The 142770-nt window shown below is 43.4% G+C and overlaps 5 protein-coding genes across 12 annotated transcripts in view; 2 read left to right on the top strand and 3 right to left on the bottom strand.

Annotated features, from left to right (window-relative positions):
• Nucleotides 1-6436: 6436 nt before the first annotated feature.
• On the bottom strand, nt 6437-21863 carry Gp2 (glycoprotein 2). Its single transcript, XM_020180055.2, has 12 exons — nt 21826-21863; nt 21026-21127; nt 20527-20657; nt 17901-18341; nt 17003-17113; nt 15611-15822; nt 14716-14864; nt 13314-13559; nt 12372-12534; nt 10935-11019; nt 9664-9708; nt 6437-7107 (listed from the first exon to the last, which is right to left on the bottom strand). Exons 3-12 carry the CDS (start codon nt 20618-20620, stop codon nt 7049-7051), a joined length of 1605 nt encoding a protein of 534 aa, XP_020035644.2. The 5' UTR covers nt 20621-20657; nt 21026-21127; nt 21826-21863; the 3' UTR covers nt 6437-7048.
• A 5664-nt stretch (nt 21864-27527) lies between these two features.
• Nucleotides 27528-42710, bottom strand: Umod (uromodulin). The gene is made up of 11 exons (XM_020180052.2): nt 42563-42710; nt 40880-41065; nt 38898-39680; nt 38690-38794; nt 37186-37394; nt 36096-36244; nt 33935-34180; nt 30640-30802; nt 29774-29855; nt 28908-28949; nt 27528-27842 (listed from the first exon to the last, which is right to left on the bottom strand). The coding sequence occupies exons 2-11, from the start codon at nt 40974-40976 to the stop codon at nt 27781-27783; spliced, it is 1938 nt and encodes a 645-aa protein (XP_020035641.1). The 5' UTR covers nt 40977-41065; nt 42563-42710; the 3' UTR covers nt 27528-27780.
• Nucleotides 42711-48498: 5788 nt separating this feature from the next.
• On the bottom strand, nt 48499-78985 carry Pdilt (protein disulfide isomerase like, testis expressed). Its single transcript, XM_020180058.2, has 11 exons — nt 78781-78985; nt 69990-70196; nt 63889-64022; nt 62630-62767; nt 59671-59781; nt 59461-59586; nt 56791-56988; nt 53792-53912; nt 51293-51471; nt 49816-49899; nt 48499-48893 (listed from the first exon to the last, which is right to left on the bottom strand). Exons 1-11 carry the CDS (start codon nt 78983-78985, stop codon nt 48624-48626), a joined length of 1773 nt encoding a protein of 590 aa, XP_020035647.1. The 3' UTR covers nt 48499-48623.
• Nucleotides 78986-87442: 8457 nt separating this feature from the next.
• Nucleotides 87443-117497, top strand: Acsm5 (acyl-CoA synthetase medium chain family member 5). 7 transcript variants are annotated; one of them, XM_074059982.1, is made up of 14 exons: nt 87443-87658; nt 89616-89835; nt 92664-92874; nt 94417-94624; nt 96112-96255; nt 98671-98824; nt 101009-101088; nt 109140-109263; nt 109981-110061; nt 110175-110276; nt 113219-113346; nt 113433-113532; nt 116397-116516; nt 116932-117497. In XM_074059982.1, exons 2-14 carry the CDS (start codon nt 89635-89637, stop codon nt 116974-116976), a joined length of 1698 nt encoding a protein of 565 aa, XP_073916083.1. In that variant the 5' UTR covers nt 87443-87658; nt 89616-89634; the 3' UTR covers nt 116977-117497. The 7 variants fall into 7 exon arrangements, with proteins under 7 accessions (XP_073916083.1, XP_020035637.2, XP_073916085.1 ...); XM_020180047.2 differs by having other exon boundaries at nt 87444-87658; nt 116916-117497; XM_020180048.2 differs by lacking the exon at nt 110175-110276 and having other exon boundaries at nt 116916-117497.
• An 8153-nt stretch (nt 117498-125650) lies between these two features.
• Nucleotides 125651-142770, top strand: part of LOC109696818 (acyl-CoA synthetase medium chain family member 2B) — a 24169-nt gene continuing 7049 nt past the window's right edge. The window contains exons 1-11 of one of the 2 annotated variants that reach the window (XM_074060095.1): nt 125651-125808; nt 127142-127326; nt 127954-128040; nt 130819-131029; nt 131248-131455; nt 132694-132837; nt 134192-134348; nt 138307-138386; nt 138588-138711; nt 140147-140227; nt 141437-141538. In XM_074060095.1, coding sequence (XP_073916196.1) covers nt 127150-127326; nt 127954-128040; nt 130819-131029; nt 131248-131455; nt 132694-132837; nt 134192-134348; nt 138307-138386; nt 138588-138711; nt 140147-140227; nt 141437-141538 — 1371 coding nt within the window. In that variant the 5' untranslated portion in view covers nt 125651-125808; nt 127142-127149. The remainder of the gene's footprint in view (nt 125809-127141; nt 127327-127953; nt 128041-130818; nt 131030-131247; nt 131456-132693; nt 132838-134191; nt 134349-138306; nt 138387-138587; nt 138712-140146; nt 140228-141436; nt 141539-142770) is intronic. The other variant, XM_020180046.2, reaches the window with a different exon arrangement.

Consider the following 142770-nt stretch of genomic DNA (forward strand, 5'->3'; position numbering starts at 1 on the left):
TTTGTTAAAATTCATCAAGGTGCATACATGAGATGTGTGCATGATCCATGTATTATATGCCAATAAAATGTAACAAAAGTGTTGGGCATGGTGAGACATCCTTGTGGTCCCAGCTACTTGGGAGGCAGAGGTAGGTAGATCACAGTCCAAGGCTGGCCTGGGCAAAAGTACAAAACCCTATCTGAAAAACAAACTAAAAGCAAAAGGGCTAGGGGTGTGGCTCAAGTGATAGAGCACTTGCCTAGTGAGTATAGAGCCCTGAGTTCAGACCCAAAATTTGCACACACACACACAAAAAAGTAGCAAAAGCATTTTTGGCTATGAAGTGACATCACTTTGTTTCACAGTCACAGTTGCTGTTGCCACTAGCAGAGGCCACATAGACATGACTATCTTGAGGCCAAGAGCCTCAGTGCTACCTTTCCACCTCTTTTTATATGTGGAATCCCTCCCACTCCCTGGAGGGACACTCCACAGGTAAAGTAGTTGAACTGAGTCCCTGAAGAGTGAAGAATGACCAGCCAAGAAGCCAGCTTGCCTGACTTTTCATCAAGAGCCTGAAGGGATCAGGGGAGAGGAAGGGGTCTTTCCATTCTCTCTGACTTTGAACCACCTCCCTGACTGGCATTCCAGCACAGATAGACACTCTCTTCCCACTTCTGAATAACCAGAGGGTTCTGAGGCCAAGGTTACCAGTGGGAATTTGTCTGGAGAAGCTGTGCTGAGGCCAAAGATTTGATATCCACAGTGTGAAAACCACAGAGTCATAGATCATCAAGTGTAGCAGCAGGGGTATCATTATCTTAATTTACAGATGACTCGAGGGAAGTTAAGTGGCCTGCTTGAGCTCTCACAGCAGCAGAAGTCAGGCCGAAATATGAATTTCATAGTTCCTGGCCCATTGCACTCTGGGTGTTTTTTCCTTAGGGACAGAAGAATAGGTTTGATTAGATAATCAGTGGAGCTTTCTGGGTCTCCCAGGTCCAGTGACTCCTCTGAGTTCCTGCTCAGGGCGAAAGGATCTTAATGACGTCCCAGGAAGAGTGCTTTATTTAATTAAATTAATTAATTAATTAATTGATGGTACTGGGATTTAAACTCAGGGCTTCACACTTGCTAGGCAGGCTCTTTGCTGCTTGAGTCACACCTCCAGTTACTTTATTTATTTTCAAGACAAGCTCTTCACTATGTAGTTCAGGCTGGCCTGGACCTCACCGTCATCCTGCCTCAGCCTCCCAAGTGCACCACCACGCCTAGCTAAGACTACTTTTAGTGTCTTCCAACTTTGCCAGAGTTACCTGCAGACTGCTGCCACACACAAATACACACACAGATGCACACATCGTGAGCACACATGTATATACAGGTGCACGTGCGTATACACATATGCACGTGTATGTGCTCACTTATGCATCTTAGCACAATTCTGAGGTAGGTTTTTATTTGTCACTGCAGAGCATCAAGGGTCAGGTGGGCAGGTGGTGTGGCAACAAGAAAGAAAATCTCTATTGTATTTAAGTAAACCTGAGTGCCAACCTTGGAATCTGTAACTTCCTAACCAGGGAGCCTTGGGCAAGTTACCTGAAGCTCCCTCAGCTGCAAAGTGTGAAATCTACAGCACCAACCTACATACAGGCTAACTAAATGGCAGGCATGTGCTATCTGTGTGTTATGGAATTCCTTAAACCTCTCTGTGCCTCAGTTTCCTCCTTTGTAAAATGGAATAAAAACCCGTCTCAAAGGACTATTGTGAGGATTAAGTTAAAGAATCAATAAGTATAAAATGTTTGAACATATTGAATGTCATAAAGAATGATTCTGTGTATTGAGGGACAGGGAACTCTCTCCCACATACTCCCAGGAACCCTGCTTCTCACAAACACAACCATTTTTAAGGATGACCTTTTGGTCACAACTAAGAGGTAAGAGGGCAAGAGAGGTAAGAAGCAGACTTAGCCATTAACGTGGGAGTGACAGTAGTAATAACTACGGTGACAATGCTGCAGTTGTCCTCTGCATGGTGCTTTATGCATTGCAAACTGACTTCTCAGCCTTTGTCTCCTCTATTTCTTTGGCAACCCTCAGAATTGTTTGGGCAGCTACCCCTCTTTACATCTAAAAAGGGGGAGCACTTGTATGAATGGTCTGGGGTCCAGTGTCCAAGAGTTCTCCCTTTTAACACTGAAGCTCTTCTCAATGAACTTGGAGCCAAATTTAGATACTGAAATAAAATATATACACACAGTCCCCAATTCCTTCCCTGCCAATCCAGCCAACCTACAAGGTGTTCTATGGAGCAAAATGAATTCTGCTCTTAAGCTAAGGGTCCCAGAATCTGGAATTCTGCTTGGTCTCCAAACAAATGCTTTATTTTTGTGGGGTTGGGGGGTCGAACCCAGGGCCTTATGCATGCTAGGCAAGTGCTCTACCACTGAGCTCTGCCTTCAGCCCCCAAATGCTTTTCCAGATACTCATGCATTTGAAAGCCCCTCTCTGACTGTCTAAGATTTGACTGCTGATTGATTGCTATATGCATTAAGTTCTGGACTTAACATGGTCTCCCAGGTTTGTTATTGTTTTGTTTTGTTTTTCTTCCCTCTTGCCATCAAATAGTAATCAGTCTTGAGTCTCTATTAACTTGCTCTCAACAAATAGCCACTATATTGGTTCCATCGCAGCCCTCCTCAGTGAAACAAAACAAAGCACATTCAACCTTCCAACCAACCTCTTCTGATGCCAGAGATGATGAGAACTGAGGGGCAAAGGAATGAACTTTCTGCAAGGCTGGGGCACAGTGGACATCTGAGAGAAAGCCCATGTTCTGATTTGGCTCTTCCACCATGACTTTCCAAATAAGAGAGGCCTTTTGTTTCTGATATTAAGCTGTTGGTTCTTCTAGAAGATTACAGAATGATTATTCAGGAGGCCAAGGAATAAAAAGGAAAGAATACAGCCTGCTCCTTTGTTTATTCAGTCAACAATGTTTTGCCTTGAGGGCAAAGTCCCCTGCCCTCAAGGAATTAAGAGTCTGAGGTGGAAGGGTAAGGGGGGAGAGTGTGGGACAGATGTAAAATAGACCATCTCCGATAGGATGATATGTGTGATAACAAGTGCCTATAGGTCGGGATGTGATCAGCTCTAGACTGGCAGGATGGCCAGGAAGGCTTCACAGGAGAAATGATTCCAAAGTTGAGTCTTGATTTGGGCAACCACAGTGAGGGGAAGGGCCTTCCATGTAGCAAGAACAGCACAGACAAAAGTAGGGTAGGGTGAAGTAGCACAGATCAGGGACCCATGAGAAAGTCTGTGTAGCTGGAACATGGGCTATGGAGGGGGTAAACAGAGGGGTAAGACTGGAGACTCAGGCAATGGCTCAGATGGTGGAGGGCTCGGTCAGCTAAACATGCAGGTTTCATCCCATTCACTCACAGAAGATCGGCAGCTGATACAGGGACTGAAAGAAACAGCTGACTTTTGCTTCTAGCGCTCTTGAGTTGCAGAGCAGACAATGGATCAGGAAGTGTGAGCCTAGAGAGGGACCAGTCAGGAAGCCACTATGGTGGTGCAGGTAAGAGATGACAGTAGCTAGTCAACAGGGTTGCAGAGAGTGGATAGATTTAATAGTTTTAGAAGGGTGGATCTAATATGACAGGAAGGAAAACAAGAGGGTGATTTTTCAGCCTTTCACAGGAGAAAGAGATTGGAGGAGAGGAAGAGATGAGGAGAGATCATGTAATGGTCAGGCTGGGTGGACTTGATCCTGTGGGGCACCATTCCATATTTCCTCCAGCTGACCCACTCCACCCTTCTGCCTGCCTCCTTCATGCACACTGGGTCATAGTTCATCTTAATAGTGGATTAAGAATGGGCACACCACTTCTTTGCTGGACCTCAGTTTCCATCTGTAAGCTCACTTGGAATGGAAGCCTTCCCTCCTCCCCTGGGCTAAGCTGAGCTTTCCCTCTGAATCTTGCAGCTGAGTCTGTCTCAGTCTGATGCTGCCTGGAATTTGCATGCTGTTTCCCAAGTCGACTTTAAGTGTCTGGAAGGGAGGACTGTGTACACCCCTTGCATCTTCCACTGGCCACTGCAGAGGCTCCATCAGGACAGTGAGGCCAGTCTTCTTGAATGTGGGTCAAGTTCCTTCTCATTTTCTCTATCATTCTTTTACTCAAGAACTGAGTCCAGAGCCCATTTTTACTGCTCCCTGTGAGTAAAGTCAGTACCCAACTTGACAGCACTGGGGGTGGGTGGAAAAGGAGGGAGGAGGAGACACGGCCAAAGTCCCATGAGGCTCACAGGCTGTTAGATCCTGTGTCTTGCAGGTGTGTATGTTGTAGGCTTATATGTGTGTGTGTGTGGAGGGGTTATGGGTGTGTGTGTACATGCATATGTGACCATCCTAGTGCTTATTTCTATATTAAGGTGTGTGTGAGGGTCTATGTATTTGTCTGCATTTAAACAACCATGCACACATCAATGTATACATGTTAGTGTCTACATGTCCGTGGATATTAATGCTGGTGTATATGCCTCAGTTGTTAAATTCGTCTGTCCACACGAATGTCAGTAGCATATATATGTTCCCATGTGCCTGTCTGTGAGTGGGTACATATCTACCTAGTGTACATGGGAGTGCTGTGTGTGTGTGGTGTATAAACAGAGGCAGAACACTGTGTTTGTTTAGTTAAAAGCATATGCTCTGAAGTCTGGCTTCTTAGGCTTAAGTCCTGAATGCAGTATTTAAAAGCTATGGGGCCTTGCATGAGTGATTAATTTTTAAGCCTTGGTTTACTCTTCCCTGATTTGGGGATAATAATAGTATCTACTTTCAATGTCTAATGTCAGGGTGGGATGATACACTGCCCATGATGGCATTTAAAATAACACCTGATAAGTAGGCCATGTTGCAAAGTTATCATGGCAATGAACACGCAAGTGGTTGGGCTTGAGGGTCCAAGTGTGTCTCTGCACGTGCACATGTGCCTTCAGACACACGAGCTCAGCCTATGGTTCTACCAGAATGTGTACTTTGGTGTGGATGGAGGATCGAAGTGTACAGGGCTGGAGTCGGAGGGTCAGCGGGTAAAGTGGGGTTGAGTGAGGTCTGCCTGTGTGTGCCTATGTGTGCTTGTGTTCTACCTGGATTGTGACTCTTCTAAGAGAAAGGAATGTGGCTCATTCATTACTATACCCAGATCCCTGGGCCTGCAAATTTGCAATTGCTCAGAAAATTTGTGTTGACTGAATGAATGAAGTGGACTGGCTATTCAGAGACTATTACTCAGGATAGCATGCCAATTTGCAGAAAGAAGAGACAGGTGTAACTAGCTATCTACTTATCTAGATGAAAGAAAGAGATGATAGGTGGATAGATACACAGATAGATAGACATGCAGACTTATTGACTGACTGATAAACAGATAGCCAGAGTTGGCTCTAGTTAGGTGGAATCCCATGCACTTATTCTGGAAGAGATAGTTGATCTCATATATCCCAGGTAGTTCCAAATCCTCACCGAGGGTTATCATGGACTTGTTTTGACTGCCTGGTAAGGAAGGAGTCACAGTTTGGAAGAGCCAAACTCCATACCTCAGATATGCAAGAGTCTATTTGCTTCTTTTTTTTGGTGGTACTGGAGTTTGAACTCAAGGTTCCCTGTTTGCTAGGCTGGCAGAGCCATGCCCTTTCCCCAAGTTTATTTGCTTTTTATCTCTATGCATTGGATGCCCATGTAGAATTAGTTTTAAAAGAAGGATTTCACCATTTAAAATATTTGAGAACCTTGTTCTAACCCAATGCCTTTCGCTCTAGAAAAGGGAGAAACTGAGCTTCAAAGAGGGAAGAAAGTCAGAGACCCTGACCTCTCTTCTAGGCTGGCTCTTACTACATCACCTTTTTTGGAAGGTAGTAAAAGTGAATCCTTCAACCTACTGGGAAACAAGAATACTTTATCCCAGGAACTCTTCTTAAAGAATCCATTATCCCAGCGGCCTTGTGGGATATCTGTGTAAGAAATAGCGCCACTTATTTGAGACCTGTTGATCAGGTTGACCCCATCGGCTGTTGTGCTGGTTGGTTCCACTCATTCAGCCTCAGATTAGTGGGTGTGGGCAGCACCCAATGGTCGGACTCTGGTTCCTGACATTTCCCTAAGGCCACCATGGGTGGTCTATGGTGTGGTTGTGGGAGGGGAAAGAATTCCCTGTTGGTGGCATCTTTGTAGAGTTCTTTGTAAGTGCTCCTTACAGGTTTCCAGAAAGGGGGTCAACTCCCAGGCATTGCTGCTGGATCCCCACAATAGGATTGGCCACTCATTTTCTGTCAGGACTCCCTGCTTCAACCCTTCAGAGAAAGTGCACCACTGTCATAACAGTGAGAGGTGTTTGCTGGGGTGCCAGCATCTCTGCATCAAAATCAAGCAGTTCCCCCAACATCCAGGTCCCTAGGGTAGGAGTTTGTGTAGATCTAGGCAGTCCATTGTAGTGTGTTAGGGGACAAGGGAGCAATGGGACTGTCTTTCCTATCAGAGTCTCCAAAGTTAACCCCCCACTTATGTTCCCATGGTGACCATTGAGACCAGGAGGGAGACACATCAGAGGACACAGAGACAATGCAAGGGTCAGTTTGTTCAGTTCATCCACAGACAGGACAAGAGATGCTTGGGAGGAGTCATGGAAGAGGCCCCTTATTTGCCTTAAGACAAGACACCTCTTCTCGGGAGTTATCAACATACTCCACGCTTCTGGTAAAAGCTAGGGCCACAGAGGCACTTAACGAGTTTGCTTTCCAAGTGCCACTAATGAATGAGAAAATGTTAAGCCAGTCCAGGACAGGCCCCTACCATGAGGAAAAAAGGAACACAAATGCCCAAGAGTGTTAAAGTAGGTGAATGCTCTTCCCTTTCCCCAAACCTAGGCTGGTCTTAAGTTTCTAACACCAAGACTATCTGTGTGATGTACAGGGACCCAGCTGTGCTGAAGGATAAATGGAAGCCATTATCCAGGAGAAAAGCACGGACTTCAGTGTCAGATGCTCAGCTGGGCTCTCAGAACAGCCAAGCCAGGAGGACAGGCAGGAGAAGCATGGGCCATGCCACCAGGAACCCTGAAATGCAAGAGACATGACAGTCAAGTTTTGGGCTTTGGAACATGGCACAAATGTGAGCCTGGGTTCTTGGTCACCTGCTGCACAAGGATGAGGAAGGAAGAGCATCGTTCCATCTGGTCTGGGTTACAGATCCTGCAAGTCATGTGGTAGAGGCCAAGCTATCTAACCTAATCGTCAACTACTCTTTCCATTTTCTTCTGGGCTCACAGGAAGGCATTATCTCCCAGCTTCCTTTGCAGACAGGTCAGGCTATGTGTCTGACTCTAGCCAATGAAATGTGGGTTGGGAGTCATAGGCCTGGTTCTGAAACTTCTGACATTATCTTGCATGCTGTCTCAGCCACCATCTAAGGACCAGTCGTAAAGGATCCATGATGGGATCACAGGGGATAATGGAATTGCTAGAAGTTACCAGAAGCAGGAGCCTGAGTTCTTTATGACTGCCTGGATCATAACTGCAGACCTAAGCCCCTAGTGATTTTGTGGAGATTTACATTGCTGTGTAAAGGCAAAAAGGATTTAGGGATTTTTTTGTTATAGTAGTTAGCATTACTTATGCTGACTACTACTGAAAAGGCTGAAAGATACAGGGTTAAAAAGCCCTGATTCTGAAGCCTGACTGTTTAGCTTAGAATCCCAGCTCTATAACTAGCTGGTCAGTCCCAGGCAATATATTAAAACTCTCTGTGCCTGGGTTTTCCTATCTGCAAAGCAGAAATTAATAGAACCTATTACCTCATCAGACTTTTGTAAAGCTTAAATGAGTAATTTAGAACAGTGCCTACGACATGGTAAACACCATGTAAGTGTTGGTTTTGAAAGTTGGACGCTAAGATCTGAAACACTGGAATTATATCTCCTTTTCAGTGTTAAGGAAGAGGCAGCACATTTACCCTCTCCAACAGTTCCAACTTATACTATCTCCTCATCCTCCAAATTCAACGTCCTAGACGTGGGGAGAGGAAAAGCATAATTTTCACAAACATAAATGTATTACAACACGTTTATGAGATGAAGCCTAGAATGATGTCTGATTAATTCTGAAGCACCAGAAATGATTGAGGGAAATAGCGAACTATAAAACCCACAAATGCCCTCTTGTGGTGGTTTGCTGTCTCACCATCAGATTGACCTCTTCCTTTTCCTGAAGGTTCCAAACACAGCCCACCCTAGAAAATAAGTCAAGTCAACTGTCTTGGGAAGTCACTATTCCAGATGCTGGAACAGAAATGGATGGACTGGCAGAAATGAATGACCTTTGAGGTCCCTGACTTCAAGATGCTTTACACTGAGCTCTAGCCACTCTCTATAATCAAAGTTATTTTTCTTAACATTGTCTGTATGTTAGCACAGAATGTTAGCCTTATTTGGGAATTTAAAAAAAAAACTAGATGGGGCTTCAAAGACGAAAAAACCTTTTTCTCATCTGGGTTCACCAATGCAGGTCCTTTGCGGGGGTAGCAAAAATTTTAAAAGCATGAGTTTTCCAGTTTTTCCAAAATGTATTTCTTTAATTTATCTGCTTGTTAAACTCCAAGTCATTCATCAAAACCCTACTCAGATGTTACTGAGTGATGAAATTCTCTCCTGACCTTTCCCAAGATATTTAGCCTTTGTCACTTGCCTGCTTGTCACCTATTGGCTATGTCCCTATCTCATTTATGCAGTAAACTGTTGTTGCTTCCGCCTATCTAACTCCATTCCCATGACATTTGCCCATCTGACTCCTTTTTCTTATTTGATTAAATATCACTTTCTATAATTGTTCTTCTGACCACTTATCCATCCTGATACTCCATCTTCCTTCCTACTACAGTGACAAAACCATTGAACATTGGTTAGGCACATGGCCAATCCAAAACGAAGATTTCATTTCTTAGCTTCCTTTGTAGCTAGGTGTGGCCATTTGACTATGCACTGGCCAATGAGATGTAAGTGGAGGTGTGAGGTGCCAGCTTCCAGAAATGTTCTTTAACCCTCATCGACTTCCCTCCATCTTGACACCTAGATAGGAATTTGGCTCTCTGGCTGTCATCTTGGACCATAAAGATGGAGAAGGGATGTGCTGGAAAGAACCTGGATCTTTGAAGACTTCCTGGTACCACTCTACTTGCCTTGGACTGTTTGCATCTAAATTTCATTTATGTGTGAGAGAAATAAATGTTTAATAAAAATTTAAGACAATATTACTCCTGTTGGTAGTGTTCTGTCACATTGCCTTCTAAATTAACTTTTGTTTAACTTTTATATCTTGTTCCTACAGTGGACCATAAGCTATATGAAGGCAGGCCCTGGTCTGTCTCACTCACCATCATATTTTCCAAGCCCAGAACAATGCCTGGCACAGAGTAGGCACTCAATAAATATTTGTAGTTAAATGACTGTTTCCTCTGATAGACTATGGAGCCAGTCTTGGGTCTGATTCATTTCAGTACCTACAGTACATAGTACAGGACCTGGTCCACAGAAGGAGCTGAATAAATGTGCACGTGGTTGAAAAGGGAAAGAGAAAGAGTTGGGAGAGCTGTGGGAAAGGCAAGAGGAAATGAGGTACCTGCAGTGCTGGGGGTTCCACTCATGACACCAAGAGCCTGAGCGCCTGTGGACGAGAGCAGAATGTGAGGATCTTTCCTGAAATGCTCTGCTGACTGCAACACTATGGCCTTAGCTGTTCCAAATCCTCCTAGGGCTGGTCACATAGCCCTGGCAATCTCCACTGAAGGAGCTCTGTTATCTTTCTAAATGTATTTCATGCATCTTAAACTTAACCCTCCTAACAGAATTGTGAGCAAAGTATCCTTATCTCCATCTGACAGATAACAACAATGGTAAGGACTTGCCAAGTGGACCTTCCTGTCAGTAGCAGAGCTAGGGCTCGAATCCCAGTATGGCTGACTTCAAAGAGGAAGTTCCTAACTCCCCTTCTCTCCAGGTTATTTCATGACACCACAAGAAGCTTCAAATTGAGGACTCAATAAAAGTGCAGAACAACTCAGGGCAGAGCCTTCTTCACCAGCCAGCTTCTGTTTATCCACCTGGAGGATGGCAGTGACAATAGGGCTGAGCTTCTTGGGTTACTGTGAGTACTCAAAGTAATAATGCACAGAAAGGAGTTTGCACAGTGCTAGGCACAAAGAACGTACTGTCATTCTGACTATTATTAATATTATTGCATCTTCATTTCTTTAGGGCAAAAAAAGATTCTTTCATTGTTTTGCATTTCTTGACTCCTCCATTCTGGTGGAAATAAAAACTATGACAATGCTGCAAACCCATGTGTAAGGTGGGTGAAAATTTGTGGCAGTTGGAAGGCTTTGCTTATGTTGTATCTCTACGATATTTAACTAGGTTTTGGAAAACACAGTTGTTCACCAGAAAACAAAGTTACATTTAAGTAGGAGTTAGGAATTAGACTTTACCCACAAGGGACTGAGTTATGGAGACCTGGAGCAAGTAGAATAAGAAAAAGGTTATATGCTTTGGAATCAGACTGAGTTGGGTTCAATCCTAACTCCTACCACGCCTAAGCAGGGGGATCTTAGGTAAGTCCTTTAATCACTCTAAACCTTGCTTTCTCATCTGTAAAATGGACACAGCCATGGGAGGGTTAAATAGACTGATTGGTAGAGCATAGCCTGGTTTCTAGCACACAGGAAGCCTACCCCAAATGGCAATGTAATTTCACCTCATAGACAGCTCCACCAGTGGGGGCTGGACTGAGAAGGCAGAAAAACCCTGAGTAGTTGGTATTGGTGACCCCAGGCATCTGTGGTTAACTGTCCACAGTTGTCCAGCTGGCCTTGTCACTAGGACTTGGCCACTTACCTCTCCTAGTGATGGGTCCCAAATCTAGAACCTGGGTTAGGTTGATGGCTGGTACTTCACTGCGGAGCTGACTTCTTGAGCATGTCTGTGGAGATAGAAAACTCTTATATCAACTCTGCACGGTTCCTATGCAGATTACCCCGACCCTGAGCACCTCTGGCCTAGATGCCAGGCCTAACTTCCATCTGGCCCTCATTCTGAGGCTGTGGTATTCTCAACCTAGAGAGGTCTCACTGTCATGGCAAACAGATCTGGACTTGAATCTCTTCTCCACTCTCCTTTATTTTTTATTTCTTTGGTCATACTGGGGTTTGAACTCAGTGCCTCACTCTTGCTAGGCAGGTGCTCTACCACTTGAGCCACACTCCCAGCCCTCTACTCTCTTTTTGCTGTATAGTTAGGGGCAAATGACTTCATTTCTCTGTGATGTTTCAGCAGAACATACCTGGTTTTCAAGATTAAAATGAAGCACATAGTAAATACTCAGTCAATGACTACCATTCACAGGTAGTGTCCAGGCTGAGTAAGAGGAGGGATACTGGAGTCACAGCTCAGCTGGGCACATCAAAGCTCTGATACTTCCCCGCTGTGTATGACCCTTGGGCAAGAAACTTCTCTGAGCCTCAGTTTCCTTAGTTGTACAATGAAGTCAATTAAAAAATTAAATATTTAAAGGGTTGTTGTGAAAGTTAAATTAAATAAGATGTGATGACAATTTCAGCACAGTATTTGATATAGGGTAAGCACTGAGACAGTCCATGCCAGGATGAGAATCCATTATCCAAAGTGCTTGGGACTGGAGGTGTTTTAGACTTAGGAGCTTTTCAGATTTTGGAACATTTGCATAGGCTTTATCAGTTGATCATCCATAATCTGAAAAATCTGAAACCCAAATGCTCCAAAATCCGAAACTTTGTTGAGACAGAGACTTACTATGTACCCCAGGCTGGCCTGGAACTTGCTGTGTAGTCTAGGCTGGCCTTCAACTTATGGTTATCCTCTCAGACTCCTGAGTGCTGAGACCAAAATCCAAAACTTTTTAAGCATCATGTGGGTTGTAAAAAGTTTTGGACTTCAAACTATTTTAGATTTCAGATTTTTGGATCAGGGTGATTCAACTTGTATTATTATCATCATTCAAAAATATGTATTGTGCCAAGAAAAGCTGGTCTGCCTCCCAGGGACACAATAATTGCTTATAAATGGACTTTCATCTATTCATCCTCTTTCTTTCCTCTCTCACCCATCTATCCACCCACTGTATTTCCATCTCTTCAGGCATTCTATGCATTCATGCATCCATGTATCCATCCATCCAGCCATCCATCCATGTCTCCTCCATTCCTCCATCCATTATTACAATAAATATAAAGACAGTCTATTGGGTAGCAGGTCCCATGTCAGGCTCTCAATAGTCCACTCCAAAAAGACACTCACTGGTTGGCACTCTTCATTAAGAGAATCACAGAGATGAACCTCGCAATGCAGGAAAACAAGGTCATAGTTCCCAGCAAACATGAACATCTGCACGGAGAATCGGCTTTCTGAGGACACCCCGTTCTCCTGCACGTTGATAGTGGAATCACGTTGATTTGGGCAGCTAGGAGGGTGAAAGGCCAACATATAACTTCCAAACAGTACTAAGGCCCTTTAAAGAGCCCCCCCACTAAGCTCCTTCCATTACTGCAACATTGCCTTTCTCTGTTTCTCTGTGTTTCTTCCATAATTTCACATGGTTTAAACTATTTGGGGCACAATTTTTGTAGTGAGCTAGATTGGTTTTAAATCCCAGTCCACCCCAATTTCTGGCTATGTGATCCTAGGCAAGTGTGGAGACACTAATATCTACCTCAAAGTATTGATATGAGCACTTAGTGAGACATCTGTATCTATTCTTAGCACAGTGCTTGCACATAGCTACGCTCAATGATAAACAAGATCTAGTGTCATTACTATGATATGAATAATGATCTGTAGGTATGCATTTTCCTTTGTTTTTGTCAGTGGATGGCAGTAAATGATATTTTGTCCCATAATATTTGTAATACATTTTCACATTGGTTAATGTTAACATCTATATAATAGTCCACCACTACTTAATTTAGCTATTTTTGAATAAAAATCTTATTAGCAAAGTTGTCAAGAACACTGAAACAACAGACAATCATTGTTTCTTTATCCTGCTTACCCTTATTTGTATTAATACTTTAGGTTAAAATATTAGGGGTGGTATTCCTGTGTCAGAGGATACGGTTACAAGAATTCCAAATTACTTCCCAATGAGGTAAAGCAACTTACACAACTGCCAGGCGTGGATGAGATGAACATTTTCCCCAAACTTTGTTAAGACCAAAAGATAGTTCCAGAGTCATTGGATACCTGTTTCTGATGATGAAGTACTTCACAGGATCATCTCTGTCCTTCGTGGGTGTGGCATAGCAGTTCCTCAACAACAAGTTAAACCTGGAGGTGTCTCCTCTTTCCAAGATGGCACCCACATACAGCATGGATTCTACAGACAGCACTACATTGTCCCCTTCATAAGGATGTGTGTAGCTTTGGTCTTGGAAGAGGGCCATCCTGACAGTGAACTCGCCTTCCCCACCCACATTGATGTTCAGAGAACTGAGACAAGAAAAACCATAAGAAACATCAGGTTTTGATCACAGACAGAGACATAAATCAAGCCCTGCGCATTTGCAAAAGCATGGAGACAAAGGTACATTTCTGATCTCTAACCAAGCTATTAAACCATTCTTTTCAATGGAGCATGTATTATCTGATAGGCACTAACTTGACAAACAGACAAGTGTGTCTCCAGGGTTTCCACCAATTCTCCCTGCATGGCAGGTCACATATATCTCTGATCCAAGGATTAAGGGTTAGTGCCCACCACTGTCTTATCACCTGAAGAATGGGGCTTGGGACCAGTTCTTCAGGTTCACCATTTTTAGCCTCAGATCTTTTCCTTCCATCCCACAATCTTCAGTTAAAAGTCAATTTTAATAAGGCAAGTACCTTTCATTTTGATTTTTTATGAACCACGGACTTCAACACAATATAGTCTGAGAACCATAGAACTCCAAAATTTCTCAGCCTCCTGATCCTGACATTCTGTGAGCCCAGGAGGTAATGAAGGCTTTCTGACAGCTCAGAAAGTCTCGTAGCAAGTCTAGAAGCTCTAAAGACTTGATTCAATGGAACCCCATTCCAGGCACAAAGGTACAGCAGTGAACAGAGAAGAAAAAAGCCTTGCTTAGATTGAATCCCATGCAACTGCTATTTGATTCTACTTCCAGTAGGGGAATGGAGGCTGTTTATCCAATCAAAGATGGTCTCAACTTAAATCTCAAGTCTCCCTGCTCTGCACCATCTCCACTCTGCCAAGATTAGGTGCGGAATCACTGTTCCCTGGCCCAAAGCACCCCGCATTAATCCTACATTGCATTTATCTCATTTGTAAATAATTATTGATATAATTATCTGATTAATGCCTTTCTTCCTTCAGGTGAATGAACTTGTCCTCTGTTTTTTTCCCAGGCACATTTATAAGCCCCGTTTCATGTTGCATTGCTTCCTAACAATCTTTAATATTCACAAGATATTCTATGCATGCCTTGTTTATGCTGAATGTCCTTAATAGGCAGTCAACAAATATTTGTGGAATGAATAATTGAATGAGTGAAAGCTCCCAAATTGAGTTGATAGCATCTTTTGTGCTGGAAGTTGAGTGTAACCAAAGTCAGGGTTATGGGTCAAAGGACAAGGGTGAGTGTCATACCTGACAATGGGCTGAAGTGCAGTTTGGAGGCTGACCTTCATGTCCAGTGGGTAGGCACACTGGAAGTTGATGTTGACGATGAAGTCCCTGATGATAAAATCGGTGGCCAAGGACAGGGTGTTTTTGTAGATGGCATGGGTTCCATTACTCTTTGGCGTAAAAACAAAACCACATATGTTTACATGAATGTGTGCAGGTATGTCTTGAACTCAGATCTCTCTGATTCCAGAGTCGGTGTTCTCAGCCATGTGGCCACTCTGCCTCAATGAAGTAAAGAGGTCTCTTCCTCTTGTGATACTGACCTTTTATGGGAGGGGGAAATAGGTGCACAGAGTAAAAACTGGAAAATAAATGTCTGACCCTGGGGAAGAGTCAAGACCCATATACTTGCTCCTCTCTGTATCCCTTCTACACTATTCCTAGTTAAGAAAATCATATTCCACTTGGGCACCAGTGCTCATGCCAATACCTGTAGCTACTCCGAAGGGTGAGATCAGGAGGACCACGGCATAAGGCCAGCTGTGGTCTCATGATGAAGCAGGGAGGAGGGCCAGAAAAGAGACAGGTTGTGTGCTGATAATGAGGCAGGAGGAAGGGATGGCAAAGCAGAGAGATAAAACTTAAAAAATGGAACCATGAAGGTCACATAGCACTAAGGAGATGAAATAGCCAATAAAGTCACATGCAGCCAGAAGTGGGTTGAGCTTTGCTTTTTGCTTCTGTAATCTATTTGCAAGGGTATATAAGGTGAGACCCCTTTGTTCTCAGGGCTCAGCCTTTGGACATGACTCCGCTGGGTCTGTGCTGGCACAATAAAAGGTTGCTTCCTGCTAATCTGCCTCAGTGTCCTGAATCTCAGCTCGTAATTTCCCACAACAATGTAAATACCACTTACCTCAAGGATGTTCCCACAGGCACTGGCCTGGACCGGGCTGGTCACAGACATCCAGTTCCCATCTTCTCTTTGCATGATGCTGCTACAGTTCCGGTCCCTCAGATAGGCGATGACCTCCTCCCCAAAACCCAGGTCTCCCAGCAAACACTTGTCTAGTGTCACCTTGACCTCATTGGCCCTGCAGTCCAGCTGAGGCTGCAAATTGTAAGCATCTGGAAAGCCAAGAGATGGGAATAGGTATGTCACCAATGGGAGGTCTCTGAAGACTCTGCTCAGAAGATTCTCAGACTCTTGTGTCCAGGTCCAGAACAAAGTTTTATTGAAAGGAGGGAGAAAACAGGAGGAGGTGGAAACAGGGCAGTCTTTGCAGGGTGGGCTAGGCTGGGTCTACAAAGTATCATGGGTCTACCCAAGCCCCAGGATATGGTTTTCCTTCTGGTGTTTTTTTGTATCTGTTTTTTTCAGGATGTGGATGGTGACACATCCTAGGGTAAATAACTCAAAAATACCTTGTGACTTCCTATGGCCTTGGCATGTTATTTTAATCTTATGGAGGCTGTTTAAATGTTTTTCTATTAGAGATCTTAAAGAATCCTCCATTTTCAGTTCTTTTTGCATATCCCCATTGCTTCATTGGGCTGGGACAAAGAAGAGTTTCTTCTTTCCCTGTCACTAGCCTGCCTGAGGTGAAGTGGAGAGGGGTCTGGAAGCAGTGAGCAGAGCCCACTTTGCCTGCCATTTGGCAAAACCACCATGCCCACCAGGAGGCTTGACGGACTAGAAAGGGTCTGAGACCCAGATGGAATTCCCACTCAGTCTGGCAAAGAATCTGTGGCCCAAGATTCCCAAGTATCCTATGTGCGGGTGTAGCTAAGTTTCTCTTAGTCTAGAATGGTCCTGCATTCTAGACTACAATGAAAGCTAGATATCCACTTTGTGAAGTCAGTACAGCTAACCAGGCTCACAGCCATTGCATTCAGTCATGCATTCATTCATTCACTCAACATTTATTCAAAGACTACTTCTTGAATGTTTATCTGTGTCTTGTCCCAGGAGTCTGCCATGTCCCTAACCATGAAGACTGTAGATATTTGAACACAGCTCCCACCCTTGTAGAGTTACTGTCTTTAGTTCCTTGTGCCCAAGTCAGAATCATTTTCTGAGGCCATGGTCCAGTGACTGACCTGGACATTTGTTTTGTCCCTGCCTTCCCATCCTTACAAACCCTCTGGCTTTGTAGCAGGCACACTGGAGAACCCGTGGTATTCCCCCTGCCTCAGTTCCCATGTCTCCTAACTCTGATCCACACCTTGTCCTGACCCGCTAATGCTCTGTCTTCCTGTCCTGTCCATCCAGTAAGTACATCAACCACTGGTCCTGGGAGCTACTCACCAGATCCATTGAAATCCTGTCGGCAGACACAGTTCCAGACACCATCTTGAGTGAGACACTCCTCTTCAGGGCGGCAGGCATTCTCGCACCTGTCCTGCACAGTGGAGGGCTCTAGGAGATGGAAGATAGAGGAAGAGGGACAGGATGCACAGCAGGGTATGTCTCAGACCCCCAAATACAACTCTCTCATTCTGTCAAGGGGCAGGGGTCTTTCCATGGCCCAAACCTCAAACTCAAGTTTCCTGATTCTCAATACAGAGGTGTTAGTGATGGCCCTGAAGGTGCCATTGATTGGAATGTTTACTACAGGCCAGACAATATTCTAAGTACTTTCCATGTATGAGCTCAGTCAGTCCTCACCATAACAATATAAGTCAGGGTAGCACAATGGTTAAACCAAGGATGCGTGGGCTAGCGTGTCCGAGTTCAAATCCCAGCTCTCCTACAATTCCAGCTCTATGATACTGAGAGGGCTACTTCTCTGTGCCCCAAATAAGTCACCCTTAATCTGAGTGACTAAACTTCATAGGCTTTGTGGAATGATTCAGTGAGTTTAAAACATTTAAAGTACTTAGGATAATAGCAGGTTGCTGTAAGCCCTATGTGTTAGCTGTTATTCTTGTTGTTATCCATTTTTTTAGGTAAGAAAACTGAGACTTGAAGAGGTAAATTAAACCAAATGAGAATGAAATTGTGTTCTTAGTGCTATACTGTTTGTATCTGTAAGTCAGGAGATTTCACTTTCAACTTGGAATTTCTGGCTTTACTTGGAGACCTGGCACTCCCATTGGGCAATTTCCAGCAGGCACCAAGTCCAGGCTGTTCTGCATAGCCTCCTCTTAGCCAGTTCCCCTTGCTCTACCAACTCCTGTTGCCCAGTCTTGCACCTGACGCTCACCTGTGCAGTATCTCAGATTGCACTCAGGGGAACCCTCGAACCGGTACACATGGTAACCGCCTGGGCAGGCCTTCACTAGCACCTCAGAATTCCAGAGACAGCAATTTTCACTCCAGTGGGCACAGGCTGTGCGGTTGACTATGCCATCCCCAAGGACGGGATGGGGACCACTGAGCCACATGGGAGCAGCTGACTGGCATCGGAACACTGGCACACAGGTCTCTGGCATTCTGATTCCTCCTTCGCCCACAAAGCGGTACCAGCCGTACATGTTCTTGTCACAATTCTGGGATTCTTCTGTGTTCTCCGTGCTTCGGGAAGGGTCATCCAGGAGCGTGTAGTTCTGGCAGGGATCAAAACAGACGTTGGCTTCTGGGGTGCCAGGGGCTCCACATGCCAAGTCTGACCCGTAGGAACTGGATTCTCTGGGGTTTCTGTAACCTGAAAAAGGGAGAGAGAGGGCTTACATTCATTGGGTACCTCCATAGCCTTCAAGGTTTTTATCCCCACTACACTCTACTTTGGGTGTGCCCAAATGAGGCCACCAGGCACATGATCCATTAATTAAACACCAACATCCCATCAATGCACCCAGAATTACAAAGAGCTTCCTGAGGGTCAGGCATAGCAGCCCTGCTTTTCTCATAAATGTGATGCAAGTTCCGTTGGAAAATCCAAGCATCACTAAAATAAGTAAAGTGAAAATGGAAGCTGTCATAGTGCTTGCACTGATAGGACCTATACTAAAACAAAAGTTGTCCCAATCCTATTCCATTCCCAGAAGTAACCATAAATCTGTTGTGTAGTCAGTGTGATTTTTTAAAATTAGGATATATTTGCTGTACAGGAGAGATTCATTGTAACAATTCCAAATAGACTTATATTGTACATTGGTTATATCACCCCCACATTTCTCCCCCTTTAACCCTTCTCTGCCCCACTTAGAGCAATTGCAAGAGGTTTCTCTGTTCTATTTCATGTAAGTATATGAAATTTATCCATTACATACCCTGATCTTAATCTCCTTCATTCACCCCCTCCCTCAAGTGACCCCCCACATCAGTATAATTTAAAAAAGGCATACGTGTTGTTCAACCTGTTTTTCCTACTTGCATTTTTTGACTTCCTATAGCATATATAGGAAGTCAAATATAGGCGCTGATCCATATTAGTAGATACAATCTTAACACAAGATCTCTCATCCTTGGAACTATTGGGTTGTTTTTTTATTGAGGGGCCATCCTCACCATAGAATCATAGAATGTTTAAGAATGTTGAAGTCTGTAAATAGTCTCCAGGCTTTGCCAAATGTCCCCGGGGGCAAAATCACCTCCAATTGAGAACCACTGTTTCAGCAGGAATATTTCTGATTGTTGGTCTTGCACAGGTATTTTTATTTTTTATTTTTTGGATTGTTTTAGGGGTTGTGATGTATGAAGAGGCAAAGAAGGGATGAAAGAGGATGGTAGAGGCTGGTCAAGGGGGTTTAAATCCAGCTCTGCATCTGCTATTTGGGTGACTGAGGCAGGAAATTAGTTCTCCTGAAACTCTGCAAAACCGCTCTGAGGGCTAGTTTCCCATACTTTCCTCCCACACCTTGAGTCATGCTGTGTCTGTCTGTCCTGTTATTGACTTTTAATATTTCTTTCAATGATTCCCTTTAAAATTGATTTCATCTAAAGGAATAATGTCAACAATATCATAGGTATGATGCACTAGTTATATTATTTAATATCCATGAAAATAAATATATAACCATTGACAGTATTTTAAAAGAATTTGTTAGGCACTGTTAGAGTGGTGTTGGGATATTGGGTGCTCCATTTCGGGAAGGAAGCCTTAAAGAACTGTTAGAAAATTAAGTGAGGTGATTGGTGTAAAATGCCAAGCATAGTCCCTGAGTCAAGCCAGTTGTCTTTAATTCCAATTTGTGGAATAGCATGAGTGCCCGGATGATGAACTAGGCTCGCCCACAAGATCAAGTTCTTATGACACATGTCAAAGAGGCTTTTCAGAAGAAGATTTTCCAGCCTTGCTCATGCATGTGTTTTAAGGAAAGGAATCACTGTCCTTGTTATTCTTGGATCATTTCCTGCACACCCTGTGTTTTCTCACTGGAGGCTGTGAGCTGAGTTCTCCCAACCTCCCTCCCCAGGTCTCACCTGTGCACCCCGGTCTTGAGCCTGAGAACCCTTTTTAACAGGTTCTAAGTTGCCCAATTCATAAGTCATTGACAGATACCAGAGCGATTGCTAGTGTTGTCTTTTCATTCTTGCAGATTAACCACTTGACACAGAGGAAAGAGAAAGCAACTGCCAAAACAAAGTGACTGGGTGATTTATCTCCTTTTCTCCTCCAATCCAGGCTCCCTGATGGCCCCCAGACATGCGTAAAGGAAGCTATGGTAATTGGTTTCCCTGTCCTTTTCCAGGAATTTCCACTTTGACTCTGAGAGACTGTGACTTGATTCTTTTTTCTCTCATTGTGTTCCCCTTCACTTCCAGTACTCAGTCTTTGCTTTAAACTCTGCTGTTTATCTTGCTAGCCTGAACCACTTCTTCAGTACCACCCTGCTCATCTCTGGTCTTATTGGGCATCTGAGATGCCAGGTGACCAGAGCACTCACCTTGCTGCACCGTAGATGCCAATGTCAGAATGCTGGAGGCTAAGGCCACACACAAGAGGTTTGAGCCCATCATCCTTTCCATAAGGTGAGGCATTGCAGGTCACTCTACAGCGTGAAGACTCTTCATGCAGCTGCAGGAAAGGAAAGGCCCACGTAAGGACAGGTAATACAGGTGTTTACTTTGGGTATGAGGGTAAGATGGGATCTCATATCACTTTAGCATCTACCATGTGACACCACTTGTACTAGTCCCTTACCTACTTTCTTTCATTTAAGGCTCTGAACCACTGTACAGGGAAAGCATTAGTATTGTCCCCCTTTATGATGTAGAAACAAAAGACTCAAGGATACACTCATCCATGCAATATTTATTGAGCTGCTTCTGTGTGTTAGCATGGTGCTAAAAGTTAAAGAGTTTGCTTAGGACAACAGGCCCAGGTTCTGAGAAACAAATGTTGGTCTCCTTCATGAGGTGAGCTAAGAAGAGTAAAGGATTTACCAGGAGATGAAGCCAACAGCAAGCAAACCAAAGGCAGGTCAGTCTTGTAGGATGTCCTAGAAGGGTCTCAGGAAAGTCTCTGTTCAGGTAGAATTAGAAGATCTGGAGATCGAAGGAGAGGATTATAGTGCTTGAAAATGCATACAGACAGAAGTCCTAGCTGCCTTCTTTATTACTTTTATGCAGGAGATCCTGCTAAGAGCCCCCCTGTCCACCAAGTGTCCACTTTACAACTTCCATGAAGGTGGGACCATGACTGAGACCCATGCCTCTTGCTCCTAGCACAGAATTTATCACACAAGGGCCACCCAATAAAGATTTAAAACCTGAATGCACAAATCAGTGGGGGTCAGATAGGAAAGGCTGTCCACACTCATGTGGCATTTACTATCCTAGGAAACTGTTGCCCCAAAAAGGGACAACATCTCTGGGGACTTCTCACAGTCTCTGGTGGACTTGAATTGGAGGTAGAAATTTGGAAGTTCATGGTGTGAGAGAGCAGGGACTGAAGAGTACAAGAACTATGGTTCTTAGAGATGCTACCCCAAGTGGACACCTGTCTTCCTTTGGGAAGGACAAGAGCAACATCTATAGGCTTGGCACAACCAGCCGGTGTCTGGAACCCTGGCTGAGCAGAACGTAAAGTGTTTTCAGGAGTACTTGACAATGGCTAAGGTCCAAACTCCTTACTGGGTTCTGAAAGTTTCCAGAAACAAATGACCCTAGCAAGTCCAGTGAGTGAAGAGGGCAGGGCTCCCAGGATTAAGAGAAGTCTTGTTGGAGCTTGGAGCAGAACTTACCTTGGGGTGAGAACCCAGCGCCTTCCTCCTCCTCTTGCAAGTGTGGGAACACAGCCTGCTGTGGGCTGGCTTTTTATTGCAATTTCCTACCCATGTGGCTCTCCATGATTGGTGCTGAGGTCGGTCTGTGGTTAACTTCCCAGGTAAGATAAGCGATTTACCGCTAAGGGTGGAGAAAGAAGGGCCCTCCCCATGTCCCATTGTAAACCCTTCCAGAAGTCTCTCCTTCATGAGAGCGCCTCTCTATAAACAATTGCAATGTGTACTGAATGGTGAATTCATGGGCACTGTCAATTTGTATCCATTAATTCTCACACACTTAATCCTTACAATAAACCCATGAAGCTGGTGCCATATTTATTCCCTCAAGCCAAACACTAATGAAAAGGAAGTTTAATACCAAAAGGAAAGTGGAGAGAAACCAAACAGCACTTGTTTGCACAATGGATTTCCAATGTTCCTTGTGTTCTTAGCTAATTACCTTAGAGAAGTTCTGTCAGGTTAGCTTGAGACCAGTGAGAACAGGGAAATAAATAAGGAAGAGGGGATTGGTGTTTCTCATTCTTGGCCCACAGAACCTACTTAGATATTTAACTCCAAGGCATTTGGGAATGGCCCATTTGTGGTGACTTGTGGAATAGAAAACAAGAGGCTCCTGGGAAAAACCAGGCATCCGAATAGCCTCCCCTCCAGTTGCTTCTGATAGGTAGGGTACCCTGGAGAGTAGAAGATACAGACTGAGGAGAGGCAGTAGACAGTCTGGCATGTTTATTTTTTAAACACATTTTTACTAGCATATATTAGTTGTCCAGGGGATTTCATTGTGACATTTCTATATATGCTTACAATGTATCTTGGTTAGATTCATGCCTACCATCCTTCTCCCTCATCCCCCTTCCCTCAACTTAATATGATTTTGACAGGTATCAATGTTTTATCTTCATACAAGTATATAACGTACATGGACCATATTCACCCTCTTTCACCTTCTTCATTCACCCTCCTCCTCCCAGTAGTACCCTACATGTAACAGTTTTATATTCCTATCCTTCATTATTTAAACTGTGTATTCATTGTTCAAAGGGGTTTCACCATGGTACTTCACCAGTGAATATACTGTACTTTAATCAGTCTAACCCACTCTACTACTCTTCCTTACGCTCTCTCCCCACCTCCTACTATTCAACAGCTTTTAGTGCATTTCTTTGTGCCTTCTTCCTATACAGATGCAATGTATTTTAGTATTATTCACTCGCTATCATTTTCCCTCCTCCCTCTAGTCCCAGCAAACAGCCCCACTATTGAATATATATATGTATAATCATGTTTGCATTTATGATCCAGTACTTTTAACCTCCAGGACTGGACATGGTGGTTGAACTCTTGGGGTTAATAAAAGAGTCAAAGCTTTGGCAGAACCAATGGCCCCCATCTCTTCTTTGTTTCTCTGGGACTCGTTAAGGAGCCAAGGCTACTGGGAGTCTTGACATTGGTAATGTCTTCTAGAAAAATCTCAATCCAAACAAGAAAGAGGTGCTACAAGCCATATTCTCTACTCCTGGCACAGTTGGAGAAAACAACTGGGGACAAATCCTCCAAATGTTGGCTTACCACACGTGGGCCTATGACATAGCTCACTCTTCTTTCCGTTTGGCCAGGGTTCATCCAGTCTCCCCAAGGGTTGCTTCTAACCTTCATCCTTGTAAGTGGGGTTTGTAGCCATTATCACCTCTTATCCTAGTGCCCTCAGAAGGTGTCCTGAGTCCTGCTTCAAGAAAATTAAGGCCACAACCTAACCTTGCTCTTTCCCCTATGTCCCTCCTCACCTATGATCACTCTCCTTTCTTTTTAAAAAATGTGCAGTATCTATTCATTTAGATTAGATTTTTATTTATGATAAAAAGTTATATTTTTTGTATACAGCATTAATGTTTTGAAGTACATATTTATTGCAGGGTGGTTAAATATAGCTAATTAAAAATGCATAATGTCACAGTTATCATTTTTTGTAAAGAGAGCCTGTAACACTCACTCTCTTCACACTTTTCAGTACAAATAAATTGTCATTTACTAGAGTCTTCTTGCTGTATGCCAGATCTCTTGACATTTATTTCTCCCATCTATGCTTTGAAAAATAAGGAGATTTCACCTCACCCCAGTTAGAATGGATATTTTGTCAAAAAGACCAAAGAAAGCAAATGTTGGTGAAGATGTGGAGGAAAGGGAATCTTTATATACTCTTGGTGGGGGGAGGTAAATTTAGCACAGCCATTACAGAAAACAGTATGGGTATTCCTCTAAAACTTAAAAATAGTCCAGCAATCTCACTTCTGTGCTGATATCCAAAGGGAATGAAATTAGTATGTTGAAGAGACATCTATACTCCCATATTTATTGCAACAGTACTCACAGTAGTCAAGAAGTTATGGAATGGCCTAAATGTCTATAGAAGTTGGATGGATAAAAAAATGTGGTATATAAGCACAATGGAATTCTATTGGATCTTATAAAACGAAGCAAATCCTGTCATTTGAGACATGAATAAGTAAGCAAGGCACAGAAGGGACAAATACCACATGAACTCATTCATATGTGGAACCTAAAAATGTGAGTCTCATAGAAGTAGAGGTGTAGAATGGTGGTTGCCAGAGGCTGGGGTTGGCAGAGGTTGGGATGCGGAGACATTTGTCAAAGTCAACTCGTTCGTACTCTTCTGACCCTTCCATTCCCAGTTGAACCACCTACTGCTAAGGTCATCTCATAACCAAGTCTCCTGGGCACTTTTTCTCATTCCCTCGTCACTAGATGTGTCTTCTGTTTCCTCTGGGCACTCTGACTTCCTTGACTCCCTGTAACATTCTTATCATCCTAAACCTACTTGGATGTTCCTGCTGTTGCCACAGAGTCCTCTCCTCCAGTTGTCTGTAAAAATGCTGGAAGGTTCCAGTTTTTGTTGTCAATGCATATGCTCTCTGTGGGAGTGTCAAATGACCTCATGGCTTGAATTACTGTCCACAGGCTGATCAGTTTCACACCTGCACCCAACTTGGGTTACTCCTCTGAACTTCAGATCCATGCCCCCAGTGTCGGCTAGGCCTCTGCACATGGGCTGGGATGGCTGAGGCCCCTTCAACTCAGCACCTCCAAATGTGACCTCATTAATTCCCCTGAACCTTCTCCCTGGCACTGTATCATTTACCTCAGTCAGAGGTACAACTGCCCACTGTCACCTAAGTTGGAAACTTGGCTGTTTCCTGTCTTCCTCAGCCCTCATTCCCAATAGCACCAATCTTGCCTTTCCACCTTTCAAGTGTGTCTTGACTCTCTCCTTCCAGCTGAACTTCCGCATCTTAACTTAGGTCACCATCTCGTATAAAAGGGAGTATAGTAGCTCTTGAATGGGTCTCCTTGCTTTTGTTCTGTGTTTCTGCTTTCTCCCCTGTACCCAGAAGGCACCAGGTCAACCCTCTGCATTATCCTCCATTGCCAGCACTCTATACTCCCTGGGATCTGACCCCTGTTCATAGTTTCCATTTCACTCACAGCTTCTACTGCACATTCTCTGCTCCAGCCAATGCGTGATGCTCCAAACTCTTCCCCATCCCCTAACCTCTGTCCCAATCACTCTATGTCCAGCCCCTTCCTATGACCACCTCTTCTAGGAAGGCTTTCCGGATTCTATGGACTGTCCAGTACTCCTCTCTCTGCTCCGACTCTAATCACACTCAGTTTCTTGGTAATTTGTCTGTCTCCCTCTGATGGCTGTTAAGGTCTCAGTGGACAGGGATCTTATCTCTGTTGTTCTAAGCAGCACCTAGAAAGTATTTGTTGAGTAAACAAATGAAAGAAATCACAATATGCCAGTGAGTGGTGCCTCAAATGTATGGCTGTCCAAATGGTGGTCAACTTTGGTAGACAGACATAAGAACCTGCCCCAGGACTTTTTACTTGCTATTGTTACCGTCTGTAATGTTCTTCAGCCATCCCCCCGGTTCACCCCTTTGCTTCTCTTCACCTCTGTTTATCACAGATGACCTTGCCTAATCATCGTATATAAAATCACATCCTTGTGCTATCCCTTTTTCCTTGAATCTTTTTTCTCCACAGTACTTGCCACTGTCTACCACATTTCTATGTTATTGTTTCAATATGTAAGTTCCTTATCAGAAAGGGCTCTGTTTTGATTGCTTGCTGTTGCTTGGTAGAGAGCCAGGCATTGAATTAATACCCAAAATATCTGTTGCATAAATTGAGCTGAATGACAGAAAACAAGAAAGGAAAAGAAACAACAAGAAACAGAAGGGCATTATGGCTTATACTCTCTCTACAACAAAATTAGAAATAAGGGCAAAATAGTTTCTGCTGGGTATTGAGGGGGTGGGGGGGAGAGGGAGGGGGCAGAGTGGGTGGTAAGGGAGGGGGTGGGGGCGGGGGGAGAAATGACTCAAGCCTTGTATGCGCATATGAATAATTAAAAAAAAAGAAACAGAAGGGCAAAATAGTTCTGATGTTCTTTCTTCCCACCTGCCCTCCCCAGTGCTTGGTTCTGGCCTTCAGTTTTATTTTCCTTGGCCCAGACTTTTTGTTTGGCTGTACCCAGGTCAAAATACAAATGAGTCTACACATGGCCAGTCAGGTGCAGCTGACCACAGACTGACCATGGGCAGGGCTGGGACCACCCTGTGGGCCTCCTATGTCAAGTTTTTATGTAAAGGCAGCAGACATGCACATTTAGTGTGAATCAGTGTGATAAGACAGCTCTTAGCATGAGACACATGTCCCAGTAGCCCTTGTTTACAGAAACACACATGCTATTTTCCCTGGGATCTGACAGGGCCTTGACCTCTCCTGGTGAGGCCCAGCTGGAGTCCAGGGAAGCAGCTGGGTCAAGGCAGAGAGTTCCCATTGGTGACAGCGTCCTTTTGCAAAGAATCCAGAGATCCTTGGGCCCAGAAACCCCTTGGTTTCTGCTTGTACATCCTGGAGGACGCCAGGCAAAGCCTCCTACCAATGGGATCAATGGGTCTCCTCTCCATTGCTGGTGTGGCCCTGGTGACAGGTCTAACCTCCGGATTGGGTGAGAGAAGCCCAATGAGAGAGGGAGTCCCAAGGAAGTCCCTGGCCCTGATACTACCCAGTTTTTTCTTTTCACCCCTAAGAACTGAGAGACTCCTTCAGGTGGGGACTATGTCTGTCTCCTTCATATTGCTTCTCCACCACCTAGCACTCATGTTTCAAAAATGCTTCCAGAAAACTGAACCCTGTAAGGACAGCATTACCATCCCCATTACAGAAAAATAGCTGCTGCCTGTTAACCCTCCCTTTCTGTCATGCCTGACCACCTTGGACTTCACTTGTTTAAGTTCTCTCTCTCCCATCAGACAGTAAACTCCAGGCAGTCAGGTTGTATTTGACTTGTTCTCTATGTACAATCCCTAGTACATAGTAGTAGGTCAGCAAATATTTCTTCTATGAATGAATGGATGGATAAATAAATGGATGGATGGATGGATGCAGCTCAGAGACATTGTGTCTCTTTATCTAAGCTGACACAGCAGAACGTAATTTCTCTGAGCAGACTCCACAAAGATGGGTATGGGCTTTGTTTTTTCCCACTGTGGGATCCTCAGTGTTCTGGACAGTGCCTATATTTAGTGGGTTCTCAATGAATACTTGTCGAATGAATGAATGACTCCAAAGGCTGATATTTTAAAATTATTTATTATTTTGCTGTACTCAAGTATAGACATGTCACAAGTCCCATTTGTAGAATGATCAGCATTGAAAGACCCAGGCTGGTTTTCAACAGTGAGGATCAAAGGGAAGGAAATCAGAGCAAGCACACCGAAGTACAAGCCCCCTCTTCCACAGCTGGAGCACTGGCTTGCTTTTCCCCTCCTGGCCGGCAGGAAGTGAACTGGGAGCCAGAGCACACACGGGGTTTCCCATTGTCCATCACTGAAATGCCAGGGCCATGGTGGTGGAGAGAAGCAGAGGGAGCCAAACCTGCAGGACACCTGAAAGGGAAGCAATTATAGAGCCACTGCTAGCACTGATGTGTTTTTGTGTAAACTAACAAAAGATACTTCGTATAGACTGACCAATTAGGAAAAGGCTGGTTGCTTAGACAAAAGAAACTTTTTCTTTATCTGACCTGAAGCTCAATTAAAAAAGCCTCTATGAGTAGAAAAATAGAAAAAGGTGCCCTGCTGAGTGGACTAATTTGACAAAGGCTGGGTGACCCCTCAACAAAGCACTCTTGTACAGTGTCCAACCTACTCAACCATCCTTACAGACCCCAGGGGATATTTACAGGGGCAAGCTTCTTAGAGGCACCCTGACTCCTAGCTCTAAGCTCCCCAGCTCAGGTCAAACACCAGGTTGGTGTAATAAACCCTTTGGATCCAGTTGCTGCGAGCCAAGAAAGGCAACGTTTGTATAGATCCTGTTTTCATCTAGATTTATAGACAATTCAGTAGTTGTGAAAGTGAAGGGCCATAAAATGCCACCAGTTCCTGGCCTTTGTGGTCTGAGGTACAAAGGAGCAGAGAAATGGTTTCTGTTTGTCTGCTGTGCTCACCCAGCGCTAAGCATGATTCTTGGCACATAACGGTTCTCAGCAAATATTTATCATGAGTTGAGCAAATCCTGAAAAAGGTGGAACAGATGAGCCTCGCAACTTCAGGAAGTGTTGAATACGCATATGGAGGTGTGTGCACACCACTGGTGTGTGTATATCTGAGTGTGCAGACATGCATGGATGCAACCGCAGCTGCTCGTGCATCCATAAGCATGCAAATCCGAATGTGTGTGCAAATCTGAGTATACATGCATGACTTCATGTGTGCGTGTTCTGTATTTTCACATGCTTGTCTGAGCATGCCTGTGTCCCTGCAAGCCACTGAGACAAGCAAGAGTGTGTGCACATGTATGGCACCAGGTCTGGGCATTTTCAAAGGTAAGTTGCCTCTTTGGAGCTCATACCAACCAGGCCAGGCTCTCCAGTCCACCTTGGAGTTCAGACAGAAGCCCCAGAGGGGCATTTTGGAGCAGGTCCCTGTGCAGAAAGGACTTGAACTTACCCAAGTTGCTGGAGGCAGCCCCCGAGACTGAGGCCTGAACACCTTTGGGAGAGAAATAGAGAACTGGTGAAAAGAGAAGCAGGAGGCTGGTGAGAAGTCTGAGACAAGCCCCTCTGCCACCTGCTCTTCTTGAGGTTTGGGTGACCTATTTGACATCCACATCGGATTATGCCACATCTCTGCCTCACCCTCTTCCAGGGCTGCCCACTGCTTTCAGAGAAAGGTACAAAAACCTTAGCAAGTACTAGGGGGTCCCACGTGGGTAGGCCCCACTGGCACCAGCTCATCCCAAACCACTCCCAGCCTGCCTGGCCTCCCCTCAGTTCTTCTGACAGGCTGGGTGCCCTCCTACCACATGCTCTTTGCCCATGCCAAGAATTCCCTCTTCTTCTTTCCCTTCCCCATTCCCTCAGCCTCCTTTCCCAAATCTCAGCCTTATTTTTCTCTAGCATTCCAGACTGGGTCTGGTTTCCCTTGTGGTAAGGGCTCAGAGTTCCATATACATTTTCTTCACCACACTGGGGACAACAGATGCTATCCATGTCTAAGTGACAGTATGTCAATAATTTCTCCCCCATTAATCCATAAGCTCCTCATTAGCAGGTCTGTATTTCTGTCCCCACAAGATCTCTAAGCACTAGCTGGGGTCTGGCATGCCAAAACACCTTTGCAATGAATGACTGACTGAGGAAATGAGAACTGGTGTAAAAGGAGCACAGCTTATGTTCCACCCTGCCCAAGAGAATGTGCTGGTTCCCAGTTCTTCAATTCCCAGTAAGACCCTAAGGTGCCAGGCTCTGTCCTCCTTCCTCCCCCCCAGAAAGCATTCCCAGCCAGGATTATCAAGGACCAAGTAGCTCTCTTACTTTGGCGCTTGATGGGACCCAAGTTTAGGACACGGGATTGGTCTATGAAGCCCCCACTTCGGAATCTGGTCCCAGAACAGGTCTGCAGAAAAAGAAAGGGTGACAGAAAAAAGCCTTCCATGAGGGAGGGCTTCTGGCCCATGGAGTGGACGGCATGCTACAGAGGGGCAGGCCCCCGCTCTGATATCGTGTCCAGCCCTGCCATTGGTCACGACTGCAGGGAAGTCACTTAAATTCTCTGAGCCCCTTTTTCCGTTTAGAAAATGGGGCTGGCAGCCTGGCACAGTGGCTGACACCTGCAATCCTAACTACTTGGGAGGTGGAGATTTGGAAGAATTTTGGCCCAGGCCAGCCAGGGCAAAAACACCAGGCCCTATCCTAAAAATAACTAAAGCAAAAAGGGCTAGGAGCTTGGCTCAAGTGTAGAGCATCCTGAGTTCAACCCCCAGTACAAGAAAGGCAAGAAAGAGAGAGAGAGAGAGAGAGAGAGAGAGAGAGAGAAAGAAAAAGAAAACAAACAGAAAACAGGACTAGTAATACTTTCCTCATAGACTTTCTGGGAAGGATTAAAAAGTTAAAACACCTGAGGTGCACAGATGTGTAAGAATGCCAACCCCGGTTATTAGGAAATAAGATTTCAGATAAACTGGAGCGTTTATCAGTCAGGCACTCTGAGGTCACTCGCCCTGAGGACTTCCCAGCTGTGCAGGTGTCCTGCCAGGTCAGATCTACCAGGTCAGATCTTACTGCTCCTGTCCCTTGCTAAAAGTGGAAATGCTGCCGAAGTGTTCGTCTTGTTTTAAACCTGTGGCCAACGGGTGATGGAGATGCATGTCGAGCAGAGTGAAGGTGGGGAGGTGACTCACAGGCTTGCACTTTTCATTCACAATGTCACACAGGTACACCTCACAGTGCAGGAAGACCAGGTCGTGGTTTCCAGCAAACCGGAACATCTGGATGGAAAACCGCCCCTGTGGGGACTCTCCGTTCTCCACCACTTGAATTGTGGAGTCCTTTGAGCTTGGACATCTGGCGGGAAGACAGGTTATGTAACGTCACGTGGCTGGTGTAGCACAGACTCTGGAGTCAGGCTTATACCAACATCTATTAGCTATGTGACCTCGTGCAGCTTACTTAACCTCATTTCTCTGTGCCTCAGTTTCCCCATGTACATACAGGGGACAATCACTGCATCCCACGTCTAAAGACCATTGTGAGGATTTAGTGAGTTATTATCCTTTTTCTGTGATGGTACTGGGGGGCTGAGTTCAGGGTCTTAAGCATGTTAGGTAAGTAATCAGCCCTTGAGCCATGACCACAGACCTTTGTTTATATCTTGTTTTTGAGATAGGCTCATCTTAACTTTGCCCAGGCTAATCTTGGACTCAAGATCTTTCTGCCTCTGCTTCCTGAGTAGCTGAGATTACAGGCATGTGCCACCATGCCCAGTTTAAATGAATTAATCTGGCACACTGTTGGTGCAGTCAGTATTTAGTGCTGAAGCAAAAATGTCATCAATGCAGAGCTGAAACTATGCAGATGCCAGAAGTTTCTGATTTCCCAAGAAATGCATTCATGGATCCTTAGCTACGACATGTGATCTCCTATGTACCTGTTATAGCAACGAAAACCTGGGCATCCTGGGTGCCACAGAGCAAACTCAAGTGTACACACCTGTTTGCATGCAAAACATGGCACCCAAAACAACTGCAAAGGGAAACTCAAAGTAACCCAGGCAGAGATGTCAGCATGTGCTCCACTGCATTGGGATACCTGGACTCCCGGGCAGGCAAAGTGGGCACCCCTTTACCATTTCACTATTAATTTAAAAGAGAGACTACCAATTGGGAGAACTAAGAAAGGAATTTCTAGGGGTGACATTCTCTCTCTTTTCTGTGTCCCCTATATCTCATATCTGACCTTAACAGTACAAACTCTACTCCTCAGGGCAAAATAAAAGCCCTGAGGTTAAGTGGCCCCACCTCCCAAAAGGCAGAAAGAGGTGTTCCTTCGTGACCTGGGCAGCCCTAAGCTAAGCACTCAACACAGGGAAGGCATCCAACTGTCCCCTCCTGCCACTCAATGTCCTCAACTTGCCACCTTGTCTCCTTTTCATGTATCTTGTGATGTTCTGACCCTCCTCCCACACTAGACTGGTGGCTCTTAACCAAGCTCCTTCACACACCCACACTGAAACACAAAAACACACCACATGTCTTCTAGCTTCTTTCACAAAACTTTCTGAGTTTTCCACAACGTGCATGCTTGTACTTTTATCTCAGGAAAAATAAGTTTAAAAATTCCTGCAGAGTGGATATTATGCATTCTCATATCACGCGTGAGAAAATGAATAGAAAAATGAATTGACAGAAGATCTGATTTGCATCTCAGAACAAAGAAATGAGCCGGGCTTGTGGTGCAGATCTAGAATCCCAGAACTTGGGAGGCTGTGACAGGAAGATCAAGAGTTCAAGACCAGCCTGGACTACATTAAAATAAGTTTCAGGAAAACTGAGCTGCATAGTGAGACCCTGTCAAAAAACAACAACAACAACAAATAAACCAAGCCCCCAACAAATCAACCAAGCCCACCCCCAACTAAAACAAAATAAAAATGAAAGAAATGGCACAGCCAAGATTTGAATTCAAATCTCTGTGATGCCCGAGGATCATGTCAACACTTTTCTATCTCTTTCTTTTCTGCCTTATTAAGATACCACCTTTGTGAATATTGTCACAGGCATCCCAGCATCTGTATTATTATTTACTTATTCTTTTCTCTAAATCTATTTACATTTTAATCATTTTTTAATAGAAATGCATCTATTTTCCAGAAGGATGTGTGTGTGTGTGTGTGTGTGTGTGTGTGTGTGTGTGTAGGCCAGACTGGCCTTGAACTCACAAGTTGCCTTAAACATGAGATCCTCCTGCCTCAGCCTCCCAGGTGCTGGAATTACAGACATGCACCACCACACCCAGCACTAGAAGAATCTTTAGATCAGGAGCATAGATGTCAATCACTTCACAATATCACTTGCCATAAGCAGAACATGAACATACAAACGAGAAAAAGAAAAACAAGAGAGTGCTGTAAGAGAGTGCTATCAGATTTTCACACTGATCATTGCAAAAGGCCCTCAGATAGGCTTCTGCTTTCTTTTTTATCACAAAGGGATACATTCCAAATAGTAGAGAGGTAAGAACACCAGATTAGCATCCAACCGAGAATTAACCAGGCAGATTCTAAGTGAACTGAACTGCATGGGAATAGGTAGGCCAGGATTTCTCAGACTTGCTTTCTCTGACTGTGATTCAAGTTACAAATGCCCCTTCCTCGCCTTCTTTGATTTTCCATAGCTCCTTTACCAAGATTATACTTCACTTTCGGACCAGATTTCACATTTACTGAATTGTCAGTCTCCCCTTCAGAATATAAGCTGTCCAAGGGCTGAGGTTTTAGTCTTTTCCATTCACTGAGGTATCCACAGAGCCTGGCATACAGCAAACTTCCAAATCATCTGTGAAAATACCTTTCTCATGGTGTGGTTCACAGTGATCTCTTGATGAAGGTAGCACACCTGTGTCTTTCTGGTTTCAATTGGTCATTGGCTAATTGTGCCCACTCTTCACACCTCCCAGCCACATGCTAGGGTCCCTGCTGCTCTGGGTCTCCCTTTCCATTGGGTTTCTTAGATTTTCTGAGCCATGGACCCCCAGGATCTTTAGAAAAGCATTTACATTACTCATCAAATGTAATTTTTTTAAAGACATGAGACAAAATATTTTAAGGATTATAAAGGAATCCAATTATATTGAACACAGTTCTTAAAATATTAAAATGTTTGGCATGTGCCTTACACACCTGCATTTACATTATATGTAAATATATGCTTGCAAACGTATACATGTATATTTGACAATGCATTAAATAATGAAATCTAGTGGCAGTTCTAGTGCAAGCATAACTACAAAGCATCAGTGAGCATAAACAGTTTCGTGCATCCTTTGCACCTTTTTGTGACTTTTTGCCATCATGCATGGTGGGATGGGAATGCTAAATTTTGGTTAGAAGGTCATGGATATAAAGATGTCTTCCCTCACATCCAAGACCAAAGACCCTCCCCCACCCCGAATCCCACGCCACTGGAACTGCTGCTTTACCTGTCCTGGATGATGAAGTATTTCAGGGGGTCTGTGGCGTTGCTGCTGGGTGTGGCATAGCAGTTGGTCATTAGCAGTGCAAACCGTGACAGGTCCCCTCCATCCAGAATGGTGCCCACATAGAGGAAGGCCTCGGTGGACAGTGTCACCGAGGGGCCTTGGTAGGGCTGTGTGTAGGAAGGGCTCTGGAAAAGTGCCATCCGCACGGTGAACATGCCTGTCCCACCTACACTGATGTTCAGAGCACTGCAGGGGTAGAGGACCATGTTGAGAACACCCACAGATGGTTACCCTTTCTGGTTCTCATTCCCAAACAATCCTTTGCATGTATCTGTCATTTTTATCCAGCAGTAGGACTGGAACCTATCCACCATTGCTTTGCAGAGGTCACCTTGGGTCTTAACTTTTTTTTTTAAATTCTTTTTGGCAGTACTGGGGTTTGAACTCAAGGCCTCACATTTGCTAGGCAGGTGCTCTACCACCTGAGCTGCTCCACCAGCCCACCTCTGGTCTTATTAAAATGCAGGTTCTGATCAGGTGGGTATGTCTGGGGTGGGGCATAAGGTCTGCATTTTAACGAGAGCCTGATGATGTGGATACTGGGGTTCTACAGGACCACATCCTGAGGAACACATCTGGTCCCTCACTTGGGAGCCCCTGCTACCACCCTATAAGCCTTCAAGATGGTACAATTTTTTTGGTACAGTGCTAGGAATAGAACCCAGACCCTTACACATGCTAGGCAAGCACGTTATCACTGGGCTACATCCCCAGCTGTGAGATACACAATTCTTCAGGGAGTCACCTAGATTCCTTCTTTAGTCTCAACCTACAGGTTTACCATGATGAGCTACAGAACCAAGTCCCAGGGACCCATCAGGATGTATCAGCACCTAAATCAGAATGGGATATTTTTTTAACCACACTAAAAGCAGTTATGCTAATGTGAAGTAGATGATCCCTTACAGGACATTGCAAGGCTGGCATCACATGAAATAAGGTACATGAAAAAAACTCCTCATAACCAAGAGGTTCACTTTACAGGTGAGAACTGGATTATCAACTTGGATTGGGGTGAGATTTCCAGCTCAAACCTGAGAGATTTATGCACAGATGTATTGCTCTGGCACCTATGAGGGCTAGGGCACTTCTTGGCCGAGTAATACCCCAGCCAATGACCTGTAATGAGCAACCTTCTACCTCCAAGTCAGCCATGCACCCTCATCAGTGTCCAGTACCCTTCACTGAGTCTGGCTGACCCAGAGAACATGTAACCATGAGCAAGCTTCATGGTGGAATTCAAGTAGGGTAAGTAGGAGATTTAGACTTGATGTTTGACTCCTAGCTCTGCTACTTAAACTTTACAACTTCAAGTTACTCAAATTTTTCTGAGTCTCAATTTCCACGTCAGTATAATGGGAATAGTAATAATAATAAACATGTCAACATCTTCTAGGGCTACTGTAAAATTTTAGTGGGATGCTCCATGAAGATCATTTAAACCAATGCCTGACATATATTAAGCTATCAATAAAGGTTGATCATTATTCCCCAACATTATTTTTCCAACACCAGCATCATTGGCCTGTGATTCATCCTATTTGAAGGCTTTCTGTTTTATTAGCAACAGGATCTGTCATTAAAAAATATAGCAAAACCTCATGTGGTACAAGGTATTGGTGGAACTTCTCTGAGAGCACCCCACCCACCAAGTCACCTCCAAAGAACATAGTTTGTAAGTGCCTCTTTAATCAGATACCTTTAATTTATAGAGGAGGAGGGAAAATTGAGGTCTAAATATGGGATATGATTTTACTAAAATCCCATAGCAGGGCTGGACTGAGACTACCTCCTTCCTTCCAATCCAACCACCCTACCTCTCTGAAAAGCCATACCACTCTAAAACTTGATTCACATCTGTAGAACACCACTGTATTGCTAAGAAAGACCCCAAAGAAGTCTATTCATTTCCCAAAGGCATTTGGTTAGTATGGCTTGGAACCTGAATTCCTAACTGGAGTTCTCTACTAAGCAACCCTGCTTCCAGCCACCACACCCAGCTCCCTATGGGTGACAGTTGGCAGGGAAGCTGAAGACCTCATGGTTAAGAGGCGGGGGGATGGAGTCATCCAGGATCACTGGAGACCCTTGCTGGCCGCACCTGACTATTGGCTGCAGGGAGGTCTTCAGACTGACTTTCATGTCCAGGGGATAGGAGCACTCGAAGTTGATTTTGATGTTGATGTCACGGATGATGATCTCATTTGCCAGGTAGAGGGTGTTGCTGTAGGTGGCGTGGGTTTCGTTCCTCTGTATCGGAGGGAGTAGGTGAAAGGGGAATCAGCAGGACATCAAAGCAGTTTGTCTCTGGCCACCTGCAATCTGCGCTCCCAGTCTCCGTGAGGAAAAGTTCCAAGAGCAGTGGCCATTTATGAACACATGTCATGTTCCAGACCCTGGACTAAGTGTTCTTCCTACATCATCGCGTAGTAAGTCCTTTCAATGACCTACCAGGCAGAGTTGCCATACTCCTGCTTCCAGGGGAGCGGACAGAGGCTCACAGTAGCTGGGTAACTGAGTAAGTCCCTGCAGTAGTGAGAGCTAAGAAGCCTGGGCTCCTTTTATCACATGCTTCCTCTTTTAAAGGCTAAAAACTATAAGGCAAGCTATCACTAATAGAATTTCAGAATTTCATACAATTACTTCCTTTCTTTTGTTTCTTTCCTTTTTCTTTTGGGGAGTGGAGTGAGGGAAGCAAGAGGAAGTAATGCTCCATTTACACAAACATTATATAGGGGTCCCATCTGAGGAGGCTTCTGTAGTACAGGCAAGGTCCTGGGTCTCCAAATACCAGTGGTTCAGACCCTGCCTCCCAGGATCACCCACCAGACACAGAGCTGTTTCTGATTCCAGTGCTGACCCCTAGTCGTTAGGCCACCTTAGTCACTGCTATCTTAGCCTTACTTTTCCCATCTGTAGAATGGGGAATTATCACTTGGATCACCCTCTTTATTTGAAACTAACATTTATTGAGTACTCACCATGTGCCAGCCATTGTCCTAATCTTTTCAAGATATATAAATTCATTTCATTCTCTCAGCATCAATATGGAGTAAGATAAGTTATTCCTCCATTTTACAGTTATTCATCCAAGCTACATAACTCACCCAAATTCATACAATTAGCAAGTGGTAGACCTAGGATCTAAACAGCAAGTACTCTGAATCTGTCCTCCATGGGCCAGGACTTACCGTCAACACTGTCCCACAGGGGCCATCCCTGGTTGGGGTCACCACAGACATCCAGTCCTGTTCGCCCCTCTCACTGAAGCCGGAGCAGTGGCTGTCACGCAGGTACATGAAGACTGTCTTAAATCCCAGGTTCTGCAGCTGGCACTTGCTCAGTGACAACTTGATGTCATTGACTCCACATTGCAGCCTGCGCTCCACGAGAGAGACATCTGAAACAGTCAGGGAGGGGAGAATTTGGAACCTGTATTTATAGCTCAGGGGCCCAGCATGTCTCTAGCTACCAGAGAGAGCTGGAGGGGCTGGCCACTAGTGGGGAGTGCTCAATGCCCCATCTCAGGAGTGATGGATGGGGACACAGGACTGGACTGCAAACATCACTGGATGGATCCAGTGTTCCCCTAAAAGTGGGTTATACACAAATTGCAGGTCGGTTTTGGAGGCCTTCCATTGACCCACCATTAAATAACACTGAAACCCAGTAAAAACAGAAAAAAAGGAAAAAGTTAACTGTAATTGCTTTCCATCCTTTCTAGACAAAGATGACAGACCGATTTTTTTGTTAATGTCTTTAATGTTTACATACTTGTTCATTTCCTCTTAAACAGAGAACAGGCCTCAGGCTCAGAGTTTGGGGCATATAACTAGAACCAGCTAGATTTTTTGTAACTATTAAAGTGTTTCTTAGCTTTAAATTTTTAGTATTTTTAAAAATTACTTTATTTAAGCATTATAGTGCTACTGGAATTTAATAACTTTCTTTCAGTTGTATTTATTTTTACAATTAACCTTCTAAGTTAAATGTTACTTGCTACAGACAAACCCAGAAGTGACCATCAGTATTCCAAATTAACCTGAAAGAAGGGATTCAGGACTGAGAACATGGATCAAGTGGTAGAGCACTTGCCTAGCAAGTGCAAGGTCTTGAGTTCAAGCCCCAATACTGCTAATAAATAAATAAACACACAAGTAATAGAAGGGATTCAGTCAATTTGAAGAGAAATAAGCTAATCATACAATTCACAGTGTAGGTTGTATTTGGATAAAGCAAAATTATAAACTTGGTGGTAGGTAGGCTGTGATTAAAATATTGACTTCCGTCTAGAAAAATCCCAGCCTTCTTCCATCATTTTACATAGGCGGAAATGGAGGCTCCAGAGGGGGCCAATGCCTCGTCCAGGATCCCAACCCAGAATTCCTAGTCTGGTGGTCTGATGGTGCTGCAGCAAGGAGCAATCCGTGTGTCCAAGTAAGGGCCTCAGAAAGAAGGTTCAGGGCATGAAGAGGTCCCCCAATCTCCGGGGACACTGGAATCAACTAAGGGAAGAGTCAGGGAGCCCCGGAGGAGTGTTCTTGCCAATTTTAATGGGTATTAGGGACCTTCTTTTCCACTCAGCCGGATATGCCTCAGCCAATTCACACCCACGGGAACATGTCCCTTCCCCAGCCGCTGCCGCTTTATCCACAAATCGCCTCCTCTCCCCTGTCCCTTCCCCAGTGGCCTCACCAGTGATGTTGGTGTCTTTGCACTGGCACCGCCATTTGCCATTTTCTGATATGCAGTCCTCGTCTACTCTGCACTCAACACACGTCCCCTCCACGGAGCTGGGATCTGCAGGGTCACAGGGACAGTCAACAAAGATGCACCCCAGCCCCCTGCCCCGCACCCGGTGATGCTAATCGGGACTTGGGAAGAGGAGTGTCGCCCGGCTCACCTGTGCAGTAGGCCAAATTGCACTCGGGGGGCGGAGTCAAGTTGTACACGTAGTACCCACCGGTGCAGGCCTTCACCTGGACGGCTGTGTTCCACAGGCAACAGTTGCCGCTCCAGTGCGCGCAGGCTGTGCGACTCACGATGCCCTGGTCGCTAGATGGGTGCGTGCCATTGAGCCACATGGGCGCAGCGGTGTTGCAGCGCAGGATTTGAACACAGGTCTCAGCCATGCGCACGCCACCCTGACCCACGAAGCGGTACCAGCCACGCAAGTTTCTGTCACAGGCATAGCCCTCCCCATACTCCGCACTGCGCCAGTACTCGTCCAGTGTGCGGTGTGCAAGGCACGGGTCTACGCACACCTGCGCTCCACCCACTCCTTCAGGCAAGCAGTCCAGTCCTGGCCCGCAGGAGCCTGGGGAGCACTCACAGTGCCTCCCGTCCCCCACATAGCCCTTGGGGCACACGCATGAGTAGTTGCCCTCCGTGTTGACACAGGTGGCCAGGGAGTGGCAGCGGCTGGGCTCTGGCCCCGCGCACTCATCCACATCTGTGCAGCCCTGCCCTGGAATGAGGCGGAAGCCATCTGCGCAGATGCATGTGTAGGAGCCCAGCGTGTTCACACAGCTGCTGTTGGCCGAGCAGTTATGCGCCCCTGCAGTGGCGCACTCATCCACGTCCTTGCACACTAGCCCGTCGCCAGTGAAGCCTGCCTGGCAGGTGCATGTCGTGATCACCCCGTCCACCATGCAGGTGGCATTGCTGTGACATTCCGAGCACTTTCCTGCAGGCAGAAGAGCCCAACCTCAGAGGTGTGAACAGTTGAGCCAATGACCGCGAAGAATTTCTCACTCTCTCAAGGGAACCCACCATCCTTGAGACGTAATCATAGATGACTTCATCTGGAACCAACCAACCAACGTCCCCTGTGATGGCCTAGATTTTGCTGCTCATTCTGTGTTATATTGTGTCTTCTTTTAAAATAGCTACTTTCCCACATCCAGAGGACTAATGCTCGGAATTCCTGATACTTTAGAAGGATTTATGGAAAACCTGCTACCTTTTCCCAGTCTTTGCACATTTTATGCCTTCTGTCCAGGTCCCCTTCCCTGCCTGGTGAGCCTTCCTCAAGCCCCTGCTTGATGTTTCCTGCTCTCTGAATGACTTCTCCAAGTCTACCTAGCAGAGCACTCACACTTTTTTCATTCACAACAAATGCAGCATTAAAAAACAAAAGAAATTACTTCCGACATGCCAGGCAATGGGACATGCATTTTTCATTTGTAATCTTGGAATCACAGATAATATTTTTTTTCTTTTAAAGATGAAGAAACTGAGGTTCTTAAGGAAACTCAGATGGTAAGCAGCAGAACCAGGACACACATACACACACAGCAAGACCAGAGTGTGTGATTTTAAACGTGACCCCATAAAAGTATTTACTGTGGCCCAAAGTACTCCAACAAGCTGAAAGCCTAGCAGAGGCAATGCTCAATGTACTGGGGTGACTCTTAAGGCTGAAGTGGAGGAGTTGGGAGCCACCTGGGGTGTTAGAATCTCCTGTGTGGTTGAGTGTGTTCCTGACTTTTCTGTAGAGTTCTGGAAGGCCTTAGAGACATTGTGGCCTCTGGCCTTCAGGTGGGACCACCCTATCAGTATCACCTGGGAGCCTGCTAGAAAGTCAGTCTCAGGCACCTCTCCAGACTTACTGAAGCCTGATTTACATTTTAGCAAAAATTTCCATGTGTCTTGTGCCTATTACAATCTAAGAAATGTTAGAATAAAGACTATGTAAATACCGTAAAGACTATGATAGGAAGAGGTTAAGACTGTTTCTGCAAAGGCCCGATTGCTCCTTACACATACACTCCCCCCCCCACACATGTCAAACATATACCCCACATGTACACACAGACACTAGACATACACAACACAGCACACACACACACACACACACACACACACACACACTACTACACTTACTTGCTTCTGTGGAGGAGACCTTTGCTGTGGCTGTGATGAACCAAGAGGTCACCACCATTACCATCAACATCCAGGTCAGGGAGACGAGCCGCTGCATCCTTTTTACTTGTCACAGCTACTTCTGCTCCCAGGAATACCTACCCAATAGCAAGTGTGCTTTCCTCCCTGTTTCTGATGCCCGAAGCCCTGTGAACAGACATGAGTGGGGAAAATGCGTAACCTGACTCCCTCCCTGCAGTTGGGAGGGATGTTTTTTTGTATACTGCACAATCCCAGGAGGTACCATTTATATGGAATATAAAAATTATGCACTGCTGAGGCCCTAGTGTGGTAGGGTTTCCCTTCTGTAGCCACACTGCTATCCCCACCCTCATCCCACCCTTGACTTTTCATGTCTCAGTGCATTGAACATTTTGAAGAACTGAGTCCCTCATTTTGGAGGAGGGAGTTAGCAAGATGGGGTGATGCTCCAGATTCACCCCCTTATTGAAGGAAGCTTTGAATTTTTAACCACCAGCTCCTGATCACTTCCCTGGAAACTTTCAACTTACCCATGTCTATTTATTCTTTCAACTAACATTTATTAAGTAGCTTTGTGGCTACTGTGTGCCAACAGGGAGCTACTCGCCAAAATCCACATCTTCATGCAATTCAAGTATTGCAAAGAATGACTTCAGATAAGCAACTTGAGAGGCAATCGATATTCAGAGACCTTTTAATATTTGGTTTCACCCAAAGGGTAAAATAATTCTAGTGGCGCTAATATTGGTTCAATTTTTACAGTAGCAAAATAGCATCATAGTGAAGTGTATGGGAGCCAAGCTGCCATCAGGATTCAAATCCCTGTGACCAATCGCAAACAGCGTGCCATTGGTAAGGCTTTTCAATTTGTTAAGACCAAGTTTTGTCATCTGTGAAATGATGGCAAATGAAGTAGCAATGAGGATGACTTCCTCCACAAACCGAGTGTCTAAGAAGTGCTGGGCTCATTTCTAAGAAGTCCCTGTGCCCAAAGAACTTATGTTCTAGAGCAATGTTTCCAAATCTTGGAGATGAAGCTATAAGGAAAATATTTTATGTCATGATTTGGTGCAGCTGCTACTGAATGTGTGCATAAACACACACACACACACACACGCACTCACACACATGCACACACAAATGAAGTAAAAGTTTTATAAAACAATTCTTATCTTAACTTGTGCATTGCTTATTGACATATTCTATTCTATTTAACAAAAAGAAAGCTCCCATATAAATCACAAATGAAATGATTTCATGTCCCACTAATGAGTGGGTAGTTTGAAAGACACTGTTGTGGACAGTAACCTACCACATACTGCCATCACTAAAATGGTATATGCAAAGCCAGGCACAGCTCATAGCAGATGCTTTTGCTCATTGCTATATCCCCAGTGGCTAGGATATAGTAGGTACTTAAAATATTAATTTAATGCATGAGAAAATAGTGGGCATTACCAGAGAAGTTTGACTCAAAGAGCAGGAGACTAACTTGCTATAGATCATCAAGCTAACAAACACAGAATAGTGACTCAGGCACAACTCTGACCCCAGTGTCTAAACACTTAATTTCCTCCACCTCCCTCAAGTAAAATGGGAGCCAACCAAAGGCTAGATGGGGAAGAAGCTGGACCAGGAGAAGACAGCTACAGATAGCCTTACCTGAGGCCAGAATGTGGGACTGGTCTGTTCCCAAGTATGTGCCTTTTATATATGCATTTGCCCTTGGCTGGCAATTTCTCCCCCAGTTATTCTCTGGTTCTGTTCCTTGAGATTATTTCCTTGGGGGTGGAATTTTTCTTTTTTCCTTTTGGCATAATATTTGCCTTTTCCAAGCTGTAAGGTGCCGGGTGTTGTTTTTTTCTTTTAATAGTTAGAGACACCAAATAATTGATATTGGGGGTCACACCTGTGCCTGGGAATACAAAGTCTCTGTTTTTCACCTTTTGGCAGTAAGAGATTCCTTAGTTAGACATTAACTGGAAAAGCAGTGCCAAGGTTCTGGGCCTTCTCTTGGTCATTGACAAGGACGAGCATAGAACCAGGCAGAAGCCAGAATTTGAGGCCAGGCTGCATTAGAATAAAAGGATTGCCCATACTGGAATGTGTACCCTTTTGAAACACCCTGCCCTCATCGAATCAACCTTTTCTTTAGGGTCCAGACATGAGCAATAGAAAAGCCCAGAAACAGTTGAAGGTCAGGGTCAGAAGACCTTTGGGACATCCCTGGACCTGACCTACTGTGTCAAACAAGAAATCTGAGGTCTGATGAGTGAAGGTCCCTTGGGTGGTGGAATAGCTTTGTGATTAAATAGACTGGCTTTGAAGTTGAATTCTGGGACTGCCATGTAACGTGTACCAGCTTCCTGAGGCCATTTTCCTCATCTCCAAAATGAAATTACCCCTCTCCCTGAGAGGTAGTGGTAGTGAATGGAGACAATGCAATTACAGACACATAATGATGATTTTAATTATAGAAATTCTACAAATGCTGTTTCATTGATGTAACATCAGAGGTAAAAAATGCCAGATCTTGAGTTGAAAGCCACATCTCCTGACTTAGTCCCACCTATCCGGCAATCCCAGATCAGTGGCAAAGTGTAGGATATTATGTCAAGAAAAATCAAACATGTATGAACTTGGACTGACTAAGAAACATAACCACATTGGCTTTTGGGGGACTTTTCTCATTCTGTCCCATGCAGTAGTCATCAACATTGGGGCAACTATCAGTTCAGAATAATTTCATAGGAGTGAAATCTCTGAGTCAAAGAGATGCACAGTTTTAAGAATATTGGTACCTTTTCCCAAACAGCACATCAGGGAGATTTTTTGAAAATTAGTTTATAATCCCACAAGTGGTACCCACTAGCTCTAAGTATGGCTTCTATCCTCTTTGTGGAAAATAAGTGAAATATTATGACCTCTTTGTGGGAAATAAAATAAAGTTTTATTGTTGTTCTTTTTGCAACTCTCTGATGAAAAGGGAGGGTATCAACTCTTCATTTGTTTATTAATGGTTATTCTTCTTTTCACAACTAGCTGTTAGTATCCTGTGTCTTTTTTTCATGATGCCCTGTCTAAACCCTAGGCAGGTGTGTCTAAGGGATTTGAAGGCGGTAACTCCATGTGGCTTCTGGAGTTGTGTGGGCAAAACCTCAGGCAGGAAAAAGGGGAGTTTGGGCTGGAGTCTATTCATCAATGTTAGCATCATGTTTTCTGGTTTCTGTATTTGGTACTTTTGCATCTTGGTGCCTTTCTGGTCCTGGAGGGGCAACAACATCTCTGTGGACTAGCTCTTCTCTAGAGGTAGCAACCAGCCCCTCTAGAGCCCACACCTCTATCCCCTGACCTCTTCATGGGGACATCACACTCAGGGACACTATTTCTCTGTAACCTACCCCAGAAAGCTGGGGACAATTCCCAGAGACCACTGAAATTATAGAAGTCAGACAATCCTAAATCTGCTTACCCTGCCTGCCTTACTCCTTCTAATAGAAACCACAATAAAGGCTCTTTCCCATCTTCTTCTCTTGCTCCTTCTTAGGCAAGGGCTCTGCCCAAAGCTACATCCTCAGCCCTGACTCCCTTCACTTCCTGGAAGAGCCTGGTCCTTTCCCAGATGCCCCTCTCCCCCACTCCTCTGCCCTCTATGGCATGTCATGCCCCCTTCTCTTGGAATTTGCAAGTATAACAAGCTACCTTTTCAATGGCAACATTCTCCTGCCCTGTTGCTCTTGCCATACCTGAATAGTAATAAAAGCTGCATTTAAAAATAGCTTTGGGGGTGGGAGGTAAAGAGGTATGGAAGTGGTTGAATGGACCAAAGTAAAGCAGACTCACAGCAGGTATACATCGAGAAAACTTTTTGAACACCAACTTAAATATTAAGAATGAAAGACATAACTGTAAAATAGGTACAGTGAGGGGGGCAGCATGAATGAAGGAGATTAAGGTGAGGGTATATGGTTGATGGACTTCATAGACCTATATGAAATAGAACTAAGAAACCTCCTGCAATCGCTTTAAGTGCGGTGGGGAGGGGGTTGAGGAGGAGAGATGATGGGGACAATGTAACTAATGTACACTATAAGCCTAATAGGAATTGTCACTATGAATTCCCCTCTGTGTAACAAATACACTCTAATAAAAAATTCATAAAAACAATAAGCATCAATTATATTTGACACAGCTGGCTCATCCTCAGTATGTATGTCTCTACTTGGTCCTTTTCCCACTCTTTCCTCAAATTTAGTACCGTCTCTCTAGCCATTCACACTCACTGACCTCAGGAACTTCAGTGGTGCCATGAAGCAATGCCTCCCTCAACTTCTCCATCCACCTGCATCTCCTCTCCTGGGAATGAAGGTCACATCTTTCTTCCTGTGAAGGTCTCTCTCTTCAATGATCTTTCCTTCATTTACCTTCCTCCTCCCGTGTCCTCAGTCTTCTCTTGTTCCCTAGGTTGTGCTCAACTACTTAGAATAGTCTACAATAATATTTCTTCAACTCCACACCCACCATACTATTTTCTGCCCTTTAAATTTTTAATGATCAAATTTCCCAAATGACGTTATCTGTGTCTCTCCAGCTCACATGGGTACACCTGCTGAATGGCCAGGTTGGTTGACATTGCTCATCAAGACCATCAAAGGTGTTCATATCTCCTCACACAATCAAGACTTTTCATTTTTCATGCGGTGTTCAACAATGCTTGTTTTTGAATGAATCCCACTCAATTACTTGAAACACTCCTCTCTCTTAACTTCCAAACACAGGTAGGAGACTTGATTTTAATGATCAGGACATCTGTCACTTACTGGGTGCTTCTCTGGGGCCTGGCTGTGTTTTTACATTCATTGTCTCAAACAGTGAAACACAGCAGTAGGGGAGAAGACTGAAGTTCAGAAAGGCTGAGTAACTTTCTCAAGATTACACAGCTAGCCAGTGCTAACTAACTCCACACCAAAACACAAATCTCACTCAGATTTACCCTTTTGATGTTCTGCACTTGGGGGTATAGAACACTCCATGCTTAGCCATGAAAGGGCCTTTGAGTGACAAGTGCTTTTAGGTATTTTTGGATGGAGAGTTTTGAGAAACTGGACAGATAGCACATGAGAGGCAATGATAGGGGATTGAAGTGTTGGGAAGATGCAGAAAATGAGCCAAGGGAGAAGACCCTCTCAGCAGAGGGATACAGATAGCTCAGTGGTACTTCCCCTACCCATGCCCCACCTCTGAGCCTCCAGTCGCACCTGTGGGACTTACAGGTGCCTCACTTTTTCTGTGGCTCGTGGCTTGTCAGAAGCTTTGTTCCACATGATTTCATCTCAACAGCCCCCATGGGCCTCTCCTTCCACAGGCAGTCACATGGCCTTGAGGAGGAAGCAATAGAGCTTTGCACGTGTCCGGAATACTAACACCTGTCTCTGTTGGGGCACTGGCTCCTGTGAGCTCCAGGGCCCCAGGCTGTTCCCTGCTTCACCTGAATGCAGGCATTGGGGGGTGTAGTGAGGGAATTGGCCCTGGAGGTCTGGAAAAGCACAAACAACCTTTGCTTTGTGTGATGAGGAAGAAGTGCATGGGGCCGGATAGTTTGCAGAGAGCACAGTTCCTAAAATAAGGCTTTCTCCTTTTCTCCAGAGAAGTTTCACTAGTACCTAGCTGGAATGAATTGGGCAAATCAGTAGTGTGACTGAAGTGGGCTGAATAATGACTCTCAAATATGTCCACCTACTAATCCCTGGGACCTGTGAACATTGTCTAACAGGACAAAAGGTACTGTGCAGGTGTGATTAAGTCAAGGATCGTGAGATGGAGAGATTATCCAGGCAGGTTGGAGGCAGTTACAGTGGTGCTCATAAGATGGTTGCAGAGAAGGACGGGATATAAAGGTGGACCTGAAAGTGAGTGATCCCAGGATAGAACCACAAGCCAAGGAATGCAGGTGGCCCTGGGAGCAAGCAAGGAAAAGGATTCTTCCTGAAGGGACCAAACCTAATGACACCTTGATTTAAGCCCAGTGAATTTTTTTGAGATAGGGTCTCACCATGTAGCTCAGATTGGCCTCAACTCATGATCCTCCCACCTCCATTTCCTGAGTGCTGGAATTATAGGCATACATCACCAAGCCTGTTTCCTGAAATTTGATTTCTGGTCTTCAGACCTCCTTGAGAATGAATTTGTGTTGTTTTGAGCCATTAAGTCTGTGTCAGAGCAATAAGCGAGCTAATGCAGAGTTCAGCATGCATCTGTAGACATTGACCTCGTCTCTTCCTTTTGGGATGATCATGAAATCATTTCTTTCTCAGAGAGAAGGTGGTGCTGGCTTCTATGGTTTCATCTGGTCCATGAGAATTTAGTGAGCATCTACTATGTACCAAGCAGAACCCTAGACATTAGAAATGAAGAAAGAAAGAGAACAGATGCATCTGCTCTCATGGGGATGATGTGCTAGTGGGGAAAGTTGGCAATAAGCATTTGAAAAATGAAATAAGATGCTTTCAACTATGTCTCCAGTAGGGGCTTTCTGAGGTGGTCACATTGTAGCTGAGAGTGAATAATGGAAACACAGCTGCATGAAGATCTGAGGGCAGTGTTTTTGGAGGCTGTGCATTTAGGTAGAGGAATGGCCATAAGAAAGGAGAGAATTTTTTTGCTTAAAGAATAGACAAGAAGTGTGGCTGGAGTGTAGCTAGTGAAAGAGTGGGAGGGAAGGAGGAGAATTTGCAGGGCTAGACCTTGCAGGCATGGTAAACAGATTGGATTCTATCCTAAAAGCAATAAAGATGCCATTACAGGGTTTAAACAGGGTGGAGTTGTAACTACTTGTGGCTGTGGCTTTTTAATAGATCAGCCCAACAGCTATATGACATGGAGTGTTTCTGGGGGAGACTGAAGAGTGGAGGTATGGTGTATCAGGAAAAATATCAATTATGAGATTGCTGCAGCTGAGAAATGATGGGTGATGGTGGCAACAGAGGGAAGTAGGCAGAGTTGCACGGAAGTGGATGGTCATGTGGAATGAAGTAGGTGGAGTCATGTGGAAGTGGGAGGGGTCAAGTGGAGAACTGGGTGGAGTTAGGTGGAAGGAAATAGAGTCATGTGGATTGGTACATTAATGTACCAAACACCATGGAGGATGATCCTGGAGTGATTGCTAGAGTGGGTCACTCACAGAGATGTGAAAGTCTGAGGACACATTTTGTACTGAATTTCTTTACTGTGCCAAAAATGCAGCATAATCCAATCCATTCACCTCATTTGATCAGGCTGGGGGACCCAACCTGGTAGGAGGTGGTACATATAGTGGTTAAGTGCTCAGTCTCTGGAGTGAGACTTGAGGGAGGAAGCACAACCTTCTAACTATGGGATCCTGACTGGTTGTTCAGCCTGTCAGTTTCCTCATCCATAAATGGGGACAAAGAAACCCAGCCTCCAGTGATGACACAGAACTACGTAAGGCCCCCGAGGTTATAAACACTCTGTTTCAATGTTGCCATTGTGGCTTTCCTTGCAGCCCTGGCTGAATTTCAGATCAAACAGCACCAACCAGGAAAACAAGCTAATGGATTAAAAAGGGTTGAAGACGTTCACTGACTTTATTAGTCACCCCCGTTCATCCCACCACAGTTACATATAATATTATTGTAGTAGACCCACTCAGAGAATGATGCCAAGACCTGAAAAACAGGCCCTTTCCCTCCTGGCTTTGGAGAAGCTAAAGTTCTTCCTTGATTCTTGGTATTTTCTCTTGTCTTGGTGGTCCCATTGGCTTAGGCACTTCCTTCTCCTTCTTAGTTGTTTTCTTTTGTGCTGCTGGCTCTTCCAGCTTGGTTCCATTCTCCATCTCAGGCAACTCTTCCAGCTTGGTTATGTTCTCCATCTCAGGCAACTGCTGCTCAGGTAACTCTTTCTCCATAAAAGGTACTTCCTTTTCCTCAGCTAATACCTCCTCCTCTATCACTTCATTTTGTTCAATGGACAATAGCTATTAAAGAATAGGTGGAAAAAAGAGAAAAGGGAAATGAAATATATGTGATAATTGTGACTATAATTATCAAGATTTATTTTTCTTGATGTGCCCAAAGAAAATCAATATTTGACTTAGAGATCCTTCATAGATATGATGAGTTGGTAAAGTTCGTTAACTATGGCTTTGCCCTTCTGGCAAGAGGAAGTTTGAGGGGGCCACTCTTCTGTGCTAATTCCACAGGAGTGGCTGCCTAACCCCTAACTGCAGGACTGGTCAGGTGACCCAGACTTAGCTAATGAGATTCCCATTCAAAACACTTGCTGAGACTACTAAGAAGCAGTTCAGAGCTGGGGGTCATCTTCGACCATCTATAGGAATGGGGGGAACAACTGCTTGAGAATGCAGAAGAAACCAGAGATGGAAAGGTACTTTAAACTCAAAATTCTGGATCTACCCATGCTAGATGTTCTACCAGTTACCATGAGATAAATTCCTATTGGTGCTGAAGCAGAGGAATTGTGTCTTTGACATTTGCAAAGAGAAAGAGTCCTAATTAATGTAAATGGCACCTTCTGGAAGATGGCCTTGCTGAGGCATGGTTAAGGGAAAGTGGGACTGTGGCCCCATGTCAGGAGAATAATGCCAGGGGACAGAATCTCATCAAGGCACCTGGTTACCATCACAGGATAGTGAGTGGACTTCAGGAAGCAGCCTTAGGATCTATGCCCTTTCCACTATTTCTAAGTCCACCATTTCTACTTCCTTGTCATAAATGCCCTTGAAATAACTAGTATAGTCACCTAAACTGGATAGTCATTTATTTACCCTCAACCATCTCCCAAGACTATGAGTTTATGACACACTTTCTTCTAGTTAGTTGACTTCCTGATAGTTCTCCATGGGAGAGATAACCCAATGTGTTGCTCTTGCACTTTACCTCATCCTCAATCCTTATCTTGATTTGGCTTTCCAGGAAGTCAGAGAAGCCCTTCATGGTGTGTTCTCCTTTATATAGTACAGCCTGGGAAATAAACAGAACAGGTTAGGATGGGAGCCTCTGCCTGCAACTTGCTCATGGATTGTCGTAACCCAGGACCAAAATTCTAACAATCTGGAAATGCTGAGCAGGTTCCTTAATCTCTAAGAGCCTCCATTAAATAGGGATAAGGCATGTTCCTCCATCATAGGATGGTTATGTTCTAGGTGGCAGCATGGATTATAAAGCCACTTTCCCAGAGTTTGACCCCTGGCTGCCTTAATTAGTGGTGTGGTATGCTTGCTGAATCTCTCTGCTCAGTTTCTTCATCTGCAATATAGAGTTAACCTCAGAGTGTTATTATAAGTATTAGATGAGTTAATACATGAAATATACTTAAAAATAGTGGTTCACAGTGAGTACTATATGTGTTTGCTATTATTATTACAATATCAACAATGATAAGAATAATAATTACTTTATAAAGCATCTGGCATATTGCTTAGTGTTCAGTTATCACTAGCTCCTTTTTGTCTGCCAGGCTTCAGGAAGGTGAAGTAGCTACTTACTGCCACTGGTTGGCTAAACTTTTCTTCAGATGACTTAAGATCAGCAACTCTTAAGTCTCATACTGCCAATCCTGCCACATTTTCTCCCATCTTCCTACTTGCATCTTTTGCATCAGGATGGCATCTCTTCACAGTGCTCTAGTCATTCTTCCACCCACCTCTTTGTTCATACTATACATTCTACCTATATGTCACAGCTCCCCTCTAACTGATTGAAATCCCCACTGTTCTCCAGTCCCAAGTCTACATGAGTACTGCAGCCATATCTGTCCCTCCTGCCAATTCCCAATGCATTTGGAGATGGACCCATGCCACAGCATCATCTACCCCTCCCAACCATACTCTTCTCAGGAGCAGAAACCTTGGCTCACACTTCTTTGATTAACACTGTTCTCCACATGACAAAGCGGCATGTAGAGTGTTCTATCGTACTGTTGATGGCTGGATAGTGACTGCGATCCTGAGGTGTTAAAGGCATTGATTATTTGTCTGTAGCATGCATTCTTCCTTCATCTGGTAGTGTCCCATCCCCAGTATTCCCTGGATATTATCCCCATTTTATTCCATGTTGTCTAGGGGAGAGCTCAGCCTGAAGACTACAGAAAACCATGTCACTAATTGACTAATTAAACATCACAGCCATTTGGCACAATGATTGAGTCAGCCGTGAATAAATGAGTTGTGTGCAAGTATAATGAGTCTTGGGACTTTGGTGGAAGCTACTGAAAAATGTTCTGAATTTATACAGGAGGCATAATAGGGATCGAGCTGAGAGTGAAGATGGTTTGGTAGAAGGCAGAGCTGGAGATATGCTAATGATAACATAACATAACAATATCTTCAATTTGTGGGTTCTAAGAGCTCCTCACCTCTTGAGAGTCTGTGGGGAAAAGCCTGAAGAATGGGTACTGGTCAGGGTTCATTAGTTGAATGTCATTTGCTGTAATGTCAATCTTGGCGATGGTGACCATGGAGTGGTTTTGATATTTTAAGCCCAACTCCTCCAGCAGCGGGAACAGGGCCCTGCACTTCTGAGACCAGGGTGCATCTGGAAGAGAAGAGTCCTTGCTCAACTCCACACGAGGAGTTGAAAGCTGACCTCATCCCCCACACCACGCACATCATCACTGAGTTCTTCTTATGGTGGGGCTGCTCTGGGAATGGCACTCTCTATTATTCATTTGTTAGGTGATTTTTACATTTCCTTACCTGGCCATTATTAAATAAACTACAAAAAAGTTAACCTATTCTCCCCTTCTATCCCAGACACTAACACTTCTGGTGTGTTAACATTTTCTTCTATTTGTTTTTTTATTTTTAGTTCCTTCTTTTTAACATAGCATTCCACTCCAGTTGAAGGGGAAAACCAAGAAAAATATTTATGCTAGAAGATTCCTAATGTGTTGCCAAAAATCTTGTGTGTGTATTATATAGTTTTCAAAGAACATTAAGCTTTTTGTCCAAGATTATCCAGTAATTAAGCAAAGAAAATAGGATTTGAAGCCAGTGCAAAGACTGTACTACAAATACGACAAAACATAGTATAATATGACATAACATAGCACAAATATTCAGTCCCTTGGAGGATAACATGCCCAAGAAGTATACAGGTGTGGCCCAAAATTGTCACAAGCACAACTATCCCTGGAAAGGGGACACTAGACACTTTGTGTCTGTGTGCAGGACTGGGGTTTGAACTCAGGGCCTTGTGCTTGCTAAGCAGGGGCTCTACTACTTGAGGCACTCCCCAGTCCTTTTGCTTCTAATTTGTTTTTCAGATAGGGTCTCATGATTTTGTCCAGACTAATTATTCTATGTGTGCCTCCCTAGTAGCCAGGATCACAGGCATGCACCACCACCACATCCAGTCCTTATACTAGACTTTCTTGTGGAAAGTTCGAGCCTTCCATGTGGTTCAAGCCTTTCGGCTTTTAGAGAGAAACCAGAGACCAGCTTCCACACAGAGAAAACCAAACCTCACCTGCTTGTTCACCTTTCCTCTAAACCGCAGGGCTCAAAATTGCTGGTGGTGTGGGAGGAAGAGGCTGAAGGCCACGACACTCCCCTTTAGATGATCATACTTCATTTCTGAACCAAGGGCCTCCATCATCAGCCCCCCTGCCAGCAGCACCCGGCCCCCTGGAGCCAGGCAGGCCCTGGGTGGGGATAGAAGGGAGCCTAATGGCTGCAGCCCCAGGGGGCCAACCTGACATCTCTGCTTCCAAGAAAATGAGCCTACTTTTGCCTTTTATCAGAAGCAAATGAGTGTTCTTAGAACTCTGGGTATCAGGTAAGTACAGAAAGGCCGCCCCATCCTCTCACAGAAAAGCAGCAAATTGAGCTGATTCACCTGCACAGAGCTCAAATGCCTCACTCCACAGACAAGAGCGTGTTCCAGTGCAATTGTAAAAGGCTTGCAAGATGCAATCATCCCAGTGATGGCACAGAGCTCCAAATGAACTTTTGGTTTTTCTACTTACTGTGTGACCTGGAGTATGGTAATGGACTTCTCTGAGGCTGGGCTCCCTGACCTGTGTCACAGGGAAAGCCACTATCCTCCCTTCCTCACCAGCTTATACCAAGTGCACACCTGGCTCACTCCTAAGAGCTCATTAAATGGTAACTCTGCCTGTTAAAATACAAGAGTCTGTAGTAATTTTGGAGTCATCTCCAGTGTCATGGTGGAAAAGTAGGTCTCTGACTCTCACACATGAACCAGAAATCACAGGAAAGGGCAATAATCCTTAGGCAAGCCCTGGGAATAATTATAATAGGAATAAAATAATGACATTAATAGTTATCATAAATCAAGAGGATACAATATGCCAGGCACTGTGCTAAGTCCTTTATATGAAGGATTGGGTCTCCAACTCAATTGGGCCATTGGATAAGTCACATAAAGCCCAAAGCAGGAGGATTCTAGAGAGCAGTATGAATGACAGGCTGGAGTCAGATGGCCTAGGTTCAAATACTACATGTGTGACACTGGAAAGGTGTCCTCACTTTCCTGAGGCTCTGTTTAGTGGTCCACAGCAGGAGGGAGGGTGGTAGTTACTTTCAAAAGGGTGTTGTAATGATTAAATGACAGAAGGTATGCATTGGTTCAGCATGGCTAACATCCAGTGTTACCCATTGTCATTATTATTGTCATAAACAGCCACAGGCCTGGATTTCTAAGAACACATTGGGAAGGAGGTAGCATATAGCTGGTAGTATCTTGATCCAATCTTTCTGGTCATCTGGAAACCATTCCTTGGCATGGTGCATTGATGGGTTTTGCAGATTGCATTTCTTAAGAATTTAGGAGGAACACTGATAATGTAATGTTGGGTCCCATAGCTTCCCATCAACTTGGTGGAGATACTTACAGAACATCACAAACACATCCTTTTCCTTGTCAAAGACAACTACATTGAAGTTCTTCCCCACGAGCTGCTTAACTGGCCCTTGATCCCAATATTTTGGAATCTCTTCGCTGGATTTGTGTTTCTAGGAAACAAATTCAAGAGGTTTAACAATCTCCAGAATGTGCCATCATGATGGGACTTCCCACCCTGACTGGAAAGGCTTCTTCTTGTTTTTTCACAAGAGCCTTGGGAAAGAGTTTGAAATGCTGGGAAAGATCATGACTTTGAGGCTAATTCTGGATTGTTCAGGATAGGCTGGGGTTGGAGGGTAGAGGAGAATAAGATCTGGGATGGATTCAAGTATTCAAATAGATGGTTTTTAGAGAGCAGGGCTCATTTCTTTAGCATCTTAACTAGTTCGTTTAAAAAAATGGTGACCCTAATTACTCTGAGCATGAAGACCAAGGTCATTTACTGGACCTAAAGCATTCTTGTCACACTTTGGTTCCTGCTAGCTTTCCCCAGCTCATCACCATTCTTCCCCTTGCTTTTTTTTTTCAGCCATATTTGAGTCTTCAGTTGACCCAAAGTGCTAACCTCTCTTAGCTCAGGCTCCTGTTTATGTTTCTCCCTCTTTCTGAAGGGCCTCTCCAGCCTCGCTCTCCCTTCTTTCTCTAGTTAAATTAAACTTACCCTTCAGAATGACCACAATAGAAAACTTCTCTTGACTCTTTCTCAGACCAGTCCTGCTGTCAAATTCATTTGGCACTTTACCTTGTATCATTTATTCAAGTTTATCATTTATGCTTACTTTCCTGGTTATTTGACTAATGTGTCTCTACCACATTAGATGGAATGTCATAAAGGACTTTTTTCTTCTCTCCTCATTGAGTATTTGCTGCACCATGCATAGTAGGACCTCAATAAATGCTTTACAAATGAAAGAAAGAATAAACTCAGCTCTTGCTTCTGTTTGAAGGAAGTGTTGGAACTCTGAGATCTTCTTTTTCTCTACAACAATTGTCTCCTGGATGTCTCTTGCATCCACACCTTTCTCTCCTCTTGCCACATTACTGTGGTAGTCCAGGTAGCCCACATCTGTTACTTGAGTCACTGGAAAGGTCTCCTGTATCTCCCCTTCATCTTCTCCATGCCTTTAGTTTCTATAAGCATAGCTCTATTATTACCATGCAGAGCTGGCCTTCTCATTGCTCTTAGTGTGCCAAATCCTTAATGTGCTTATGGGGCTCTTGCCATCTGGCCTCTGCCCAACTCTCTACCTTTTTCTCTCATAGCACCACCCCTTGTCCTACCCCAGCCCCTGAAAATGACTTAAAAGATCTTTCCATGGGACCATAAAGGGAGAAGATGCTGGGTATGGAGGATGGGCAATGATGGAGAATTAAGAACTAGAATTAGAATCAGGTAGGTCTCACAGACCATGGGAAGGATGGTCACCTCTGTTCCAGGAGCACAAGAGGATATGCTTATCTTTGAGAAGTTGTCAGATCTAAGTGAAGGGAAGAGAGAGGGGATGGGTGGAGTTCCAGGTAGTTTGTAGGTTGGTGATAGAAAATAAGGAGGACTCAATATGATGACATCTCTTTTCTTAGTGATGTATGGGTAGAGTACTCTCTGAGATTGAAAGTAGGCATGGGATAGGGGTAGAAATAGACAAGAGAGGGGTTTGGTTGCTGACTCCATGAAGCCAGCCAGCCTCATGATGGTATTGCTTTTCTCCAGTATTGGTCTGGAAGTACTAGGGAAGTCAAGTGGGATCAACTGGAGTTGGAATTTTGCCTGGTGAGTACTACAGGGTATAGAAGAGGCGGAAGGTAGAGGGAATGAGGGAGTGATGAGTGACGAATCATGGAATCCAAGTTCATAGAAGATGGCACTACAGAGGCTGAAGTGGGATTAGGAGCTTAGAGGCCATGAGAGGGGCAAGGAATTGTAGCAGTGGGATCATGGAGAAGGATGGGAAGCTTGAAGTCAGGCATTTGGAGGAGCTGCCATCTCTAGACTGTGGTCAAGAAGGTGGGTGATATCCTCTTGGCATGGACATACCAAGTAATGAAGAGAAATCAGGGTTTCAGATATTGACATCTCTGGAATGATGGCAGAATAGGGGTAGAGGTCAAGACTGTAGTGGCTTACATTTTCAGAGAGTGAAGGGGTGGTGGGCAGAGAACAGCAACAAGGGGTAGGAGTAAGAGGTCTGACATCCAAAAGCACATGATCCAGAAAATGTGGATTTTTTTTAAGATGGAGGGAGAAGAAATGGTTTGGAGGTAGCAAGGCGGTCACATGCATCAGAGAACAACTTCTACTTAAGAAGTGTTCCAGGGGGAATAGACAGAAGCAAACAGAGCACCATAGATTTGGGATTGTTTCACTTATACGTATTACTCCAAATTTTTTTTTGAAGAATTCCCCCCCTTTATTCTCAAAGGTATCTCAGTTTGGAAAATAAACAATTTGGTCCCCTTACTCAGCAAAAAGTCGAAGCTATAGCAAGTGCTAAATAAATAGTAGGTGACAGTGTGTTACCTGGTCATCTCTCTGAGGCTCTCTTTACTTTCAGCAACATGGACCCACTTGTAGCCCCACCTAACCAAAGGTTCCTAAGGCTTTTGAGACTAAATTCTGAATTGCTCTATGTGCACTATCCCCTCCTCTTCCTCTCCAAAGCAGCATCTACCCTCAGGACAAGTTAATCTTTCACTTTAGACTGAAGGAGGTGAGTGCCTCTTGTCAGAGGGTGAGTTAGCTGTCCTGAATACCTGCATATATATCAGAAATTCACTTTATAACCAAAGAAGTAATGGTGCAATTATGAGCTCATAGGATAAGTCAAAAATTGGATAGATCCAAGGTGGGCAAATGGGGAGATTTTCCCATATTAAGCCATGAAATTGACCTTTATTCTGCTTCTTCATACAGGTGGTCAAAGCCAGCAAAATTACACAAAAGGAATGATTTTGAAGTTCTGTATAAAATTTACCTAAGAACAAGCTTACCTTGGCATTTTTACTCAGGAAGCTGTGAGCAAATTTCTTGAGGTTTTCATAGGTTATGTCATCTGTAGGCATTTTGTACCTGGCATCAGAGCTCAAGTTCAGGATTTGAACAGATGGGATGTTGACCTTTGTGATCCGGAAGTATTCAAAGACATGTTTGTTTTTGGGTTCATCTGCGTTCACAAGAATGAAAAGGATCTGCAAAATCAAACAAAAACCTTGTCTTTGTGGACCCTTTATGGAGGGAGAGAAACTGTTGTAAAGCTGTGAGGTAATGGAATGCAAATGTTGGACTCTATGAAGCACCTGTGACTTAATGAAGGTTCCTTTCCAAATGCATAGATAGGCAGCAGCCACCAGCCTGCCTCTGCACTACGCACCATGCACACAACTTTAGGAGGTTCCAAGTCCTGATCTGTCATCCTCATCCCATGCTTCAGTTTCCTTATCTGTAAAATGGTGATTATACCTATACCTACCTTAGAGGGCTGTTGTGAGAATTAAACAAGACAAAGTGTGTGAAAACTTATTTTGGAGTCTGGTTTAATATTTGCCAACTCTTGTTATTATTCAAAATAACTCTATCAAGGAAACTCATGACTTCATTCTGTTATTCATTCAACAAATATTCATAGTGCTAACTATGTGTTGGGTATTTCACAGAGCCCTGGGGATGCTCCCTCATGGAGCCTATGTCCTGGGGGACAAGATAGATGACAAATGAATAAACAAACTGGTAATTCCAGATAGTGATAAGTGATACTTAGACAACCGAACAGAGTAATAGGATAAAGTGACTACATGAATGAGGTAAGGTAGGAGCTCAATAATAGTTGGGGAGGTCAGGAGGAGAATTTAAGCCAGTAACATTTTAGCTAGGACTTGAGTGAAGTCAGGGATCCAGGAAGTGGAAACCACCAATGAGTGCAAAGGACCAGTGACAAGATGAATAGAGTGCAGAGTATTCCAGGAATAGAAATGAAAGGCCAGTAAGTCTTCCATACCATGAGGGAGAGAGTCATGGGAGGTAAGGGCAGAGGCTGCCAGAGGTGAGGTCACAGAGCCAGTAAGGAACCTGGGTTTGCTTTGAATATAATGGGAGGCCAAAGAAGGATGGCAAGGCAGAGAGTGGTGTGATTATCATTCTGGTCTCAGAGAAGCAAGAGTGGAAGCAGGGTGAAGAGTAAGAGGCTCTTGTGGATAGCTGGCAACAGATACTTCCAGGTCACTCATCCATCCAAAGATTAAGGACCCAAGAGCATGCCACTTTTCTAGGTGTTAGGGGACTATCAAAGACACAGCAGACATTGAAACCATCCTGTGTACCTTCAGCATGTACTGGCTACCTTCTGTATGCTGGGTGCTGGGGCAGAGGGACCAGTAAGATAGACATGGGGGTACAGTCTATTGGAACAATAGATAAATAGACTATTTATCTTTGGCTCAATAAATGGAATTTGGGAATCTCATTATAGCAATAAGAATTTAGAACCTTGTCTCCCAACCTATGCCAAAATAAATTCCAGCTACATTAAAGAACTAATTTAAAAACCTAAAGAATATATATGGCTAAGTTCTGATTGCTACAGCATAGGAGAAATGAAGGGAAAGAAATTAGATCATAATTAATTTAATTACTCCAAAAATCTTGAAGTGTAAAATTCAAAAGAATAGGAAATGTGTTCACAAGACCCATTTGTGTGGGTGGAGTCATCTTTCTGGAAAACAGCATTATAGGATCAACTTTGAACATTAAATGTGTTCAAGCTCTAGTGGCCTTGCTCTGTGTTTATTTTAAGTTTCAAAGTTTTTAAGCATTTGTTTAATTTTTGAATAATTTTGTTCAAATGAAAAAACTTGCCAATATCATATTTCTTATAAAAATGCAGAGAATAATTAAGCAAATAAGTGGTAGATACACTAAATATAGGTCCAGAGCTTAGGAGAAATAGATTTTCCTCTACTGGTGATAGTAACAATACATAATAAGCACTATAAATTGTATTTTTGCTCATTGCTTTATAGATAGATTTTCTAATTCTTTTTTTGTTTATTTGTTTGAGTCAAGGTCTATTTATCCCAGGAGATCCTCCTGCCTCAGTCTCTCAAGTGCTGGGATTTAGATTTTCTACTCTTATTACCACCTTTGCTTACCCATGAGGAGACTGAGGCCTGGAGATCAAGAAACTCTTAGGGCAACATAGTTTATGAAAGAAGAAAGTTTGAATTCAGGTTTGGTCTCGCAATTACTTGCTAGATAACCTGTGCTGCTCCACACCTTCAGGCTTTTCATATTCCTTGGCCTCAGGCAGATGCAGTCTTCCTTCCCCCTCACATCCAAGCCAAATGCTACCATTGTTGGTGAAGGGTGGAACATCAAAATACAGCCAACCATCATGTTCCCACAGCAGCCGTATTAAAAAGATGAAGGAAAGAGCACAGGCTTAGCAAACAAAAGGAAGAGAAGAATGGAGCACAGCAGACTGATGTAAAATAAAATAGCAAATATTGTGTAGCAATATAGGCTGATAAGAAAAATGGGATGCCAATGTATATGCGAATCTTTTCCTGACTTAATTTACAATAAGTGGGGCAGGCATACGACCTCAGGGTCGCAGGTCTTGCATCTCCATCCAAGAGCCTGGAAGAGCAACGACACATTCTACAAACCTTGTTTTGGAATTCCTTCGATGCTAGTCTGTAATGCTGAATTATGAGGGCATACGACTTGGCCCTTTTTGAGACAAAGAGCAGCATGTGATTCAAGATACGCAGTTCATAAATCAGATCCTTATTCTGAAATTATAAGAAAAACATGTTGACCCAAGCACATGCAGCCGCCCCAGTTGTCCTTCTCCAGGGAACCCTTTGTCCACTGACCTCAGTATTGTATTCAATCACAAGATCTGTAAGGTGCTGTTTTATGACATAGTTGAGGTCCTGTTTGTTCGTACTGTCATTAATAAGCTCTTGGCGTTTCACAATTTTTCCCTAAGATAAAAGAAAAATACCAAGGATAGTGGCAGGTGTAGTATAACCCAGGTACTCAGTACACATGAATACTGAGAAAATTAGCCTATGGTGGCATATGGATGTGGCAACCATGAAATCTCAGGTCTGTGACAGGAAGTGTAACTGACCAATATCCCCAGCTGTTGTGCTCTAAAATCCACCAAAATATTTGTGCTGAGGAAGAGGAGTGTATCACACACTGCTGAGAGTCAACAGCAGGGTTACAAAGCCAAGCCTATTCCTGGGAAATTTGGGACTTCCCTGAAAGGCACGAACTTCAGATGAACTTCCTTAAAACTCTACGACCATCAGAGTCCCTTCCATCAACCTTCATTCCTCCTAAAGGTCAGACCTTCATTGTGGTCCAATGGCTGTCCAAGTCTCCCCTACCTCTTTGCTTTCCTTCTGAGACATTTTCCCTAATAAAGATTTGCATATCTAATCCTGATAGGTAACTGCTTCTCAGAAGGATCTGGACTAACACAGAAGTGAGAATTCTTACAGCCCAGGATCAAAGTCTATGGAGGAAGGAGAAGTTATCTCCTAATAGCTATTCAAACTTCCCTTCATCCACCATTCCTACCTTGGTCCAAATCTCTCCCCTGGACTCCTGCAATGCTCTCTCATGGTCTTCTCTGTCCCCCCTCCGCCTTGCTTCCTTCCAATCTGACTCCCACACGTCAGTCAGAGTGACGTTACAACACAAATCTGATTATGTCATGATTTCTGGCTTTAAGCAAGAAATAGTCCCAAATTGTTCTCTGGATAAAGTTTCAGCTCCTGACGGGTGGGAACAACGGTCTACTAATATTGAATAGAGACTTCAAGTTATGCTGGCCACAGTATCTACCATGGTGAATCCATTAACTTATTGAATCCTCCTGACACCTCTTTGAATTATGTTACTGATATTTCTCCCAACTCTTCATAGGATGCAATCGAGCCCAGGGAACTGAAGTAACTTGTCGGAGGTTGCTAAGCTACTAAGAAGTGGAACCAGGATTTATGTATTTAATTAGTTATTTATTGGTGCTGGCGATTGAACATAGGGTCTCATGCATGCTAAGCATATGTTCTACCACTGAGTTCTACATACAGCTGCTTTTAAAATGTACCTTCTGGGTGGCAGGTGTAATACATAACATAGGCATGTAATAAGTCCACTTATTATTAATAAATATAAAAATACCTGGGATGTATTTCTATATTTGCTATTTGACTTTTGGATTTGTGATAGGGTTTATTTTGCAGAACCTTTAAATTTTTATGTGGTCCATAAAGTATAGCAGTATTTTCAGGGCTCCTGCCATGCTTTATAAAGAGGCTTTCTCACTCCACATCTAGAAATCAAACTCCCCCTCTGGTATTTTCTAGTCTTTCCATGGTTTAATTTTTTGTATTTTTGAATCAGAAACCAGCCTTGAATTAAATTTGATATAAGGTGTGATATGTGGGTCCACCTTCAGTTTTTTTTTCCTCACATGGCTATCCAATTGTTCTCAACACCATTCATTCAACAATGTATTTTTTTCCCACTAATCTAAAGTACGGACCTTTCTCATATACTAAATTTCTATGTGTATTTGGATCTACTTCTGATCTCTATGCTGTCCCACTCAAAAGCTCCCCAGCTTAAAATTTCTCAATGACTTCCATAGGCCCAAGAGAAAACCAGAGGCTCAGAGTCATCTCTGAAGGTCAAGCAGAACTGGGTGTCACCTCACAAATCTCAAGTATGACCTTGGAAAAGTAACTAAGCACTCTCAGCTGTATCTGGTAGTAACAAGGCTATTGTAAAGATTGAGCCTGTGTGGGAAGGAGTGAGGCATGTTTCAGGAAACAGACCACAGTGTCCAGAACTTTCAACAGAACTTTTCTGTGGTGATATTGTAAATCTGTGCTATATCTACGGAACACTTGAAATATGGCTAGTGTGACTGAGAAACTAAAATTTTAATTTAACTCATTTTAATAGTCACGTGTGATTAGTAGCTGCCATATTGGACAGCTTAGGTCTAGATGTCAGAGAGGGAAGGAAGGAAGGTATCCATGAGTTTAAGCTGGGAAAGGCCTTATAGACCTCATTAAGAATTTGGGTCTTTAATCCTCTTAAAGAGAAAATCATTAAAGGGCTTTCAGAGAGGAGGAGGGTTTTGCAAAAAGATTTCTCATCAGTGGACAGAGCAGATGAGTTGGGAGGCTGTGGTAATATGCCATGGGAAATGATGGTTAATTTATCTAAGGTGGTTGCAGTAGTGACAGGGAGAAATGGATAGATTTGAGGTGTATTTTTGATATACAATGAATAGGATTCAGGCATTGGTTTTGAGTGGTGGAGAAGAGGGAGGTGTTAGCATGATGTCTGGGATTTCTGGCTTATGTCACTAGGTTGAGGAGAGGGTGGCACCATCCACTGAGTGAGTAAAAATTCTGGAGAGGACTTGAGAAGAGATTATAACTTTGGGATTAGCTATGTTGAGACATGTGTTGCTTATCAAGGTCTGGAGATGAGAGAAGAGTGGCACTTGTAAGTCAAGGGTGTAGATAGTGCAAGGGGAAGCATGGACTAGAAGAAAATGAATTCCAATTCATGGGATTGACCTTGATGAGTGACACTTACTGGTTAAAGAAAGGAGGAGGAGCTTATAGTAGAGTGCAGCTGGAGAGGCCAGAGAAACATCAGGAAACTGAAATTTTATACAAGTCAACTAGTCCAATACCACTTAGCACACAGGTAACAGAGCCAGAGTTTGTAACCAAAGCCCTTACTCTTCCCATAACTTTGAACTAGAGATCCCGCATGACTAACAACAGGATTAAGTCCTACCTTTTTGAACACCAGGACACTGTCAAGGACAACGTGAAAACGTCCAAAGGCATTTTTGATTGATATCGCACCAAATGTTAGCTCTGGGAAGTCCTTGATCACATCATAGAACAATTCTGCTACTTCTTCCTCTAAATCCTGTTTGGGAAAGTGAGTTTATAAGGTGTTGGTAGAAAGCAAAAATCCCCAAGTATTTAAATGGTGGTAGTTCTGCCTTCATTTCTCCAAGTTCTGAGTGTTTGCTGGGTCCCCTAAGCCCCCTGTAATAGATGCTTCATACCCAGAATGCTTTGTGGCTATGGCCAAAGCCCATGTAGGCAAATCCTCCAAGATCAATGGAGAGAGCTGACTATCTTCACCTTTTCTAATTATTATAATAAAGGCTGTTCTAACCCAAGGACTGAGAACTTTTAATTCCTTAGTTACTTTCAGAAGAGGCAATGGATTTGATTAAATGGAATATCGAATGTGAACTTAGTATTAAGATATAGCTACAGTTTCAGCCTTCATTCTTTAGCTTAAAAGAACATTGGGGCCCAAAACCTCTCAAAGAAGGAGAAGGCAAAGAGGTACATTCTCTTCCCATGTGTAAATATAATGTCAAAGTTATGACTTAAATTAGTTAAGACACATGAGAAACTCATTTTCTGGAAGCAAAAAAATCTTTCAAATTATTTGTATATCTAAAATATAAAATCAATAGAAAGCCATCAGGAGACATTTCCTAATCACATCTAAGTTATTTACGTACTTGCCCAAACATCTCCCCTGCGTTTGTGATGAGGGTTTATGTATTTTCAAATGGGTACAGGTTGATGCAATGCTAATGGTTTTAGTTTATAGAGATGTTTGGGAAGAGTTCAGAGATGGAGATTGGCTTGGCTGAAGCAGGCTAGCAGCTGTCAGTTAGAATTATTGAAAGCAATGGTTTTCAAATCAGAAAATAAAGACATCCCTGTATTCTTTGATGTTCTAAATGGACCCCCAGAAAGATCAGTTATACTCCTAAAGCCAATTAATATGTCAGTCTCATCTTCCTTTCCATTCCTGTCTATCTTTCTGGCTAATCTTGAACATTTTGGCTTCCATACTTCTTTCTACATTTAAACCCTAGAGCTTTCCCCCCAAAACCCTCTCACTGAATGGGGAAAATTCAGCCTGAAATAATCTCAATTGGAGAGTCCCCTTAACCTATCCCCTTGCAGACAGAGCCCTTCTCATCTGTTGAAAAAACACCTCCCACCTCTTGACCCTAGTACCTGGAAGAAGCCAATGATGACCAAGGGCCTGGATTTCACAAAATCTGCCACCTGCTGGGTGTTGTTGAACAAAAATGCTTTCTGGCTAATTTGTCTTCTCAACCAGACAACCAATGCTGTAGATTCAACCACTCCTGGAGAGAAATAAAGTAAAATAGACGCCACAGAGGCTTCCTCCTGAACTGTAGCAAACCCTGTCTTCCCCAAGGACAGTGAGTAGAAGCATCCTGTGTTGAGGTCCACCCTTGAAGGCTAAAATCAATCTCTCCATCCCTCTTCTCCCCAAGCTCCAAGGTATGAGTTTTAACAGCAGCAGCTAAAGGTCTCTGAACTCCTGACAAGGTCAAGGCATTGTGCCGAGCGTTCTGCTTGTATTAAATCTTCACAACATCGCTACAGAATAGACACCTTTCCTCTTCCCATTTTGGAGATAAGGAAATAAAGATTCAACTTGCTAACACCCAATCAACTAGAGAACCCACTATCAATCGTAGGAGCAGGCATTCCCAACCTTCTTATCTTACATACCCTCCAAGGTGACAGGAAAATTTTACTAAACTATAAGTTAAAAGACCAGATCACTGTGACCTTGAGGAAAAGCCCAGTATCCCCTGTGACTCCATTTCCCTAGATGAGACCCAAATACCTTGTAAGTTCACAGAATTCTGTCTTCTAATTCTCAGCTACCAGGTGGGAGGTGCCAAGCACACAAAAGTCTTAGCTTATAAAATCAGGACACATATAACTCTGTTTGGGAAGACATAACTGACTGCCAAATGTACAAATGGACATGTCCTTTATAGAAACATCCACTTCACACGATGGCAAGTGATGTAAATTATTATTTTAGATCAATGTCTGCTATAGAATAGATGGGAACACTGTAAGCTTATGAGATAATGCCATATCTGTTAGTAGCTTTGGAATACTTTCATAGCCCTTTATTCATCCACTCATTTATTCCTTCTCTTTTTCATGCACTTGACAAATACGTTTTGAATGAGTGCCTGGTGTATAATCCAGTGTGTACTTAGCCCTGAGGGTGTAATGGAGAGCAGAAACAAACACATTATCATGGTTTCACAGCTCTCGGTATGTTGAGGAAGACAGTCATCAAATAATTACAGAAACAAGCATGTAATCCATCCAAAGGGAGAGTCTGGAAGCAAAGTTCTAGGAGCCCGTAGTCAGGATATCTGACCTAGATGCTGAGGTCAAGAAGGGCTTCCTAGAAGCCAAGAGGTATGAACTGAAAACAAAAGGATGCATAGGAGTCAAAGAGAGGAAAATCCTTTCAGGTAGCGCAACCAGTCTGTGCAAAGGCCCTGATGCAGCACAAATTACCACATGGGGCCTGATCAATGCACCCTAATTGCTAATTATAGAGCTTCCCTTATAATTCCTAAGAACATTAGGCTTTTCAAAAAACCTTGTAATGAAGTATATTTCTTGCAGGAAATTATGAGCTGAGATACAGGACACTGAGGCAGATTAGCAGAAAGCAATGTTTTATTGTGCTGGCACAGACACAGACTCGTGTCCAAAGGCTGAGCTCCGAGAACAAAGGGGTCTCACCTTATATACCCTCGCAATCAGGTTACAGAAGCAAAAAGCAAAGCTCAACCCACATGTGGCTGCATGTGACTTCATTGGCTATTTCATTCCCCCAGTGCTATGTGACCTTCATGTTTCAATTCTTCAAGTTTTATCTCTCTGCTTTGCCATCCCCTCTCCCTGTCTTGTCGTCAGAACACCAGACTGTCTGTTTCTTTTCTGCCCCCCTCCACCCCTTTCCTGCTACATATTTACATGCTGTAAGGTAACCAACTTGAATGTATAGTTTGAAGACTGTTCACAAAATGAACACATCCACGTAACTATCATCCAAATAAGAAATAGAACATCACCAGCCCCTCAGAAGTCCCTGTGGGACTCCCTGCCCTCCACCCAGGGTCAACCACCATTCTAACTTTTCCCAGCATACATCTATCCTGTTACTAAGTTCTTAAAATGGAACCATATGGCAGTTTTTCTTTTGTGGTACTGGCGATTGAATCCAAGGCCTTGAGCAAGCTATGCAAGCACTCCACCACTTGAGCCACACCTCCAGCCCCTTAGTTTGTGTTTTATTTTTGAGATAGGATCTCACTAACTTTTCCTGAGCTGACCTTGAACTCTCAATCTTCCTACCTCCACCTCCTATGTGCAGGCATGCACCACTAAGCACAACCTTGGTGTATGTTCTTGAGTCTGGCTTTGTTACTTTTGCGAGATTCATCCATGTTGTTCATATACTTAAAGATTCATTTCTACTGCTGTGCAGGATTCCAGTGTGCAGTTCTCTGTGGACATTGGAGTGTTTCTAGTTTGGGGTTATCATGAATGAACTCTAGTGCACATCTCTGGGAACACATTGAATGCACTTCTGTCAGTTATATACACGGGTCAGGAGTAGGATCTCTGAGCATAGTGGATGCCATATCCAATATCGATGCACACAAACAAGACCATTTTAAGAGCTATGGTGAGTGAGGCTTATGGAAGTTCCTGAGAAGATGACATGGTCCCTTTAGGAGGCAGAGGAAGAAGGAGGCTCATGTGAACCTCGCACCTTGGTCTTCCATCTCCTCCTCCAAAAATTCAGCCCTAATGTGGAATTTCTATGTTCATAGTGTTCCTAAGTCATCTTCAGGAGAAAAACAAACACAAAAAGGAACAAAGGCATCTAGTAAAATTATGTCGTTAAGTGCCATGAGAGAAATTGTTTTAGATTTGTGGACTTATCAAAACAGGTGAACAGAAACCCTCCAAGTGAGTTTAAACTTCAGGTCTTCATGGCTCCTGTCTCCCTTTGTGCCATCCTCGAGCCACCACAGTCATTCTCTATTGTACTAGCCATTCTGTTTTCTTCATTAAATCTATCACTTTCTGAAATTACTATAATTTTTTGGGTTAATTTCTTCATTGTAAGCGCCCAATGCCTACATTGCCTGGCACATATAAGGTGTTCAAAAAGTCAATCAAGGAGGAAGGACTGAAGTGAATGAGTCATCAGGTAAGCCGGCAAAAGGAACTTGATTTTGGGCCATCTTCTCTGGGATGAATGGGCTCCATTTGCCCCTGTAGGTTCTGTGGAACTGAGGTAGCTATGAACTTGATCAACGGCTTATTCTTGAGTTTCCTGCATCTGGAGAGCTGCCTGCGCTGAGCACTATGTCGCCCCTGGTGCTTGGCTCTGAGCCAGAGGACACAGTGACAACTGAGGTGTGACTGCTGTGTCAATGATTGACTGGAGCTGGCTCTGGGCTGCATATTTCCAGGCACAAGCTGTGAACGCATCATTAATAGTGGACCTAGAGGCAATCTGAGTCTACTCTCTTCAAGGAGGTGGCAAAGGCCAAGTCTCTCACCATCAATCCTTGGAGATTAGAAGAAGGTGGCACTGGGCTTTGACCTGGCAAGGACTAAATCCCACCTGCCTCCTAAGAAGTGTTTCATAAGAGGAACATTGCAGGAGGTGTGCAAAGCTCTGTCTCCTATCTGAGCTCAAGGAGCCCAGTCAAATCGGAGAAACTGGTATTTTTCATCCTGTTTAGAAAACGAGAAATTAGGAACCCAGGTCTTACAAGGCTTGTTCAAGTTCCTGTAGATAATGCATGTCCTAAAATCCAGGTGTCCTGAGTCACACCTCTGGCTCCAACCTGGCATCCCCTTGTCTCTTCCCCTGGTTAGGAGTAATATTGAGGAATAGAGGGGACAGGTGGCCCAACAGAAATATGGGTTGTCTCATTATACCATGCTTACCTACAGGGGGCCTTTGCAATTTCATACATTCAAACTGAAAAATGTTTAAGAACGTAATTGTTCCAAGGTCTGATTTAGGGTCAAACTAATAGTCTGACAGTAATAAGTACATCTGCCACTTATTTAATGGACAGCACAGTGTAAAGCAGTGCTCAAAAAATACATGCAGTGGGTCAAATCTGGCTCACTGTTTGTTTTTATAATAAAGCTTTATTAGAACACAACCACACCCACATATAAAAGCATATGGCTGCTTTTATACTGCATTAGCAGAATGAGTAGTTGTAACAGATTTTCTGGTCCATAAGTCCTAAAATATTTATTATCCAGCACTTTGCAGACCCCACTGCTTACTCGCTGATGTGTTTTGAGGAAGTGATTCAACATTTCTATGCCTCAGTTTCTCCACCTGCAAAAGTACTTCCTATGCTGGGTTGTTGTGAAATACAAGGACCTAGGTAGTGCATGGAGCACAGTACATGCTGCAGGTGTGCGTCAGGCCCTGTGACTTGCAAGAGCCCTGGGAGGTAGACGTTTTTTACCACCCCCATTTTATATATGAGGAAACTGAGTTTCAACAAGTGGAAGCCATTGCTTCTGAGGCAGGTAGTGAGGATTTGGATCCAGAGAGGTATGGAACCAGGAATGGAGGTGATATCAGCCCTTGTCCTGTGAACTTTGGGACTACAGAAGTGAGTTAGGCTTTCCTCTCTGGGATAATCAAGACAGACTTCCTGAGGAAGGTGAGGATGAAACCTCCTCCATGGCAGGAGGCTGCATTGGGTCACAGTAAAGGGGTTCAGAAAGCTTTAGGGGTCTCTGTCAATCTCATGCACAGTTTGGAAGTTTCCATATGGTCACCTTTTTTTGCCTCTCAGTGGACTCAGGTCTCACCTGTCCTTCAAGAGAGAAGGACAGGAATCACTCCATGAGCAAATATGGACTTGCACCAAGTAGCCTGGGCTTCTCATTTCTTCACAGCCCTCCCTTAAGCCAACATGTCACAAAGGCCTCCTTGCTTGGGACCAAACAGGTTCCCATGGTCAAGGATCATTCCTCAGTATTTATAAGAAGTAGACTTCCTATTTCTCTCTTGCTCCTACACTCACAGCCCTTTCACACCCTTTGGGGTGCCCTAGTTCTGCCAGGTCTATTAGGAAACCTAAGTTCCCAGCTTCCACTACCTTCCTCTTGGCCAGTCTGTCCTGTACCTCTCATGACCCCTTGTGTCCATTCCTAGAACTGCAGTGCATTCTGCAGCCCTGACCATGGTCCCACTTCCCCACTCTCTTTTAAGCTTACTGGGAACTGGCTATAAACACAGAGTCTCTTCCTCCTCTCCATCTCCTGAAGCACACTCCTGTTTAGCTTTTGGGCCTTTCTTGTGCCCACTCCTAAGGAGCAAGTTTCAAAAATGACTGTCAAAAGCGCTCAATTTCCCAAATCTGTCATTCAACACATATATAACGAAAACATCCCACTAGACTAGTAGGGGCTGTGCTAGGCTCTTTTGTGTTCATTAATTTTATTCCATCCATCCATCCATTCATCCCTCCTATCCATACATCCATTCTGCCTCCATCAATGTAACTTTTTAAAAATCGGGATTTACCATGTGCCACACATCAAGACACATAATTCCAAACATCCTCAACTTGAAGATAGAGCTTGATACATGGTAGCTTGTCATTCACATAAATGGGTAAATGAGTCAAGGAATAAATGAAATGAATGGCAATAAAGTTAAAGTGTCTGGTAGACACCCCATCCCAAATCTCTTCTGTTCCATCATCTCTCAGCCTTCCTTTTGGTTCACCAATACTTCCCAGACTTGGAACCCTATCAAAATCATTCTAGAGTGTGGTTGTTTGCAAGCCTTGCACCCCACCTTCCATCTCTTGGTGCTTTGGGACCTGGGGCCCATTAGCCGAGATGCAAATGAGGTAGAGAGACAAGTGTTCATCAAAACCCATTTTTCTTATGGACACAGAGAAGAGCCATGATTTAACTCAGACTTTCTTGCAGTTGAGTGGGACCATATAACAGAAGTCTGGTCAATGGACTATAGTGATATTTGCCACTTTCATGGATACCACCCAAGGCAATCTCCTGCTTCCTTCCCCTTACTGCTGGCTGAATACCAAGGAAAGAGCAGGCACCTCCCAGGTTCTAAAGAAAGGCAGAACTGCAAGCTGGAAAAAGCCTGGGTGTCAAAGAGGCCATGTGGATCAGAGGCTTCCATCTCCACCTTTTGGCTGTATAACCATGAAATCAACTCAACATCCCAACACCATTACCTTTGCAAATGATGGGCTCTGACCTGTTGCCCTCAAAAAACAATTTCAACTCTGGGGCCTTCTTGATGTCAAACTCCTGCTTAAGCTCCTTCTCCACGGTGATATCCACTTTGCCAAAGCCAATTCCATTCTTGCCCTTGCCCATTATCTCCACAGCTTTGCCCAGCTCCTCAGCCAAGTTCCTGGATTGTTTGGACGATGGATTGTCTGAAAGAGAAAAGATGAAGACAGACTAACCAGAGCCTCTTCCTCTACCTGTCTCCCAAGTTGTATTCTTTTTATTTAGCCTGCTTAGCTCCTGGCCTTTCTTTTGTTCACTGCTAAGGGCTAGGTTTCTGAAATGTGACAGGATGTGGTGACACACAGTGGGTTACGAAATGGGACAGTTTGTCAGTTCACCCTGAAAACAACACACCTTTGAGAAACTTAATCTCCCTAAACTCCAGTTTTTCCTTGTGTAAAATGGGTACTTCATGGAATTGCAAGACTCAAAGACTCAAGTAGATTTACTTAACTATCTGTTATATAGTGCTTATAATTTTCTAGGAGCTTTACTGGTATTAAGTCATTTACTCCTCCCAGTAACCATATGATGTAGATACTATTATCATTGACTCAATTTTATAGATATAAGGAAACTAAGCACAAGAAAATGACCTAACTGCCTATGGCCCTGTGACAACAAGAACTATAGCCAGGACATGAACTGCTTCTGTTTGGCTTCTGTTTGGTGACCTCCACTAGACAGACACCTGGGACATGGTGAGTACATAATACATTACAATTACTACTGCTATTCTTATAAAATAGGAGAGAGAAAGATTGAGAGAGAGCTTATCAGCGCCATCTGGTGGAATATTCTGGAGCTAACAGGGCAAACTGAGTCCCTTCAGCTGCCCTGCAGCTGCATGTAACGAGGCAGGGAACCCCCTCAAGTAAGGAAGACAGGTTTAAGAAGGCTGGGGGTGGGATATATTATGATTTCCCCCCTCTCAGCCCACCCCTCTTGTGGGAGGGGTTATGGAAGATACCTGACATACTCTATTAAGAGATTTGACACTCTGGATCTCTTGCTTGGTTGCTTACATAGCTGGGCAGTGAGGAGGTAGTAAAGGCCCATTTCCTGAAAACAGTCTCAGAAAGCTGGCATGTGACATTTCCATGGGACACACCTTTCTGACCCAAATGGGAAGGGACTAAAAGGTGTCTCCAGTTTGCCATTCTTCTTCCTGATGACATTGCAAGACTTAGGTCCCCAGCTGTCCCATGTCTGAGGCAAGTGAGCCCATCCAGGGCAGGGAGTCACAGACTCCCTTTCAAGCCAGAACACTCTCTATTTTTTTTCGAATCTCCTGTCCATCTGGAGCACTTGGAGAAAGTGCAGATTACTTCCTGGCTGAGGGCAAGTCCAAGACCAACAGAGAAGCCTTTTGTAAAGCACAGTGCAGAAGGCTGGGCCCCAGGACAGCTGGCACTCACTCTGTTGCCAGTCAGAACACCTGCTCAGCAATGGAATCCAAACATTGATGGTTATTTTCATTAAACTCCCCATCAGTGGACAGGAATCAGACTTCTGTGGCTTCACCACTGCCTGCTTTATCAGCACCGTTGCCTTTGCTACCTCCTTCCATCACCAGCAGGCACTGGCCCATAGACAGTCACTCTGGTCTGTGGCCTCTCCCAGCTTCTGTATGGATTTGGCTGGGCCAAAAGGTGTGTAAACCTGGCATAGAAATGCCCAATGAACATTAGTCATTATGTTAACAGAGACAGAATCTTTTTTCTGGTTCTGACTGAGCTCTTTCTGAGATAGGAGGGTCCTACAGAGAGGTCAGGATGCCCTTTTGATCTTTTGGCTACTGGAAGGGGAAAAACAGTATCAAGCACAAATTCATACATCCCAAAGCCTATGCCTACTGCGTGGTTTTTATGTGGCTTTCATGGTAAGTGCATAGGACCCAGGGTCTGGGTAAGAGTAGCATTGCCCCCATGACTGTCTGCTAGGGATGGAAATGTGTTCATGGCTAGTGGATCTAGGATCAGTGTTTTCCTGGGTCCTTGGTAGATAACCCCAGTTCCCTTTCCTGAGAATCCAACTTGGGACATGGGAGGGTTGGGAGATGAAGAGGTGGTAAGTGGGGGGAATGAAATCATTATGGTGGAGCTGCAGTATGGCCAGGGATGCTCAATGGAGAACATTTGGCAAAGTCTGGAGACATTGTTTTGGTTGTCAGAGCTGGGCAGAGGCCAGAGATGCTATTAAACATGGCACAGTGCACAGGCCAAACAACCCCCAAACAAAGACTTGGCCAGCTAAAATGTAAGCAAGGGTGAGGATGACAAACCCTACTCTAGACCTAACTTCAGTTTAACATGGAAAAATATTCTGAGAATAACCCTCCTTCCATCCCACAGGGTCACTTAATTCAGAGAGGTTCACAGCTGTTGGGGACTTCAGAGTGGTCATCCATCACTTCTAGTTCTTTAGGTACCAGCCAATGCATTGTTCTGATCATCACTGTGGCCTTTCAGGTCCCCAGAGATGCACACCTCCTGACCTTTCTGACTTGTCTTTCTAGTACTCTTCAACACTCAGCATTAGCCACACTAGCACATTCTTCCCACAGGGCCTTTGTATGTGCTGCTGTCCCTGCCTGAAGCCCCAGATATCTGCATGGGTTTCTCCCTTGCCACTTTCAGGTCTTTGCTAAAAGGTTACTTTTCCAAGAAAGCCTTCCCTGGCCACTCTATTTAAAATTTCAGTCCCACGTCCACCCACCACACTATTGCTCTTTTTTCTCTAGGTACTTTTAGCCATAAGACATGCTACATATTTTATTTGGGTATTTGTTTATCATTTCACGTCCCTCTCCAGCATGTAAAGTCCAGGAGAGTGAGGGTATTCACCTGCCTGTCCACTACCGTATCCTCTGTGCCTGAAATATATCTGGGACATGATAAACACTAAATCAATATTTAATGAGTAAGTAAATATCTAAATGTTTCAAAGACCAACAACAGCCAAGAGATGAATTAAGTACCAATTTTGGTGATAGATATGGTCTTAAATTTGAGTTTCACCACTTACTGGTTGTGTGACTTTGGGCGAATGATCTAAACTTTATAGAGACTTACTTTGCCTCATATATAAGATGGGGACCATGATACCAAGTATAGTGCCTGGAACCTAAATCTTCATAAATGGCCATTGCCATCATCACTACTATGGTCATCACCATGGCTACATCATCACCATGGCTACCATCATCGCTAGCATCATTTTCATTATTGTGATCACCATGATCTTCTAATGCATTCCCAAGACAGACTCTTGCCAACTTTACCTTAGGAAAAAAATAGTAAACGACACTAGATACAGCTCTTAATGTCTTTTCTTGGCCACTCCCCACTATAGACAGACTTTCCTTCCCTTATTGACTTATTCAAATTAATTTTCACAGTGAAAATTATGAGCCAAAGGAAATCTTGTTTTACTCATTCATTTATTCCTTTGCTCAACATCTGTGGATGTTTCAGGAATAATGTTCGATTTTAGGAATCAAGAGGTAAGTAGTATTTGGCCCCTGTCTCCATGGAGTACACAAGTTTAAAAGCAGTTTTGATACTGTATGGCAGATGCAAAGAGGGCTGGATACACATATGGGAAGGCCTCCTAGACAGTCTAAATGGGAGTGAAAGTGAAAACAGCCTTCTGAAAAGGAGATTACAATCCAGGTGTGGGAAGGACACTGCAGGCAGAGGGAATTAAAGGCCCAGAAGCCTGAGCCAGGATGACCATTCTGGCAACCCTAAATAATTCAGGGTTGAGAGCAGAGCATTCAAGTGAAGTGAGAAGTAGCCTAGGCTGGATCAAATGGAAGACTTTGTAGCCAAGTTAAGGAGTTTGGGGAACTGGGGCAGGGGCAGAGGGCATGGGGAGAGCTGGGGATTGCAGAAGATTTAGAAGGTAGCACCCATAGGCTGTGGAGATGGGTTAGATACACGAATAGAGAGGAATTGACAATAATCTTGAGGTTTCTGACCTTAACATTGATGTTGGTTGCATAGTGGTGGTGTCAGTGAAGGCAGGATGTGAGAACCAACAGGTAATTGGGACCAAATCCAAGATGTGGAAGTCTGTTTTAAGAGCCCATTGACTCTTGGGTCTGGAGTCCCCAGAGATGAGAAGGTAGACAGTAGTTAGGGACATAGAGCTACAGAGACAGTCCATCTACCCTTGGACAAAAGCTTTTATCATGCTTTCCCCACGTGATTAATTTTTCTAAAGGTCACTTCGGAAGGCCTGCCAATTTTTGAAAGCTTATTTTGGATTAAATTGCATGTTTGGCAGGAATCAATGATTGAAATGTAATGAGTTTAACTGAGTGTCTCCTTTAGATAAAAATCTCTGCCAGTGTGTGGTGTTCAAATCGCTTGTTCTCTGATTTCCAATGCAATTAAGGAATGTAAAACCAGGGGCCAGGGATATAGCCCAGTGGTAGAGGGCTCTACCCCTAGCACTGCCAAAAAATAAGCAAAATCGATTGACTATTTCTGTAGCCTCAGGTCTCTAAATTATGATTCAAAGAACCATGAAGTTGCCATTTTACCCTGGTTAAAACAGAGCTGTCATTGGGAAGAGCCTTGTATTCTCATGGGGACAGGAAAGTTTCCCTAGACTTGACCACTGGCTGCACCATTTTTGGAAGGGTTGAGGTGTGTGCTGTGTTGTGCAGTGTGGCTCTGCACCCTTCAATACTTTAATTGATGGTCCAGGACTGAGTTTTAGGGCCACAGCAAATAAGAGAAGATGACTTGATAATGTGACCTATGCAGAGTGTTAGTTTACAGACCACATCAAGCAGAGTAGGGCTGCAGAATGCTTGACCTTTCCTGGTGGAGGAAACCCTGAAAATGGATGCATGAGAGCAGCCTGATGCCTTGCGAGGATCAAGGATGTGCAGAACGGGATGGAGGAGTCAACCAATAAAACGTTGGTTGACTCCTCCATCAACTGTTAATAGCCTGAGGTAGAAGGAAGTCAGAGGCTTGGAACTCTTTTCATGTGTTTCCCCCTATTGGATGGATGGATGCAAATATCAATCAGATATTCCTCCTGGGAACTGATTCATGTTGCTGTGGAGTGGCTAAACAACCCAGCTGGGGAGGTCCCTGGGACACAGGAGGACTGAATTGTTGATGGGATCACATCCCCAAACATCGCATCCAAGTGGCATGTCTCAGAGAGAATTATCAAATGAGAGGAGACACGGATTGAGGTAGGAGCTTTGGAAGGTATGGATTTCTAGCAGGGGACATAAACGCAAAAGCTATGGGGGAGAGTAGAGGTGCGAGTGGGCAGGACAGGGAAAGATAGTTGGGAAATCAATGGCCATGCGCTCTAAGGGAAATCATTACTCAGTTCTGAGATGCACCTGTACTTCTAGATCTGATTTTTAAAGAGTTGATATCGATTCAATTACAACTGTGAAGTTCCAGTTTTTAAAGCACTGTGTAGGTCTTAGTCCCCACTGCTGGCCGTCTTTAGTCCATGGGATTCCTGTTACATTCAGGGTTAAGGGAAACAGGAAAGAAACAGAGAAAATGTGAAAGGGGAGCCAGGGAGATCAGAGGGAACCAGGTGAGAATGAGCTCAGGACCAAGGTGGCTGAGGGTCTGTGGGTGAGGATGCCAAGGTCTAGGAAGGCAAGGGTTGGTCAGTGTTTGGGAACTAGACGTTCTTTGAAAGTTACCCTGAGCCAAATAGTCAAGAAAGTCAAGTATGGAGACTTGTGGTCTGTCTAGGTACCACAGGGACAAGAGAAGATGGGAGCGCATGTTTACTAAGCAACTCCCTCATGTCGGGTTACAGATGCTGTGCTATTCAGTCCTCATAGCAACTGTACCACTTTTCGTACTCCTACCTCACAGAGAAAGGACACATACTCACCCAATGTCTAGTTCATGGAGGAGCAGGGCTCCCACTCAGACTTGCCTGACACTCCATGCAATTCCTACTAAACCTAAAGTCTGCAGGACTAAGTTGTATGATTCAGATTAAGAGAGGCTCTTAGGATTCATCAGTACTTGCAATGGGGTGTTTGGTAAATACTGATATCAACAGCCATGAATTCTGAAGTCTTCTGCTAACTCCACTGCTCTGGCTGAAGACTTCTCATCATGGAAATCACTGGAACAGGATTTCTTACACTTTAAGGCAAACCTCAAGCCTCAAGATGTGCTTGCACTGGCCAGGGAATCCTTGTGCAGGAGCCAAGCCAGAGAGAAGGCCGCTCAGCTCTGGCAACAGAGAGACCCCTCTATGGGGCCAAACCTAAGCCATTTGTTCTGCCCTTTTGGCACCCAACATACAGAGTTTAGACAATTTAGTGGTGTGAGTTGTGTTTTGACAAGATTCTCACATCATATGACAATCCCAGTTTAAAGTGTAAAGTCCTTGAGTGGAGAAACAAGGACTTTTTCTCTGGGATGCCCTTGAACCCTAGTGCTCATCCACAGTCTGGCACGAGCAGAGCTGAGTGGAAGTGGAGTTATTAAGATCACAATGAGTTGGGTGCTGGTGGCTCACTCCTGTAATCCTAGCTACTCAGGAGGTAGAGATCAGGAGGATCTCGGTTCGAAGTCAGCCCGGGCAAACAGTTCGTGAGACCCTATCTCAAAAAAAAAAAAACCCATCACAAAAAAGGGCTGGTGGAGTGGCTCAAGGTATAGGCCCTGAGTTTTCAAGCCCCAGTATGCAAAAAAAAAAAAAAAAAAAAGCACAATGATAACAGCTTCTGCCTGTTGAGAGCCCACCTGGGGCTGGTAACTGAATATTCAAGGCCACTGTCATCACCAGAATGTCACATTGTCTCTTCATACAAAAAGTTACCAGCCTCTACAGAAGAGGAAGTGAGCGATGGTAATGACAGTGAAAGCTTCCTGGCACTGTGCTAAGCACAATTTCTCACTCAGTCCCCACAGTAACCCCAATAGTTACATCATGACATTAAATCCCCCATTTTGTAGGCAAGTAAAGAGAGGCCACTTGCCCTAGTTCACCAGACAGGTAAGTGGCAGAGCCTAGCATTTGGACATAGGACTGTGAATCTCTAAAGGTTACCTTCACCTGTAAAGGGCTGTAAAGGGTTAGAGGGGGGCAAACAGAGAGGGGAGGAACAGTAGGACAGCAGCCCAGAGGAAGAGAGGAGAATGTGGGCAGAGGGGCTGGTTGGGAAAGGGACAGGAACCAAGATGGGAAAGGGACCCTGCCTCCCTGCTCTGCTCATCTCAGGGCCTGGACACATCTCAGGCCTGGCATACCCTGGAAGCAGAACCTGGGATCTGATATGAAGCCAGTCGTTTCCCATGAGTAGCTCTGAAGACAAGAATCTGACTCCAGTGTTTGCACCTGCTTTCTGAATCTTCAGATCCTTCCATGTGGGATCAGTGGTCCCCACCTGTGCTATATGACCTTGGGCAATTAACTTCACCTCTCTGGGCTTCTGTAACCTCAGCTCTAAAATAGGAGATGAGCAGAGCCCCCATCCCGGGTTAGGAGGATCAAATGACTTGACAGTTCATAAGGTTCTCAGGACAGTAACTGGGACACGTTGAGCACTCACAAAATGAAAGCTCTTATGAAAATCCCTCAGGCAAGGATGGTGCCAGTGGACATGGCAGAGTCAGGAAGGTCTCATAATCCTTTCTTCAGAATGTGTGCACTCTTGTCATCTTTTATTGCAGGAACACACAACCCAGCTTGGTCAAGATATTCATGTCCATTTTACAGAGGAGAAAACTGAGCCTCAGAACAACAAAGACAACTGACCCGGAACCCTGGATCCTTGCCTTCCATGGGGCAAGGAAGCCATACAAAATCTGTGTTAACTGAATCTGCATTGTGGTGACAAAATACCTGATATAAACAATTTATGGGAAGAAGGATTTATTTTGGCTCATGGTTTCAGAGGTTTTAGTTCATGGTTGCTTGGCTCCACGCAGTTGGGCAGAACATCATGGTGGTGGGAGTGTGTGACAGAGGAATTTCTCACGCCCTCACAGACAGGAAGGCTAGAGGGAGACAGAGACCAGGGGCTAGTTATGACCTTGAGGACCCGGCCCCTAGTAACCCACTTTCTGCAGCTGGGCCCTGTCTCCTAAAGTTTCCAGACCTCTCAAAATAGCGCCACCAGAAAGGGACCAAGAATTCAACACTTGAACTGGAGAGAAATATTTCATATTCAAACCATAACACTCCATCCTTGGCTCCCCAAAGGCTCCTGGCCATCTCCAAGAGTCCCCAAAGTCTTAGCAGTTCCAATTCTGTTCTACAATCCAGGTTCAGAGTCTCCTCTGAGGCTCAAGGCAAACTTACCTGTGAATCTCTGGAAAATCAAAAACAAGTTATGTGCTTCCGAGAAGATGGCATACAGTACACATTCCCATTCCAAAAGGGAGACTGGGGAAGGAGGGGAGTACATGGGACTGTGGGAACACTTCATATTCAAACCATAACCAACCCAAGATGAAATGCCAAGATGCACAGCAACTAGCTACTAGTTTAACCTTCTTGGACCTCAGTATTCCATCTGGAAGATGGGGATAATGTCACACACATACGCACACACATATATATATATATATAAAATATAATTTTTAAAATTAATAAACATGTATTCTCATGTTTAGTAATATATGAAACTTCTCTGGCCTCCAGAAGCTTCTCTGGGCCCCAGAAGTAAGGAGGCAGACATCATCCTCTCCCTGCCCCCTATAATGGGACACTCACGGAAAAGCACCATGAGGAAACGAGTCTCGTTCAGGGTCTGGGTCAGGCCGGCAGGCGTCAGCACCAGCAAGTTGCGCTCCTCTAGGATGTGCAGGGGCTCAGGAATGTTGATGCTGGGATCACTGGTGTCCATCTCTGGTAAGCTGTGGACAGTGGAGACACAAGAGGCGACCAGCAGCAGTAGGGGTGTCCAGAGCAGTTCCATGGCTGACCTGCGGAGGCAGCAGAGAGAACAAAGCCCTTAAAGCAAGAGGTGGCAGGGGTCCTCACTCTCTCCTCCAGGCCTCTACCTGTGAGCACTGTGACCTGAGCATTGCTCACTGAGCCCCAGAAATGCCCAAAGCTTGACAGTTGCCCTTGGGCTGAGGTTGGCCTAGAACCTCATCTCTTGCTGTGTGGGAAAGCTCAGAGTCACAGGGCCCCACTGTGGAGCCACCAGATTCCCAGCCACTAGGTGAGACCTTTGCAGAAATGGAGTTCCATTCCAGGGCCCCAAAATGAGCCTCTGAACCAGGATCCTAGGATCCCCTCTGCTAACAATGCCCCTGTTTCATGCTCCTCCTGATCCTGCTTGGATGCCCCTGTGACAGGGAGCTCACTACCTTGCCATGTACCCCATTTGGTTTTGGAAATGTTCTCCAGTATAAATATTTTCTTTAAAAGTTATAACCGTTATACATACTTATAAATTTTCCAAATGGTACAATAAAACTGTCGAGTGGAAAACAAAATTCTATAATTCAACATTCAAGAATGCTGCTAGCAGCTTGGAATGCATACTTACTGATGTTGTAAAGGCCTATAGAGACATATCTTTGGCAGCAGTGGGTTTTGAACTCAGGGCTTTGTGTTTGAAGATGCTCCACCTATCCCTTGAGCCACACTTCCTGCCTTATGGACATAGCATTGAATGCACAATTTAAACCATAAATGGAATCAGATTACACAGTGTGTGGTGCCTGACTCTCTCTTCTTAACACTGGATACGTGTTACAATCCTCTGGGGAGATTTAAGGACATATTCAATCTCAGCCCAGACAACCTTAATTCAGAATAGCCAGGACAGGGCCCAAATATCTATATATCCCAAAAGTTCCCCAGATGATATATTTTTTTGCTGTTGTTTTGTTTTAACTTTTTACTTGGGAAAATTTGAAAACACATAAAAATAGAGGAATGATATGAGGTACCCCAAAATAGCCAGCCCCTCAACTTCAGTTCTTGTCACAACAAATTCTTTCATTTATATTCCTATAACTTCTGCTCTGGATTATCTTTTTAGTCTCAGGCATTATAGATTTCTCCCACGAATATTTCATTATGAATCTCTAAATGAAAAGGATTTTTAAAAAAGAGCACATAACTACAATACCATTATAGTGAATGAAATAAGCACTATCACAACCAAACAATACAATAGCTGTGCCAAGTGGAAACTTAAGATCAATCCCCCAATTCCACCTTCTTGTCATCAACTATCCAGGCAGTGTGCAAATCATGCTCATTGTTTCATAAATTTTAAGTCTCTTTAAACAAGGATACAAATGAGATTTGTGTATTGTCATTGGTTGACTGATCCTTTAAGTCTCTTCCAGATAATTCTATATGGTTTGTAGCTCAAGAACCACAGGTCAAATTAAATCAACAAAGGTGAGTGGAGGTAAGGATGGAGGGCAGGATGGACAGCCTTGCTTTCTGGAATGCTGAGTGATGTATAAGATTCAGATCTGTGTCTCAGCCAACAGGCTCATTTCTGCCACCTTGGCTTTAAGTGTCACTGATCATCTATAGTGTCCCAGGATCCAGCAGGTAGCCTGCCAGTTGTGGTCTCAACTGGGTATGGTACAGTGCAATGACTATTGCATGGAACTTTGATTTTAGAACAAATTCACTTGTTTGCATATTTGTTCATTGAGGTATTTACTTGAGAGGGAAACAAGCATCTAAAAGTTTGCATAAACTGATGACTGGATCAAGAAAATGTGGTATATATACACAACGGAGTTTTACTCAGCCATAAGGAGTAATGATATGTGGTTTGAAAGTAAGTGGATGCAATTGGAGGACATCATGGTAAGTGAAGTTAGCCAGGTTCAGAAAGACAAAGGCCACATGTTTTCTCTCATATGTACAATATAGATAAAAAACAAATATACACACAAAAAAAGCATGATTATATATAAACTCATATGTAGAACATGTTTGTAATATTGGGATTATTTTATGGAACTTGGGGAAGGAGGGAAAGGAGAGAGAATGATACAGCATCAACAATATCATAAAATATAACACCTGGGAAGGTAGAGGATATAAGGATATGTACTGAAAGCTGCTGAGAAATGGGGGCTGAGAGGTAAAAGGGTAAGGGAGAGTAATGGAAAGGGGTCTAGCAGACCAAAGTAAAGTATACCCAGAGCAGGGGTAAATTGAGAAACCCCTTTGAACACTGACTTAAATATCAATAATGAAACCCAGTAGTGTGAAATAGGTACAGTGTGTGTGTGGTACTTATGGGAGGAGAGAGGGGGAATGAAGGAGAGGAAGCTGAGGGAATATGGTTGATGGATTTCATATACTTCTATGAAATAGAACAAAGAAATCTCTTGCAATTGCTTTAAGTGGGGCAGGGAGGGGATGGAGGGGGAGAGACGGTGAAGGTGATCTAACCAATGTATAACATAAGCCTATTTGGAATTGTCACAATGAATCTCCCTGTACAACAAATATACCCTAATAAAAATTTTTTTAAAAGTTTGCATAGATGGAGACATCAGAGAATTAGAGTGTTAGTTTTTATCCTACAGAAATTTGCCAGAATGACCCTTTCTTAGTTATACCAAACAAGGCCACCCAGAACCTTCCTAGGCTTGACATTGTGTGTTCCTTCTGCACCTCCTTGGTACTTAGAATCCCTTGCCTGCAGGAAAAGTCCAGGCTTCAAAAGTGCCAGGGGGTCTTCTGGAAAGAAACCATGAAATTCAAGGTTGTGACAGAGCATCAGTAATATCGTAAGACATAAGGATGTGTATTGAAAGCTGATGAGAAAGGGGGTTGGGAGGTAAAGGGGTAAGGGAGAGTAATGGAAGGGGTTGAATAGACCAAAGAAACGTATACCCACAGTGGGCAAACACTGTCCCTTTGGACATCAACCTAAATATTAATAATGAAAGCCAGGACTGTAAAGCAGTGTGCATGTGTGTGGGGGTACTAGGAGGAGGGGGGGATGGTGAATGAAGGAGATTAAGGTGAGGATATATGGTATATGGACTTCATATAGCTACATGAAACAGAACTAAGAAACCTCTCGCAATTGCTTTAAGTGGGACAGGAGCAGGTCGAGGGGGAGAGATGATGGGGCGATGTAACTAATGTATAATAGAAGTCTGATGGGAATTGTCACTTTGAACTCTCCCCACGTAATGAAAATATCATAATAAAAATTATTTTTAAAAAAAGGTTATGTGGTCCTATCTGAATGACACTTGCTGGAGGAAAGAGGATCCTCTGCTGGTGACCTTGTCAGCTGCAGAAACTTCAGGAGAAAGTGCTGCTGGCCAGTTTATCCCAGGAGGATGCATATAAATTAGCTTATCTGAATATAAACCAGGCTGCAGGCTAGGGTGGGCTCACCCTCACTGTGCTCCTTCATGGGCCTTTGACACAGCCAAACCCAGCGATTACTGATCCATCCCTGGGGAAAGGGCAGTGGGAGGTTGAGGGTCTCCTGCTAAGCTGGGCAGGCTGGATCTTGAGCCTAGAAACCTTCTAGTAATCCAGGTCTCCAGGGTGGAGATCAGGCCTACCAGGTGGTGAGGAAAGCCCTCATCTAGCAGCCTTCTGTCATTCCATCCTTCCTGCTGGCTCATGTGTTCATTCATTTATTCATTTATTTATTCATTCATTCATCTGTTCATTTGTGTGTTCATTCACCAAACGTTTTTGAGGCCTTGATACATGCTACTTGCCTTTCTAGGTGCTAGGGACACAGAAGTGAACAAAACAGACAAGAGCCTTGGCTGCTAGCAGTGGGAAACAGGGTTGATGAGACAAACAGGTACAATAAAAAGTGAGTCAATGCTGATGAGTGCTGAGGGAGAGAAGGCAAGTAAAGGAAGATTCCAGAGTAATGGGGGGAGGGGACCCTTAACATTTTAAACAGAGTGACCATAGAAACCCTATTCAACAGCAAAGCATTGACATTTCCAGGGGTGGAGAAGGGGTAAGCCTCCCTGAATCCCATACCCCTTGCAACTTCTCTTGAGAGCACATGGAGCCCCAGGGGGTTTGCATCATTTCTGGGGTCCCCTCAAGCTCTAGATCCCATGCTGGCTCAGCCCTGGCATCATGCCCTCAGTCACTCTAGCACCTCCACTTTCTTGTCTGGGCTGTGGACAGCATTGTCCCAGCATCTGCTCGAGGGGTAGGCATCTCCTGGGTCCCCTTTGGGATCCCCTCCCCCAGGGCACTTCCCAGTCCTACAGAGGTCAAGCCCAGCTCTGATGTTTGCCTCTAATTCCAGGGAAAGGATGAGAAGCTTTAGTAATAAGAAAAGCTAACATAGAGGGGTGTGTTACAGACAGCCAGTGTCCCAGCTCAAACTGCGTTCTCTCCTTCCACATTCCACGGAGACCCCTTGCCCCGGCTCCATTGTCTCTTGTCCAGATGGAGCCATGATCTATTCACTAGTCCCCCTGCTTTTACTCTTTACTCTCCCCCAACCCACACTCCTGCCAGGATTAGAGATCTCCCTTTTAAACAAGAATGAGGTCACACAACTCTTAAAAGGCCCCAGTGGCTTGCTGCCTCACATGATCAATCCAAACTTTGTACTGGGGTCTCTCAGGTTCACTGGCTCAGGGCCTTGTCCTTCTCCACACCCTACCTTACCCTCTTGGCTCAGTCCCTCATTGGCCGTGGACAGCCACCCTGGTCTTCTTCCCACTCCTCCTTGGGACCTTTGCTCTGCCTACAGCATGTGTGTATCCCACTAGCCTCAACCTTTTCTGGTCATTCAGTTCCCTGCTCAATTCTGTCCAGTCAGAGGTGGTCTTTCCAGGCCTCTTTACCTCACCAGCCTCTGCTGTGGCATTCTGTCATGTCATGAGGGTTTGCTCCATAGTTTTGTACTTTAAAAACAATTTTTTTTTTTGAAACACGACCTCACTATATAGTCTGAGCTGGGCTGGAATTCAAGATCCTGTCTCAGGCACCTGAGTGCCGAGATCACAGGCACTACCACCAAACCCGCTTTTTAAACTTCTAAATGAAAATGTCTTTGTTCATAGCTGTTTCCCTGACCTAACCATTAGTGTCAGTGTGTAGCTCTCTTAAATTTATGACACTGCAGAGGGAAGGCTGCCAAGACAGGGGCTTGTCAGAGTTGCCATTTTCATAGACACTCATACCTGCTGGAACCTGGGTTAGTTTCAGGGTTGCCTGGACCAACCTGGCAGGGCAGCAGACTCTGTGGCACTGCAGGAGGGAAGTGGTGGCCTGAACAGGCTCCTGGCTCCCCCTTGTAATCAGAGTGAACCCGTTGGGTGTTCCAAAGAAATCCAAAGGGGCAGAAATATAGTCCCTTCCTGGGTACACTGAAGCCACAGTCAATTCAGTAGCAGTGCTCTAAGTTCTGGGGTTCTGGAGGGCCTGGGGACCCCAGAGAAGAATGGGCCATTGTTGAGTAAGAGGGGCCCTGCCCAACAGCCCCTCCCCAGAGGCCTTACCCATGGACACCAGGAACCAGAGTTTACATGGGGCGGGGGAGGATGGAGTGAAGCAGAGCAAAGCTTACTGTGGGGTACTGGGTGCCTATGGATTGGAGTTGGATCCAGCTCTGTCCTGACCAATGTGGCCTTGGGAGTGTCATTTGCTCTTGCTGACACTCAGTTTCCTCTCTTGTACAATGCCATGAAACTCACAGGGAGGGTGTGGGGAGTTAAACAATTGATGCGCAGAATGAGCAGTGGAAGCAATAAATGCACTCCCCATCCTCTTCCCCTCCCTCCTGCCATCCTTTCTTCTTTCCCTGCCTCACTGGGAATGGAACCCAGGGCCTTCTACATGCTAAGCAAGCTGAGACCCCTTGGTTCTCTCTTGACTCTGCTTCAATCACATTGACTCTTTGCCAGAGCATGACTATGTATTTGACAGCCATGCTCCTACCTCAGGGTTTTTGTACTTGCAGTTTCCTCTGCTAGGAAGCTCTTCAGCAGGTACACTCAAGGTGCATCTCCTTGGCTCCTTCACGTCTTTGCTCAAACATCTTCTTCCCAGTTGGCCTTTTCCTGACACTTTTTAAAAAATGATAATAGCTAGTCCTCTCTTAGACATTAATCACCTTCTAAATTCAATATCATTTCCTTTGCCTAGCAGGTAAGAGGCACCCAATGAATACATGTTGTATGAATAAATGAAAGGTTGCTACTGTCATCATCATGATCATCATTATGGTGACAGAGTTTGCAGCCTTTAGCTCTTTGCCATCTCAACACTTATCAAATTAAGGGTGGTAATGCTGAGATCAGACTGCTTGAAGAATGACTGATGAGTCCACCCACCTGAGAGTGGAGATTGTGTCTTTAAATTTGGCTGGAAATTCAGAGATGAGGAAGCTGTCTAGGGCTCTGTAGAGGACCTATGATCAAGCTTGGTGGGGAGGGAGAGGACATGCCCACAAGGCTGACCTGGCCAGGAAATAAGACAGAACTATAGGGGAACTGGATACGATGGGAAAAAATACCCAGTGTGAGGTTGGTAGTCACCCATTGCCCCTCTCACTAGGCAATTGGCACTTTGGTCCAATCCTCGGGCTAAGGAAGGTGCTCTGAAGACTAAATGAACCAAAGTTTTCACAGGTCCTGGCAATTGGGAACACCATCAAGTTTCCGGGCAATTGGGAACACCATCAAGTTTCATTTGGTTCTGGAAAAAAAAAAAGCCCCAAAATCAAATAACACTTTCACACACTTTGTACCCAGAATGTCAGAAATCAATTTGGACCCGTAGCACATGGAAGTACCACCACAATGTCTGTGCAGATAAAAATCACTGAATAAATACTAGGTGTTTACTTTCCACAGACTCAACAAATATTTACAGAACAGTGCGGCAGGCACTGTTAGTGCTGTGCAGAAGACTCAAAATCTCTATCTACCTGGAGCTCCTTCTCAGGCCTATGTGAGGAGGGGATAAACAAAGTGAAGAAAAAAATTCATGCAATGTTAGAAAGTGATGCTAAGGAGGAGAACTGAGCAGGAAATGGAGGGGAGGAGATGTCAGAGGGGAGAGGCTTAGGCTCAGGCCTAGATGGCTGCTGGGATACCAGGCAAGACCTGCAGAAGGAAGGTTGAGGATCATGTGGAAGGAACAGTTTTTGCCAGCCGCAGGCAGGAAGCAGTGCCAGCATGCAGAGGGACTTCAGAGACCACTGTTGATATGTGGGAGCATGACAAGCAGGTTAAAACTTCAGAAGCTTGAAGTTGCTCATGGTAATAGTGACACTTATAGACACTGGCAAATGCTCCATGTCAGGCCATCTGCGGCTACTGTTCTTAGAGCCACAGCTTCCCAGCAGCCCACTGTGAGCCAGGACCTCAGAGAACAAACAAGGAGACCAGTGTGGCTGGAGCAGAATAGAGGCAGGCTAGAAAATAGGCCATGGGACTCCTCAGACCCCATGTAATTTATTCTCGGCACATCTTATACTAAACTTATCTCACCCTAATGTTATCCTTTGCTGTTGTAAATTTTAAGACAAGAAGCCTTGGGGTGGTTGTACCTCCCTTATTGCTCAGATAAAAACCTGATTCTTGATCACACACTAGCCTGACCCACCCCAAATCCTTTCCACTCTTCGATTATTGGTGACCAAAAATCGCCAGGTTTTTCCCATCCCACCAGTTGGCACGATTTAAAAAAATGCCTTGAAACAAAGAGAGCACTCTCTCTGCTTCTGGCTTTCACCTAGCCTACCATGGCCTCTTGTAACTCCTTTCCCTAACTTTTAATAACTTTTATTTTATACATCTACATATCCTGCCTGGATGCATCCATGTTGGAAATAAGAATCTGAATTTTCTGTTTACCAGCAATTACAATAGAATGAACTCAATGAGAGGAGAAAGGATGGCAGGGAAGGAAATGGGGACTTGCAGGCTCTTTTCAGGACTATGGCTTTGACTCTGAGAGAAATGGGGAGCTGTAGGAAGCTTTTTATTTCTCTTTTAACAGCTTTATTTAGACAATATATAATTATTATTATTTATTATTATTTTTAGTAAATTTATGTTGTGGTGCTACCATGACTACCATCTAAATGTAGAATGGTTTCATCACCTCAAAGACATCCTTGTGATCTTGGCAGTCACTCCTTGGCTCATGTACCTCCCTCGTCCCAGCCAACCATTCTTTCTCATTCTCTTTTCTAGATACTGGAGGCTTGTGAGCAGAATACGGACAACGTTGAACTCAGTGTTATTGTCACTCTTGTATCCTTCCTATTAAAACAGAATAAAGCTCCCTTTTTTTTTTTGGATTATTAGGTGACCTACATTCCCAGGGGATGTGTCCACCACTTGGGGGTGGGGACAGCAGGCACAAGAACTGGGGTTTAGTCTTACAGGTTCTGTTGGTCATAGAAAAACTTGGCAGGGAGCCACTCTCCCTGACTCAGGGCTCCTGGGCCAGCTGAATGGTGAAGCTGGCTTCTGGCTCTGCCCCTGTCTTGGCAATGGCTAGAGCAAAAGTCCCCTGCAGAAGGCTGAGTCAACAACTCGCTTTCCCCAGCGTCCTGAGGAAACAGAATTATAGGCCTTCAGGTCTACCCTTCCACTGAAGCACAGGACAGATGCCTTTTGCATTTCCTGGGTTCAAGAGCAAGGTAACTAGGCAAGAACTCCTTCGGGGACAGGTGTCAGTGCCCTGAGGTCTTTGATGATTGAGCCTGTGGGGAATGGCCTTGAAAATCTAAGGGAAAGAGGCCTTGGATTCTTGTTATCAGCTGTCAAGAATTTCAAGTCTGGAAGGCCAAGGAAAAGGCTTGAGGCAGAGTTTAGGGGAGATGAGGAGTAGGGAGAGGGACTAGGGGAGGGAGACCACAGAAGAGGGTGGGATCTAGACTTTCCTGGGAGGTGAGACTCGGAAGTCACTTTCTCCCTCTGAAGACTTCCTGTCTTTAATTGTAAGAGAGAGAAAATACAACATCTATATCTCATATGGCTTTAATAAAATAATGTTTATATGACATTTTCAACATGCCAGGTACACAGTAAGCCTTCAACAGACAGGAGTTTATGATGGGTGTTTCTTTTTGTGACATGTTACTGATGCATTATTGTTGTTGGTTGGTTATTGGTACCAAATTCTGTTGTTATTACCAAGAGGAACTTGGCAGAGGGAATGGGTACTGGGGACAGCCTCTAGTCCATTGCTTCTCAAACTTTCATGTGTACAAGGTATATCTAGGGATCTTGCTAAATTGCAGTCTCGTTCCACAGGTGGGGGTTGGGGGCTGAGGTTCTGTACTCGTCACAAGTTCCCAGGTGCTGCTGCTGGTTCAGAGATCACACTTTAAGCAGCAAGACACCAAAACAGCATTGTGCAGTATACCGCCACTACCCAGCTGTGGCTTCTGAGCACTCAAAACATGGTCTGTCTGAATTGAGGCATGCTTATAAGTGTAAAATGCACACTGGATTTGAGAGACTTAGTACAAAAAATGCAAAATACCTTTAATCCATCTTTTCAGATGGATTCCCTGTTGAGACAATATTGTTCATACACATAAGATGTATGATTATGGCTTCTTTTTAGTTTTCTTCATGAACGTTAGAAGTCATTGTAGCTCATATTTTATTTATACAGGACAGTGCTGCAGCCTGAGAAGTTTCTTTGGCTTTGTCAGTCCAGTTCAGGATTGACCAAAAGATGGTAGAGGCAACAGATAATAGAGGGCATTTTGAAAGTTGCCAATGGAATGAAAGGATAAATTTTTCAGGAAATGGATATGTCAACGACCCTGATCTCATCCTTATACATCGAAATGTCACAGATAAGCCATAAATATATACAATTTCCATGTGCTAATTAAAAATTTAAATGTGTTTTTCAAAGTTTTTTTTAATGCAGCAACAAAAATAAATGATATTAGAAGGCTTCCTTTTGGAGGACTAAATTTTGAGAAGTGGGCTCTGAGTTAACGATCTCAGATCCACATGTTATCAGTGGGTGCAGTCTCTGATCAGAAAATTTCCAAATTCTTTGTGTCCCATGTGGAAGCATCCAGGCAGGACATATGGGTGTAGTAAGAGAGGTAATGGTGTTTATTAAAAGTTAGGGAAGAAGGTTACAAAAATCCTTGTTGAGGTCAGGTGGAAGCTGGAAGCAGAGAGAGCTTCTTTCCCTTTCCAGGAAGCCTATGCTAACCGATGAGAAGAGAAGAACCTGGTAAATCCTAACCACCAATAATCAATGAGTGGGAGGGGCATGGGTGGACCCTGGGCTAGGGGTGGGGGGACGTTGTCCCCTGGCCAGGGTGTGAATAACCCACATCTACACACATTTGCTATTGAAAAGAAGACTCAGAAAGAGAAGAATGTTCAACCCGAAATACAATATTAAGTTGTATATGTTCTAAGAGTCCAGAACTTTCCCTAAGTCTAGCTTTCCTCACATGAAGCTGTGAGGGATGGACCTCAGGGTCAGAGAGGAAGTGACCAATGTCACAGCAGTGTGTTATACAGGTCAATAGGAGCTATGGTCACCTTCAGAGCTGACCACAGGCATCTCTCCAAAGCCCAGAATTGAGGACAATAGCCTCTCTCTCTGTTTGTTGACAGGTAGCTGTTGACCAACGACATGAGGCTGTGGTTGAGAGGCCTGGTCCTCCAGGCACTGAGGAACTTCAGGGGAGTCTGTGGGGTTCATGGGCCGCCACCACCTGTACCTGCCCCTCAGATTATGGCCACCTGGGAAGCCATCAACCTGGGGAAGAAGCCGGTGCCTGAGTACTTCAACTTTGCCCATGATGTGCTAGATGTGTGGAGTCAACTGGAAAAGGTCAAGTCCACTCTTACTTAGGGTCCATCTTGGGCACCTGAGGCTGCCCTCAGCTGCCACAGTGGGACTTAAGACTATAGGACAAGTTGACTTAAGCATTTTGACCTGGGAACTTTGCATGTGAGCCCCTAAGCCTTAGGGAAAAAACTGGGATCCAGTGTTATAAGCCATAAACTCCTTGCACAGTTCTTGAGGTGACTCCCATTCATGAGCCCAAATTGCACTACGTCTCCTCTGATTCCCTTCCAACACATCTGATCAAGTGGAGGAGGAAGTTTTGTTTTGCTGCTATTCTGTAATGTTTCTCTCACTCTCATGCAAGTCCCTTCTAAATAAGGAGAGGACAGAGCCCAGCTCAGCAATTTTCAAAGATCAGAGTGAAGAGGTGCATAGAACTGAATAGGACAAACCTGATTTTCTGTGTGTTTCTGCATGTTTCCGTACTTTCTTTTCTACATGTACCTATTGTGTATGTCTCTCTGTATTGTATTTGTTATATGATGTTAATAATCACTGATAATAAAGGAATATGAAGTTTTATTTCAGATAAATTTGCTTATGTTAATTTTAAGGTAAATTTGTCTAAAGGAAAAATAAGAATGATACCAGGGCTAGTAGGTACAGTGATATTGTACTGGTGGTGAATACAGTAAGACAGATGAAGGTCAAGTGAGGATGAATGAGACTCAAAAGCATCCTTTGCAATCACATAGACATGGTTTGTGCATGTATTTGAGAGTGAACTTGAACAAGTGCCTTAAGCTTTCTGGATCTCAGTTTTCTCATCTGTAAAATGGGAGTCATGGCATAGCATATGCAATTCAGAGTTCTGGTGAGACTTACATAAGAAGTGTAAGGAATGGAGCCAGGATACTACATTCTGTACTGTCTACAAAGTCTCAGCTCTTTTTTGTCATACTGGGGGCACACTTTGTGTGTGTGTATGTGTGTTTATGTGTGTGTGTGTGCAGGGCTGGGGAGGGGACCTAGGTCTTTGTACGTGTTATACAAGTGATGTATAACTGAGCTATATCCTCAGCCCTTGGTTTTTTGTTTTGTTTTGTTGAGACAGATTCTCCCTACATAGCCCAGACCAGATGCAAACTCCTGATTCTCCTGCCTCAGCCTCCTGAGTGCTGGAATCACAGGCATATCCACCAAGCCTGGCCTAGGGTCATGCTCAGAGGACTCTCTTAATGGTAAAAACAAACAAGTGGGAGTAATTTAGCAGAAATGGTGAAATAAAGACATTTCAAAATTCTCTTCCTTATATAAGCAACAATGACAGCAATGACCCCAGAAAGGCTGTGGGAATCAACTTCTCTTCAGTACTCTGGAAACTTGTCAGAGAGTACAGTAACCCAGGGAGAGTGTGTTATTAAAGGAATGGCTGAATCTCAGTAAGAACAGAAGCTTGGTGCCATGTTAACTTCTTATTTCCCACCCCACTTCCCAGATACATGGTAGTCCTAGAAAACAACTCAGTTCCAGTGAAGCCTGTCAGCCACAGAGGGAGCAGAATGGAACTGAAACTTTTCAAAGTTTTATTTTCAAAGAATTAACATGGTTTGACATGTCTGGTCATTCTTTGGAGGACCCCGTTTGCAAGGCTAGCTGTATTTGACCTGATTCAGAGCTTAATCAGTAAGAAAAGTCATTTCTCTGGGGGTCATTTGTCAAAAGTCATTATAAGCCAATGTTTTAACCTGTGGTTGTGTGTGGTGATGGTGGTTTGGACAAACAAAAGACTAACCAAAAAGCTCCAAAAGAAATGCTAGGGAATGACATATCTCCAGGAGCTTTGAACGTCTCCAACACCTTGCTACATGCATGAGTGGGACTGTGTGGGTTCCAAGCAAGACCTCAGAAAACCCTATGCCCTCATCTCTGATTGATCTAGAGCTTTTGAGCAAGCAAGAAGTTAAGACCGAGACAGAGCTGCTAATTTGTACAGTTTCTTTTGAAGGGAATGGAAATATTTTGAAATTAGTGGTAATGATTGCACAACCTGTGGAATACACTACAATCCAATGAACTGTGAACTTTAAAGTAGTCATTTTTTATTGTTGTGCTTGGGATACATTGTAGCATTTACAAAATTTCTTATAATATGTTAAATATATCTTACTTGAATTCACCTGCTCCATCATTCTCCTTTATCCCCAATTTAAAAAATATTTTAAAAAAAAGAAGGGGTGAAAGAGGCTGAATATATTCATATTATGAGTACATATATTATGTTCTCATGTATGAAAATGGAAAAATGAGACCTGTTGAAATTACTCCAGGAATTGGGGGAGATGGGGATAAAGGAGAATGATGGAGGTGGTGAATTCAACTATGATATATTCTAAGAACTTTTGTAAATGTCACAGTGTACCCCCAGTACAACAATGGTATAATAAAATTAAAATAAAAAAGAAAATTGAAAGTTAAAATAAATGAAGTGGTCATTTTATGGGGTATGAATAATATTTCTTCTTTACAAAAGGGAGGATGGAGGACAGTGTAAATTGTGTGGTACCATTTGCATTAAAAATGTGGCATCTAAAAATATACATATGTTTGCCTAAAGAAACACTGGAAGGATATGCAAGAAACTAATAAAAGTGGTTATTCACTTAGGCAGGTCAAGTTCAGCAGGAGAGATAGACACAAGGAATTGTGCAAGCCTCCTCAGCGTGGGTCTTTCTATATCACCCTGATTTTTGAACTCTATGAACATATAAGCATATTAACTATAATAAAAGATAAATTTTTAAAAAACAAGCAAACAAAAATCTTCAACAAATGGCTTCTATGTCTTTTCTGCCTATACCTCTGTCTAGGATGGGCACCGGCCCCTGAATCCTGCATTCTGGTGGGTGGATGGCACAGGAGCAGAGGTCAAATGGAGCTTTGAGGAGCTGGGGGAACAGTCCAGGAAGGCTGCCAATGTTCTGGGGGGTGCGTGTGGCCTGCAACCTGGGGACAGAATGATGTTGGTGCTCCCAAGACTCCCAGAATGGTGGCTGATCAGCGTGGCTTGCATGAGGACAGGTCAGTGAGCAGTGCTGGGGCTCCCGGTGGGGGGGGTTGTGACACTACTTGCCAGCTTTACAGAGTCCATAAGGTTTGGGAGATGAAGCAAAATGAACCCCATGCAGAGTTTTGTTTACTGTCCTTTTGCCCTATGACCACAGCTTTGGTTGTACCCAGGGGCCAGATACAAGCAGACCCACTTACTGAGGTCAAAGTGTGAGGAGCCCTTACACTTTTCCTTGGCACTTGCTATGTGCCAGGCACTGTGCTAAGCAATTTGCATGATTGAAACAATCATCTCATGTGTGATTTATTTATTTATTTGCCACCTAACTTTCCCCTCTTCCTTCTATCACACAGATTCATCTATTTCTTTGATGTCTAAATAAAATAACTCAAAACCATGTTCCACGTCACCATACCAAGTGTAGCTTCTGCTCCAATATTTTGAAAGATATCCATCCAACCTATGTCTTTACAGTCCTGTAGACACATGTTCTCATGTGTACTTGTCACCTCTCAGACTAAGGTATCTGAATTTTTTCTCTTGCTGACAGTGCTGGCTATCCACCATCTATTTGAGCCTCAAACTTGAATACAGACCCCAAAGCACAACACTCAAAACTCTGGGTGGAATGGACTTCTTCTGGAAGTAGCTAAAACAGAGAGATGGAATGAAGAAGTGTGCTATTCACCTCAAAGTGTTCATTCTAGGGTTCAAATCCTGCAAATTTGGAAGATAGAACAAAATGCAATAAGGACTTTGACTTGGGTCTCATGCTACTTGGGATTGGTCTCTTCCTCTGTCTTCTGTCCTTTTGAACTGGATGTGGCAGGATGACCTGTTTATTTAGGACATGTTTATTTTCATATGTGAAATAAGAGTCTTGGTCTCAATGGAATACTTATAACCTGCACTCTGAGAGAGTTTTCATGTGTCTAATTAAAATTTATCCTTGAGTTCTGCCTCCTCATTGCTGCTCCCCTTAGAGAGGAGATAAAGTCAGCTACTTCTAGAATGGCTTTGGTTGTAGCAGTGTGGGAATACAGGACCTCCCATCTTCCATATGTTCCTTGGACCAGCAAGCAATTCACACCTAGCACAAGGATTCATTGGCATTTTTTTGAAATGCATGGACAAACCGTGGAACTAGTAAATCTAGGGCATTACAATATAACCAAGATCATAGAGTCATATGGTTACCACTGCTTGGCACAATTCCAGTTTTACATTTTAGCTATGTGCTCTTGGGCAAGGAATTTAATTTATTTAAGACATAAAGGTGTAAATGTTAGGCTTTCTTAAAATCTACAAAGTGGGCATTACAACAGTATTCACTTCTCAGGATTGTGAGAATTAGATAAAATAAGGTATGTAAAATATTTAGTACATGTAAATGCTTCCTACATATTTTCTGGATTTCATTATTATTGTTATTGTTATCTCTTCCAGCTCAGGCATTCTAGTCCTCTCCAGCCACTTCCTGCTCCCTTCTCTGGCCTCTGCTCAGGGGTCTTCCTCAACTCCTAAGTCAACATCCCCTCTCTGTTTGATCCCAGGTGTTGTCATGATTCCGGGTGTCACCCAGCTGACAGAGAAGGACCTCAAGTACCGACTACAGATATCCAGGGCCAAGTCCATCATCACCACCAACTCCCTAGCTCCACATGTGGATGCCATTAGTGCAGACTGCCCCTCACTCCAAACCAAGCTGCTGGTGTCAGACAGTAGTCGTCCAGGCTGGATGAACTTCAAGGAACTCCTGCGGTGAGTTGGTGCTCTCCAGGAGAATAACAATGAAATGAAGTCACGACATTTCCCCTTCCAGCAACAAGAGGTGAAATGCATTGCTGCCTGCTTACAAGGAGATTAAATCAGAGAGCAACACTCCCTTTGGAAGCCAGATGGACTTGAGACATAATCCATGTGACCACCTTCATGTTCACGGTCACTCACTCAGGCAGCATGCACCCCAGTTGCCTCTATAAATGGGGATATTGTTATTAGAGCTATAAACCAGAGTATATGAGATAACCTATATGACATATTTAGTATCTAGAAGGTGGTCAATACCTTCCAAGTATTGAGTCCTTAGTGTACACTAGGCACTGTGCTAGGTAAGCACTCACCTATATTCATTCACGCAGGAAGGATTTAATGAACATCTATTTTGTCACAAGCACTGTGTCTGGTGCTCAGAACACAAATGAGTAAGGCATTCTCTCTCTTATTTTATTTTTCTTTATTGATATATTTTTTGGTGCTGGGGATCAAACCCAGAGTCTTGTGTGTGCTAGGCAAACAGAGTACTACCGAGCTATACCCGCAACCTGATATCATCTTATTTAATTCTTGAGAAGAACTCTATGAATTGCAATTTAACACAATTTTACAGATGAGGAAACAGGCTTAACAAAATGAAGGGACTTGTCCAAGATGACAAAGAAGAGCTGTTAAATTAGGGTTAGGATAAAGCCAAAACCACATTTGCCTTGGAACAAGAACCTGCTGGAAATCTGTTTGGGATTTGAGACTGTCCTTACCTAAAAGGGACCCCTCAGAGGCTTGCATTATTGAGTCACAAATGTCCATCCCATAGAGCATACTCCCCAAGTACTAAATCTGACCTACTTTACATTAGCAAGGACCCTGGGAATCTGTACTTTAAATCAGCCCATGTAATTGTGAAGAGCTGCTAGGTTGGTCAATTTTAGTTGCCGTTAGAATTGTCTGAGGAGATTTAAAAAAGAAAATCAAGATTATGATTTTATGTTGTCCAAGGTTAGTTTTAAAAACTAACTTGGGGATGTTAAAGTGCAGCCAGGGTTGAGAACCATCAGATTCTCCAAATCACAAAATCTGAGAATTACCTACTCTTAAACCCCTAACTTTAGGGAAATCTTTAGAAAATAGCTCTAAATTATTAGGAATTAAACTGGGGATGAGGCTGTGACTAAGTGTGTGGAATTATGCACACGGACATGTGTGTGTTCCACCAGAAAATGCTAACATCCTAGAAAGAGAAGTGAGTCATTTAAACATTTCTAGCCTCAGTTTTCTTGTCTGAAAAGGGTTGTAATGGTAGTATTAACCCCGTGAGGGGGCTGTAGACCATGCATGCTGGAACCCTCAATACAGCATCTCACACCCAGTAATTATTGACACAGTAGCCATGCTGTTGTTGCAAATATTATTGGTACTATTTGCTACTTTTTCCTATTAGGAGTACCAGCTTATATTTTTGCATTTTGCAGAGAAGCATCTACAGGGCACAACTGTGTGAGGACCAAGAGTCGAGATACACTGGCCATCTATTTCACCAGTGGGACGACGGGGAACCCCAAGATGGTTGAGCACTCCCAGAGCAGCTACGGACTGGGTTTTGTGGCCAGTGGAAGGTACTGGTGACAGGTTGTCTAGAAGGTCCAAGACTTGAGTAAGTGAGCAGAAGGAGGTGAATGAAGAGAAAGTGGCAGGAACTAAGGTCAGAGGGCAAATCAGAAAGGATCTTGAAGTTTTAGGCTTTACTTTGAGTAAGATGAAAAGCTTCTGGAAGAATGCTTACCTAGTATGTGCAAGACCTTGGGTTCTAGCACCACAAAAGAAAATAAAAGGATGAAAAACAACTGGAGAATTTTTTAGCTTGTGGCAAAATTGTATTTTAGCTAATACATAAAAATTGTACCTCTTTATAGAGTTCCATGTGATGTTTAATACAGTTGTACATTGTATAATGTTTAAATCAGGGAAAACACTGATATCCTCAAATATTTATTTATTATGAAAACATTCAAAATAAACCACTGTAAGTATGTAATTCACTATTGTTAAATGACTGTTTACATTGTTCTGCAACCATCAACATCTATCCTTAGACCTTTAAAAAAATCTGCCCAGATAGAAACTCTGTATCCATTACACAACTCTCCATCACCCTTTGCCCTAGCTACTGGAAACTTCTATTCTACTTTTCAATTCTATGAATTTGACTACTCTATGTACCTCATGTAAGTGGTTTTACATAGTGTATTTATCCTTTGCAATTGTACCTTCAGTGGTATATTTGTCCTTTGGTTTTATTTATTATTTTCCTTTGGCAGTACTGGGGTTTGAACTCAGGGCCTCACAATTGCTAGGCAGGTGCTCTACTGCTTGAGCCACTCTGCCAGCCTTTGTTTTTATAACTTGGCTTCTTTTACTGAGCATAATGTCTTGAGAGATGAGCTCTCAAGACATTTCATCGCATGTGTCAAATTTTTCTTACTTTTTAAGGCTGAAAAATATTTCTTACACCCACACACACATACCACATTTTAAAAAATGCATCAGTCTGTTGGTAGACACTTGGGTTTTTCCATAATGTTGCTGTGAACATTGGTGTGCAAATATCTATTCAAGTCCTTGCATTACAATCGTAGCTATGCATCCAGAAGTGGGATTGCTTAATTACATGGCAACTCTATGTTGATTTTTTTGAGAAACATTGGATACTTGGAGCAGAGAAGTGACATCATCTTACTTTTCTTTTTAAAGGCTTGCTCAGGGTTGAATGAGTAGCTTGAATGGGTTGACAGTAAGCTTACAGGGGCAACGGATGAAACAAAGGACCAACGAAGGGAACAGTGCATTAATTAGAAATGGTGGCAACTTGCCCAGGGGAGTGTAGGTGACATGAGTCAAAAGAGATGAGAACTTGAATGTATTTTGAACAAAAATCTAATAAGATATTTTTGGTAATTTCAATGTGGAATAAGAAAGAGATGAGTCAATGATGGCTGTAGATTGTATGGCCTAATAAAGCAGAAGCCATAAATGATAGGGACGAGATGGTGGGAAGAGTTGTCCAGGAAGAAGAAAACCAAGAGCTAATTTTGGCATTGTAAACTTGAGGGTCCAATTGTACATCTTCATACCACTAAAGCAGAGATGTAGAGTAGGCATTTGGACATACATGTCTAGAGGTAATGGAGAGATTCATGCTGTAGTTGCCAGCACACAGATGGTATTTAACACATAAGGCTGGATACGATTGCAAAGAGAAGGAGCTCTCAGGACTGAGCACCTGAGGAATTTCTGCACTGAAGGGAGAGACCAGAGAACCAGCATAGGATACAAAGAAATAGCAGCCAGTGAGGAGGAGGAAGACCAGGAGAGCATATGTCTTGACAGCCAAGTACAAAACATGACTGCTTGTCTAACTACCAGGCTTTCAGGCCCTGTTTCCCTTTCCTAGCTTTTCCATCTCTGCCTCTGTGATTCCTCTGAATCCTTCAAGACTACCTCACATGTCCAGAAGCATTGTTCAGACCCATCTCCACCTTTGCCCTGGGTTAAGTGTTTGTTCTCCATCATTGCATAAGACTTTGGGTTTATTAGAACGTGCTGTCCAGGGGTTTCCTAGATGTTTATACTCACTAAACTATAGACCCCTAGAAGTATAGTCATTTCTGTACCCCTAATGCTAAGTCCAGAATAAGTGTTGAATAAGAATGGCTGGAAGAAGAGTCCTTCTCACAATGTATTGAGATTATTTGTTCCCTTGTAAATGACTCTCACTAGACTGTGGATTCCTTGAAAACATAGGATCTATTATTTTAATTCTGCACCCTTAGCCTAGAGCAAAGGTACATGAAAGACACTCAATAAATGCCTGAGATAATAGGTGATTAGATGGTTCTTGTGTAGAGTTGACAAGCATAAGTGAGTGAGCACCCACTGCTGCCAGAGCTCCAAATAAGGAGACATGGGTAATGTAATCCTTCTTGAAGTTACAGACATTGCTGAGGGTGCTGACTTTCTCTAATTTTTGGCAGGAGGTGGGTGGCCTTGACTGAATCGGACATCTTCTGGAACACGACTGACACTGGTTGGGTGAAGGCAGCCTGGACTCTCTTCTCTGCCTGGGCCAATGGAGCTTGTATTTTTGTGCATGAATTGCCCCAAGTTGGTGCCAAAGTTATCCTGAATGTAAGGAAACACCTCTTATATCTTTGGTGTAAATAAGATAAGCAAGGAATAGAACTCAAAGCTGTACGAGAAAAAGTGTGGGCTAGTGATCATAGACTTCCTCTATGCTGATACTAACCTAAAAGCCATACAGTACCTTCCAGAATCTGGTTCCTGTCCACCTGGTTACCTTCAGACATTGTCTAAGAGAGATCCCTAGACACAAGAGCATTTCATCTTTCCAAACCTTTGCAGATCCTATTTTTTCTATCCTCCAGGCCTTTCATTTCACCACCTTCTTTTCTATACTCCTGTTAAAACCCTAGTGATTTGTCAAAACCTTGGGTAAAATCAAAGTCTATTTCTGCTCTCCATGTGCTGTTGTTCATGGTGCTAGTCGTGAGTCTTTTGCCTAATAATAGACCTGGGATTCCTTCCCTGCTTTCCTGAGGTCTTCTCCTGGGCAGGGTGAATTGATATTGCCATGAAGGACACGTGACACCTTTCTTCTGTCCTCCACATCCTAATGAAATTCCTGAAAACATCAGAAGACCCATTTGCCCATGCTCCTTGCTTTGAAGAATGTTGTACCAGGTGGTGCCTAACAGCATGGGTTGTACCATTAGTCAAACTTGAACTTGTATCCTTTATCTTTGCTAGTAGTGTGGCTTTGGGAAAGTTACCTAGCTTCCCTGAGTCTCACTTTCTACCCTCTGACAGAAAGGAAAGAATGAAGGAAGGAAGAAAAGAAAGAAGGAAGGAAGGAAGGAAAAGAAAGAAGGAAAACACATAGTTCTAGAGCACGATTTTGAGAATAAAATGATATCTGGCACAGGGCCTGGCACATGGAAAGTCTTTAACACATATTAATTATTATTATTAGTCAAACTTACTGTCCTTGTTATTCACATAGGATTTGAATAGTCAGTGTGGGTCTTCTCCCTTCACTGCCTTTATTCCTGACATAGTATTCACTTTCTATCACTATGTAGTAAATTAACCCAAGGCCTAGAAGCTTAAAGTACAAACCTTATTATCTCACAGTTCCTAATAGCCAGGAATCTGGAAACAGATTAACTAGGTGGTACTGGAGTAGAATCTGTCATGAGATTGCAGTCAAGATGTCACTAGAGGGCTGGAGATATGGCTCAAGTGGTAGAGCACCTGTCTGGCAAGTGCAAAGCCTTGAGTTGAAATCCCACTGTGCCTCCCCCACACCCCGCAAAGATGTCGCAAGGTACTCCCATGTTGATAGTGGCATGATTAACAGAAGCTAAAAGAGAAGCAACCCAAGTGTCTAACAACAGATGAATGGGTAAACCAGACGTGGTATATGCATACAATGGAATATTATTAAGCCTTTTAAAGGAAGCATACTCTTACATTCTACAACATGGATAAGGATATTATGAAAGAAGCCAGGCATAGCAGGAAAAAAACTATATGATTCCATTTACATAAGGTACCCAGGGTAGTGAGATTCATAGAGACAGAGGATAGAAGAGTGGTTACCAGGAGTTACGGGAGAGGGTATTGTGGAGTTACTGTGTAATGGGTACAGAATTTGGGAGCATAAAGACTTTTGGAGATGGATTATGGTGGTGGTGGCACAATACGTGAAAATATTTAATGCCATTGAACTAAATACTTAAATGGGCAAATGTTATGTTGTAAAGCGTTTATTCCAATAATAATTTTTTAAAAAGTATCAGCTAGGACCATAGCATCTCAAAGCTTGTTTGGGGCAGGAAATCTGTTTAGATCTAGTCTTAGTGGACTTCAGGTACTCGCTGGTTATTGACCAGAGGCTACAGCTCCTTATCGTGTGCCCTCATCTGTAGAACAGCTCGGGTACTCACAACATGGCGACTTGCCTCCTCTAGAGTAACGCAAGGCAGAGAGAAGGCAAGAGCATCCACGACAGAGGTCATCGTCTTCACGCAGCTCAATCTGGAAAGTGATATCTATTCAAAAGTGCACTCCTGGTCCCAAAGGCCAACCTTGGTTCAGTGTGGGACTCCACAAGTGTGCAAATACCTGGAGGTGGAGGTCATTGGGGGCCATCTTGGAGACTGGATGTCACACATAGTTTTCTACTTGTCTGTTTGGATAATGAGAATATAAGATTCAGCTTACCTACTCCATCTCAATGAAGTCCTACTGTCGTGACTCTAAGAAGTTCTTTCACCTTATGTTTTTGTTTAGACTCTCACCAAGTTCCCGGTAACCACACTCTGCTGTGTCCCAACCATCTTTCGGCTGCTTGTGCAGGAGGATCTGACTAGGTACAGTCCATCTGTTGGGTGCTTTGGGGCTCTGAGAATATGAATATATGGCATACTTACCCTCTCACTCCCACTTTCTTTCCCTGTCTTCCTGTCTTTGTTTTCCTATGTCTCCATTTCTCAGCTCTATCTGAACATTTGTTTCTTTGTTTCTATCTCCATCTGCTTTCTTATACACACATACACACACACACACAAACATACCGCAAATATACACACTCATATCTCTTGTAAACACCCCTTAAAGATGATGTTCTGTCCCTTGTGAATTCACACCAATATGGAATAGAATAGATTTAAGGCAGTATGAATTTTCAACACTTACTTATACATCCACTATACACTTGTAGAGTGTCTCTTCAGCAGTGTATCTGTTACTTCAATGGAATTTAACTTGATTACTATTAGCCAGCTATGAAATGGTTTTTGTGACTAGGGCTCTTAGGTCTGTTGGTACAAGTCCACCACAGCAGATGGATCTCCCAGTCCCAGACTAACCTAAGCCATTCATTCTCTGGATACCTGCCATTGGACACCCAAGAGGAAGTGACAACATACCATGGATGTCTCTTATCCTGGGTGAATCACAGCCATGTCTGCTGGCAGGGAAGGGCTTGTTGCTGGGTTATTGGAGAGAATTTTCTCACTTCTCAGGAATCCACTGACCCCAATTTATGTCCCCCTCTTCTATCCTCTCCCAAGGCAATGAGGACTTGTCCTCACATATTCTCAATCTTCCCAATCACACTCTCTGGCCATGTGATGCCTAAAAGAGGGAGTTCTTCCATGACTCTCAGGAATCTTTGATGATTCTCAGTGAATTCTTCTATAAGATATGAATTCATCTCATTCACCCATTTATTGTGACTATCTCCACATAATGGTTTTGGAAAGTAGTCTTTGTGTAATTTGTTCAAGAACAATCTTATTGAATGATATGTGGCAATATTAAGTATCTCAATCCAATCAATTTGATCCAAAGGGGGAAAAAATGATTGAGAGTGTATATGTAATCACTGAGTTTTTTTTTACACTTTGGATAATTTGTTGAATGGAAAGGTAGTTTTGAAACTTAACATCTTCATCAGAATTAGGAGACTCTTAGAAAGCTAATTTTAGTCTTTTTAATTTTTAACTGATTTATCTTTTTCAATCAGATCATTATATCAATCAATATATTATCAATTTGTTCCCAGATAAGTTATTTTGGTCAACTCACCTGGAACTCACCATGTTATACCAAAATCTACCATATGAGGTTCTGATTTTTATCTCAAACTCAGATAGGATTGAATATTTCTAAAAAAATTTTTATTGGAAAATATTCACTATACAGGAGGGATTCATAGTGACAATTCCAATTAGACTTGTATTGTACATTATTTACATTGTCCCCATCGTCTCTCCCCTTCAGCCCCCTCCCCACCCCACTTAAAGCAATTGCAAGAGGTTATTTCGTTCTGTTTCATATAGGCATTTGAAGTCCATCAGCCATATACCATAACCTTAATATTCTTCATTCACACCACCCCCGACTGTATCCCCCTGCACACACACTGTGCCTACTTTCCAGTCTTGATTTTCATTATTAATATTTGTTGATGTTTAAAGGGGTGTCTCAATGTCTGCCCTCTGTTAGTGTGCTTCATTTTGGTCTGTTTAATCCCCCGATTGCTTTCCCTTACCCCTTTCCCTCCCACCCCTCATTTTTCAACAGCTTTCAGTTCACATTTTTATATCCTCTATCTTCACATCCTGTGGTATGTGATATTATTGTTGCTCTAGCATTCTCTTTTCCTTTCTCTCTTTCCCTGTGTTCTGTAAAGTAGTTCCACTGTTACAAATATGTTCTAAGTTTGAGTTTGTTTATGATCGTGCTTGTTCTTGTGTATATGTTTATCTTTGGATCTATCTTCCCTGTATTAGGGAAAACATGTGTCTTTTGTGTTTCTGATCCTGGCTAACTTCACTTAGCACCATGTCCTCCAGTTGCATCCATTTACCTTTAAACCCTATGTCACTATTCCTTTTGGCTGAGTAATACTCCATTGTGTATATGTGCCACAATTCTATGATCCATTCATCAGTTGTCAGGCAGCTGGTTTGTTTCCAGAGCTTGGCTATTGTGAATAGTGCCACACTGAACATCAGTGTACAGGTGTCTCTATTGTATCCTGTCTTAATGTTCTTTTGGGTAGATGCCCAGGAGCAGTATCACTGGATCATATGGCAGTTCTACCTCTAGTATTTTGAGGAAGCTCCATACTGTTTTCCATAGTGGTTGTACTAATTTGCATTCCCACCAGCAGTGTATAAGAGTTCCTGTTTCACCACATCCTCACCAGCATTTGTTGTTGTTATTACCCTTGATTATGGGCATTTTAACTGGGGTGAGTTGAAATCTAAGTGTTTTTTTGATTTGCATCTCTTTTATAGCCAGGGAAGTCGAACACTTCTTCATGTATTTACTGGCCATTTGTACCTCTTCGTTTGAGAATTCCCTGTTTAGGTCGTGTGCCCACTTCTTCACTGGGGGGTTGATTGTTTAGGGGCTGAGTTTTTTGAGTTCCCTGTACATTCTGGATATTAGTCCCTTATTGGATGGGTAGCTGGCAAAGATTTTCTCCCATCCTGTGAGCTGTCTCTTGAGCCTGGTGACTGTTTCCTTTGCTGTGCAGAAGCTCTTTAGTTTGATGCAGTCCCATTTGTCCATTGTTTCTCTTAGATGCTGAGCCTTTTGAGCTCTGTTTAGGAAGTCATTCCCTCTACTTACCTGTTCCAGTGTATTTCCTGCTGCTCCTTGGAGTTGTTTCAGGGTTTCAGGCATTATATCAAGGTCTTTGATCCATTTTGAGTTGATTTTGGTATAGGGTGAAAGACAGGGATCTAGTTTCAGTCTTCTACATGTGGATATTTAGTTTATCCAGCAACATTTGTTAAAGATGCTGTCTTTTCTCTATTGTGTGTTTTGGGCCCCTTTGTTAAAAGTCAGCTAACTATAGTTGTGTGGCTTTATATCTGGGTCTTCTATTTTGATCCATTGGTCTATTTTTGTGCCAATACCATGTTATTTTTATTGCTATGACTCTGCAGTATAGTTTGAAGTTGGGTATTGTGATGCCTCCAGCATTGGACTTTTTGCTCAGAATTTCTTTGGCTATTCGAGGTTTTTTATGTTTCCATATGTATTTCATGATTGATTTTTCTATTTATGTGTAGAATGTCATTGAAATTCTGTAGGGATTGCATTGAATGTGTAGATTGCTTTTTGTAGTATGGCCATTTTCACAATGTTGATTCTACTGATCCATGAGCATAGAAAGTCTTTCCATCTTCTGATGTCTTCTTCAATTTCTCTCTTCAGTGGTTTATAGTTTTCATTAAAAAGGTCTTTGGTTTCTTTCATTAAGTTTTTTCCAAGTACTTTATTGTTTTTGAGGCTATTGTAAATGGGATTGTTTCCCTGATCTCTTTCTCAGTCTGTGCGTTGTTGGTATATAGAACAGCTACTGATTTCTGTATGTTAATTTTGTATCCTGCTACTTTGCTGAAAGAGTTTATGATTTCTAGTAGCTTTTTGGTAGAATTTTTGGGGTCTCTTAGATATAGGATCATGTCATCTGCAAATAGGGATAGTTTGAATTCTTCCTTCCCTATTTGAATCCCTTTTATTTCTTGCTCTTGTCTTACTGCTCTCACTATGAATTCCAAAACTATATTGAATAGAACTGGGGAAAGTGGACAGCCCAGTCTCATTCATTCCTGACTTTAAGGGGAATGGTTTAAGTTGTTCTCCATTTAGTATGATGTTGACTCTAGGTTTGTCATATATTGCCTTTATTATGTTGAGGAACATTCTTTCTATTCCTAGTTTCTTCACAGCTTTTATCATGAAAGGGTGTTGGATTTTTTCAAAGGCTTTTTCTGAATCTATTGAGAGGATCATGTGGTTTTTTTCCTTGCTTCTGTTTATATGCTGTATTACATTTACGGATTTACATAAGTTAAACTGTCCTTGCATCCTTGGTATGAAACTGACTTGCTTATGGTGTATAATCTTTTTGACGTGTTGTTGAATTCTGTTTGTCAGTATTTTGTTGAGAATCTTTGCATCTATATTCATTAATGATATTGGTCTATAGTTCTCTTTTCTGGTTATGTCTTTGTTTGGTTTTGGAATGAGTGTAACACTGGCTTCATAGTATGAGTTTGGTAGTGTTCCTTCCCTTTCTGTTTCCTGGAAAAGTTACAGGAGTACTGGTGTTCATTCTTTTTTAAAGGTTTGGTAAAATTCAGCCATGAATCCATCAGGTCCTAGGCTCTTCTTTGTAGGGAGACTCTTTATTACTGCTTCAATTTCATTGCATGTAATAAGACTATTTAAGTGTTTGATATTTTCTTGGTTGGTTATATGTGTCTAGGAACTTATCCATTTCATCTAGATTTTCCAGTTTACTTGAATATAAGTTTTCCAAGTACTCTCTAATGATCCTCTGGATTTCATTTGTATTTGTGGTTATGTCCCTTTTTTCATCTCTGATTTTATTAACTTGGGTCTTTTTCCTCCTCTGTTTTGTCATGTTGGCTAAGGGTTTGTCAATCTTGTTAACCTTTTCAGAGAGCCAACTTTTTGTTTCATTGATTCTTTGTATAGTTTGCTCGGTTTCAACTGCCTTGATCTAGGCCTGATCTTTATTATTTCTCTCCATCTGCTGTTTTTGGGTTTGGTTTGTTTTTGTTTTTCTAAGATCTTAAGGTGCATCATTAGATTGTTTATTTGAGAGGTCTCTTTTTTTGAATGTAGGCACTTATAGCTATGAACTTCCCCCTTAGCATGGCCTTTGCTGTGTCCCACAGATTCTGGTAGGGTGTATTTTCATTTTCATTCAATTCCAGGAACTTTTTGATTTCTTCCCTTATTATTTTGGTCACCCATTGGTTTTTCAGCAGTATGCTGTTCAGTTTCCATGTGTTTGAATATTTTATGGGGTCTCTTTTTGCTGTTGACATCTAGTTTTATCCCCTGATATGATACAGGGGATTATTTTGATTTTCTTGAATTTGTTTGCTTTGTGTCCTAAAATATGATCTGTTTTGGAGAAAGTTCCATGAGTTGCAGAAAAGAATGTGTATTGCCTAGTTGCTGGCTGGAATGCTTGTTGATATCAACCATGTCTATTTGGTCTAATGTGTGGAGTAGCTCTGAAGTTTCTTTTCTGATCTTTTGTCTGGATGACCTATCAATTGGTGACAGTGGGGTTCAGGTCTCCCACTATCACTGTGTTAGTGTCTGAAGTGCTCTTGGGGCCATTAGCATTTGTTTTTTTGTAAATGTAGATGGGTGCCTCTGTGTTTGGTGCATATTATGTTAAGGATTGATAGTTCCTCTTAATGAATTGTTCCTTTCATTAATATAAAGTGACCTTCATTGTCTCTTCTTATTGATTTTAGTCTGAAGTCTACTTCTCAGATATGAGTATGGATACTCCTGGCTATTTATGGGGTCTATTTGCTTGGAAAACTTTTTCCAGCCTTTGACTCTAAGTCAGTGTTTATTTTCTTCAGTGAGATGAGTTTTTTGTTAGCAGCATATGGTTGGGTTTTGTTTTTTAACCCAGTTTGCTATTCTATATCTTTTGATTGGGGCATTGAGGCCATTTACATTCAATGTTAAGATCGAGAGGTACTTGTTGTTTCCAGCCATTCTTGTTTCCCTGTTGTTTAGTTTTACTATTCCTTGTTTACTGATCTGCTTGCTCAAAAGTGTTTATTCTTTCTTGAGAATCACTGTAGTTTCTTCTTCTATATGTAAAAGTCCTTTAAGTATCTTCTATAGTGCTGGCTTGGTGGTCACAAATTCCTTTAGTTTTCCTTGTTGTGGAAGGTTTTAATTTCTCCTTTAATTAGGAAGGATAGTTTTGCTGGTAGAGTAGTCTAAGTTGACAGTTGCTTTCTTTCAGGGCCTGAATTATGTCTTTCCATGACCTTCCTGCATTTGGAGTTTGAGTTGAGAAATTTGCTGTTATTCTAATGGGTTTGTCTTTATATGTAACTTGTCTTTTCTTTTTTGCACCTTTCAGAATTCTTTCTTTGTTCTGTGTGCTGAGTGTTTTGATTATGATGTATCTGGGGGTGTTTATTTTTTGGTTCTGATGGTTTGGTGTTCTATAAGCTTCCTGTACCTGGGTGACTCTCTCTTTCTTGAGGTTAGGGAAGTTTTCTGCTATTATTCTATTGAATAGGTTGTCAGTGGCTTTAGTTTGTATTTCCTCTCCTTCTTCTATACCCATGATTCTAGGTTTGGTCTTTTCATGGTGTCCCACATATCTTGCATGTTCCATTCATATTTTCTTAGCATTCTTTCATGATCTTTTACTGTTTGTTCTGATTCCTCTACTTTGTCTTCTTTTCGTAATACTCAGTTTTCAACTTGCTCCACTCTGCTTGCCAAGCTTTTGATTGCGATATTTATTTGTGATATTGAGTTGTTTATTTCAGATTGATTATTTTTCAGGGTTTCCATATCTTTATTGATTTCCTGTTTTATATCCTGGATAGTCTTCTTAATTTCATCCATCTGTTTGTTTGTATTCTCTTTGAGCTCATATAATTGTTTATTCACATTGTCTTTGAGGTCAAATATTAACTTTTGTGTTTCTTCTTTGAGGTCATTAATCATTTTTACTATCTTTTTAATTCATTATTTGATAGCTCTTCTATGCAGGTGTTTGGATCCTTAGTCATGGAATTGGCTTTTGATGGAAAGCAGTTGTCTTGCTGTTTCATTCCGCATTGAGATTTATGCATCTGAAGTTGTTTTTGGTTAGGATTTTGGTCCCTTATGCCCTTGTAGGTGGGACTTTGTATTTTTTTTTTCTCTTCAGGAGCTCCAGCAGTGTTCCTCAGCGGGAGGTATGCTGGATATGTTACCCCTTGCAGGGTTCTTGTTGTGGTGTCAATTGCCTCTTTTTTCCCCTCAGTGAGGAGACTGGAGTTCCTGCTCTTTGATGGGGCTTAGGAACTCTACTGTAGTTGCAGTGGGGAGCACTGGGTCTCTGTGCAGTGTGGTGGGCAGGCCTCTTAGAGTAGTGGATTGCCACTCAGTGCAGGAGCTGGGATTTCAGGTCCTGGGCAGGAGAGATGTGATTCTTCTGCAGGGAGGTGCAGTGTGAAGCACTGGGTTTCTGTGTGCCTTGGGGGACAGGGCTTCTGGTGCTGCCTGCAGAGTGGCAGGTTGTACCTTTGCTCCCCTCAGTGGGGAACCTGGCATTCTTGCTCTTTGACTGGGGAGTGAAGGCTCTCTTGCTGTCCGGGACAGTGGGGAGGCTGGGCCTCCATGCTCTGTGGGAAGGAAGCCTCCTGGAGCCAAAAATAGCAAAATCTGGAGCCTTAGGTTCACTTCACTTGGGTGTGTGGTGGCAGGCTCCTGGCACTGAGTAGCAAATTGAGGGTTCCCGTGGGTCAGCAGAGCTGGTGGGCTTGAATTATCTGGTGTCCACAAGGCAGTGGAGGCCCTGGAGTCTACTTGTGTTGGGGCGTGGGCTTCCAGGAGCCACTTCGGCAGCTGCTGCAGGTGCAGGGGATCCAAGTCTGCAGGTAGTGAGCGCAAGCCCTGAGGATTGCTTGCTGGCACTGGGCTACCAGGAGCCATGGCAACTGCTAGAGGCACAGAGGAATCAAGTCTTTGGGCAGCGGGTGTTCTGGGGCCTGCTTTCCAGGAGGGTAGTGCAGTAGTGCTGCAAGCATGGGAGACCAAATCTTTGGGTAGTGGGAGCCCTGGGGCCTGATTTCCTGCATGGGCTTCAGGGAGCACAGTGCAGTGGTTCTGCTGTAGGCTCAGCTCCGGATTGAATATTTAAAAAAAAAAAAATCTGTCCCCGAGGAACATGCCTGCAAAGTCAGAGGAACATGCCTGCAAAGTCAGAGGACTAGGGGCAGGTTATGCAGTTGGGGAGTTCATCCTCTGGTGCCTCTGAGGGTCCGGTCTTGAGCAGCAGGGTGGGCGAAGATGAGTCCTGACTCCAGTGGCCTTGTTTTTCTGCCTGAGAAAGATACAGCTTTCAAAGCCTGCGTCACTGTTTGACGGGAGGAGAAGCCCTAAACCCTGATGTGAGGGAGAAGTGGAAGAGCCAGACAGGCCTGGAGCTACACGAAGGCTATGGACAGTCTGAAACGGTGAGTGCTATGCCCCAGTTTTCAGCCCAGCAGAGGGAATCACTGACCTCCAGTACCTCTCCTTTTCTGACAGTCCTTTCCATAACACCTGTCATGGGGAACACTGGTAATGAAACTGGGTTTTCTTCCTTTTGGTTTGAAAGTAGCTTAAAGTAATTTCACAATTATACCACAACTAATGAAACAGCTCTCCTGGCAGTTTTTCTCCATCAGAACAGCATACATCTGTTCCTGGTAGAGATCCAAATCCTAAGCAGTGTCCCCTAGAGTCATTTGGGCAGAGAAGTGGAGATCAATTGAATCTTTGGCTTAGTAAAACACTGAGTTCTTTGTGTATAAGTGCCCAGGAGAGTGCTTCATAAATGTTTGTTGACTACGGAGAGACGAGAAGAAGGAAAGAAAGGTAAAAAAGGAAGGAAGGAACAAAGGAAGAAAAGAAGGAAGGTGGGAAGGAGGGAGGAAGGAGGAAAGGAAGGAAAGAAGGAAGAAAAGAAGGAGGGAGGAAAAAGGAGAGAGGGAAAGAGTGATAGAAGAAGGAAGGAAAAAGACAAGGAAAGAAAGAAAGCAGGAAAAAAAGAGAGAACGGAAGAGAGGGGAGGGGAGAGGAAGTGAAGATGGAGAAAAAGGAAACAGATGACAGGTGAGAGAGAAGAGCATGGACCGGGAAAGAAGCTAAGAAGATGAGGCTTTTCCTTATTGGTACTGGCTTCTTTCCAGGTTCTAATCTGTGCCAATCTAAGAGGTATGATGATCAAGTCTGGATCCATGGGGAAAGCATCACCACCTTACGATGTCCAGGTAGGCAGCCTCTGCCCACTGTGGATGAGGACACCCTGGGGGAGCAAGGCTTGACTGGCGGGGTGGCCTGGCTCTGTAGATGCTCAGACACCATCCTGTAATCTCTCTATCAGATTGTGGATGATGAGGGCAAAGTTCTACCTCCAGGAGAAGAGGGGAGTGTCGGTGTCCGTGTGAGACCCACCCGACCCTTCTGTTTCTTCAATTGCTATTTGGTAAGAGGTAGGGAATAGCCATTCTTGTAGGAAGAATATATCTATACATGTAACAAAAATACACCTATATGTATTGACATATACATATCTATGTGTTTAACCCTTGCAATAACTGCTCAAGTGGGTTGAGATTATTATCAGTAAAGTGCTATCATTGATAAGGGTGCTACAGAAGTGAAGTATCTTATCCAGTGTCACACAATTGCTATGCACAGGCTGAAGGATTTAAATGTGGATATGACAGGAGGGCAGCCTGGTCACCTTAAGGATGAGTAAATCAAGGCCCAGGCAAGGGAAGAGACTAACCAATGGTCAAATTACAATTTTGTGTTAGTGCTGAACTTTCAGGATTTTTTTCTTTTTTTTTGTGGTTTGCTTGCCAGACTTGTGTCCTGGGATTTCAGTCCAAATTTCTGAAATAACCCATAATTACTTCTGCTTGGGTGGTGTTTGTGATGTACTTTTCTTCAAACTCTTGGCCATAAAAGTTTCAAACCTGGCTGCATCGGAAACACATGGGAAGCCTCAGCTGTTACTGATGCTTGGATTCCACCCCAGTCTCATGAAATAAAAATTTCAGATCAGCTCCCCAGGTGATTCAGATGTTATAGTCGCTGTTTACAGAAATCCCACATCATGCAGACACTGAGCAGTTAATCAGTTACAGCATCAGAAGAAGCAAATAAGAAAAATCAGTCCATTTGTTTTTGGAATGTTGTATTTTAGTAGTTTTTATGTGACTACTCAATGAATAATCTTTTTAAAACCAAGAAACACAGAATATTAAAAACCACAGAATATATAACAAAACTTCCAGCAACTTCAAAATCACACGAAGCAGGGATAATGTTAAATTTTAAATGATTTTCTCCTAGTGTTTTTGTAAGCAGTGCATTGACGTTACTGCAAAGAGCATTTATTCATCATTTATTGAGAGCCCACTCCATTCCTCGAGGTATACAGTGCTACTTCTGGGATTGAGTACACACTCTCTCTGGGGCTGTGATTGCTCTAATGAGCAAGTACTAAAGTCATTTGTGAACTTATTTGATAGACAAGCACCTTCATTTTCTTCAGCTTTTCTTTTCCATCACCAATACCAGGAGTATTGGTTAGTTTTCTTTCTAGGCCATTAAGTAAGAGAAAAATATTGTCTTTTCATAGGAATCATGGGATGTATTGGTAGAGGTCAATCAGACCATAGTTGTTCTGAGAATGATGGGTATCATCAGGACTGAGAAGTTGAACCCAAGGTTCTCCCACAATAAGCATGCACATTTAACATTCATGGTGGTCATTCCCAAAGAGCTGAGTTTTCCTGTGTCAATTAAATTAATATGCCCATGTCAATCCTATAAGGATACGCTTCCTTTCCCAGGGTGACTCTCAAATGTGTGTGCAGACGCTCACTGCAGCATTGTTGATAACAGATAAGAGGTGGAAGTCTTCACACCTGTGTTCACGTTATTTTTTAAATAACTATTTTACCTATCCTTAGCCTTTTGCTTCTTGTTCACATAAATTTTAGAATTGACTTGTCAAGCTCCATGAAAATGTTTGCCAGCATTTTAACTGGAGTTACATTGAGTCTATAAATCAACTTGGACAGAATTGACATTTCTATTAATTCTAGCTTTCTATTCCTTTATATCTTCTTTAATATTTTGTAGAGTGGTTAAATTTTCTGTGTATACATTTTAGAGATTTTGTGTTAGATATACTTTTAAGGCATTGATGGCTTATCTTTTTTTTCCCCAAATGCATTTTTTGGAATGCAGATATAATTTTCCTACAATAAAATGCCCCCATGGTAAGGGTATGGCTCAAGGACCTTTGACATGCTTACATTTGTGTAACCATCATATTCGAAGATATGGGACATTGTTATCACCCTCAAGAATTCCCTTGGGCTGCTTTGCAGTCAATTCTCCCTGCCCCAGGATGCAGGAAATTGATAAATTGTCATTACTCTATAATAATTTTGCCTTCTCGAAAAGAACTTTCTGGGCTTGCAGAGTGGGCAAGTGATAGAGCACCTACCCTGCAAGTGTGAGGCCCTGAGTTCAAATCTCAGAAGCACCAATAAATAAATAAATAAATAAATAAATAAATAAATAAAAGAGCTTTCTGTGAATACAACATATGATAACTACTTTTATATGCCTGATTTCTTATGCTCAACATCAAATATTAGCCAGTCATCTGTATTGTTGTATGTATTGGTGATTTGTTTCTATTTCTTAGCCATAGACTTTTCTTTTCTTTCTTTCTTTCTTTTATTTTATTTTGGCAGCACTGGGGTTTGAACTCAGGGCCTCATGCTTGCTAGGCAGGCGCTTTCCTACTTGAGCCACCCCACCAGGCTTTTTCTTTTGTGGTGAGTTTTTTCTAAATTGGGTCCCATGAGCTATTTTCCTGGGGGCTGGCTTCGAACCACCATCCTCCTGATCTCTGCCTCCTGAGTAGCTAGGATTACAGGCATGAGCTACAGGCGTGAAGCTCAGTAGCTTTATCTTTAAAACTTTGAGAATCCCAGTTTAATTTTTTTCCTCTTTCCTCTATCCTTGCTTTCTGCCAATTGGCTCTTCAACCTGCTCATCACTTTCGACCCACCTTCACTGGATTCTTTAGTCCAGAGCCAATGGCCCTGTTTCCCCTCCTGCATTCAACTATACTTCCTAGGAGCCCATCTAAGAATGGATATGGGTGGCTGCCACCTTGAGTCACTTCCTGGAAGCCCCTTCTTATTAAAAGTGGGAAACCTCACAAATCCACAGGAGGATGGCTGCCTACTCAGTGGGGGAGTTCTGGCCAGCATGGGCTCTGGGAACCACTAGACCTCCTGTTGAAGGCTCTCCAGCTTCCTGCATGGGGCTCCTCAGGCAGTGGCTGATTTGGGTGGCTGTTCCCATCTGGTCCTTCATAGACTTTCTGTCTTGTAGGAGAATCCTGAGAAGACAGCCGCATCAGAACGAGGAGATTTTTACCTCACAGGGGACCGAGCCCGCATGGACAAGGATGGCTACTTTTGGTTCATGGGGAGAAGTGATGATATAATCAATTCTTCAAGGTCAAGATGAGTCTGCTCTTTCCTCCTCCCCTTGAAGTTCCATGGGGGAGGGAGGAAAGCCACTTGAAAGAGTTTTTCTCTTCTAGTTACCGGATCGGGCCTGTTGAGGTGGAAAGTGCACTTGCTGAGCATCCAGCTGTCCTTGAATCTGCTGTGGTCAGCAGCCCAGATCCCATCCGGGGGGAGGTAACTAGTCCAGCCAAGAACATGACCTCCTGCTTCTGTACCTACTAGCGCCCCACAGAGCTATGGGAAGGCCCACATTCCTCCATATCTCTGACCCCTATTCAGTTCCACAATGTTGAAATACCAACATCCAACACACATTCTTTAATTGATCACTATCCACATGCTTTTAGAGATGCCCAGAGACAGATGGTGGGAAAATACCAAACTTTAGTTTTTTTTTTTTTTTTTTTTGCAAATAGGATATTTTATTTTATTTTCATTTTTCTTTTATTATTCATATGTGCATACAAGGCTTGGTTCATTTCTCCCCCCTGCCCCCACCCCCTCCCCCAAACTTTAGTTTTAAGTGGACACTTACCAAGCTGGATCCAAAAGAGGCTGCCCATTGGACAGTATATCTTGGTGGCAGGTACAGGTTCTGCCATCCATTCCATCCATCTGTTTGCAGATGAGGATATAGCAAGTGCACCAGATGTGGTTGCTCATGGCTGTACCCTGGGAGGGAATGCCAACTTGAGGGATGCTAGAATATGTATCTAAAGTGACCTGATATACCAGAAAAATGGGCCAAACTGAGCAAGCTGGGATTTCACAAGAGAAATACAAATTCCAGAGGAGCAGATAGAAGAGAAAAATCAATTTCTAGGTGGAGCTATTCACTTTTTGCTAGCTGTGAATCCTACATAATCTGAAAGTACAAAGCAGTTATTTTTCAAAAGTTAGTACAACATAATTTGCATTCTCACAAGCATCAGGGCCAGAGGAGTGTTTCTCAAAGTCTGGACTCTGCACTATTCACAGCTGTATCCTCTGAAGTTCTTGAAAATATATTTGTAGACTTCAAATCAGACTTGCTGAATCAAACTGACTGGGGACACACCTCAGGACATTGGTATTTTAGCCAGCAGCCATTTGCCAAGTGATTCTCCACTAAAATTTTAGCATACTCATATAGACAAGGGAGCTACCAGTCTCATCCATGTGATACAGAGGATGGAAATCAGGGTCTCATGATTGCTAGACAGACACTGGAGCGAGCTTTTTCCTCTCACTCCTTTTTTGGAGTGAGCTTTCTCTCACTCCTGGTTATTACTGAACCTAACTGGGGCTAACTGGGCAGTGACAGGAGATGCAGAAAAGACTCAGGATAGACTGACAGACAGAAAGTGGGATCGGGTGTGTTGGGTGCTCAGGTGGAGACACATAACCCTTGTTGCTTCTTTTCTCTATTATTCTTTTCATTTTGCTCTGTTTATTTTCTCTGTTTTTATTCTTTAGGGCCTTACTCCTTTACAGTTCTTTAAAACCTTGCTTCACTATTCTTTGAAACCTCTTTCCTTAGACTCGCACTGTCCCATGTTTTCTCTTAGCTTTTCTTTAGCATAATCTCTCTTAAAGTCTTTGCCCCCAGACTTGCACTGTCCCATGCTCTCTTTCACTTTCTTAAAGCCTTGGTGCTCAGACTTGCAAACAACAGCAGCCCTCAGACTTGCTAGCAATTCCTCTTTAGCAATTCTTTTCCCTTCAGCAATTTCCCTTAAGCCATTCATTTTCCCCCTTCAGCAATCTCCCTCCAGAAATTTTCCCTTCCAAAAGCCTCCTACATCCCAAAAGCCTCCTACATCCCAAAAGCCTTCCCCATCAGAAAGCCAAAAGCAAAAAGCCTCAAAGCAAAGGCAAAAGCCTCCTATCCTCCTTCAGTTTGTCTTTTATACCCAGTGGTAAACCAGGTGGAGCAGCAGCTCTCTGGGGAGGGGTGTGACACTGTAACAAGAGAAAACTGCTTCCTGCCTCTCTGAATGTAAACAACTTAGGAGAAGCAGCTGTTCTGCATCTTCCTCTTCTGTGGCTGTGGCTGTGCTGATCTAGGCCTACAGATAAACATCTCAGGAAACAGCAGTTGAGCTGCATCTCGCCTTGCTTATGTCCAGTTCTCATAGGCTTCTCGTAATCTGCTCTCCACAAGGCACTCTACCACCCTAGCCATATGTCCAGTCCTTATGTTTTAGTTTGTTTTTCAGAAAAGTTCTCATTCTAACTTTGTCTAGGCTGGCCTCAGACTATGATCCTTCTCCTCTGCCTCCTGAGTAACTTGGATTATCAACATTTGGTTCCATGCCTGGTTTGTTTTTTGAGACAAGGTCTCGCTAACTTTTCTCTGGACTGACCTGGAATCATGATCCTCCTGTCTCTGCCTCCTGAGTAGTTGAAGTTTCAGATGTGCAACCACCCATGCCTATCACCCAAGTGGTCTTTTGAAGTCTGTCAGAAACTACATTCTGTTGAACCTGAGTTTGGGCTCTTCCTCCTTGGTAGGCAGCAGCCTGTAGGAGAAACCTGGGCAAAAAACCAATGGGTAGAATATCCCTTTGGATGCCTGGGATAGAAAGGACACAGTTAAATGTTTGCTGATTGCAAACACTCATACAAGTGATTTCTGAAAGACCCAGCTGCCCTTGGAAGTGGCTGCATTTTCATCAGTGCTGCCTATCTGAATCCATGCCTCTTTATCTTCTTAGTAGGGAAAATCAGAAGTAAATGGCCATAAGAGTGTTTGAATCTTAAGAGAAACAACATTGGCTCCTAATAGTGTTATTAGCAGGTCTGGGGAGTAGCTTGGGAAATAGGTGAGGCTCTGAAAAGCCGCATTATTCCACAAAAGCCAATGCCTCTAGTAGCTGACTCTGGAAAGGTAGGTGACAGAAAAATTGGTGTTGTCTATTTTACTGGCTGTGCCTAAGGAACTAGTAGGTCTGTTCATGATGGCCTGGCACATGTGAGCACTTATTCACGAGGCTAGCTTAAGGAAAGAAAGAATCACTACCAAAGGCTTGATCCTTTCTGGGTTTTTCCATCTACAGGTGGTGAAGGCATTTGTAGTCCTTAGTCCAGCCTACTCCTCTCATGACCCAGAGGCATTGATCCGGGAACTCCAGGACCACGTGAAGAGGATGACTGCCCCATACAAGTACCCCAGGAAGGTAAGCACCTGGAGTTCTAGGACACAAACACTGGGAAAACAGTGGGTGCATGTTACCTAGGCTCCCAAGTAGGTTTGGGCTCTGTGCCAGGTCCTGGGAGGCAGAGATACACAGACTCTCCATCTGCTTTGGGCCTTGTCTGTCTGTTTCTTTACTGGGACCTATCTGAAGCACATTTTGTTCTTATTCTAACAAGTGATCTGCAAATCAGATGCAGGGGGTGGTGGTGAATGCTGATGGACTATGTACTCCACGCTCTAGCTGTTTTGACTTTTGTCACTTGAGGAAAACTCTGAATTGTGGAAAGTTTTCAACAAAGTGGCAGAAGGTAGTGACTCTTTCAAGACAAAAGTCTTTCTAGGAAATGATTTCTAAGTGTAGGGTTTTTTTTGTCACTAGGTGGCTTTTGTTTCAGAACTGCCAAAGACTGTTTCTGGAAAGATCCAAAGGAGTAAATTGAGAAACCAAGAGTGGGGGAGATGAGGTGCAAACCCAGGAAAATCCCCTAGTCCTCTGAAGATTCTGAGAGGAAGTGATGAGATTGCTGGCCAGCCCCTGCTTGGCCCATAGGCATCAAAGAAGCTCAGCTTGCAAATGGCCATCTCCAGCATCGTTGGATGATCCAGGAAAAGAACAGAAGTGCATCTCTGACCCAGAGTGTGGGAGACTGAGGCAGTGGAAGGAGGCCTTGACATGAGCACCACTATGTCAAGGGCCTCTTGGCTGATAGGCATGGACCCAGCCAAGGGGAGGCAAGGTTCAACAAGGCTGCTTTGCAAGAGAAATAGGACATGCTGAACTGGTCAGGACATGCACAGCTGCTCTGTTCCTGCCACCTACGCAACTGGACCCATAAGAACTCGACCTGTATTTCACCCCACTTTCTCATACATGCTGTATAAATAAATGTGCTTGGAGGTAGAGAGGGTTGCCAGCATCTCTCATGAGGAGTGTAGACCCACCTGATCCCAGCTTTCTCTATGTCTGTCTTTGTGTCTTTTTATTAATCCCCATTGGCTCCCAGTCAGGTCAAGGGATCTACTCACACTGGCTGTGAAACCAGATCATGTGGATACTGACCAGTCTAGCAAATGCTCAGTGGCTCAACCCCACCTCTGCTGGAACCATCTTCAGTATCTGCCTGTCGGTCTTACTAAGAGCTGTCAGCTGTTCCTAGGAAAGACAGGGGCCATCACTTTAGGACATTTGAGGTCTCATTTTCTGCCAGTGGCAGCATAAAGATTTGATCCCTTGGATGAAGTCATTTGATAATGGCACCCAGGCCAAATGCTGTCTTTGGGAATAACTTCAAAAGAAGTGATTCAAAATGCAGAAAGTGTTTGGTGCTCAAAGATGTTCACTGCAGCATTGTTTAAAGCTACAAAAAAATCAATGTCAAAACAATAGATCAAAGATTAACCAAGTTGATTAACTCAATTGCATACATATTAGGTGATTATTAAAATATTTGAAGTTTATCTTGTCTTGGAAAAAACATAAGGTATGGTATGTTTTAAAATTAGAATAAAAATAATTTGCATATAACTCTGAAACAGAAAGGAAAATCGTAGCTGGAAAAAACCAAAGGAAGGAAGTAGACTAAAACATTAGTTATACTTTTCCTAGGAATTGAGGAGGGAAGGGAAAATAATAGATAATCATTTTTTCCTTTCTGTTATACATTTCTGTGTTTGCCAACTAAGCAGATACAAGTATTTTAATGAAAAAGCTATCTGAAAGATGCAATCTTCCAAAATCACACTCTGACTCAGGCCTACCTCTGCCTCCACATTCAAATGCTTCATTTTTGATGGTAGTATGTTGTGTGTTACCCTGGAAGAACGCAAAGTCCTTGAGCTGGATCCCAACTGGAAGGTGTGGTTCAGCCAGGTGAAGAAAAACCTGATAGAAACTCAAAGAAATCCTAGTGCCCTCTACTCAATTTCCAGCACCTCTACTCACTCCCCAGTGACTATGTATTGAGCATCTACTCAGAGTTGGGGTCTAGTAACATGATACTAAACAGAGCCACCCAGTCCTTATCTGTATGAGTTTGCTAGGGCTGCAGGGACAAAAGTTTGTTTCTTCACAATTCTGGAAGCTGCAAGTTCCATTCTGAGGCCTCCCCTTAGACAGCAGATGCCTGCCTTTTTCCTGTGTCTTCAAATGGTCCTTCTTTGTCTTCTTTTAAGGACATCTGTCATATCTTCCTGGATTAGGGCCACCTTCATAGCCTCACTTTATTCCAGTCACCTCTTTAAAGACCCTGTCTTCAAATACAGTCACATTCTGGGGTCTTGGGATCAGGACTTTAATATATGAGTTGAGGGGAGGGGTGTGTGACACAATTCATCCCATAATACTATGCTTGCAGGTTTTTGTGGGGAAACTGACATTATTTATCACAGGAAAATGGAAACAAGAGCACAAGGGTGATAAATGCCACAAAGGAAACAACTTGTGAGGTCTGAGGGGACTTAGGGCATAGGGGAAACTCCCCTAAGAAGTAACTGGTAAGATCAGATTGGAGTAAAAGTGAATGTGACTAAGTTCAGAGACAGGGAGTGAGCTCTGTGGAAAGGATGCAGACTGTGGAAAGGCCCTAAGGTGGGCAGAGCAAATGTCTTTCTCAGAATAACTGGACTCAGGTAGTGCCAGAGCGTCCACACACAGTCCTCAGTGATTAGGACCTGTGTAGGTACGATATTATGACCATTTTACAGATGGGACAGAGAAGCCCAGTCACGTGTTGGAATTCACGCAGCCAGTAGCTCACATAGCTAGAATTCAAACCCACACATCCCTCCTCGCAAATAATTCAAGATGACTCAGTGTAGGAACTTTTTCATCCTATAAGCTGAAAGTTTAAATATTTCTTTAGAGGATCAGATTTACTCATGCAATTTATTTGTGCTTTCTGCCATTTGTCTTTCTGGCCTTCCGGGGCTGGGCAAATTCACTGAACCTTAAGGTGGAAGTTAGGGTTTGGTGGATTTGCCTAATGCCAACAGCAGGGGGAGCCAGAGGTACCGATACTTGTCGGGGTCCCTGCACCTTAACATGTTCAGGGCTCTTGGGCTGGGGGTGGAATCATGCATGAGATATTGCTAGGGTTCCCGACACCCCAAAATGTCTGGGAGTCTGAGCTTTTTCTACAATCTCTTTGTTTCCTGAAATCCAGGGGCTTGGATGGAAGTGACAGCTGGAGGACATGTTGCCTGCCATCACTATGGCACTCTAGTTACATTGCTGGGTGTCTTTGGGAGTCCCTCCCCTTTCCCCTGGTCCAAGTTGCTATGTTCTTCTCCATGCAGGGACCTTGGTTTTTTTTCTTCAGTCAGCACAAGGCGGGGATGATAAGACCCTATCCCCATGTCTCCAAGGGATCCCCCATTGACAACTGACTCCCTTGCCAAACTTCCCACAAAGCCACCTCAGCCCAGCTTGGCTCCAAGAGGAAAAAGACAAGACTCCCAACCTAGGGTGTTCCCTAGGGAGACAGGCACTACCACCATCACCACATGGCCTCCGCTGCCAGAGAAGTCATTTGCCACAGTGACCACTGTTAACATGACCACTCTGCTGAGAACTTACTCTGCACCAGGCAGGCGCTCTGCAAAGTCCTTCACCCCTGATATTCTCAGTATTTACTAATCCCCACTGTGCTTCCATGACCATCACCCTTGCCCCATCTGTGCTGTAAATGACTCTCCTTTGAAAGTGAATACCTCCAGTCTGAACAATATACTATTCCTGAAGGGACGTCTGGAATGTTAATTCTTCCCCAATTCACGTCAAAATAAACATAAGCATAAAAACTGTTTAAACTCACCTTGCAAATGCATCCATGTGCACATATCCACTTTCACAATGGCTGCACACAGACACTAACTTGCACAACCACACACACGTGCATGCAACACACAGAACCACATGTGCATGTTATTACAAACACAACTACACAGATGCCTAGGCTGTCTCTCACACACAGCTACACACTCCATAGTCACACTCCTTATCATGTTAAAACATTTTATTTTCACCCTGGCACTTATTCACTCAAAGATTTATTGAGGACCTACTCTGTGATAGATTCCATCCTAAGTTCTTTAGCTAAATTAGTGAACAAGACAGTCTTCATGAAGTGAAGTGAAGTCTTCATGAAGCTTAGATTCGAATGGAAGGAGACATGTAGGTTGCAGTTTTAAGCAGGTGGTCAAGGTAAGCTCTATTGAGAAGGTGACAAAAATCTCTGGGAAAGATTTGAAGGAAGAGAGAAAGTTATCCAGGTAAATTCCTGGCAGGGGAGCCTTCTGAGGCCCTGGTGCAAAGCATACCTTCAAGGAACAGGTAGGAAACCAGTATAGTTGATGTGTGGAAGGTAAGGTGTGAAGGGGTATGATTTCAAGTTAGAGAGGAAGAGAGTGATTGTGAAGGTCATTCTTGCATGATGGGGTTAAAACTTTGAAGCTTATTTTGTGTAAAATTGAGATTCACTCTGAACTGTGGTGTGAAAAGATCTGACTTATGACTTAACCCTTAACAGTATCTAAAATGAAGTAAATCATTTTAGACAGACATTATGGTCTGTCTTACCACTGAACCAGAAGGAATCTGTTTTGGCCACCTCTGTGTCTCTTTGAGAACATTTGATAAATATTTGTTGACTAATTTGACAGAGGCAGGTATTTCCTTCCAAGAAATAAGGAGTGTGTGAGCTCCATGGCTCATCTTCTGGGAGCTGAGTCTAAAAGCTCCAAACAAACAAGTCATGCATCCTTTTGCCTGATTCCTCCCCAAGCTTCCTTTCACTTGTGGGACTTTGATCACTGTCCCATGGACTGTGTCTCTCACTACCCAAATCTGCCCTGTCCAGGAGGAGCTCAGTAGCAATGGTCAATGACCCCCAGACCCTCCGTCCACAAGTATATGAACTTGAGTTCAGATGCCCCCTACAAACCTCCCTTTCTGAGTTGCATTTGCTTCAGTTTATTGAGTGTTTACAATGAATTTTTTTCTTCAAATGTTCACTGATTTGCTTTTTAAATAAGTAAATAAATAACTTGTATTTGAATAATTGAGAAACACTGCCCGCGTCAGAGTCAAACTAGCTCCCCTCTCCAGAAGCAATTGAGTTTAGCAGGTTTTGTTTGTTTTTCCCCTGTGGTGCTGGGCATGGAACTCAGGGCCTTGCACTTGCTAGGCAAGTGCTCTACCACTGAGCTACGCCCCCGCCATGTTTGGCAGTCTTTAGTGCACCATACTAGAGCTGTTGTAACCATCTTTGTGGCCAAGTGTTTCATTTGTATCATCAGGTGCAGTGTTCACCTGTCCAAGAGGTACCCTAGGACACTCTCCACTTTCTAGACAAGAAAGCTGAGGCCAGGAGCACATAGCTCAGTAATTAGGAATCCAAACTCAAACCCAGACAAACTAATGCCATGTCTTTGGGGCTTAACCACGTGTTTCTTCTGTGTCATTGTGAGTAGAGAGGCTGCTAAACCCTGTAGCGAAGGAACTGGGGGTGGTTTGTGTAGGGAAGAGGAGGCACCACCTGGTGAAAAGAAAACACAAATCCAGAGCTAGGAGAGGAGTGTGTGAGGCTCTGAAAATATCACTGAGCAGGAGTGGTGGGGTGACATTCATACCTGTTACCCCATTTGGGACAGTACTGTGAATCTGGCTGACATGAACAGATTTGATGTCTCTGAAAGGTGCACATGATGAGTTGGGGAACTGGGGAACACCTTAACAGATGAGAATGCAACAGGAAGAATAGTTCGTCATTACTGGACTCCCAGTGGACATAGAGAGCCTGACACTCTCAGAAGACCCCTAAGCACAGGCCAAATCCCCAGATTCCTTTGGGAGGCACCATGTCCCTTTTCCAAGCAGATCCAAGTATTTCTTAAAGCCCCTCCTCAGAGACTTCAGGAAGGACAGCAACTCTGTGCCTTCTGCAAGAGTTAGATTCCCGGTTTAAGTCTGGGGTCCAGCCCCTCTCCTCTGTGCCGAACTGGCCAGAATCAAAGGAGTGACTGGAAAGGAGATTGTGATGACTGTCCATCTGACCTCTTGCTCTCAGAGTTCCAAAGCCTCACTGTTGGCAGGTGGTGAGGGGTACAAAGCAGCAACAAGAGGTACTTAAGGGAGATACCGTGGAGAACTTCCTGGAAGGGGATTCAGAAGGCTCATAGCTGTGTGATCCTGAGACATTCAGGAATGCCTGTTACAGAGTCTAGAAGAAGGACAACAGACAACCTCAGGACTTGGGAAAAAACAGACTAAATAGGGATTCTGTGAATTTTTGCAGGGTGGATGAGGAACTCTTCCTAGGTGGTTCCAGCTGCTCTACAGAAACAGGATTTTTGCTTGCTTGCTTGTATTTTTTTGTAGTACTAGGATTTGAATTCAGAGCCTGTGTTTGCTAGGCAGATGTTCTACCACTTGAGTCATGCCTCCAAGCCTTATTTTGCCTTAATTATTTTTTCAGATAGGGTCTCATGCTTTGCCTGGGCTAGCCTTGGTTGTGATTCCCCTACCTCCACTTCCTAATTACCTGGAATTATAGATGTGAAGCACCACCCCTGGCTTGTTTGTTGAGATAGGGTCTAGCTAACTTTTGAAATCCTTGGCCTTGAACCACTATCTTCCCTATCTTTTCTTGGATTGCTGGCATAATCCCAAATAGCTGGGATTACTGGAGTGAGCCATCCAGGCCAGGAAGAAACAAGTTTTTCAAGTCCTAATATGTCTTGGGTTGACCCAGAGAAAAGCCTAAGAGGGGCTGGAGTTGTTTCTTGTATACTGCTCAGGTGTGTCAACTTTATTTCCCCCACAGACCCTGGTTTCCAGCGTCTTCAAGGCCTCTGGATCCCCCAGATGTCCCTTGATGTGAGTCTTTGTGCCTTTGTGTCCTTGGTAATTTGTTATTTCTAGTGTCCAGGACACCCATCTTGCTCCTGGCACATGGCTCTTTGTTTCTAAGTCTTCTGTCTGCAAAGGACACTTAGAAATTAAAGAGCCCTATCCCTGCCCTCCTGAGGCCCTATGGTGTCAGAATCATGTTTTTCCACTCCTGAAGGTATAGAATCTGACACAGCCTATGGTGCCTGCAGGCCTTCATGTGCTGGGATAGTCTTCCCTTTTCTGAGTCTTCCTGGAAAACAGCTTTTGCAGAAGCTCAGCATCCTCTGATTCCTGCTGGAGTCTAGGATCCTGAGGATCTGCTGCAGGTCAGCTGCGCAGGCATGAGACACTCCTCTGCAACTGACTTGTGTGTAACCACAAGCATGATACTATTCCTCTCTGGGCTTTCATCTTCTCCCCTGAATGATCTGAAATGGCCTTTGTGCTCTGGGCCTTATGAATGACTTCAGCTCAGCTGAAGAAGACCTGGGAGGCATCCTCTCAGTCCACATCCCTACCATGCAAAGGGGTTTGTAGAAATTATTTCACCTCCTCACATGCTCCTTCTGAGAGAGGTGCAAGGCCTATTCTACAGATGCGGAGACTGAGGCTCACTCAGGGGATCAGTGACTCACTCAGAGTCCCCCAGTAGTTATGAGGTGGAGTCTGGCTGGACAACATGTCTGACTCCAGTGCCACACGCTTTTCAGTTCACTGAGCATCTCATGGGCACTGGAAGCTGGGTGGATATCTGCAGAAAGATCAAGGAGCCTGGGAAGGATGGAAAGGGAAACCATTACCCAGGGGGCATTGGGGCTGGGCAGGCTCCAGTCCAGGTTAAGTGGCCCTGGTGCCTGGCCACTCCCCTCAAGAGGCAGGGCTTAAGGAAGGCTGGATGAGAGAATGTAGCTGGGGAACTCAGAGAGATGGCACCTTAGATTTTAGCTCTGCCTTTCCCTTGGCAGGGAAATTTGGGTTCACATTTTTAAACTTCAGTTTCCTTGATTATCTAGCAGGGATAAAAGTCATCCAGGGTTCTGAGGCCCAAGAAATACGATGTATTCACACATTTGAACTGCTTGATATGACCCAGGTGCTGATTTACAACATGGAAGATAAGAGCCAAAAGACACAGAAACCCCTGCCTTTAGCTTATATTGTAGAAAAGGAGCATAAAATGAGTAAAACATATGCAGTAAGATGTAGATATATAGCCAGAGAAAAGAAATATGGCCAGAGAAGTTGGATGGCTTGTGATGTTAGATTAGGTGGGTAGAGAAAGACTCATAAAGAAGACAAATTTTGAAAAGATGACTTGGTAGCAAGGAAGCTGGTTGTCTGTTTAGGGGAAAGGAATTTCAGGCAGAGGGACTAGCATATGCAAAGGCCCTGAGGCAGCAGTGTGCCTGACATGTATGTGGACTAGTTGAGAGGTCCATTGATTGGAACAGGAAGTAAGAGGAAGAGTTTTTGGAGAAGTCATTGAGGCAAGGATCTTGCAGACAACATTAAGGACTCAGGAGTTCATTCAAAGGAGACCATGGCCTCACTGAGTTTTCAGTCTGGCTCATTCTGGTTGAGAGCACACTGCAGGGGTCAAGGGCAGAAGAAAAAAGACCAGAGACAAGGTCAAAATGGTGGTTTGGAACCGGGCAGAGACTGAGAAGGATTCTGGATATAACTCAAACATGGAACTGATAGATCTGCCAGGTTCAGGTATGAAAAAGGCAGGGAAGACTACAGTTTCATGTAGGAACAATAGTTCCTGTGGCTGTGTCCTGAGATAGGTAAGACCATAGAAAGGGTAAAATGACTTGCAGGGAGGGATAATATCTGGTATTAGGCTTTGGACAAAGTATGTTGGCAATGTTTATTAGACATCAAATAGAGAAAAGAGGCAACCCAGCCTGAAGGCACAATTGTGGGGGTCATTGGCAAAGCAGTTGGGAGCTAAGATCAGATGAGTATGGATAAAGGAAATGAGGAAGAAGCAACAAAAGAAACTGAGAGGGAGAATCAGAGGTCAAGAAACGAATTAAAGGAGGCAAGAGAGGTCCCATCCATCCCATGAAGCTCCATTCTCCCTGTCTGGAAAGGGCAAGAACTTGCTATCAATCCTGTGCATAAGCTTCCCTTTGATCCTTTGGGTTAAAAGAGCAGGTCCAGTTGCAGGTCCTCCAAAACTCTAGGCATGGGCTGTCCATGATCTTTGCACCATTAATTATTAGCTTGGCCCTCCACTGAGACCAGAGGGATTTGATTGGGGGAGTTGCCTTCATGACCACTGTCTCTCCTCCAGGGCTGCAGGGATTCTAGAGCTGCTTGTTCAAGAGGACAGTGATCTAAGCTATCCCTAAAGAGACTTCCTGAAAGGAGCTGGCAGGTGAGTGCTTTTGTAAGGGAGGGAAGGATGGGGCCATGCCTCATGATGACAACCACTAATCTTTAAGACGCATAGCTAGCAAGGAGAGTGAAAACCCCAAGAGGAAAACAGTCCACAAAAGGGAGCATCTGCCAGGTCTCAGTGAAGAAGGTGGGCCTTTATCCAAGCAAAAGGGAGGATCTGGGAGCTGGGAGAAGGGTAGACAAAGGGGTGTGAGAGTTGGGTGGTGGTCAAGGAAGAGCTAAGGCTAGAAGGAGCCAGCCATGGAAAGGGAGGGGCTCCTTTCTCCTACCCAGGACCTGGTCAGGAATCACCCACTTCTTATTCTTTTAGAAAATAAGAGTGGTGGCCAAGTACCCGAAACTTTGATCATTCTATTGGCCTTTGCCTTAGTCCATAAGGGCTGGGAATCCAGCCAACTGATTGGACTGCTGGCTGTATTTCTTGAATCAAAGGTCATTGCACTTAAATTCTGCAATGTCGTGAGAATGCATATGGTGGAACTTAAAGATCAGTCTGCACAGCCTTGGAACGCCTTTCCCTGGAGTCAGAATGTATGGAAACAATAATCAGAAGAGTCATAATTTCTAAAGTGATCTTTTGCATTAGGTCCTGCAGCATAGGTGCATTAGCATTAAAGATTTATCAGTCATGATTCAATTTAAAGAAATAGATGCTGCAATTGTTAGTCAACAGTTGGTATAAAACAAACATTCCAACATCTCAGTAGCTTTTAGTCATATATGTTCTTTCATTCTTGGGTCTGAAGATGGTCAGTGCCAGGTTGGGCTCAACTGAGCTCCATATGTCTTATTCTAAGACTTGTGTCAAAGGTGAAGAATCTATCTGGAATAAGTTCTCATAGAAAAGCCAAGAAATACAAGAGTCTGACCAACCCACTCTCATCTCACTGACCACAATATAGCCCATGGACAAGCTGGAGTCAGCGAGAGGGGCACACAACTCTTCCTCTAGACAACACTGGGAAGTCACATGGAAATGAGTGGGGCTATCTAATCCTTCTACAGGAAAGGAGCAAATATGTTAGAACAACAATACAATCCACTACTCACTGTGCTTTAAGCCAAAGGGATTTGTTACATGGAATTGGATGTTCACAGAATGGCCAGAGAGGTTGGGTGGGGGGAGATTTTGGAGAATGGCACACAGAAAGAGACTGAATCAGATGCCCTGTGCCAACTCACTCAAAATCACAACAACTCAACTCCTGGGAAGAACCCTGTAAGGTCAAGACAAGCCTCCCTAAGCAGCTAACAATAAGGAGAGCAATTGATTAAGGAAAGACACACTGTGTCTCCTTTTTCCTTCTCAGCTCTGACCATGCATTGCCTGTGGAGATTCCAGGGACTTTACACCCTATTGGGTAAAAAGTTGTCCAGCCGCATCCTCCACATTAACATCAGGCAACTGACGTTCTTGCAGTGGGACCACCAGGAAGTGCCCGCCAAGTTCAACTTCGCTAGCGATGTGGTGGATCGCTGGGCTGGCATGGAGAAGGTAATGGAGAGGAGAAGCAGCATAGGGTGGCCAACTTCGTTAATTCATCCATGGATTCAGTGAAACAGTATTGAGTGCTTATTTTGTATCAGAAGCTGTAATGGTCATGAATGGGATGCTCCCCATCCATGAAGCAGGATGGGGTAAGAAAGACACAGTATAGACTTGGCAGAAAGAAAGGCTGAGAGGAGAGTGGCACTCAGTAAGGCCACCTGGTAGCCCTCAGGCACATGCTCTGTCGTGATTTCCCAGAGTGAGACAAGAACCAGTGGGCTGGGATCAGAAAAAAGACAGATTTGAACATTTTTTAACAGTTTATATATGAAGTATTCCTACAGGCTCATTTGTTGAATGCTTGGTCCCCCAGATGGCAGTGTTATTTTGAGAGATTCTGGAAAATTTAAGAGGTGTGTGTGGGGCCTCATTTGAGGAAGTAGGTCATTGGGAGGGGTAGGGACTTGCCTTTGAAGGGTGGTCCCTGGTCCTCCCTCTCTCTCCCTCTCTCTCTCTCTCTCTCTCTCTCTCTCTCTCTCTCTCTCTCTCTCTGTGTGTGTGTTTCCTGGGCACCATGAGGTATATAGCCTCTGCCACATTCTCCCACCACCATGATGCTCTGCCTCATCACAGACTCAGAACCAACAGAGCCAAGGACAATGGACGGAAACCTCTGAACTCATGATCCAAAACAACTCTGTCTTCCCCTGTTTATCTCAGGTAGTTTGTTACAGTAACAGAACTTAATAAGAGTAAATCAGCACTGACACCAAAGCCTGATCAGTGTTTTCAGAAGGTTAGGCTATACAACACTGTCATTAGAGGTGTGCAAATACAAGGAAGAGATGTCAAAAGGGTTCCAGCATGAGACAGCAGAGGAAGAGATCAATGCAGAGGTTTCTGAGGTTTTTTTTTTTTCCTGGAGCTGAGCTTCTAGAATTCTAACTCATTTGTTGCCATCACCTGAAGTCCTGTGTACATTTCTGGAGGATGAAAGGACTCGTTCTGGCTGGGACAGAGGAGGGGATGGATTAGTTAGTGTGGGCTTCAAACAATACTGCTCAAAGGGAGACAGGACTGTGATATTGTCATGGAGCCCTGGCACCACCATACGGTTTTACAGAGACTGCAAATGCCTGTCCTCTGGGGTGGATAGGGAACCTAGGAGCAGAGGGACCCTGAAAAAGTTACGTCAGCATTTTAGAAAGGAAAAATTTCAGATAAAAATGCAGATTTCTTGATTTTATTTAAAAGTTATACCTCATTGGAATGTTGAAGAAGTCCCTTACTATTACAACTCACAATTCTGAATTCATAAAAAACTAATAGATTTGCTGTATAAACATTAAAAATTCTTTTCTGTTGACAAATACCATAAGCAAAATGAAAAATAGTAATAATCAGAGAAAAATATCCAACTTGTGCGATAGCAAAATAGTTAATACTAGAAAGCTCCTAGAAACCAAGAATAAAAAACTCAGTCAATGCATGGTGGTGCACACCTACAATCCCAGCACTCAGGAGGCTGAGGCAGCAGGATAGTGAATTCAAGACCAGGCTGATAGCGAGTTTCAGACCATCTTGGGATACATAGTAAGATCTTGTCTCAAAAAATAAACCAAACCAAATTTACACCCCCAGCAAAAGACAGCTCACAGAAAAGTGAACTGAGGTATATGCCAACATAACAGAAAATGCTTAACCTTACCATAGAAAGGATGATACAAAGGAAAAAGTCATTGAAATCCTAATTTAACCTATCAGGTTAGTAATAATATGCTATATTATTATTATATGGTTAACATGAAATAACTATTAATCATAACAATTTGGCCACACACATCATTGGAAAGGCTATGAGGAAGTGGTACAACTCTGATAGAGAGGATTTTGATGTCTGACAAAATTATCAGTGTGCTTTCCTTTTCTTGTATTACTGATCTTGAGCTATTATCTGGGAACCCCCGAGGATACAGGAATCTCCTTCAGGGGATCTTTGGTGTGAAAGTATTTGAAAATAAAACTTAGATAAATTGGAACCCTTTTGTAGTACTCATGGGAATGTAAAATGGTCCAGCTATTTCATTGTGTTTCCTCAATGAAATGAAAAATAGAATTAACATGCAATTTCACTTCTGAGCTTATACTCACAAGAATCAAAAGTAGAGTGTCAAAGAGATATTTGTATATCCATGCTCTTGGTAGCTTTATTCACAGTAGCCAAAGGTCAAAATAATAGCCAAATGCTCATTATCAGATGAATGGATATACAAATGTGATATAAGCATACCACGGCATGGGATCCAGCCTTAAAAAGGACAGAATTCTGACACTTGCTACAACAAAGGTGAATCCTGAGGACATGATACTGATAAGCCAATCACGAAAGGACAATATTAAATGATTTGATTACTTAGGTACCTGGAATAGTCAAATTCATAGAGATGGAGAGTAGAAGAGCCCAGGGATAGAAGGGATATGGTAGGTACAGAGTTCCAGTCTCAGATGACTTAAGCGTTCTATTGTGTAATGGCTGTACAACATGAATGGACTTACCCTTACTGAACTGCACACCTAAGAGTAGTTAAAATGGGGACAGAGTGGGGAAGGGAGGGGTGAGGATATGGTGATTAATGGATACTACTTTATAGTTAGTTAGGGGCAAGACATTCTGGTGTGCTATTGCACACTTGGATGATAATAGAGACCAATAATGAACCATACATTTCATAAAGCTAGAAGAAAGAACCTTGAATATTGTCACCATAAAGAAATGATAAGTGTTTGATGAGATAGATAAGTCCTTACTTAAACATTGCACAATGTCTACATGTACCAAAACATCACATGGTATTCCCAAAAATATGTACAATTTTAATGCTGTTATGTATTAGTTAAAAATAAAATTAAGGGTTGAGGGTGTGGTTCAGTGGGAGAGCACTTGCTGAATCCCTAGCACCATAAGATAGATAGATAGATAGAGAGAGAGAGAGAGAGAGAGAGAGAGAGAGAGAAATATAAGATGCCATTTGTCCTTTTCACACATTCCTTCATAAGTATTTGGTGGCATTTTCCAGAAGGTATAGGGTGACAGAGACAACAGAATGTAGAAGCAAATAAGAGAATTCAGTCTTCCATTAAGGGCACTTATATGTAAAATGATGCCATTTTTTCTCATTAATTTTTTTGTTTCAAAATGTATGCATTATCTTTTATTTAAAACTGCTATTCATTGTAATATGTAATGTGTTTATTATAGTTATTTTTAAAGCCTTCATTAAAAAAATCAATCACAGTTTTGATCTGGAGTATGGTAAATATTGATGGATATAACCCATACAAATAAAACTCTTGAGAGTTTTCAATACATTTTAAGAGTGTGGGGTTCCTGAAAGCAAAAAGCTTGCCAAGCCTTGAGATAGCAATTCCAAGCCTTGGAATCTGACCTGCCTGCTATGTCCCCATGTCCCCTAACCTGCAGGCCTTCTCTTTCCTCAGGTTGGCAAGAGACCTCCAGGTCCAGCCCTGTGGTGGGTGGGCAGCAGGGGGCAGGAAGTGAAATGGAACTTCAGAGAACTGAGTGAAATCAGCCAGCAGACAGCCAATGTCCTCTCAGGGGCCTGTGGCCTGCAGCGTGGGGACCGTGTGACAGTGGTGCTTCCCCAAGTCCCAGAGTGGTGGCTGGTGATCCTTGGCTGCATGCGAGCAGGTTGGTAATTGATCATATTTTAGGAGGGGAGTGTTGATTTCTTGTGAAGGAAATGAGGGTAAAGAAATGCAGTCACCTCTCCACAAAGAAATCCCTTCACCTACCATCCCCTTCTTCCCACTGCTCATCATGCCCCATCCACCCTTCCTCATTGGCTCACCATGTCTGTTCAAGCACTTCTCCTTCCCAGCTGTCATTAATCCACTTGGCTCCTTCAGGCCTCGTCTTCATGCCTGGGACTATCCAGATGAAATCCACGGACATACGGTATAGACTACAGGTGTCCAAGGCCAAGGCCATTGTGGCTGGGGACGAAGTGGCCCAAGAAGTGGATGCCATTGCCCCAGACTGCCCTTCTGTGAGAACCAAGCTGCTGGTGTCTGAGAAAAGCCGGCATGGATGGCTGAACTTCAAGACACTACTCAAGTGAGTATCTAAATGTCTTAGTTGGGCTTTCACCAAAGGAGGAAACCATGCAAAGCACTCACGTATATGCAGGTGCTTTTCTGAAGTAGAATGTGGGACTAAGGGAGCATGAGTCAGGGAAGAAGAAAAAGCTAATGGAAGAGTCTATTATTGAGATTTCAAGGGATAGATAGGGCTTGGTCTGCAGAGACTTTTTGGGAAAACACATAGAATGTCTCCCAGGATTTTACAGGAAAGGATTTTTAATTGGTCGGGAGTTGTCTTGGGGGAGCATATCTACCCCGCACTTCTGGGCTGTACACTTGTATGAAGAACAGGATTAGAGTTTCATGCCATTATGGCAACAGAAAAACCTTGGGGCATAAAGTGAATCATTGTGGTGTACACTGGAAGCACCATGGTGCTAACCCCAAGTGGGTTGAAACTCATCCAAAACTGTTCACTGAAACAATGGCTCAAATCAGAAGTGCTCCAACAACATATGAAGCAAGTCCCAAGAGGTGGCTGGTTACATAGTTTCTTAGGCTGTTCTTCCCACCTTCTGTAGCCTTAAGCTAGGCTTTCAAGAATAGTGGTCCATCCAAAAGTCAATAGCAAGAATGGCTGGATGTTTGAGTTTCCCTGTTACCTGAATGAAATCCTCCAGTAGGGACAGACACTTAGGAGGGATACACGATTTTCCTTTCTAATGTCATAGTCTTTAAAGTACCTGTTGGAGTAATAAACAATGGGATATCAACTTTGAGAGACTCATCAGGACACTGGAGATGTCTGAGAGCTACATTGGTCCTTCCAGAGAATAGAAGAGGGCGTCACGAAAGTACTGGAAATACTAATTGCTTACTTTCTTTGCACCTGATATCAAGCCAGCATTCAGTAACAATTAGATTCACATTTGATAAATTCCTGCAAAGCACGTGGTTCATTTTCTTTGTGGTACAGTTAAGTTTTTCAATTAAGATGGTGAGACAGATTTTGTTGATCTCATTTCACAGGTATGAAAAGTGAGACTTAAATTAAATAACTAGTATAAACTTACATAGTTAACAAAGTGCAAAAACTGAGTGGTTTTCAAGCCCAAATTGGATCCCATGATCTTAAACACCAAATAGCTTCATTTTTGAATTGGGTGGGCTGACTTGCCCTTGTCAGTCTGGGAACTGGTGGGGAAAATGGGTCATTGTGACATCTGGTGTTCAGGCCAGATCTGATAAGGTACTAGTCTATGTCTCCACCAGGGAGGCATCCACCACTCATCACTGTGTGGAGACTGGAAGCCAGGAAGCTGCTGCCATCTACTTCACTAGTGGGACCAGTGGCCCCCCTAAGATGGTGGAACATTCCCACGCAAGCCTGGGCATCAAGGCTCAAATGGATGCTAGGTAAGCTAAGCCCTTTCCCTACGTAGAAAGTGGATGAGCACACATGAAGCATTTCTTGACTTCAGACTTCATTCCCTTTGGAGGTTTCTGAGGAAGAAAACAGGGAATGGAGGTTTCTAAAGGGAAAAGATTTCATACAGTGGGTACCAATGACCTTAAGTGTGGCATTTCTCTTTCACATTAACACAAGGGCTGCCATGCTTTGAGCTATGTGCCTAGAAGGGCTATTGATTAGCAACTGGGTTTGTATGTAGTCTCCCCAGCATAATCTCTATCTTGTCTTTTGGGGTCTTGACAGTTTGCTTTCTTGCTACTCATATTTCAGATAGCACTTTTGTTAACAGTAAATGACTTTGCAAATTCATTGAAGTGAAATTCATGAATTAGATGAACTGAGGTATCAGAATTTCTTGATCTCAGGTTTTATTATTCAGAATTTTATTTCACTGCCACAAGAGTGCTATCTATAGAATCAGAAAATACTGGGCCAAAGTCTTCACACAATAAGATCTTTGGGATCTCCTTTTGGTAGATCCTATTATATTAACTTTTGTATTAGAATGGGAAAATATTCTAATGTAAAATAACTTTAAAATGTAAACAACCTACCTATGAACCCATAGTATCAATAAATTAAACTATCAAAATTATTTAATAAATGGACTGTAGCAAAATACAGTCTTTAAAATGATTAATAATAAGGTCAGATATTAATTTCCCTTGTTCTCCCCCCAAAATTTGGTTCTACTATGCCAAATTCTCCAAAGAGCTGACAATATTAATCATATTAATATGTACTTTAGTGACTCCCAGTCATGAAGTAGTTCTTCATGTCTACCCTAAATCATTCTTGCTTTAAGACATCCCTAATACCTCTTACTCTTCTCTGAGGAGAGAAAGGAAGCATGTTTTATTCCTTCAAGATCCTCAGCTGAGCTCAGGCAGTTCAAAATTCTTGCAGAAAAGAGAATCAAAGGACCACTCAACCGAACTTGAACTTGCAAGCACCCTGTAGGTGCTTTTTGTTAGTAAACTTTTTCTGGGTGGTTTCTTCATGTCAGCCACTATACTAAGTTTTTGGGATAAAATGAAGTGAGATCCAATTATCTGTTAAGTCACATCCACTGGGGTCACACTTTCTGAAACACTGTCTTCTGTTGATTCAGAATATGCAGATAGAACTACTTTCCTTTTCTTGCCTGCTTATACTTACATACATCTCTAAAAATATATGGGCAAATCCACAAACACCTGGGCACCCACACCTACCTTCCCTTCCCACAAAATCCCTCATGCTCCAAATATCCCAGGGTGCACTCAGCTACATGTTCCTGTATTCTATCTGTATTTGCAGCACTTGGACTGGCCTGCAAGCCTCTGATGTAATATGGACTTTATCAGACACAGGTTGGATACTGAACATTTTAACCTCGTTCCTGGAACCTTGGACATTGGGAGCATGCACATTTATTCATCTCTTGCCAAAGTTTGATCCTCAGATTGTTCTAAAGGTAAGAGAGGACCCAGTTTGCATTGGCTGGTCAGTGGAGCCCAAAGTTCATGTACTCCAATTTATTGAAGTTGGTTTAAATTCATAAAATTTTTACTAAATCCCAGCTGCATGGGTGGGCAGAGGGCAGTAAGAAAAATGGAAAATGGTTTCTGGACCTGGTGGAACAGATGGTCTATGGAAGGAGACAGACACAGACATAGATGAAGGGAGTGTGTTCATTGTAGGTTATTTGTTCAGTATTTAATGGACTCTTCTGCTGGTGTAAGATATTAGATAGATGGTGATAAACCACAAATAAGAAGAGGGATGTACTATTGAATGTGATGTCATTTCCTTTTCATGTGTATGTGTGTGTGTGTATACATAATATTTCCTTTCCTATTTTACTTGCAGTATAACATGTACACTGAAGGTAAAATGCTTAGAACTCCATCATCCTAAGTGTATAGCTTGAAAACAATTTGTCTTAGTCTGCTTGGGCTGCTAAATACAATGTTATAGATTCAGTAGTTTAAACAACAGACATTCTCACTGTTCTGGAAGATCCAAGGTCAGGGTGACAGTGTAGTAGATAGCTACCTTTGTGCTGAATCCTCACATGAAAGAGGGTGGGAAGGAAGGAGGGAAAGAGAGAGACAGAGAAAGAGAGAGAGGGAGGGAGAGAGAGAGAAAGAGAGAGAAAGAGAGATAGAGAGAAAATTCTAATGTGCTAACACTTCTTCCTCTTCTTATAAGGGCAGTACTCTGTCATTGGGGTACCCCTCATTACCTGGTGTCATTCCTTCCACAAGGCCGCCTCCAAATATCACATTGAGGGTTAGGGCTTCAGCATATGGAACATTGACTTCACATCAGACACTCATATAACCACCAGCTCAAGACCTGAAAGTTCTCCAGGTCTTGTATGTGCTTACACCTCTTCCCTGACCACACCCTCACCCCATGAATTAATCATTCTTCTGACTTCTGTCACCAAAGATTCATTTAATCTCTTCTTGCACTTTAGTAAGCAGAATCATACAGTATGTAAACTTTGTGTCTGGTTTCTTTCACATGCTATATACTCTGTGAGATTAGTTTATTGTTGCATGTGTCAGAAGCTTGTTCTTTTATTTATTTATTGTTTTTTATTTTTATTTTCTGTCAATATGGGAATTTGAGCTAAGGATCTTGTGCTTGGTAGTTATGCACTTTACCACTTGAGCCACAACCTCACCATTTTTGCTTTAGTTATTTTTTTCAAATAGGGTCTCGTGCTTTTGCCTGGGCCGGTCTCAGACAAAAATCCTCCTACCTCTGCAGTTAGGATTATAGGCATGAGCCACCATGCTGTACATGAGACAGGAGGTCACTAACATTTTTTCCAGGCTGGTCTCGGACCATGATTGTCCTATTTCTACCTTACAAGTAGCTGGAATTGCAGGCATGAACCATTATGCCTGGCCAATTTGTTCTTTTAAGTTGTATTGTATTACATTCTGTGAACCTATTGTGATTCAAGCTTATTACTGACAGGCATTTGGATTTTCCGAGTTTGGAACTATCATCTAGGAGGGAGTCAGAAGAACAAATAGGGATATTTTTTCCTATAGAACTTGTAGCCATGATTTAGTAAAATATACAAATGGTAACTATTCATTACCATGGAACAATATGTAATACATGTGACATCATTTGGCTTGCAAAGATGTAACCAATATTGACTCTTTTTTTCTTACTTCTGGGCTATTTGTTCTTTTATTCACATATGCATACAATGTTTGGGTCATTTCTCCTCCCTTCCCCCCATCCCCTCCCTTACCACCCTGTCCCCTCCCTTTCCTCCTCTACCCCCTTGCTACCAGGCAGAAACTATTTTGCCCTTATCTCTAATTTTGTTGAAGAGATAGTATAAGCAATAATAGGAAGGACCAAGGGTTCTTGCTAGTTGAGGTAAGGATAGCTATACAGGGAGTTGACTCGCATTGATTTCCTGTACATGTGTGTTACCTTCTAAGTTAATTCTTCTTGAACTAACCTTTTATCTAGTTCCTGGTTCCCTTCTCCTATTGGCCTCTGTTGCTTTAAGGTATCTGCACTAGTTTCTCTGCGTTGAGGGCAACAAATGCTATCTAGTTTTTTGGGTGTCTTACCTATTCTCATATCTCCCTTGTGTGCTCTCGCTTTATCATGTGATCAAAGTCCAATCCCCTTGTTGTGTTTGCCCTTGATCTAATGTCTGCATGTGAGGGAGAACATATGATTTTTGGTCTTTTGGGCCAGGCTAACCTCACTCAGAATGATGTTCTCCAGTTCTATCCATTTACTTGCGAATGATAACATTTCGTTCTTCTTCATGGCTGCATAAAATTCCACTGTGTATAGATACCACATTTTCTTAATCCATTCGTCAGTAGTAGGGCATCTTGGCTGTTTTCATAACTTGGCTTTTGTGAATAGTGCTGCAATAAACATGGGTGTGCAAGTGCCTCTGGAGAAACCTGTACCAATATTGACTCTTAATTATTATGGGAGTTGGGGGTCATCATCTTCCTGGGCCTTCAGATTTCTGGAGCAGTTGAGGGTCCACCCAGACAACCATTTGGTTATGGCAGATATCCCCAGAAGCAAAATAAGGTATGAGTGACATGTTCAAAAGTCAAAAAGTCAGGCAAAACCTGGATTCTCTCAGGAGATTCTCCTCAAGTGATTATATCATTTTCTGTTTTAAATAAATTCTGATTCTGCTACTTTTGGAACAGGACTGGAACAGGCTTTTGTTTAGTTCCATAAACAAAATGAAATGTGAAAAGAAACCTGAAAATACAAGTTGGTGGGGATGTAGAACAATGATTGAGGAGAGTGGTAAGAAGTTGAGAGAATAAGTAAGTAATTGTAGGCTGAGCTTCCAAGAAGGCAAGCCAACTAGGAATACAGGATGATTTCCGTCATTTATCCTAGTGCATCAAAGCACTGCCAGTAGTCCCAGCCACTCAGGGGGTGTAGGTAGGAGGATCAATGTCCAAGGCCAGCCTGGGCAAAGTTATCCAGATCATATCTGAAAAACAAACAAAAGCAAAAGGACTGGAGGTATAGCTGAAGAGACATTTACACTTACCAAGCAAATGCAAGGCCCTGAGTTCAACCTCCAGGACCGCACAAACCAAATCAAATCAAAACCAAAACTTTTGAAGGAAACAATTGCATGATGTGCTCATGTCAATCATGCTTTCTAGACATTTTTCTTAAACCACCCTATTGAATTCTGCATAGCACAGGGTAGAGATGACATCACCTGCCCGTGAAGAACACATGCTGAAATACTGGCTTCACCACTTGCTGGCTGTGTGACCTTAGACAAATTGCTTCACCCTCTCAGTCAGTTTTCCCCTCCACAAAATGGGAATAGTAGAGTGTACTTCATCAGGTTATTGGAAGAAATACATGAGAAAACACAATACTTACAAGTAGCAAGTATTCAATGCTGGGTCTTTTTTTTTTGTAGCATTTCTTTCAAGAAATTAACTTTCCAAATAATTTTTTTTCTAAGTCCCAGTTTTTTCCATATAATATAGTCAGGAAAATAGTTTGGAAGTAATCTATTTTAAAGCTGGTTCCAGATAGGTACAAGACTTGGGATCAAATAGCTTATTTGTAGCACTATCTGGTCTTCCTTTGATGACTAAGGGTTTATATATTCCTAGAGGTATGTTTATGAGGACAAGATTTAAGCAGGCAGGAATGCTCCAAATTGGTCCTGGACCTTTTTCTATAATGATAGGTATTCATTTCTTTGTTACTTTTGTCTTGAGGATGCATAAGAATTGTGAGGCAGACTGAAATAGACGTAATACACAAGCCAGGATTTTAATCCAGACCTCCACAGTTCCATAGTCCATGACTGTGACCATTACATTTGCTGGTAAGTTTGGCCTCTGACCTGGTGACTGGTGTCTCAGCTGGCTCTCTCCCTCCAGGTGCTGTCCAGCTACCCCATCAGTAACATGGTGGGTGGCCCCCTCGTTTACCGGATGTTACTGCAACAGGACCTTTCCAGGTGATGGAGCTTTGGGGGACTGGTAGAAGCCTGTAGAACCATCCTCATGTCTCCCTCATATACACACATGCCTCTCTCTCTGAACATTGGCAGCTACCCTAAGGCCAGTGCCATCATCAAAGCACCCAGAACCCAGCTCCATACCTGGATGGACTTTGGTGCTAATGAGGTTGAGGGGGAATAATTGTCTCTTTTCTTCAGGTACAAGTTCCCACACCTGCAGAACTGCTTCAGTGGAGGGGAGGCCCTTCTTCCAGAAACTCTGGAAAACTGGAAGGCCCAGACAGGCCTGGACATTTGGGAATTCTATGGCCAGACAGAAACGGTACCTGCTCCTTGGAGAACTGTGGGCTGGGTGCATCTGGCAGGCTATAACAGAATACCTAAGACTGGGTGATTTGTAAAGAAAAATTGTTTCTATTCATTCATGGTTCTGAAGGTGGGAAAATTCAAGATTGGGTTGGTGCATCTGGTCATCTAATTAGGGACTCATGTGCTTCATTTCATGGTGGAAAGTGATGGGCAAGCAGACAAAGTACAGGGTCAGCCTTGCTTTACAACAACCCACTCTTAAGTAACTAATCCAGTCCCACGAGAATGAGAACTCTTTTCTGCATCTATCACTCTTAATAACCCTGTCATCTCTAGACTGCACCTCTAAATAACACAATAGAGGCAACCACATTTCAATAGGAGTCTCAGAGGGAACAGGCCACATTAAAGCACAGCAGCTGGGTATTCAGACATAGTGGCTAGGAAAGTCCTTTGGGATGGATGGGGTCACATGTTAGTAGAGACCTGAGATTATCAGACAAGTGTGGCACTGAGCTAAGCTTCTCAGATTGAAGTGAGGGATGAGAAGAAACCAGTAAGGACCTGCCTCCCCTGCTGAAATATGTTTCTGGAATTTTTAGGGTACATATACACAATATGGATTCACATTGTTCTGTGTATGCTATGTCACTTATTAAAACAACCAGGGGAATTCTATCCCTCCACTCTCTCTCCTTTTCCCAGTGCCTCTTACTTTGACTCTCAGTGCTTCTTGACTTTCTTACCTGGTATGAATACTGATGTCAATGCTGGGATATAGAACAGCTAGGAAGAGCTTGGAGAATGTGGGTGAGGATAGCAGTGTGTGGGGTGCACACCTGGCAAGGACTGCCAGCCATTCAGAGGAGGGCAAGTGTAGGGAAGGCTTCTCTGGATGTCACCAACTCTGTTGGGAGGCACATTTCAAGATTCCTGGCCCTTACCATGGAAGAAATCTTTTAGGCCTCACAGGCCACCAGAAGGATAACTCTGTATTTTTAAGTCATACATATTTATAGAGAATGGTGTGATATTTCACTACAGGTAGACAATGTGTCACAATCAGATCAGAGTAATTAGCATACCTACTGTCCTAAACATTCATCATTTCTCTGTGTTGGGAGCATTCTTTCTTCTTGCTATTTTGAGATACACAATAAATTATTAGTGACTGTAATCACCCTACTGTGTGATTTGTTCTTTCTGCCCAAAGCAATCTTTGTAATGTGGTCACTAACTCCTTTTTCCTGGGGAGCCATGTTAGGTTGTCTTCTGAACAAACAATTTAGTGAAGCCCTTAAGAGTGGGGTTCCAGGAAAGGGGAGAGAGCCAGGGAATGGGGAGGGAAGGAACCACCAAGTGCCAAGAACTGCTCAGCTGTATCTTTTCTCCCCCTGTGATGTGTGCTTCCTCCTGATATTTGCTGATGTGTCTGTTGCTTTCCACAGGGACTCACCTGCAGAGTTTCTAGGACAATGAAAATCAAGCCAGGCTCCCTGGGAACAGCCATTCCTCATTATGACGTGCAGGTTTGCTAGGGCCACTGAGGAGGGAAGGAAATGAGGGGAAACATTGATTGTTAGTTTGTAATTTGTTACATTGCTCATTGAGTTAAAATAATCATAAGAGGAGGGAGGGAAGGAATCAGGGAGGGAAGACAGAAGAGAGAATGAGAGAGGAAAGGGAAAGAAAGAAAGAAGGAAGGAAGGGAGGGAGGGAAAAAGAAAGAGGGGAAAGGAAAGGAAGGAAAGAAAAGAGGGAGAGAAGAAAAAATGGAGGGAGGGAAAGAGATGGGACGTAGTTTGTATTCTTTCCATCCAGAGAGAACCCCTTTGCATTTCTAGCAAATTGTCTAGGTAATTATATAATTATATATACTTTTAAGAGAAAAAATGGGGTTCATCTTGACATAGCATTTTGTAATTTGTATTTATAATTGAATAATTTTGGTAACCATCTTTCCAGACCAATTGATATCTACCTGCAGTTGAATTTTAATCATTAAATAGTAGATAGCATGTCTCTACCATTCTCTATGTTGTTTGTTCCAGTTGATGATGTTCAACTTTTAATTAGTAAAAATAATACTACAATGACTATATTGTAGTTAACATTTTGCTCATTTCTCTTATTATAAAAATTTTCCCCAAATTCCAACATTCTGTGTTTGGGTATCTATGATTATGCATATAATTCTGTGTATCAAAAGTGTAACAATTTTTCTCTATTCATAATTTTGTGTAATTATCTGTCACCCTCTCACTATGTTAGCCATTTATTGAGCTGCTTTTGTATCCTATTTCATTCATATAAAAATCTTTTGAAATCAGATGTCAGCATCTCTGTTTTGCAGGAGACAGCATCGAGGCATAGAGCGTAAGTAGCTCAAGGTCCGCTGGTAAGATAGGAGAAGGACATTTAGGATTTGATCTAATTTCCAAATCCATGGGCGAGGTAAGCCTGAAAGATAATGGAAAGTGCTTCTTTCTCCTGAAAGAAGCCAGAGACACCTATTGGGGTTTGTCTCATCTGATCTCAATGAGAGGCTTCAAACATGATCCCAGCTAGGCAGGTAGATACAGATCTGAGTTTAAAATTCTTGGTGTCCCTTGGTTTCTGGTTCTTCTTTTCAGTACTCTCTAGAGCAAGAGATTTTCCACTGGCCAGTTCAGCTCTCAAATGCCACCATTCAAGACATCTTTTCTGCCGTTTGTCTTCCAATTTGTTTTTTCCTCCAGGTCATAGATGATGACGGCAATGTCCTGCCTCCTGGCAAAGAGGGAGACATAGGTGTCAGGGTCAAGCCTGTCATACCAGTAGGCATCTTCTCTGGCTATGTGGTGAGGACCTGAGCTCTCCCTCTGCTCTCAGTGGGAATGGGATGAAACAGGTGGGATGATGGAGTTATGAATCCCCCAATAGATATTGGCAGGATTTGGGGATGAGCAGTAGCCAGTATCCAAGAACAGGTGCTTTGACAAGGGCAAAGACTGGTAACTAGTCATCCTTAGCCTACCACTGCCATCTCACATGAAGTCTTATATTTGTGATTCCTTGTGCCATAAGAGCCCTGTTTTATGCCAGAAATCTTCCTACCTGGACTATATGTAGCAATCCTACCCTCTCCCCTAAGTATGGTCCCAGGCACTATGCCATTGATGTCCTTTAGGCCATGCTGGGCACTTTACATGGAGACTCACTGTAGAATTGAAAGTGTCCTGATTTCCAGACCTCAGGAAAGTATACATAGATAGTCCTTGAGTCTAGTCAACTCTTTTACCAGTTAAGAATGGTGAAGACAGAGTATACGTATATAAGACCTACTCAAGTCCACAACTATTGGGAATTGGGCAGGGAAAACCCCCAACACATGCCTGCTGACTGACCCCCAAGATAACTAGTTGATAAATGACTAAATAAGTTCAGCAATTACAGTTTCTACCATTTATTGAGTGTATTATACAAGACAGGCACTGTCCTAAGGCACAAACTCATTTAATCCTCCCAGTCACACTGTAGACTCTAGAGTGAGCCTGCTCAAATTCAAACCTGGTGCTACTATTTACTGGATGATGGTGGGGAAGTCATTGATCTTTCATGCCTCAGTTTCCTCATCTGTAAGTTGTATATTGTGATATATCATAGTATTACTACAGGTATGTAAAACCACTGATATTTGTGAAACACTTAGAACTGTACTACATAAAAGTGTTAAATAAATAAAAAGATTGTAATAGATCCAAATTATCATCTCCATTAGACAGATGGGGGAAACTGAGGGTCTGAGATCAGGGAAGATCTACACTTTGCTCTTCTCTAAGCATTTCTTGTACACTCTGCCAGTCTGTTCTCACATTCCAATGTGATAGCACTGGTTTCCACAGACAAGGAAACAGACTCAGGGGAGTGGGAAGACTAATTTAAGACCACAATGTTAACACCACCAGAGGCTACATGGTGCCCATGTGAAGTCCAAGTTAGTGGTCAAGAAAGTTTGCTTCTGGTCTCAGCTCTATCACCTAGAATGGCCATTTGGTCTCAGGCCTCTTGACCTCTCTGATCTTCAATATGC

This window comes from Castor canadensis, chromosome 17 (assembly GCF_047511655.1).
Source record: "Castor canadensis chromosome 17, mCasCan1.hap1v2, whole genome shotgun sequence".
Classification (NCBI taxonomy): domain Eukaryota; kingdom Metazoa; phylum Chordata; class Mammalia; order Rodentia; family Castoridae; genus Castor; species Castor canadensis.

Excerpts from the sequence above, each read along its gene's own strand:
- Acsm5 (XM_020180047.2), top strand. The coding sequence starts at position 89,635 with ATGAGGCTGTGGTTGAGAGGCCTGGTCCTCCAGGCACTGAGGAACTTC. Across the intron at positions 109,264-109,980 it reads GCTATGGACAGTCTGAAACG|GTTCTAATCTGTGCCAATCT; the intron begins GTGAGTGCTATG and ends GCTTCTTTCCAG. Across the intron at positions 113,533-116,396 it reads CAGATCCCATCCGGGGGGAG|GTGGTGAAGGCATTTGTAGT; the intron begins GTAACTAGTCCA and ends TTCCATCTACAG.
- Pdilt (XM_020180058.2), bottom strand. The coding sequence starts at position 78,985 with ATGGAACTGCTCTGGACACCCCTACTGCTGCTGGTCGCCTCTTGTGTC. Across the intron at positions 59,782-62,629 it reads GTGTCCTGGTGTTCAAAAAG|GGAAAAATTGTGAAACGCCA; the intron begins GTAGGACTTAAT and ends CTTTTATCTTAG. Across the intron at positions 56,989-59,460 it reads CGAAGGAATTCCAAAACAAG|ATCCTTTTCATTCTTGTGAA; the intron begins GTTTGTAGAATG and ends TTGATTTTGCAG.
- Gp2 (XM_020180055.2), bottom strand. The coding sequence starts at position 20,620 with ATGCCTCACCTTATGGAAAGGATGATGGGCTCAAACCTCTTGTGTGTG. Across the intron at positions 15,823-17,002 it reads ACAGGATTTCAATGGATCTG|ATGCTTACAATTTGCAGCCT; the intron begins GTGAGTAGCTCC and ends TTGGCTTTCCAG. Across the intron at positions 12,535-13,313 it reads TACTTCATCATCAGAAACAG|CTGCCCAAATCAACGTGATT; the intron begins GTATCCAATGAC and ends TCACCCTCCTAG.
- Umod (XM_020180052.2), bottom strand. The coding sequence starts at position 40,976 with ATGCAGCGGCTCGTCTCCCTGACCTGGATGTTGATGGTAATGGTGGTG. Across the intron at positions 39,681-40,879 it reads GGTCTCCTCCACAGAAGCAA|GAAAGTGCTCGGAATGTCAC; the intron begins GTAAGTGTAGTA and ends TTCTGCCTGCAG. Across the intron at positions 37,395-38,689 it reads CAAAGACACCAACATCACTG|ATGTCTCTCTCGTGGAGCGC; the intron begins GTGAGGCCACTG and ends TGACTGTTTCAG.